Source organism: Mobula birostris, chromosome 6 (assembly GCF_030028105.1).
Source record: "Mobula birostris isolate sMobBir1 chromosome 6, sMobBir1.hap1, whole genome shotgun sequence".
NCBI lineage: Eukaryota > Metazoa > Chordata > Chondrichthyes > Myliobatiformes > Myliobatidae > Mobula > Mobula birostris.
In genome coordinates this window covers 87691695-87835873 of record NC_092375.1, presented here as the reverse complement: position 1 = coordinate 87835873, position 144179 = coordinate 87691695, and the positions used below count along the sequence as shown (strand labels likewise).

Sequence of the window (144179 nt, the reverse complement as noted above, 5' to 3'; positions counted from 1 at the left end):
ATAGGCAGGTGACGAGAAGGGGTTCTTATTCAGGCTTCTTCCCCCTTCCTTTACAGTCCCGGTGAAGGGTCTTGTTTATTCCTCCCCATAGATGCTGCCCGACCTGCTGAGTATTCCAGCATTTTGTGTGTGCGTTGCTCAAGAACGGAACAATTTCAAAAATCTACTAAGTCAGTATGGATCTCAGAAAGGAAGGTCTTGCTTGACCAAACTTATCAACTATTTAGGTAACAGAGGGTGTAAGCTTTGGCTAGGCAGTCAACAGACTTATCAAAGACCTTTGAAACTCTCGATGAGGTGTCCTCATGAGTAGGCAGAGGCTTTTCCCCAGGGCTGAAAAGGCTAGCACGAGAGGGCACAGTTTTAAGGTGCTTGGAAGTAGGTACAGAGGAGATGTCAGGGGTAAGTTTTTTTTACGCAGAGAGTGGTGAGTGCGTGGAATGAGCTGCCAGTGACGGTGGTGGAGGTGGATACAATAGGGTCTTTTAAGAGACTCCTGGACAGATACATGGAGCTCAGAAAAACAGAGGGCTATGGGTAACCCTAGGTAATTTCTCAGTAAGGACATGTTCATCACAGCATTGTGGGCCGAAGGGCCAGTTTTGTGCTGTAGGTTTTCAATGTTTGTAGAGAAAACAAATGTCCGGTATTGCCAACGCTGCCTGTAAGGAGTTTGTACAGGAGCTGTAAGGAGCCATTTCCTCTGGGTGCTCTGGTTTCCTCCCACAGTCCAAAGACGTACCGGTCAGTCGGTCAATTGATCATTGTAAATTGTCCCATGATTAGGTTAGGATTAACATCGGTGGCAGGGGGGTTGCCGGACAGCACAGCTCGAAGGGCCGAAGGGTGTGTTCCATACTGTAAAATTGGGGATTGCTGGGTAGCACAGCTCGAAGGACCGAAGAGTCTATTCCATGCTGTAAAATTGGGGGTTGCCAGACAGCACAGCTCGAAGGGCCGAAGGGTCTATTCCGTGCTGTAAAATTGGGGGTTGCCGGACAGCACAGCTCGAAGGGCCGAAGGGTGTGTTCCACACTGTAAAATTGGGGATTGCTGGGTAGCACACCTCGAAGGGCCGAAGGGTCTATTCCGTGCTGTGTCTCAATAAAAATGAATAAAACCATCACAGCTTTCCAGATTGTCAAATTGAACAACTTTGGGTAATTGGTTATCTGGATGTGTATAGATCAGACCACCCATCTGTGAACGGTTTACTCTGCCCATTACAGCCTATCACTTTGCACTTTGTAACTTGTATCATTGCCCTCCAACAGTACCCATTAACCCACTGGAGGCAGCTATAACTCTACCCCATGGCCACACCCTATCATAGACACCCCTTTGTCCATTCAAACTCCCCACCTTATCTGCGTTTTGAGACTAATTGTTTTTCACTTTCTCCTCAGTTAAGTGTCAGGAAGGGCAGTAGTTTTGTCAAAGGTGCCTGTTGCTCTGGACATCCACTTTCTCTCTTCTGCAGCTACTGAGAGAAGACAAAAATAGGAAAACAGATTACTATTTGGTGGCAAAAATAGGAAAACAGATTATTATCTGAATGGTGGCCGATTAGGAAAAGGGGAGGTGCAACGTGACCTGGGTGTCATTATACACCAGTCATTGAAAGTGGGCATGGAGGTACAGCAGGCGGTGAAAAAGGCGAATGGTATGCTGGCATTTATAGCGAGAGGATTCGAGTACAGGAGCAGGGAGGTACTACTGCAGTTGTACAAGGCCTTGGTGAGACCACACCTGGAGTATTGTGTGCAGTTTTGGTCCCCTAATCTGAGGAAAGACATCCTTGCCATAGAGGGAGTACAAAGAAGGTTCACCAGATTGATTCCTGGGATGGCAGGACTTTCATATGAAGAAAGACTGGATGAACTGGGCTTTTACTCGTTGGAATTTAGAAGATTGAGGGGGGATCTAATTGAAACGTATAAAATCCTAAAGGGATTGGACAGGCTAGATGCAGGAAGATTGTTCCCGATGTTGGGGAAGTCCAGAACGAGGGGTCACAGTTTGAGGATAGAGGGGAAGCCTTTTAGGACCGAGATTAGGAAAAACTTCTTCACACAGAGAGTGGTGAATCTGTGGAATTCTCTGCCACAGGAAACAGTTGAGGCCAGTTCATTGGCTATATTTAAGAGGGAGTTAGATATGGCCCTTGTGGCTACGGGGATCAGGGGGTATGGAGGGAAGTCTGGGGCGGGGTTCTGAGTTGGATGATCAGCCATGATCATAATAAATGGCGGTGCAGGCTCGAGGGGCCGAATGGCCTACTCCTGCACCTATTTTCTATGTTTCTATGTTTCTAAGACGTTTGGGCCTGAGAGCACAGAGGGGCAGACTAAAGAACGGCTTCTTCCCCAGTGCTACCGGACTTCTTCCCCAGTGCTACCGGACTTCCGAACCAATCCCTTCTTCCCTTCTCTTCCCACCGGTGCTGTCACGTTCTTGTACACCTAATCCCACCTCGCTCAGTTACTGTCATTGTCGCTTTCGTCCCGGTCATACTCCCATCCTGGCACGGTTCTGCTGTTCTGCATTTATCATTGTGTCTATTTGGTGAACTTCATGCAGGTGAGAAATTCCACTCCACCCCCCGGTGTGCATGAAGATCTAGGATCTCAGACCCAAACCATTTCCAAGGATGTTGCCCAATCTGCCGAGCACTTGCAGCATCTTACCTTGATTTCAAGTTATTGGACAACATCAATAAACTTGTAGAGTGGATAACTAATCTCAGAAAAGTAGCAGAATCACTAACTTTAGGCCTCCGTTGGTCAGGGACAACCAAGGATGTTGAGTCCCAGCTGTCTACGTGATGTGCAACCTGTACACGAAGTCAGGACAGTACGATATGGAGAGCAAGCTGGTGCCCGTGCAGCAGGTTCCCTCTCTCCACACAACCAATTAAGCCAAAGGAACAGCAGAAATCGATACAGTTTGGCACTGGCAGCATCACAGGAGTTTCCATTGAACTCAACATAGAGCCTTGGAGACTCCAGCTCCAGATTTTTCCCTTGGGGTTTATTACTGAAGCCTTCTCCATGAGTGGGAATAGCCGCAAGGCAGCAGAGGTTTGAGATCAGAGTTTTCCTTCTCCTGGATGAGCTGCCAACCACGGCTGACAAGCCCCATCTGCCCAAAGCGACTGGTTCTAAGGTGCCAGAAACCCACCTTTTCCCTTCTCCTGAAGGTACAAACTGTTCTGCCAGGCTTGGTAGCTCAGCCACACGTGAAGGCCAGGAGCTGGACTGGCTGTCAGAGGCTATTTGAGGCACACGTCATTGGGAGCATTTAACAGGTAGTGGGAGCTTGTCCCCATGACCACCCCCCCCCGGCTATAACAACCTTAAGGAACCCAAGATCACTAAGTACGTGGAAGAAAAGAACTCAATGGGAAGGGATCACAGAGAACAAATACACTTATCACTGCAGGCTACTTTACTGGTTTACAAGACCACGGAAAAGCTAAACCAAGCTTTAAAGTTTAGTTCCAAGGTGATGGGTTTGGAAAGGGCAGATGGTACACCTGTACTGAACCTTGGCTAGACTGCACTTAGAGTGTTGTATACAGACCTGACATTTCATCAGAGTAAAAGTGAAACCTCTGGAAATGCAGGGGAAGTGAGATGGGGAGGAGAGGACAAAAGGTGAGTGATTGGATGGAAGGAAAGCAGGAAGTTTAGAGGACTGGAGGGACAACAGAGGAATGATTGTGCATTGTAGAGGTGTGTTTAATGTTTCAGTAATATTTGAGTAATGTATTGTTTGATTAACCATCCTTGTTTGTTTAAATAATTCACCACAGGTTATATGTATAAATCCATGAACTGCATGTCATCATACTACCATGTGATACCTGTGTGCCTCGCTTAAAGTAAACTTGAAGTTAGACCTGCATTTCAGACTCCTGTCTTCCTTTGAATGAATTTAATATTTTGAAGTCACAGAACATAACAATGACCTTCCCGTGACCTTTACCTTCTCTCCCATTTGCTCAGAATCTTGAAACTCATTTCAACTCTAACCTTCTGCAGCTGCAAAGTCATTACCCCAGACTGCTCAATTTCATTCCTTTCATTAGTTCTGCCTGACATCCCAAGTGTTTCTATTACATTCCTCACTACGTTAAGCGTCATGTGTTTTTGATACACGTGAATGAATTAGATATGGACATGGAGGGAAAGTTGCCACCTCTCAAACAAAGTTTGGACATCTGGCAAAGAGTGGGAAGGACAAAATTCAACGGGACTAAAATGGAGACGAGACTGGAATCTGAGGCAACGCACTGAACATTAGCTGAACTCAGAGGTCAGATGGCATCTGTGGAGGGGAAATGACAGTCAACATTTCAGGTCGAGACCCTTCGTTGACCACAGCTCCTAGGGAAAAAGGGTCTCCAACCAGACTCAAACTTCCCACTGCAAACACCGCCTGGCCTGCCGAATTCCTCCACTGCTCTGCCTGCTCCACTGAAACAAAGACAGGCTGGCAAAAGTGGCAAATGGAGCAATCTGAAATAATGCATTTCAGCAGAAAAATATACAACTGATATCGGACAACTGGCACAAATTCTAAAGTTCAAAGTTCAAGGTATAGTTACTACGGAAGTACATATATGTTACCACATCCTACCCTGAGATTCAATAACTTACAGGCATTTACAGGAAAATAAAGAAATACAATAGAATTTAATGAAAAACTGCATAAACCAACAACCAATATGCAAAAGTCAAACTGTGCTAATGAAGTGTGACACTGAGATCATGAGCTGTGAAGAGTCCTTGAAAGTGAGTCTAGGTTGTGGAATCAGTTCAGAGTTGTGCTGAGAGAAGTTGCCCACGCCAGTTCAGGAGCCTCATGGTTGTAGGGCAACCACTGTTCCTGAACCCGGTGGTGTGGGACCCAAGGCTCCTGTACCTCGTGCTCGATGGTACTACAAAAGCAGGGCATTGCCTGGATCGTGGAAGATCTGACAAAGACTCTCAGACCTGAACGTTTACCTTTTCTCACTCCACAGGAGGCTGCCTGACCTGCTGAGAGTGATCCGTACTTCGTTACAGGAACTGGACGTACAAGTGCTTGCGAGCAGCAAGGGGCAGACTCAGAGATCAGCTTTTAAAGAATACGCATGGGATTTTAGATAGCAAACATCAAAACACAGCACAAAGACGAAAGTTGCACTGAAAAATGCACGAGCAAGACACAACTGGATCTTTGCACCCACTGGTAACATCCTAAATGGGTGTGAAGATACAGGAGAAGGTTTAAAGATAGCGGTTGGAGAAAGTTTGCTCAAGCTGTACCATACCTTACCCTGTTGGGGTAAATACTGTAAATGGGAAGATGATGCCATCGGCAGATGTTTCAAGCAAGGTGGCAAGAGGGGCAGAAGGTTAAAATCACGCACGGTAGCTTAGCGGTTAGCATGATGCCAATACAGCGTTCGCGATCACGTTCACGAGCAGGTGACCTTCGGGTGCTCTGTTTCCTCCTACAAGGCTCAGTACGTTCATTGGTCCTGGCTGTATCGTTACGTAAATAAAATAACATTGAAAGACAAAAGGATCGTTTTTGCAGGGCCAGTTTTTTTTTAAAACAGAGGATAGTTTATGATGTGGAACTCACAGGGGTGCTGGAAGCAATCAGGGTTTTCGAAAGGAAATTAGATACAAACTCAAGGGGCAATAATATGTATGGCTGGGGGGAAATGGGACTGACAGTTGAGACAGGTCTAATAGTCTTTGATTCAACATTTCAACGATTCTCTGACTTCCATTTCCCACAAAAAAGAAGCGCTTCACAGTTGAACAGTTATGAATGATGTCTAAGATAGATTCTTGTAGCTACTGTTGGATTCTTGCAGCACTCTGGATTACAGTTGGCATGTCACCAACGATCGTTTCTCATAGCTGTGAATATAGAGATGAAACTCCTGAGTGATGATAACGTCCGTAACTAGTTGCCTCCCTATCAGATTAACCAATGTAATACAAATGATTTGCATCATTGCTCCTTTTCCCAGATTCAAAGCTATGACAAGGAAGTATTGGTGTGTCAACCATTCATTTTAACCCAAGAGTTTCATTGCTTTACCCCTGATGCAGTCTGTGATGTCAGATATCACCTTGACAGTGAGTGAAAAATGGAGGTCGTATAAAAATTTCTTCGTGCTAAATGTGTTGAGGTTTCTCCACTCCATCTTCTTCATGGTCTCTTCATCTTTCAACTGGACTTCTTTCAGCTCTCTACAACTCGAGCTCTGAAATTCCCTGAAAGACCTGGCTCTGATCCTCAATCCTTGCTCATTACCTTTTTAAAGCCTGTTTTTGGACCTAGCTATTGATCATATGGGCTAAAATATCCGAATACAGTGGATTCTGGTTAATTAGGATGTATCGGTACCGGTACATTTTAAATGGCTGCTCCAGCTGGCCAACATTTCATGGAAATAGTGCAAAAGTATAAAAAAGATGAACTACCATTTAAGTGAGTAATAAATTATATATTCAAATGAAATAGAACAATTTAGAACACTGCCACAACTACTACAGTATATAAAACTGTATTAGTTCTGAAGTTATCAATGGAGGAATTTATCCAGTGTACACTGCCATGTTCTTATGATTGACTGTAAACAAACAACATCAGCACAGACACTTTGTGCTGATAACATTGGACAACTGAGATTTTGCTTCCTAATACTTTTGGGTGCATGTTATTGATTCTGGGCTGCCAGTCATGAAAGTTACCATGAAATTTCCCACTTTTTTTGAAATTGTCTATATTTGTTGCTTCAATTCATAATTCCAGTCAGAATAACTGATGCCAAGATTAAGGAAGGCATTTTTGTTGGTCCACAAATCAAACAGGGCATCAATGACAGGCAATTCAAAGAACTTCCAGTGGGGCTGGAGAAAATCACATGGAAGACATTCAAGGATGTTGTTGAAACTTTTCTTGGCAATTAAACTGCACCAAATTACGTGCAACTGGCTGACAACATGCTTCAAGCATACAAAATCATGAAGTGTGACATGTCACTTAAGATTCATTTTCTGCATTCCCATTTAGACTTCTTCCCTGTAAGTCTTGGTGCTATCAGTGATGAGCATGGTGAAAAGTTTCACCAGGACATTGCGGTCATGGAGAAATAGAATCAGGGCAACCGGAATCCATTTGTGCCAGCTGACTATTGTGGACACTTAATCAAGAAGCCTCCAACACTGAGGACAAATGATGAAAATCATCAACAAAACATTGTCAGCTTAGTTGAACTATTGCAAAGCATCAGCGCTGTTAAGCAATTAAACACATTATATTCAATAAAAGTTAATTTCTTGTTTCTCCAAGTTCCTATGTGATACAAGTAGTCTGAAATTATATCTGCGTTCAGCTTCAAGTGGTCTATCACAAACAAAAACAAATTTCTGAGGAAGCAACATTTCTGAAAAAAATTGTTTTCCAGTGTAATGGATTGCCTTCATACAATATTTTTGATGATTGCAGCCTCCATATCATCATCTTCATTGTAACAATCAAGATGATTGCTGATACCTTCAAATTCTTTGTGGTCCCTAACTTGTTGAAGTAATTAAATAGTTCCACTTTCACTCCCAGCCTTTTCTGGTGTCTCCAAGCCTGAACGCTTGAAACTACAGTTAGCGAAACAATTCCAACTTGTCTTACTGCTTATTTTTCGCCAAACATTGGTAACAAAAATCACTGCTGTTTGAATACAAACACACGCAACTGACGCTGTTTACAAAGTGTTCACTCTAAGCACAGTGTAGTGTTTAATGACATGTGTACACAACTGATAATCGTTAGAAATTGACAACAGTCTCCTGTCCCAATTAAGCAGCAGAGTATCCCAAATAAACAAAGGGAATCCTGGCTATTTTCTTGATTAATTTTGTTCTTTAAGAGTTGTCCCGAATAAGTGGCCACCCTGAATAACCGATGGCCCAGTACAGCTCTTTGTGGACCATAGTTGCTAAATTTACTGAGGGAGATTTCACCGTGCTGAAAGGTTACATGACTTCACAGGGCTGTTCCTTACTTTGAACTTATCCAAAAACAGATGCCTCTGTAAAGCAGTATTAGGTACCTTCCTCAGTCTAGGAAAGCCTTGCTGCATTTGTTCTCACATTGATACTCCTGCTGAATTGCCAGGTGTGGCTCACAAGTGTTTCTCTCATCATCCAACCCGGTGACTTTGCTAGGTAGTGTTCTCTCCTCCAGATCAGGTCCACTGTCCTTAGTGGGCAATTCTCAGAGGAATATCGAGAGGGCTTTCTGAGGCATACAAGAATGGATCCAAACATCCCCTCCCCTCCTTCCACCTGGTCTCCAGGAGTTGTTGCATGATGCATTCCCAGTTCATCGGCTGCCTTTATAAGTAGAGTGTTCTCCACAATTCTACCTTCAACACTTACGGGAAATTTGTAAGGCACTCGAGTTATAAGTGAACAGATGATTACTAATAGATGTCCTACAAGTAGGAATCTTGTTCATACTCTAAAAGAATATTAATAAGAAAAAACATTGTTTCAGACAATTTCTACCAGCCAGGTGGCCGTGTAATACAATGGTAGTGCTGTGAACTATATGGAGCAATTAACCTCAAAATTAGTCAAGAGGCAATACAAAGTGCTAAAGAAGTCTGTGCAGTGACAAAGAAAACATGCAAACTCCAACTAGATAATAACAAACTTTGTTTAGAACAATACCAATCTGCATATCAAATTCCTTATCAAACAATACCAAACTCCATCCGGAACAATACCAAACCCAGGCTGCTGGAGCAGTGATGCGGCATCTCACTAGTCTCTGGTTGTTGAATACTGCTTTGTGCGGCTCATAGCTGTGATTGATGTACAATTGCTTACAGGATCATCGATGGCCTGTAGGGGGCACTGTACTGCTGTTTGGGTCACCTGCTTTCAGTGATGTGGGGCCAGTCACATAGTGCTTTTACTGGGTCAGCATTAACAAACCTAGACCACTTAGCTCTGACTGTAACAACTGGCGGGTTGAATCATAGTAATTAAATGAGACTGCTATTCAAAGTCAGCATCAGCTGTGGTGCCACAAAGTTACCAGGTTGTTGCAAAAGTTCATCTGGCTTACTGATGTCCTGCAGGAAAGCCAGTTGACTAATCTCATCCAGCAACACACAAAATGTTGGAGCAACTGAGCAGGCCAGGTAGCATCTATGGAAAAGTGTAAACAGTCCAATTTACCGATGACACCAAACTGAACATCAGACGGTATATATGATTCATAGCTGTCTCTTAAAAAGCCTAAAAAGGAAAGGGGATAGACCTGCCTCGATAGCAGCTTCTACATGCCGGTGAATCGATGGAAGACCTAGCCTCCTGTAAATTAATCAGACTGGGCCAAGTTCAACGAGTGGCAGAAGTTGCTTGCTTACTAGTTATAGTGAGTTCTGGCCTACTGTCCCCTGATAGTAATTAAGATCCTGAACACAGTTAAGTGTACGATTTACTAGGCCTTGTTGCCTTTTGTTTAGGTGTCAGATTAGAGAACGTTTCTCTGCCTCGAACATAAATACACCAAATCCCCTTGCTTCAATAGACAGTAGAGGACTTGGAACCAAATATAATACAGAAAGCATTGTTGAATAATCACATAAAAATTACTTTTTTTTGATTCCTCAAACCACAGAATTTAAACTTCTCAAACAGAAGGATTGCTATTAGATCACCAGAATTCTTGGCTTGAATGAGGAATGCAATTATCTACACTAGACAGTCATATTTGGTCTTTATCTACTTTCCAAGTGCCTTTAGTTTATTGAGATTTTACCCAGGGTTTCCAATCAGAATCAGCTCTGCACCAGCACAGCAGGAGAGTAGCAGTATCCTTCTAAAAACACTGAAAATATTATAAAATCCATATGCAAAAGCATGACTTTCTTAAACACCAACCATACAATGAGTAACAAAATTGCTGTGGAAACACATAATACAACCTTCTGCTGAGGCTTGGCAAAAACAACTAGTCACTTTGCTCAGTATTCTGTTCTAGTCTCTAAAATAAATGCAAAGGAACTGGAGTCCTGCTCATCAGTTCCCTCTAACTGGAATGAGCAACGTTCGACAGAACCTCGGAGTCTCCAGCTTTCAGTGCATGTGCTGTTAAATTTTGAACAGACAGGAAGCAAGGGTGACAAAGTTGGGAGAGAAATGAGAGTCTTCAGAAGATCAACACTTCCCTACTGACAGAGCCAGGTTTTGCTCTATACTGAGTTACAAAAGACCAAGGTTGTACATCCAAGTGTGACCCCAAAGAACACAGCACAATGACCCCAACGCCTGCTGGGGATAGTTCCTTCATCTTTCTTAGTGGCACCACATCATAGATGATGCTCATGATCTGTGTTATTCAAAGATCAGGGAATATTTCTGGTTACCCTACCCATTCAACCATGATTAACACTAGTCCTCCGGTTATTGTCCATTGGACTCTTGGTGATTTTTATAAATGACCTGGATGAAGAAGTAGAAAGTGAGTTAGTAAATTTGCTGATGACACAAAGGTTGGGGGTGTTGTGGATAGTGTGGAGGGCTGTCAGAGGTTACAGCAGGACATTGATAGGATGCAGAACTGGGCTGAGAAGTGGCAGATAGAGTTCAACCCAGATAAGTGTGAAGTGGTTCAGTTTGGTAGGTTCAATTTGAAGACAGCATATAATATAAATGGTAAGACTCTTGGCAGTGTAGAGGATCTGAGAGATCTGGGGGTCCGTGTCCATAGGACACTCAAAGCTGCTGCACAGGTTGACAGTGTTGGTAAGAAGGTGTATGGTGTGATGCATTCATCAACCGTGGGACTGAGTTCAAGAGCCGTGAGGTAATGTTACAGTTATATAAAACCTTATTCAGACCCCACTTGGAGCACTGTGCTCAGTTCTGGTCACCTCACTACAGGAAGGATGTGGATACTATAGAGAGAGTACAGAGGAGATTTACAAGGATGTTGCCTGGATTGGAGGGTGTACCTTATGAGAATAGGTTGAGTGAACTTGGCCTTTTCTCCTTGGAGCAACAGAGGATAAGACGTGACCTGATAGAGGTGTAGAAGATGATGAGAGGCTTTGATCATGTGGATAACCAGAGGCTTTTCCCCAGAACTGAAATGGCTAGCACGAGGGGGCACAGTTTTAAGGTGCTTGGAAATAGGTACCGAGGAGATGTCAGGGGTAAGTTTTTCACACAGAGAGCGGTGGGTGTGTGGAATGGGCTGCCGGCAACGGTGGTGGAAGCGGATACAGTAGAGTCTTTTAAGAGCCTCTTAGATAGGTACATGGAGCTTAGAAAAATAAAGGGCTATGTGCTAGGCGAATTCTATGCAGTTCCTAGAGTAGGTTACCTGGTCGGCACAACATCGTGGGCCCAATGGCCTGTAATGTGCTGTAAATTTCTGTGTTCTTTGTTCTACTTCCATGTTTTGGTCAGCTCCAGGATCATACATTGCTAATACAGCTGGTAGCACAATGGCAGAGCTAGCTGAGCTCCCGTCTCACAGATCCAGTCTCGATCTCCAGTGCTGTCTATGTGGAATCTGTAAGTTCTCTCCCATCACTGTATTGTATTCCCCCCAGTACTCTGAAAACCTCCAACATCCCCAAATCATTAAAAAAAAACCAAGCTTCTGGAAGAATTCAGTATCACAGGGACATTTCGGGCAAGGCTCTTTATCTGCCCACTCAGTTCAGATCCTTCCTGGGTTTTCCTGCTGACTTTGTACCTCTCTCATCTCCATTCAAAGGTGATGGCAAATTACCTTTAATATCTGCTTCCATTGAGAGGGAGCTTTCAAGATACACGTTAAAAACGTAGAACAGTACAGCACAGATCAGCCCATGATATTGAGCTAATCTATCTTATTAAAATTGAGACAGGGTGTGAAATAAGCCCTTCCCAGCCCTTCAAACCACACTGCCCAGTAATCCCCCCAGCCTAATCACGGGACAATTTACAATGACCAATTAACCTGCCAACCGGTACATATTTGGACTGTGGGAGGAAGCTGGAGCACACGGAGGAAACCCACGCAGTCACGGGGAGAACGTAGAAACTCCTTACAGGCAGCAGTGGGAATTGAACCCGCGTCACCTGCACTGTAAAGCGTAGTGCTAACCACTAGGCTACCGTGTCCTCCACCTGTGCTCATGCATATCCCTCCATTCCCTGCACATCTAGAGTCACAGAGTCATACAACACTACAGCACAGACACAGGCCCTTCAGCCCATCTAGTTAGTGCGGACCATTAATCTGCCTACTCCCACCGACCTGCACCCAGACCATAGCTCTCCAACCTCTCTAAATTTCTCTTAAACGCTGAAATTGAACCCGCACCCACCACTTGTGCTGGCAGCTCGTTCCACACTCCCACCACCCTCTGAGGGAAGAGGTTCCTCCTCGTTCCCCTTAAACTCTTCACCTTTCACCCTTAACCCATGACCTCCAGCTGTAGTCTCATCCAACATCAATAGAAAAAGCCTACTTACATTTGCCCGATCTATATTCTCATAATTTGTAAACTTCTGTCAAATGTCCCGTCAATCCTTCACATTCTAGGGAATAAACTCTGAATTTATTCAACTGTTCCCACCAACTCAGGTCCTCAAGTCCCAGCAATATCCCTGTAAAGTTTCTCTGCTCCCTTTCAATCTTACTTGCATATTTCCTGTAGGTAGGTGACCAAAACTGCACACAATTCTGCAACTTGGGCCTCACCAATGTCTTATATAACTTCACCATAACATCCCATCTCCTCTATTCAATAATTTGATTTATGAAAGCCAATGTGCCAAAAGCTTTATGGTCCTATCAATCTGTGATGCCACTTTAAATGAATTATAGACCTGTATTCCCCTTTGTTCTACCGTACTCCTCAATCCCCTATCGTTCACTGTGTAAGACCTACCCTGGTTGGTCCTATCAATGTGCAAAACCTTGCACTTTCCTGCATTAAATTCCATCTGCCATTTTTCAGCTGGTCAAGTTCCCACCGCTAGCTTTGATTGTCTTCCTCGCTGTCCACTACATCCCCAAACTCGGTGTTATCTGCAAATTTGCTGATCCAGTTAACCACAGTATCAACCAAGTGGTTGACATAGACAACAAACAACACTAGACACAACACTGATCCCTGCAGCACACCACTAGTCACTGGCCTCCAGTCACAGAGACAAACATAAAACCATAAGACCATAAGATATAGGAGCAGAATTAGGCCATTTGGCCCATCGAGTCTGCTCTGTCATTTCATCATGGCTGATCCAATTTTTTTCTCAGCCCCAATCTCCTGCCTTCACCTTGTATCCCTTCATGCCCTGACCAATCAAGAATCTATCAACCTCTGCTTCTTGGCCTTCACAGCTGTATGTGGCAATGAATTCCACAGATTCACCGCTCTCTGATTAAAGAAATCCCTCCTTATCTCTGTTCTAAAAGAACGTCCCTCTATCCTGAGGCTGTGTCCTCTGGTCTTAGACTCTCCCACCATAGGAAACATCCTCTCCACATCCACTATATCAAGGCCTTTCACCATTCAGTAGGTTTCAATGAGGTTACTCCTCATTCTTCTGAATTCCAGTGAATACTGGCCACAGCCGTTAAACACTCTTCATATGACAAGCCATTCAATCCTGGAATCATTTTATGAACCTTCTTTGAACTCTCTCCAATTTCCATAATTATCACCCAAAACTCCTCTCAATACTCCAAGTGAGGCCTCACCAGTACTTTGTAAAGTCTCAGCATTATATTCTAGTCCTCTTGAAATCAATACTAACATTGCATTTGCCTTCCTCACCACAGACTCAACTTGCAAATTAACCTCCAGGGAATCCTGCACAAGGACTCTCAAGTCCTTTCACCTCAGAGTTTTGTATTTTCTCTCCATTTGGGAAATAGTCAACCCTTTCATTTCTTCTACCAAAGTGCATGACCATACACTTCCTAACACAGTATTCCATCTGCCACTTCTTTGCTCATTCTCCTAATCTGTCTAAGTCCTCTGTAGCCTATTTCCTCAAAACTACCTGCCCCTCTACCTATCTTCATATTGTCTGCAAACTTTGCCACATAGCCATCAGTTCCATCATTCAAGTCATTGACATATAACGTAAAAAGAATTGTCTCAACATAGACCCCTGTGGAACACCACTAGTCACCGGCAGCCAACTCTTTGCCTCCTGCCAATCAGCCACTGCTTTATCCATGCTACAATCTTTCCTGTAATACCATGGGCTCATAGCTTGTTAAGCAGCCTCGTGTGGCATCTTGTCAAAGGCCTTCTGAAAATCCAAGTATACAACATCAAATGATTCTCCTTTGTCTATCCTGCTTGTTATTTCTTCAAAGAATTCCAACAGATTTGTCAGGCAAGATTTTCCCTTGAGGGAGCTATGCTGACAAAGGCCTATTTTATCATGTGCCTCCAAGTACCTCAAGACCGCATCCTTAATAATCAACTCCAACATCTTCCCAATCACTGAGGTCAGACTAACTGGCCTATAGTTTCCTTTTTTTTTTTTGCCTCTTCCCTCTTGAAGAGTGGAGTGACATTTGCAATTCTCCAGTCTTCCGGAACCATTCCAAAATCTAGTGATTATTGGAAGATCATTACTAATGCCTCCACAATCACTTCAACGACCTTTTTCAGAATCCTGGAGTGTCCACCATCTGGTCCAAATGATTTATCTGCCTTCAGACCTTACAGTTTCCCAGGAACCTTCTCCCTAGTAATGGTAACTTCACACACTTCATGACCCCCGACACCTGGAACTTCCACTATACTACTAATGTTTTCCCCACAGTGAAGACTGATGCAAAATACTTATTCAGTTCGTTCGCCATTTCCCTGTCCCCTATTACTACCTCTCCAGCATCGTTTTCCAGCAGTCCGATATCCACTCTCACATCTCCTTTACACTTTACGTATCTGAAGAAACTTTTGGTATCCGCTTTAATATTATTGGTTAGCTTCCTTCTGTATTCCATCTTTACCTTAGTGACTTTTTGTTACCTCCTGGTGGTTTTTAAAAGCTTCCCAGTCCTCTAGCTTCCCATTAATTTTTGTTCTATTATATGCCATCTCGAGTATTTATTTTGGCTTTGACTTTCCTTGTCAGCCATGGTTGCGTTATCTTTCCTTTAGAATACTGCTTCCTCTTTGATGATGATGATGACGACGACGACGTTGACTCAGGCCTGAGAGGCCAGCGTCGGGCATTTTCATGCCTTACAAGGTGTGGATCAGAAGGCTGTGTGGGGCGCCACTCCTCGCAGAGGTATTTTGCGGTATTTTTTTATTTTACGAGGTTGAGTTGCGAGCTCATGGATGGAAAGCACACTCGGGAGCGGCCCGACTGGATCCGAACCTGGGAACCTCGGCTCGAGTCCAGCGCTTATATCACTGTGCCACCAGCTGACCTTCCTCTTTGGGATGGATATATCCTGTGCCTTCCAAATTGCTTCCAGAAATTTCAGCCATTGCTGCTCTACCATCATCCCTGCCACGGTTCTTTTCCAACCTATTCTGGTCAGATCGTCTATCATCCCTTTTCTCCACTGTAATACCGATACATCTCACTTTACCTTCTCCTTCTCAAATTTCAGGGCGAATTTGCTCACATTATGATCATTTTCCCTTGAGGGTTCTTTGACCTTAAGCTCTCTAATCCATCCACCAACCTGATTTTCCCAATCTACCTGCATATTGAAGTGCCCCGTGACTATTTTTACATTGACTTTTTGGCATGCATTTCCTATCTCCCATTGCAACTTGTAGACCACATACTTAATACTGTTTGGGGGTCTGCATACAACTTCCATCAGGGTCTTTTTATCCTTGTAGTACCTTAGCTCTCACCACAATGATTCAACACCTTCCCCTCTGCCTTCCTGCCAGTCCTTGTGAAACAATGTGTATCCTTGGACATTAAGCTCCCAGCTATAATTTTCTTTCAGTGATGCCTACATCATCATACCTGCCAATCAGTAACTGTGCTGCAAGTTCATCTATCTTATTCTGTATACAGCATGCATTCAAACGTAATACCATCAGTCCTGTATTCATCCTTTTTGATTTGGTCCACCTTTTACATTGCAATTCATCCTGTTGGCTGCAATTTTGCCCCATCATCAGCCTCTCCTCACTACACATTGCCTCTGTTTGTAAACCAGCTACCTCATCTTCAGCACTATCATCTGCCTTTCATAGAAACATAGAAAATAGGTGGAGTAGGCCATTCAGCCCTTCGAGCCTGCACCGCCATTTATTACGATCATGGCTGATCATCCAACTCAGAACCCCGCCCCAGCCTTCCCTCCATACCCCCTGATCCCCGTAGCCACAAGGGCCATATCTAACTCCCTCTTAAATATAGCCAATGTACTGGCCTCAACTGCTTCCTGTGGCAGAGAATTCCACAGATTCACCACTCTCTGAGTGAAGAAGTTTTTCCTAATCTCGGTCCTAAAAGGCTTCCCCTTTATCCTCAAACTGTGACCCCTTGTTCTGGACTTCCCCAACATCGGGAACAATCTTCCTGCATCTAGCCTGTCCAATCCCCTTAGGATTTTATACGTTTCAATCAGATCCCCCCTCAATCTTCTAAATTCCGACGAGTACAAGCCCAGTTCATCCAGTCCTTCTTCATATGAAAGTCCTGCCATCCCAGGAATCAATCTGGTGAACCTTCTTTGTACTCCCTCTATGGAAAGGATGTCTTTCCTCAGATTAGGGGACCAAAACTGCACACAATACTCCAGGTGCGGTCTCACCAAGGCCTTGTACAACTGCAGTAGTACCTCCCTGCTCCTATACTCAAATCCTCTCGCTATAAATGCTAGCATACCATTCGCCTTTTTCACCGCCTGCTGTACCTGCATGCCCACTTTCAATGACTGGTGTATAATGACACCCAGGACTCGTTGCACCTCCCTTTTTCCTAATCGGCCACCATTCAGATAATAATCTGTTTTCCTATTTTTGCTACCAAAGTGGATAACTTCACATTTATCCACATTAAATTGCATCTGCCATGAATTTGCCCACTCACCCAACCTATCCAAGTCACCCTGCATCCTCTTAGCATCCTCCTCACAGCTAACACTGCCACCCAGCTTCGTGTCATCTGCAAACTTGGAGATGCTGCATTTAATTCCCTCATCCAAGTCATTAATATATATTGTAAACAACTGGGTTCCCAGCACTGAGCCTTGCGGTACCCCACTAGTCACCGCCTGCCATTCTGAAAAGGTCCCGTTTATTCCCACTCTTTGCTTCCTGTCTGCCAACCAATTCTCTATCCACATCAATACCTTACCCCCAATACCGTGTGCTTTAAGTTTGCACACTAATCTCCTGTGTGGGACCTTTCCTATAATACTTCTTGCACTTAAATATATACAGCTCATGACACTAGTTACACCATGCTCAACCTTTTGATTTCCTGACTCTGTCTGAGGTCTTACCAACACCTGCCTCCACAACCTCTCCACTAACTGCTCTGGCACTCTGGTTCCCATCCCTCTGGAACTCTAGTTTAAACCCCACCATGCAGCATTAACAAGCCTTCCCACAAGGATATTAGTACCCCTCCAGTTCAGGTGCAGACCATTTCTTCTGTAAAGGCCCCACCTTCCCTGGAAGAGAGCCCAGTGATCCAAAAATATTATGCCTTCCCTCCTACATCAAGCTCCTCAGCCACTTGTTAAACTGCACAGTCCTCCTATTTCTGAACTCACTAGACATGGCCCGGGTGGCAATCCTTCCCTTTAATTTAGCCCCCAACTCCCTGAACTCCCCATACAGAACCTCGTCATTCATCCTTCTCATGCCATTGGTACCTATATGGACCATGACTTCTGACTGTTCACGCTCCCAATTAATGACACTGGGGCCTCGATCCGAGATATCCCAGACCCTGGCACTCAGAAGGCAACGTACCACCCGGGGATCTTGTTCTCACCCACTGAACCTCCTGTCCATTCCCCTAACTAACAAATCCCCTATCACCACAGTGTGCCCCTTCTCCCTCCTTCCCTTCTGAGTCACAGAGACAGACTCAGTGTCAGAGATCCGACCACTGCAACTTTCCTCTGTTAGGTCATCCCCCCCGACAGTATCCAAAGTGTTGTTGAGGGGTACTCTGCACTGGCTCCTTAACCCCTTTCCCCTGCCTGACTGTCACTCAGTTTCCTGTGTCCTGCACCTTGGGTGTAACTACCTCTCTCCATGTTCTATCTATCACCACCTCAGCCTCCCAGCTGATCCAGAGTTCATCCAGTTCCATCTCCAACTCCTTAATGTGAATTGTTAGAAGCTGCAGCCAGATGCACTCCTCACAGTTGTAGTCGTCAGGGACACCGGATGTCTCCCCACCTTCCACATCCCACAAGAGGAGAATTCCGCTATCCTGCCTGGTATCTCTACTGTGCTAGTTGAGCAGGAGGAAAGAAAAAAAAACTTAATCTTGAGCTTTTTTTTCCTTTGCTTTCTCTGACTGAAGTGTCTCTTCACGGAAGCCTTGAAGAGCTAAAGCCTCAAGATCACTGCTCTGACCCTGGCCACTGCAACAATGTACTACCACCCTCTGGCTTCTCCAGAAAGCCAATGTCTAATCCAATTTCCTACCTCATCTTGAATGCCAAGCAACAGAACATTCTTAAACAACCTCCCATGCGGGACCTTTTCAAGTGCCTTGCTAATGTCCATGCAGACAACATCCATGTCTTGCCTACATCCACTTTCCCAGTAACTTCCTCGAAAAACTTTGATTGGTTAGACATGACCTACCATGCAAAAAGTCACATTGACTACCTCTAATCAGTCCTTGTCTATCCAAATACTCATATATTTGGTCCCTCAGAATACCTCCCACTACTGCCGTCAGGCTCACGGGCCTACAATTTCCTGGTTTATTCTTCAATGCTTTCAAAAAGAACAGGACATTAACTGTCCTTCATCTTCCTGGCACCTCAGCCAGGGTTAAGGATGTTTTAGGGAACTTTATTTCAAGGGGAATAGAATATAAAAGCAAAGAGATAATGCTGAGACTTTAAGACACTAGTTGGGTCTTCAAACAAGGAGTGGAGACTTAGGCTCCAGCCTGACCTGGAATTCCCTCACACCCCTGTTTCTAAACACTAACCTGTCCCCTTGCTCCCCTCTCTGTCTCTAAAACCATCCTTATGAACTTAAAAACCATTGTAACTGTTTAACTTTAAAATCAAACAAACCTGAGTGCAACTCAATGGAGTTTGTAGCTCAACGCCATCTTGGATTCATCACATGGTGACACCACTCAGCTTTAGCACTAAGTTCCGTTAGACTGTAAATTAGTGAGAGGCAAATGCAACTCTTACAGGCCACCCCCAAGTTATAGGCTATTCATAGATAAAATGAAATTATTATATTCAAAACTTTAGGTACTTACAAACATTTCTTCCTACAAATGGCAGAACTAATTTGGTTCCCTCCCCCGTTTAAATAATTGTCCATTCTTACAGACTGATGTGCTTTTGATGTTGTCCTTTAGAATTGCACTTACGACCGTGAGGTTAAGCACAGCTCCAATGCCATATTTAAGTTTGCTGACAACACCCCTGTGGTGGTGGTGATGAATCAGCATACAGAGGGGAGATTGAAAATCAGGCTGAGTGGTGCCACAACAACCTCTCACTCAATGTGAGCAAGACCAAGGAGCTGACTATTGACTTCAGGAGGAGGAAAGCAGAGGTCCACGAGCCAGTCGCCAGAGGATCAGAGGTGGAGAGGGTCAACACTTTAACTGCCTCAGTGTTATCACCTCAGAAGATCTGTCCTGGACCCAGCATGTAAATGCCAATACAAAAAAAGCATGGCAGCACATCTACTTTCTTATAAGTTTGCAAAGATTTGGCAAGATATTGAAAACTTTGATAAACTTCTATAGATGTGCGGTGGAGAGTATATTGACTGGCTGCATCAATAACCTGGTATGGAAACACCAATGCTCTTGAATTGAAAATCCTACAAACCCTCAGCCCATCACAGGTAAAGCCCTCCTCACCATCGAGCACATCTACACGGAGAGTCATCACAGGAAAGCAGCTTCCACCATCAAGGCAATGTTCTCTTCTCGCTGCTGCCATCAGGAAGGTGGTGCAGGAGTCTCGGGACCCACACCACCAGGTTCAGCGACAGCCATTACCCCTCAACCATCAGGCTCTTGAACCAGAGAGGATAACTTCACTTGCCTCATCACTGAACTGTTCCAACAACCAATGGACTCATTTTCAAGGACTTTTCATCTCATGTTCTTGATATCTATTGCATATTAATTACTTTCTTTTTTTTAAATATGCAGTTTGTTGTCTTTTGCACATTAGTTGTTTTCCCACCTGTTGGGTGTGGTCTTTCATTGATTCTATAATGTTTCAAAATTTACTGTCTATGCCCACAAGAAAAGGAATCTAAGGGTTGCATATGGTGACATACGTATCTTGATAATAAATTTACTTTGAACTTTATGTGGAGAGATGCTTACAGAAAAAGATAACCACTCAATATGATATTTTCTGACATCTGCACAGAATCAACCAAAGGATGTCTGTAAAGATCAGAACCGGCCATCAGAGAACAGCCTGTAATTAAAAACAGAAAGTAGGGGACCACACACTACTATATGTGTCACAGGGGAAACATCAAAAACTATTTAAAGAAGAGTACTATGGAAAAAAGATCAAGGTGATCAGGCAAAGGAACTGTGGTTTGTTAAAGGAAATAACATTTGACCAGCTTATCAAAATTCACTTAAGTGACGGCGATGGATGAATGGGAACCAGAGAATGTAACATACTTAAATTTCCAAAAGATTTTAAATAAGATGCAGTAAAGATTACTGGGGAAAATAAAGGCTTGTAGTGTGAGAGGGAATATGGACGTCAGTGCACAGCAAACGGTAACTTCCAGTAAGACAGCAGCACGCTCCATTGCAGCGCCATCTATGGGGTTAGCTAAAGGTGCTACTGTCTTTTTTAAACGTTTTTTTTATGAACACAAGACCCTGCTGAACATTTAAGAATGTAAAGTACTGCAGGTCTGCGCCCCCCACCCCACCCAAAGACAAAGTTGCTCGTTGGCAGTGAACCTGAAGGAGCTGGACTTGGTGTGGGCTGGGATGCTGCCTGCAACAGAGAGGCGCTGGAAGCAGCGTTCAGTCTAACAGCAAATGATTGTCTCAGTAACTTTTCTTGTGATCGCAAGACCCTGTTGGACATTGTTAATGTGGAATGCTGCAAGCCCAATTGATGGATTTATTGGCAGACGGTGAGGGAGATGTGTGGCCTCTATTGTAGCAAGGACTAGGCCTCAAGCCACACAGGTGAGAGGCGCTGGAGTCAGTGTGCTCCATCAGAGCGCCAGGGACGATGTGGCGTGGCGCCAAGCCGAGGTCAGTGCTGACCCCTCCTTCCACCCCAGTGTTCACTCAGCAGTAGGCAAGCCGTATTGAGTTCAATTGCAAACTGCTGCAGCATTCATGGATTCCGGGTATATCTTTTGTGTGACTGTATTTTACTGCTATCTTTTACGTGCTACAAGCCTTGTGTTATGTGTGAGACTTGTGTTTCGCACCTTGGCCCTGAAGTAACACTGTTTCGTTTGGCTGAACGACAATTTAACTGGAAGTGTGTCTTTTTTTGGTTGGCAGGGTGTCCTGTGTAGCAAGCCACAGAGATGAGTGCTGGGCCTCATCTTTTGATGATCTACATGAATGGTTTGGATGGAAATACAAAAGGCAGCATTACTACATTTTCTGAAGTGACAGAACAGCAGAAGACGAAGTTGTGAAGAGATGAGGTTGCTGGAGATAAAAGTTGAGCAAATGGGCAAAAAAAAATCTGGCAAATCAGCCATAATGTAGGAAAAATTACAAAAATTGTCCATTTGGTAGGAAATAAATCAAGCACTTCGCACTAAGGCAACTTAGCCACCCAAAAATTTTTAACAACCATCAGAACTAGGATCTAACTTCTTCCATCAAATGTGTGTTAGCACCAAGCACAAACTCCATTAAATGGTACACCAAAGAATAAACTTCATTCAGTAACAGAATGCATTTTTAAAAAAAACAGCTGAATTAATATTAAGTACATTAATTGGTACCTTTGACCTAACATCACCCAATGCCCTAAAATTAAATGGGAAACTGGAATGGCATCTTATTGACTTGTGACCTATTACTGTACTTTCCAGTAACATTATTGCCCAGTTTCATCTGCTACTTTTCAGAACATGGATTTTTCTGCTACACAGGATACTGCTTGGCGTGAGGGAACAAATACAGTGGATTACAGTTAGTTGGGACAACTCTTAAAGAACAGACTAATTGAGAAAATTATCGGGATTCCCTTTGTTTATTTGGGACACTGTGCTGCTTAACTGGGACAGGAACTGTTGGCAAACAGTTTCTAACTCGCGCAAGTCACTTGCACTCACGTGACCGTTAGATGTTACACCATACTTAGAGGGAACAGTTTTTGAAAATAGCATCAGCTGTGTGAATTGCATAGCAGTGATTTTTGTCACTGATAGTTGGTGAGAAACAGCCATGAGTGAAAATGGATGATTTAATTACATCAACAAGTTAGGGACTATGAATGTAAAAGGTATTGACAATCATCTTGAATGTTACAATGAAATGGAAGATTTGGAGGATGCAATTGTAGATAAAATTGTACGAAGGCAATCTATTATCTGCACTAGGTGTCTGCAATGAACTTGTTCACTGTGTATCCTGCAAAATTTCTTTGTTGATAACTATTAGGAACCAATACAGTTTTATAGTACTGTAGTACTATTGGTAATGTTCCAATTTGTTCTGTATTTCATTTTAATACATTGTATCTCAGTTTGTGTTGTTATACTTTTTTAAAAATCATTTCCATGAAACTTCAGGCTAATTGGGGCAAAATGTACTGGTCCTGATGTGTCTCAATTAACTGAAATTGGCTGCACTTACGAGTGAAATAAAAACTGTCTAGAAACCGATACCAACTTCCACCACCACACCTAGCCCGAGTACAAGCTGCAAGGATGTAGCAGCGGCTCCGAATAACAAAATCAACAGCCGGTATTCCAATTAATCCATCAAAATTCAAAGTCAGCTGGATTCTCTGGCCGAAAACAAGCAGGTGCGATTACAAAAAAATCCTGGAAATACTCAGATCAGGAGGTACCTGATAAGAGAAACAAACCACCATTCTCTCCACACAAGATTGTTTTTGGACACAGTATCTTGGACTTGCTTACTTTAGTAGCTGGATGTCCCAATATAAAATTAAAATCAGATGCAAAACTACAAACCATCTATTCTGACTAAAATATGTAGAAAGAAAATGATTATCCCTGACTGCATCGCTGTTGGAGAAAACCTGCATGTTAACCTAGGAAACAACTCAATTTATGGCAGATACAGGGCAGAGTTGACATTCCAGCTGAGGTGCATTCAAAATCCATCTGTATTTGAATAACATGCAATTGTCATGGTGTCACGTTGCAATAAAGACCCCATTGAGAACAGATAAACCCGTCAAACTGTGACCAAATGCATCTCCACATGATACAAGAGCTGCAATGCTTAAAGAAACCTAAACATTATTTAAACCTCGGGGATGATTTGCTCTTTGTTTTCAAGGTCTGGAAGAAACTGGTGAGATCCCCGTTGATTACACAATCCTGAGTAAATAATGAACCCATTAATTTCGTTTTGTGCTAAGAGGTGTTCATTAAAGGCATTAGGAAAGGAATTCTAGGATTCTGCCCAGTAATAGAAGAACAAAATTAACACTATATATGAAAAGAAAACTGGCAGAGTAAGAACAGCAAATGCTACAAGAACTCAGCAAGTCAAAAATCGAGTCTGTGGAAAGAAAAACAGAGTTGACATTTCAGGTTGAGGACAAAGGATGACGGCACACATCCAAGTCAGAGTTAGCGAAGCTGTCGTGGCATTCTTGGTCATCATTCCTGGAGGTAAATATCACGGTAAGCAGTTCTGGATGAAATGCTGCAGTCCATCAATTAGTCACACAGTCACGGTTAACGTTCCATCAACCCCACTACCTGGGCACTGAGTTAATCTTGCCCAATTGAAGTTACACAGGAGATCGTATTTCAGATCAGCAGACCAGCCAGGCGGCTGGTGACAGTAACAAAGACCGCAGTTAGAGAGCTGAAGCCAGTTCCCTGGATGAACTTGAGCAGAGGTGCAACAGCACAGCACGGGAACAGGTCCTTTGGGCTCAATGTTGTGTCAAACCAGCTAAAAAGTAAATCAAAAACTAGTCCCTCCTACCTACACATTGTCCATATCCCTCCAACTTCCTCATATTAACGTACCTATATAAATGCCTCTTAAAAGTCTAATGGTTTTGCCTCTACCACCACACCAGACAGCATATTCCAGCCATCCATCACTCTTACCCCTCACATCCCTCTTACCCCTCACTCCTTCAATGCATGCCCTCTGGTATTAGACATTTCTACCCTGGGAAACAGATACTCCCTGCCGACTCTAACTCTGCCTCTCAATCTTGTAAACCTCTATCAGATCTCCCCTCAACCTCCAGTGCTCCAGAGAAAACATCCCAAGTTTATCCAGTCTCTCATGATAGCACATGCTCGCTAAACCAGGCCGCATTCTGGTAAACCTCTTCTGTGCCCTTTCCAAAGGCATTCATAGAGGTTTCTACTGTGAAAACAAAGCTAATTTGATGGCATATGCGAGTGATGATAAACCTGATTCTGTTATGGGTCTGTATTATGGACTGAGAGTGGGAAGGGGTCAGGGAGAGCGGAATCGTGGTTGGGGAAAAGGAGAAGGGAGAGGGGAGGGAGCAGGAAGCAATGATCAATAAACCAATTGTCTGGAATCAAACCACCTTGTCTGGTGTCTCAGGGCTGGGTGCGTCTGCACCTGTACCACCCCTCTCCTGTGTCACTCTCCCCTCGCCTTTCCTGACAGCCTTTGCTCCCGCCAGATTTACAAACCCGCTCTCTGCTCCACGTTGGCAAGTGCAGTACTGTTCAAGTCTGAGGCAGCCTGGCCTTTGATAATAAATTTACTTTAACTTTGAATTTTGAAAGGGCTAGACAGGGTGGACGTGGAGAGGATATTCCCTAGAGCAGGGGAAGTCTAGGACAAGAGGGGTCAGTATACAAGTGAAAGAACATCTCTTTAGCGCAGAGATTGGGAGGAATTTCTTTATCCAGAGGGTGGTGAATCTGTGGAATTCATTGACGCAGGTGGTTGTAGTGGCCAAGTTATTGGGTACAGTTAAAGCGAAGGTCAATGGAATTTTGATTAGCAAGGGCAAAAAATGCTACAAAGAGAAAGCAAGAGACTGGGGTTGAGAGGGATAATATATCAGCCATGATAGAATGGTGGATCAGAATGGGTGAAATAGCCTAATTTTGCTCCCATGTCTCAAGGTCTTACAAATCAAGTGAAAGGAGTTTTTAAAAAGCTTGCTGTTTTTCAACAAAAAGTAACTAGCTGAAGTGTACAGATGTGGGTGCAAGAGTTCAGCTCCCCATTTACCTCCAACACCCTTGAAAAGTTCTACAAAATGAAACAGTACTGTCCTAATACATCCTCAACTGCCTCTGCTCCTTTCCTCATGCCCAAACTCAAAATGAGCTGATCATTCTGCAGTCACCCATGGGTGGGGCTGCGTAAAAGTCACAACTACATCAGCCACAAGTTCCTGAGCTGCAAAATCACTTTGCAGAACAGTTATCAGAAATAGAGGACTGGAAATGATTATAAAAGGAAAGGAAGAGAATAATTAAAAATAAGAGTCCTCACAAAATGTAAACTACTCAAGAACAAAAGTAGCAATTTAAATCACTGGTAAATACTTGTAATACTCACTTTGCATTTATACTCCGTAGTTTTAAAACTCAGCAAACAAGAGCTCAATGTCTGGAAACATGTATAACAAGAATTTAAGCAGTTCCATTTATTACAAATAAATTGTTCTCTCTATTTAAAACATTAAAGAAATGATGCTGATCTGCCACCAATTGTGCACCTTCAGCATACTGTCACTAAAAGTCTTTGCTGTTGCCATGTTCAATGTTTGCATTTTTCTTGATTATCTTTCCTCACATGTGGTTTCAGGGGTGTCCCAAATTTCATCATCTACTGCAGGCATTGTAACTAGGCTTGCCTCAGGTAGCTTTGCTGTAGATACCAACTTTGAACTTCCAGGTGATAAAGGGCCTTGATCCATCTCTTCAGCATTAGAGTTCTCAGTAGTATGCATCACATGCTCAGGCGTCTGTGTCTCAAGTCCAGACACTGTGTTACAGTCTACAGTTCCGTTTGGACATGGTATCCCTTCATGTGAAGCTATCGGCAACTCTGGACTCACGCCTGCTTCATTTACTTTTGGTTCAAGACCCCAGAACCTGTTTTGTGCGATGTACCGAATACACTGCAGGACTACGTTTCTTTCATGGCGAATGTCTCTGGCCAGTAACTAACAAAAGAAACAAAAGGATTATTAAAATATGTAGCACTTTCTTTTGTGGTGCCTTATGAGAACTCAAAGCTAACAAAGGATTCAGGAAGCTTTCCAAAGTCTATTATCTCTAGTATTTTCAAGTCCAGTTCGCATTAAGTCCCCTTCAAAATACTTATGGATGACCATGATTACTGTGTCACAAAGGGGAGGAGGAAGGACTATATCAAACATGAAGTAATGCAAGATGCCGAATACAGCCCATTCATTCCCCTCCCAATTACCAAGTGACACAAGTCAAGACAGCAGTTCTGGATTACCACACCAACATCTGGACACACTAACAGGAAAAGCAACCGCACAGACTTTTGATGCAAGTGTTTTAAACTCCCCTCAATTCAAGGTTCAGTTGCCATCTCCAACCAAAACTCTTACCAATGTACTGCTCCTTCCTTAAACAACAACAAATTACACCAACCTCAAAATAAAATTCAATAAATGACAAGGGAACAAAAGATGAAGAAATTTTACCCTGGTCTTTTGCACAGTCTGACCAGCAGTAAGACAGCAATTTGCAAATGAGTGGAAGTGGGAGAAAATGGAATGGAGAATTTGCTAAAAGACAAAATCATAGCTGAGCTATTGAGGTACCTAAACATCCTCCATTCTCCATATTTACTCTTAAACACAAGAGTTTCTGCAGATGCTAGACGCCTTGAGCAGCACACAAGGAAACCTTGAGCAACTCAGGCAGCACCGACGCAGGGAATAAGCAGTTAAATTTTGAGCCAAGATCCTTCATCAGGACTGGAAAGGAAGGGGACAGAAGCCAGAAAAAGGTGGTGGGGATGACAAGCTGGCAGTTGATAGGTGAAACCAGGTGAGGAGGAAGGTGGACGGAGGGACGGACGGACGGACGGGGGAGAGGGACGGACGGACGGACGGGGCAGAGGGAGGGACGGACGGACGGGGCAGAGGGAGGGACGGACGGACGGGGCAGAGGGAGGGACGGACGGACGGGGCAGAGGGAGGGACGGACGGACGGGGCAGAGGGAGGGACGGACGGACGGGGCAGAGGGAGGGACGGACGGACGGGGCAGAGGGAGGGACGGACGGACGGGGCAGAGGGAGGGACGGACGGACGGGGCAGAGGGAGGGACGGACGGACGGGGCAGAGGGAGGGACGGACGGGGCAGAGGGAGGGACGGACGGGGGAGAGGGACGGACGGACGGGGGAGAGGGACGGACGGACGGACGGGGGAGAGGGACGGACGGACGGACGGGGGAGAGGGACGGACGGACGGACGGGGGAGAGGGACGGACGGACGGACGGGGGAGAGGGACGGACGGACGGACGGGGGAGAGGGACGGACGGACGGACGGGGGAGAGGGACGGACGGACGGACGGGGGAGAGGGACGGACGGACGGACGGGGGAGAGGGACGGACGGACGGACGGGGGAGAGGGACGGACGGACGGACGGGGGAGAGGGACGGACGGACGGACGGGGGAGAGGGACGGACGGACGGACGGGGGAGAGGGACGGACGGACGGACGGGGGAGAGGGACGGACGGACGGACGGGGGAGAGGGACGGACGGACGGACGGGGGAGAGGGACGGACGGACGGACGGGGGAGAGGGACGGACGGACGGACGGGGGAGAGGGACGGACGGACGGACGGGGGAGAGGGACGGACGGACGGACGGGGGAGAGGGACGGACGGACGGACGGGGGAGAGGGACGGACGGACGGACGGGGGAGAGGGACGGACGGACGGACGGGGGAGAGGGACGGACGGACGGACGGGGGAGAGGGACGGACGGACGGACGGGGGAGAGGGACGGACGGACGGACGGGGGAGAGGGACGGACGGACGGACGGGGGAGAGGGACGGACGGACGGACGGGGGAGAGGGACGGACGGACGGACGGGGGAGAGGGACGGACGGACGGACGGGGGAGAGGGACGGACGGACGGACGGGGGAGAGGGACGGACGGACGGACGGGGGAGAGGGACGGACGGACGGGGGAGAGGGACGGACGGACGGGGGAGAGGGACGGACGGACGGGGGAGAGGGACGGAATAAGAAGCTGAAAGGGGATGGGCAGAAGAGGTAAAGGGCTGAAGACGGAATCTAACAGAACATAGAAGAGCACAGCACAGAAACAGGCCCTTCGGCCCACAATGTTGTGACGAACCGGCTAAAAGGTAAATTGAGGAAACTATTGCTGTGGACAGTGGAGCATGGAAGAAAGGGAAGGAGGAGGAAAGCCTAACGGAGTTGATGGGCAGGTGAGAAGACAAGTGGTAGGAGGGTAACCTGAATGGGGAATGGAAAAAGGGTGGCAGGGGGCAGGGGGTTGGGGGGAGAGAGAGAGAAATTACCAGAAGTTGGAGAAATCGATGTTCATGCCATCACTACTCAGACGGAATACGAGGTGTTGGTCCTCCATTCCAAGTTTAGCCTCATCATGGCAGAAGAGGAGGCCGTGGACAGTGATGTCGGAATGTGAATGGGAAATCAAATTGAGATGGCCAAGCAATTTGGTAAACACAAACAGAGACTAGTAATAACTACAGCAACCAACTGTAACACAATTATAGCACATCATGGATAGGTACTGTAGAAACAAGAGAAAGCTCTCACCATTTCAAGCAGAGTTGGCCGACGCGATAACTTCTGTGGGCAAGATCGCTTTTCTCGCACACCATGATCCCTTCCTCCACTCTTGCCCTTGGGTTTGAAAGAACTGCACAACTCCGAATCCACAACCCTGCTGCCACGTCCTTTCGTTTCCTTGTCATCCGTACGCCTTGGTACAGATCCCAGTAACACGTTGCTTTCTTCCACAGCTTTGACTCTTTTCTGGAGCGGTATTTCTAACAGGAATATTAGAAACATTGACATTGTTCTGCTCTGATCAAATGATTACTACAACACATCAATAAGAATGCTCAACATAGGAAGACAGTTACAATGTCAGAGAGTCAGATCTACAACATGTACACAGGCCCTTGGTCCAGAGTCTGTGTATCCAGTAACAAATCAAGCATCCAGTTACACTATTCTCATTCTATTCTCTCCCCATTGCCATCAACTCCCTCCACGGTCTCTCCCTAAACTACAGGCAATTTACAACAGCCACTTAACCCATCAACCGACACACCTTTGGGATGTGAAAGAAAAGACCTTAAGACATGTGAGCAGAATTAGGCCATTTGGCCCATCGAATCTGCTCTATCATTCTATGGTGGATTTCAGAATCAGAATTATCATCACCAGCATGTGATGTGAAATTTGTTAACTTAGCAACAGCAGTTCAATGCAATACCCCTCTCAACCCCAGTCTCCTGACGCCTTTACTATTCAAGAACCCATCAACCTCCGCCTTAAATGTACCCAATCACTTGACCACCACAGCCATCTGTGGCAATGAATTCTGCAGAATCACCACCTGCTGGCTGAAGAAATTATTCCTCAGCTCTTTTTCTAAAGGGGTGTCCTTCAATTCTGAGGCTGTGCCCTCTGACCCTAGACTCCCCCAACTATAGCAAACATCTGCTCCGGGTCCACTCTATCCAGGGCTTTCAATAGTTGATAGGTTTCAATGTGATTCCCATTCCCACCCCCACCCCACTGAACTCCAGCCAGAACAGGCTCAGAGTCAAACGCTCCTCATACATTAACCCTTTCATTCCTGAGATCATTCCCATGAACCTCCTCTGACCATCTCCAATGCCAGCACATGCTTTCATAGAGAATGGGCCCAGAACTGCTCACTATACTCCCAAGAGATGTCTGAAACAAAGGTTACAGGGGGAACATGTAAACGTCACACTAGACTGAACCTGGGCGGTTAGAATCTCTATCAGCTGTAGCACTATTGATCGCAACTGCGGCTAACTCATCTTCATTCCTCCGCACACAAGTTCTAAATGTTTCATTCTAATGGGGCAAAGAATAATTACCATTTAAATTGAGAAAATATGAAGTTTTTATATTACTGAAAAGTCATATAAGAATGATTGTGTTGTCGCCCATTCTTTCTTGGTTTTTATGTGGGGTGGGGGATTTTTAGGGGGGGGTCAATGTTCTTGCTGTGTTTTGTGCATGAAGGGGTTTGGGGCCAATATTTTTATTGCCTTTTATGTGTAGGAAAGGGGTCTGGGGGGGGGAATGTTCTTGTTGCATTTTGTAGGGGGGAGGGGTAGATGATCGTGTTCCCATTTATTTGTGTGGGGGTGGGGTAGGGTTGTTGTTTCTCTTTGAACTGACTTCCATGGTTTTCTTTGGCTCGTGGCTATCTGGAAAAGAATAATCTCAAGAGTTGCATACTGCATACATACTTCGATATAAATGGGTCTTTGAACCTTTGAGTACGGCAATGGGCATTAATATTGCAATGATATTCCAAAGACTGAAGTATCCACTGCAGGTCTTAATCGAGGGCACTTTGGCACTGAAGTATCAGATTTCTCTGATACATCATACCCTGCCTAGCAGCACTCAGAGGGGCCTTTGTTTTCCTTGTGTTGATTACAATTATGTACCAGTTTTGAAATCCCAATGATCATCAGACAGAGAGCTTCAGTCACTCTTTGGACAGGACAAGGTGCAATTCTACATAGGCAGACAGAGCTTCAAAACAACTTGACCATGTATAGTTCCAAAAAAAAAAAAAAAAAGGAAATCTCAGAGGAAAGCATACAAGATGAAGAGATACTCAGCTGAATTGCTATTTATATTGGTCAAAGAATTACTGAATTAAAGTAACAGCTTTAGGACACAACACAAGAAACAGGAGCAGGAATTCAATAAGATCATGGCTGATCTGGCCATGGACTCACCTCCACCTACATGCCTTCTCCCCATAACCCCCAATTCCCCTACAATGCAAAAATCTATCCAACCTTGTCTTAAATATGTTTACTGAGGTAGCCTCCACTGCTTCATTGGGTAGAGAATTCCACAGATTCACCACTCTCTGGGAAAAGCAGTTCATCTCTGTCCTAAATCCACTCCCCCAAATCTTGAGGCCACATCCCCTAGTTCCAGTCTCAACTACCAGTGGAAACAACTTTCCTGCCTCTATCTTATCTATCCCTTTCATTATTTTATATGTCTCTATAAGATCTCCTCTCATTCTTTGAATTCCAATGAGTACAGTCCCAGGTGACTCCATCTCTCCTCATAGTCTAACCCTCTCATCTCTGGAATCAACCCAGTGAACCTCCTCTGTATCACCTCCAAAGCCAGTATATCCTCCCTCAAGTAAGGAGACCAGAACTGCACGCGGTACTCCAGATGCAGCCTCACCAGTACCCTGTACAGTTGCAGCACTACCTCACTGCTCTTAAATTCAATCCCTCCAGTAATGAAGGTCAACATCCCATTTGCCTTCTTGATCGTTTGCTGCACCCGCAAACCAACCTTTTGTGATTCATGCACAAGCCATGGAACACTGAGACAACTGTCAGACCAAATGTAGACCAGAGGAGAAAGAACACTATTAATCTAGTTTAACACTAATTATAGAAATAGGAAATTAAAAGGAAACTAAAATTTGAGGAACTGTCAGTTTCACCTAGTTCCAAATCTTCCATTTTAACATAATGCAAAGACAGATCTACAAAGTCCATTAAGGCTGGAATTTTCCTCAATAGGAGATTGAATTGCAATATCCCCGAGTTTACCCTCTGGCTCCTGGTCACTCCCACTGTCCAAGGAGCTGCTGTAATTAGCCATCAGTGCGCTCAGGCCTGACGTTATCTGGCTTGGCACGACGACAATTTCTGCTCGCTCACCATCAGCTTGGCTCTCGTCCTTGTCAGACTCTGTAAGGCAAAACACAAAACTTTACATCTCTTTCGAGTTTCAGTCAAAATCCATCACCGGACAGAGACAGTTCCCTCAGCAGGGAGCGCACAAACTGCTAGAGAACTGCACAATCGATCCAGTCAGCCTGGCGATAAGCCCTTCATCACAAGCCCAAAATGGAGCAGATATTTTTCCCTCGTAGGCACATCCTTTCCGATTGGAAAACATTGTTGATCCTCACTCAGTGGGATATAGCAGGATCTTCAGGAATGCTTCGACTCTCCCCTTGCGTCCTGAAGCATCAACAAGTCAGCTGTCTAAAGGGAAGATGGAACAAATAGTCCGTGAGCCAGGACCCCAAATTTGGGCCACTGGTACCATCTGGGGGGGAATAATTCTTATAGTGAGTTTTGGCAAGGTATACATCCCTAGTGCTAGAAAATATGTGATAGCATTGCAGCGGTGGTAGCTTTCTGGATTCTACAAGGAAGCACATTTGTAGGGAACTGGAATCTGAACTGGGCAATTCAGTAGATATATTTCCAGATGACAAAGGACAATTGTTAATGGTTCCTGAAGGTGTATCATTAAGGGACGTTGTCTTGGAAAATCCAACTCTACAGAGGAACTCAAAATTTGGAGGGCCAAGGCAACCAATTTCTTCAAGATCATAGATCAGACTTCATCACATATCAGATCAGGAGATGACTGTGACTTCCTGGCCATTCCATCCATCTGATGTGAAAGATGGTGCTCATACCTCCATACTGGATCAACTAGAGCGGCTTCTTGTTGGACTGCTCACTGGAAATCCTGACACCAAGACTCAAACACAGAGGGTCACTGTGACATGACACAGAGGTATATACTGTGACATGTGGCCAACATAAACCACCAAAGCACCTTCTACTTCCTTATGCAGTAAACACACTGACAGGTAATTCAGCTCATCCAAACACCGAACAGGCTTGGGCATAGGGTGTCTTACTCCCAACTTGAAGAGAAGGACACTGCTCTGTGTCTCCAAAAGCTAGCAACAGCCTCCAACCAGGAAGTTATATTTCCAGCCTCCATCAAGCCTCATGCCTTCACCAATCTTGCATGGGACAATATCGATAGACTTGAGGAAACTCTCACTGGAAAGGGTACATCACATAGAGTCAATGGCATAGTGGTACAGGCCAATGTCTATGGACCACACCTGCCAAGAGCTGAGCTTCCATGCACTGAGAAACTGAAGCAGCGATCAGTCACCATTGAGGACCAAGAACTGGAAGTATATGTGGCAGGTGCACGTGTGGGCCCAACCAGGGAATACTGTGTCCAGGAAACCAAGCAAGCTGCTCTTCTTGCCTGCAAGAACCTGGTGTGGACACTTGCAAAGCAAACAGATCCAGAGAATCAGACAATCCCAAGATGGACTGGTTTTAATATCAGCACCAGGGACCAAGAACCAATCTCACAAGATATTGTTGCGTATCTGCCAACCATCAATTCACAAGTCACAGAGTTGACCACAGTATTTGAAATCCTGAACCAATCAGAGCTAATTGGGAAGGAACTTCATCTAGAAACAATTGTGGTAGTCATGAATCAAGCACTCTATGCAAAAGCCACTAAAATTGCCTGGAAGCACAAAGAGCACTTCTCTAACATTCTTCTCAGGATGGGGACATTCCATACCATATGTAATGCCTTAGCCATCCTAGGAAGGCGATTTCAGGATGCTGGTCTAAAGGATGTATGCATAGAGGCTGGAATCATCGCAGAGGGGTCCATCAATGGAGTCCTTGATGGTAAACACTACAATCGTGCTGTCAGGGTCCACAAGTACATCTATGAAGCACTGATGAGACTCGCATGGGCAGAGTTCACACCGTGAGTTGAGGACAACGTTCCAGAGAGGAGTGGGATGATCAGATCATTCTTAGACCATGTGAACAACATGGCCAGTGACTTGAACCAACAGAAGCTAAACAACCTGCTGCAAAGTCCACTCTTAGCTGAGCTGATAATCCCGCGGACCAGACTTTCTGGAACACCTCTGTCACAACAATGGAGAGCTATCTGCGTTCTAGATATCATACATTGACATGGTAGAGAACGTAGCACTTCTGCGTGCCCCTCGTGAGGGGGACTGGGAGTTGCACCTCCATGCTATAAGAACCATGATGCCATGGTGCTTTGTCTATAATAAGATGAGTTATGCCAGGTACCTGTCCCCTTACTTTGCTCAGATGATGAACCTCCCAGAGAAGAAACCTTCCGTGTATGAGGCCTTCAAGACAGGCCAATTCTCAGTGCAGTTGTCAAGTAACAACCCCTTTGGGCAGATCCCTGTGGACCAGGCTATTGAAGCCACAGTGAACAAAGACACTCAGACTCCTGGAGGCACATCACGGTTCAGCCTGAATGCTGGAGCTATCAAGCGTTACTACATAACAGCTGAGCACCGCAGTGTATTCCTGGGACAGTTGAGATGGTCCAAGGCAACAAATCAGAGCTTTGTCATGCGGAGCTACAGCGGCCAAGAATCCAGAAAGATGAAGAAGCAGTTTCAGCAGTGGTTAGCCTCATACATGAGTGGGTCAACCCATTTGCAGAGAAGCGGGACCTCATTAGCATCTCTACGGCAAAGTCAGCCCCCAAGGACATTGCCTCTGACCTGATGAAGGCATATGAGATTGGTGAGCAATGCTATGCAACCTTCAAGGATGAGAGACTAGAGGAAGACCCACCAAAGAAATTCCATGACCCAATGAAAACCAACAAGCTGAAAACATTCAGTGATATGTGTAAGAAGAGAGAAGTGAAATCAAATGGGAGGGCGATCATCGTGAAATCAGACAGGTCTTTATTTGGACTTATCATAATGCTGGCACAAGGGTGCAGTTTATGTATGGAGGATATCCTTTCCCATCCCCTTGGACCATTATCCTGGGCCCTGTCCACAGCAGAAGGATAGCTGAGAAAGACAAATAAAGCTACTTTAGCTACAACCTTGCAGAAAAATGTAGCAGTAGAAGAGCAACTCCCAGGAAACTCTGCTACAGTGGTTGATGGAATGAACTTGGTCTAGAAAGTGAAAGGTGGTCAAGTTACTTTAAGAGATGTTGCCATGGCAATTCTGGGTATGGCTCTGAGGGAAGGCAGTCAAGAGTAGCAGAATAGATATTGTGTTCGATACATACAAGGAGAACTCTAACAAGAATAGTGAAAGATCTCTACGGGGTGAAGAGACTGGTCATGAGTTGCAAGGTGTCACAGGCACACAGATGGTGAGGCAGTGGAGGAGCTTCCTGACCAAAGTCAGTAACAAAATTAGTCTCATTAGCTTCATAGTCCATGAATGGAGGAAGGCAGAGTACAGAGCAAAGCTACAGAAGATTCTGTATGCAACTGTGAATGACAAATGTTACAGAATCACATCTCAAGACAGTGAGGAGGTGTCAGCTCTTCAGTGTCAACAAGAAGAAGCAGATGGCTGCCTACTTCTCCATACTCCCCATGCCACAAGAGAGGGAAACCAATTTGTAGTGATCTGCTCAGAAGACACAGATGTCTTTATCATGTCTTTCGCATTTTGTGACAAGATTGAGGCCCCATTGTTCCAGAAGTGTGGCACTAGAACCCGTACAAGGCCTGTAGACATCAGGACGGTTGCTGCCACTGTTGGCATAGAGATTTGCAGGGCTCTCATCGGGTTGCACGCATATACAGGATGTGACACTGTAAGCGCTTTTGCAGGCAAAGGGAAGACAAGTGCCCTAAAACTTCTGACCAGCAACAGGGAAACTGAGGACACATTCTTAGAGTTGGGTCAGGAATGTGACCTCTCCCCAGAACTGATGGACAAGCTGGAGACATTTACATGTCTCCTGTATGCCCCAAAAGCATCAACCACCAAAGTCAATGAGCTCAGGTATCACCTTTTCTGTGCCAAAAAAGGTGAAATCGAAAGTCATCAGCTCCCACCATGCAAGGACTGCTTAACAAAACATGCACAGCGAGCCAACTACCAGATTGGTAGATAGAGAAGATGATTGGAGAAGGACCTACAAGTGCCAAGCCCTGTTGGCAGAGGATGGAAGATGGAGAGAGAAGAGGAAGCTGAACAGTTGGTGGTGCACTGGATGGAAGGCCAGCCAGCAACCAATGCCATCCTGGATCTACTGGCCCGTAACTGCCAAAAAAATGTTCACTCCCAAGATGTGTGTATGTTGCAAATAGCCTCAGGTGTACTGACATGTGTCAACCAGCAGACTGTGAGAACCAGGCATCTACCGCAGAGTGTGTGGAAAGCTCAGATGAAGATGTGGAAGACGTGGAAAATTATTATGATTATTAATAGGTTATGAAAGTATGGAAAACAAAGTATGGAAAGCAGTCTTTGATTAAATATATTCATTTTACAACCAAATGGGGCCTAGGTTATGGCTGTGTGGAATCCCACATTTGAATTATTGTACTATAATTCTATATGCTATGACAAAAGCTTAAGATTGTTTTGATTTGATACAACAATATAGAAAATATCATGACATTGATAAAACTCCAGAAATCTCTCCAAATGAGGTTTTTTTACCTTTTGTGGGGAGGGGTAACATTTTCTGCTGTACTGATGTTAATACAGAATATATACAAAAAGTGATTACTTATTTGAATTTCTGAATAAATTCTCCACAAATGCATGTGATTATATATGTCCTAAGGTTTTTATTGACTTTTCCAAAATAAACAGACAAATATTTTTCTAAAAGTGAAATGATTCACTCTACTGAAATTGGACACTGTACTGCGAATGCCACCAATGACATGGTTTTCAAAGTAGGATTTTATAACAACATTTGATGAAAAGTGCTTGAACTCAGCTGTCATTGTGACAAATTTCAATGTTGAGGGATCACTGATGACAAAATACCACTAAGTTGAATATATATGTTGTACTTTATATTGGCCACTTTTCAGAAATGCTTATTTTAGGGTAGTGTTATAAAATGCATGATAGCACACATAAAGCTACCACTGGGGCAGTGCTATCACATATTTTCTAACTCTAGAGATGTACAGTATACCTTGCCAAAAATCACTATGAGCACTATTCCCCTCAGATGGTACCGACCAACCCTACTGGCTCACGGACTAAAAAGGGAATTCCAGATTTAACTGGCAAAACTCTTGGAGCTGAAACCTGTTGGGTAATTTCACAGTGGGGGCTCTGATAATTAAGTAATACAAAGGAAATAGGTCAATTTGTCGCCATCTACCCAATGAAGTACACAATAAAGGAGCAACACAGCTACAGCCCTTGTGCTCCCGAGTGTTATTACTGGTTAGCAGAGTAGGCACACATTTGGAAAGGTACCAGGTCGAGATAATAAAACACAGAAATTAGCACCCCAGTGACTTCGGAAGAGATGAGAGTCAATAGCTGGACTCTGCACAATTGGATGCAATTGCTTCAACGGACAAATTGAGTGATAAATCCATTCAGAACACATGACTAATTGGTTAATAATGACTTGCAACAACCCTATCTAAATGATAATCTCAGGCAGTAGCCGAAAAAAAAATTACTAAAGCTAACTTAACCTGACTGCTGAGAAATCAACAGATGGAAGAAAACGTGTGGGCCCACCTTCATATCCTACACATGCCTCCTACCTGACTTTTTCATACCAGCAGCCATTAGCAAAAGGCACTATAAACTTTAAAAGGAGTAAAGACAGACCGTTGGAATTGCATTACACGTACATCAAATTCGTGTGTTATGTGTAAGTCCGTGCTTGGTTCAAACGCTGTCGCATTTCGATATACGTTATATACATGTCCATAGTTAAAATGACAATAAACCGGACTCGACTTGAATGGCAATACCGAGGAACGGACCAATCCTGCAGTCTTCATTTGAAGCGTTAAACCACACAGCATCCAGAACACACATCAAAGTTGCTGGTGATCGCAGCAGGCCAGGCAGCATCTCTAGGAAGAGGTACAGTCGACGTTTTGGGCCGAGACCCTCCGTCAGGACCCAGAACAGTAACTTGCCCATTTCGTTGGAGTGTTATTTTAAACAGTATACTTGATGAATGAATGGATAAACATTTAATATTGGTGTAGGTATCATTTTAAAATTCCTTACAGGAATGCCCAAGTATAACAGCTTGCATTTTAAGCTAAATAAAATTACAGGCACATCCAATTTAACTGCCAAGCCCCATTCTGGTCATGAGAGAGAGTTTAACTAATCTTCCACTATTCATGTTTTCAGGACATTCAATAATACTCCAGTTTTGTTCGAAAAGTAATTTGCTTATGGGCAGCAAGCACATCAGCCAATTGAAAACCAGCAATGTTCAGCAAGCAGCGAATGGCAAGCCAGTCTGGTGGTCAGGAATGACAGTTCCGCACCTCACACCCACACTCGTGTATTTCAATGCTCTTGCGACCTCCCTCCCATCCTTCATGGTTAGTAATCAACATCCTGCCTCCATCATCCATAGAACACACCACACTACAGTACAGGAACAGGCCCATCGGCCCAATGTGGTGCCAAACCAGCTAAAAAGTAAATCAAAAACCACCAAACACTAACCCCTCCTGCCTACATAATGTCCATATCCCTCCATCTTCCTCACATCATATGCCTACCCACACATCTCTTAAAAGCCTCTAATGTATTTGCCTCTACCATCATACCAGGCAAAGCATTCCAGGGATCAACCACTCTCTGAATAAAAAACGTACCCCTCACATTCCCTTTGAATGTACCCCCCTCACATAAAATGCATTATTAGACATTTAGACATCTCAACCCTGGGAAACAGATACTCCCTGTCCACTCTATCTATGTCTCCCATAATCTTGTAAACCTCAACCAGATCTCCCCTCAGCCTCCAGAGTATATACCCCAAGATTATCCAGCCTCTCATGATAGCACATGCCCTCTAAACCAGACAGCATCCTGGTAAACCTCTTCTGCACCCTCTCCAAAGCCAGATGTGGCCTAACCAGAGTTTTATAAAGTTGCAACCACTTGACTTTTGAATTCAATGCCTCAACAAATAAAAGCATTCCATAAGCCTTCCTAACTAAATTATCAACCTGTGTAGTTACTTTCAAGGAGTTATGAACTTGGATCCCAAGATCTCTCTGCTCAGCAACACTGATAAGGATCTTGCCCTTAACAGTGTACTGTCTCCTTGCATTTGCCCTACCAAGGTGCAGCACATCACACTTATCTGGGTTAAACTCCATCTGCCATTTATCTGCCCATATCAGCAACTGATCTATATCGTGCTGCTTTTATCCCATTCAATATCTACTTCTATTTACTAATCAGCCCTTTACTCATTTACATTGTGCTAACTTTTTCCAAAATAAACACATTTCCCTCCAGTAGGATATGTATGCAGTCTTTGTGGCATTTATGTTCTGTTTCAAATGACGGCAGACTGCTTCTGAACAGTTGCCATCATGACTGCATACACACAAATCCCTTACTGCTTTTTACTCTCCGTCCCACATTGGCAACTCACTCCAGCATCATTGCTAAAATCTGGTGGAACTCGTAATGGTTGAATTGTAGTTGCATCTGGGATTTGAAGCCAAGCCCCTGAAGTGACAACCAGTGTTCCAGAAGTTGATGATTAACCGAAGTACAGTCAGTCAAGAGGTAAAATCAGCCGGGTCTAGAACAGCAATTTAGAAGTAGAGAGAAAAATTTAAAAGATCTCTGCTGAGGTAGTGAGAAGCTCTGCTCTGGGCAATATCTATCCTCCAAACAGTAAGAAAAAATTACAGTGTGAAAATTGTTGCTGCTGGTTTTTGAGGAATTTGCTGTGTAGTGTTTGTATAACATCATTACTGGTTGTTAAGCAGCTTTGGACTTCCTGGTGTTATGAAAGGTTTACATAATGCATTTTGGCCACCCCCCATTCAGAAAGCTCTGCATAATCATGGGTGATACACACCTGCATCATTCTGTACTAGTATACCGAGGGGGTCCACATCTTTTTCATGAGATGTCTTTTGTTCCTTGTTCTTGGGTTCTTTACTGCTTGTTCCATCATTTTGTGTGGAACCAGTCTCTTCCATTGCAATTTGTCCTTCCTGTTCACTAAAGTGTGTTCCATTGAAGTGACTTCCATTTCTGTCTTTAAACATACCACAGGTTTTTTTTTGGCTCCTATTATGAGATCTTTTCCATCCTCCCTTCATTTTGCTGAAAAACAGGAATTACTAAAATTGAGCTTTAATCCTAGTCCGCAAGAGCCAAAATAAAAAGCATTTATCAAGCAAGTACACCAAATTTAAATTCCTATCGTCATGTTATACGCACAGTTGAATGGGGAGAACACAAGTCTACAAGATATAGTTGTAGAATCTCAGTTCTATAAGGACATTCCTTTACCCTGAGGATGTGCCCTCAGATCTTCGACTCTCCATATCCAATCTGATCCGATCTTGCAGTAATCAGTAAGTTTTGAATGAGATCCCTCATCATTCTGAACTCCATCAAGACAGACCTGGAGCCAAACACTCATACATTAGGCCTTTTTAGTTCCAAAATCATTCTTGTAAACTCTTCCGGACTCTCTCCTGGGCTGGTACATCTTTCCTTACATGGATTCCAAAACTATACACAATATTCCAAATGTAGCCTGAACAACACACTATAAAACCTCAGCATCACAACTTTGCTTTTATTTTCTAGTCCTCTTGACATGAATGCCAACATTGCATTTGCCTTCCTTACCACGAATTCAACTTGCAAGTTAACCCCAATGGAATCCAGCACCAGCACTCCCAAGACCCTCTGCACCTCCAATTTCTGAAAATAGTCTACACATAACCTTACACTTCTCTAAGCTGTATTCCATCTGCCAATTCTTTGCACATTCTCCTAACCCATCCAAGTCCTTTGACAGACTCACTGCTATTGCAACACTACCCATCACCCCATCCATCTTCATCTTACCTGCAGACTTGGCCACCTTGCCATCAGTTCCTTCATCCAGATTATTAACCTACAAAATAGAATGTTGTGGTCCAACACTGAACCCTGCAGAACTAGCCATACCAACTCCTTTATTCCCACTCTCTGACCGGGCAAGTAATTACTCAGGCAAACCAATTTGTGAATCTGCTTCCCTGCTCTGTAGGCAACAAGAAATCCCTGCGGGAGAACTTAGAGCAGCATTCACATATACAGTAAAGCAATGATTATCCACTATCTGATTGTAGGGATCCCGTGGTTCCTGCAGGATCTGCCTTGCCAGGCTACGTTTCCCCATACTTCCTTTACTCTTAATTGGTTCACTAGAAAATTTATAATACTACCGTGTAAAATCTAAAAAGGTGAATTAAAAATGAGTTAGTGTATTATCTGCTGGACAGAAAGCAAGAGTTTCATTCGACATGAATCAATGGCTTCTCGTTACCAAGAACGTATTTATTATAAACCAGCTCTCATGCCTCACTGGAATACCCTATCCATGAAGTGCAAGATTTTATTATTATTATGAAGACAACCACAGTATGAATAATTATCAACTGTTCCTTCAAAGCGGTTATGCCAAAAACTGCAGTAGTTACTGCTACCTAACAGCATTCCCAGATGGACTGCAGTGGTGCAAAGCACCCACTCACCTCCTGCATCCCATGGAATAAATGCTCGCAAGGGACACAGACAAAATAGACATAAACCCACTTCATTAAAATACGTATTTCTTAATCACTCAAATTCATATCAACTTGCCTGTACCTTTCCTTGAACTCAATCTGTGGCCATTTACTGTGAAACAACACCTAACCAACAGCAAATGGATCCTCAACTTCGAAGTTCAAGTATTTATGCGTTTCCATATACAACTCGAGATTCATTTTCTTGCAGGCATTTACAGAAAAATACATCACCTTATGGAAAACTATACATAAGCAAAGGGTGACAAACACTGATGTGCAAAAGACAAACTGCCAAAAAACAACTAAGAACTTGACTTTCCTGACCAGCGAACATAGTCAGCAATACCTCTGCTACAATTACCCTGAATACAAGTGCTCAACAAGGCTGTGTTCTCAGACCCCTACTTTGTGCGGCCTGATTCCGTTTTGATTCCAACTACAAATTTGCAGATGACACCACCGCAGTGAGCTGAATCTCGAAGTAACGACGATTCGGGTTAAGGGAGGAGGCAAGGAGCCTAATGACATGGTGCCGTGACAGAAACCTTTCCCACAATGTTAGCAAAACAGAAGAGCTAGACACTGACTTCGGGAAGGGGGTGGTGGAAGGGAGGCCAGTGAACATGCTCCTGTTAACATCAAGGTTGAGGAAGTTGCGAGCTCCACATTCCTGGAAGTGAACACCAGCAATGTCCTGCCCTAGTTCAACCAGGTAGATGGCACAGCAGAGAAGGACACCAACACCTCCACTTCCTCAGAAGGTGAATGAAATCTAGACCCTCACCAATTTTTAAATTGAGGCACCATTGAGAACACCCAATTTGTACTGCTGCTGTGCCCGCGACGGCAAGGAACTGCAGGGAGTGGTGGACACAGCTCAGTACATCAGGCAAATCAGCCTCACCTCCATGGACTCAGTTTACAATTCCTACTGCTTTGGTAAAGCGGGAAGATCCCAACTACCCCAGACATCTTCTTTGCCTTCCTCTCATCAGGTGGGAGAGGCAATAACCTGACTGTACACACCACTAGGCCCACAGACAGCTTCTAACTTACTGAGTTACTGAATGTACTTTATACTTTATTGTCGCCAAACAATTGATACCAGAACGTACAATCATCGCAGCGATATTTGATTCTGCACTTCCCGCTCCCTGGATTACAAATTGATAGTAAATATTAAAAATTTAAATTATAAATCATAAATAGAAAATAGAAAAATGGGAAGTAAGGTTGCAAAAAAACCAAGAGGCAGGTCCGGATATTTGGAGGGTACGGCCCAGATCCGGGTCAGGATCTGTTCAGCAGTCTTATCACAGTTGGAAAGAAGCTGTTCCCAAATCTGGCTGTACGAGTCTTCAAGCTCCTGAGCCTTTTCTCAGAGGGAAGAGGGACAAAAAGTGTGTTGGCTGGGTGGGTCGTGTCCTTAATTATCCCGGCAGCACTGCTCCAACAGCATGCGGTGTAAAGTGAGTCCAAGGATGGAAGATTGGTTTGTGTGATGTGCTGGGCCGTGTTCACGATCTTCTGCAGCTTCTTCCGATCTTGGACAGGACAACTTCCATACCAGGTTGTGATGCACAATGTACATACCACTCGGCCCACAGACAGCTTCCAACTCACTGAATATTCTCCTAGTACAAATAGATGCACCCTTAACCTCACAATCTACTTCATTATAGCCCTGCATCTTACTGCCTGACTGCACACTCTCTCTGTGATGTGTAACACTTTATTCAGCATTCTATTATTGCTTTCCTCAATGCACTGTGAGAATATCCAGTCAAGTTACTCGAGTACAAAGGAGGAAATGGGGGAGTGATATGGAACACAATGGCTGAAGTAGGGTAGAAGGCTGAGATTAATGCAAAGGTGTGGAGGCTTATCAGGCAAGGTCTGGGCTCCTGACCAATCAGAAGTCAGTATTGTCAAGAAGTTTAGGCTTAACATGATGGCCCCCCCCGGACTGGAAATATGACTATACTCACAACCAAGGCTCATGTCAACATTCATTTAAGCAACACCCCACCCACTCGCTCAGTCTCCAGGAGGAAATGGTTTTCCCATGATGCCCACCAGACTTGAGGAGAAAAGGGATAATCTGATGGATACTTACCCAAACTGCTGTGTTTGCAACACCTCCCCTCGTTTTTCTTTTTCTTCATTTGCTTTCCTCTTCCTTGCTACATTTGCCAAAGTCGGAAAGTTCCTGAGTGATAAGAAGAAATAACCACCATTGAACCCGTTTCATTACGAGGACATTGAGGCAGACTAAATGTTTTGGAAGCAGTTAAACGTGAGAACACCTGAACACGAAGTAGGAAAATCACCAAGTCAGCACAAAGCATCACTTCCCGCTCTGCTGACCAAGATATCGATGTTTTAAATTAGCTGACACCACCAGTCATTAAACCAAGAAAACTTCAGCTGAAATCCAGGTGGAAATTTATCAGCTGCTCACAGCGATCCAAAATTAGTGCAATTCATCATTCCAATATCTCTGCTACAGCTCAGTTAGCAAGCAGCCACGTTTCTCTGGAAGGTGGTTGCTGGTTTGACCTTCACTTCACTTGAGCTCCCCCTCTCCAAGTTGTGAATGTTTAACATGGTCACCCACACATACAAGCAAACCCCCATCATATTATTAAATGCAAAAGCCTGAAACCTGTAACAAAAATATCCTTTCTATAAACATCAGGACCAGTTTACATCCCCCCCCCCCAACTCTACTAGTAACTGTTCTTTTTGATCAGTCGTGTGTTTGACGCTGTGGATCACCCTAACTGGTGGTAGTTACCAGGTTTGAGGTGCCCTTGCATGGTCAAAACAAATCACCAAAATGCATTTTGTAGAAAATGCAGTGTAGCCAAATCCAATCATTCCTACCAGTTTGTAACCTTCCCGAACTGACACTTCCCCCATCCCCCTAACAATAAGTACCACCAGGTTAGCTTGCCTCTAAAGTACAGAAACAAACTGAAATTTTTTCTTAAATAAAGTAAATACTTCGGGGAAAAATGGTGAAATTCCACTTTTGATCATGGAAGCAGATCTGGCAATAATCTCTAAATGTAACCACACAGAGAAACACTCCTCTTTAGCAAGATCCGCTGTTCACTACTTGAGAGTCTGTGCTTATCAAAGCGAGCGACTCAACAACCTGAAGCTTTTAAATCTTTCTCCCTTCTCAGATGTTACCTGATCACACAAGTATTCCCACTGCTTTGAGTTTGTTGCATGCGTGCAGATCACAAAGCTTAGCATGGGACAGATGCATGCTGGTATCTATTCCATATGATTCAGAAACAAATTGTGTTTCAGAATAAATCAGGCCTGACTGCATATTCATTAGTTCCACAGCTTTTTCAGCCACCGTGAGTGCAACACAGCAAATCCCCCTTACATAAAAATATACATAGAAACATAGAAAATAGGTGCAGGAGTAGGCCATTCGGCCCTTCGAGCCTGCACTGCCATTTATTATGATCATGGCTGATCATCCAACTCAGAACACCGCCCCAGCCTTCCCTCCATACCCCCTGACCCCCGTAGCCACAAGGGCCATATCTAACTCCCTCTTAAATATAGCCAATGAACTGGCCTCAACTGTTTCCTGTGGCAGAGAATTCCACAGATTCACCACTCTCTGTGTGAAGAAGTTTTTCCTAATCTCGGTCCTAAAAGGCTTCCCCTCTATCCTCAAACTGTGACCCCTCGTTCTGGACAACCCCAACATCGGGAACAATCTTCCTGCATCTAGCCTGTCCAATCCCTTTAGGATCTTATACGTTTCAATCAGATCCCCCCTCAATCTTCTAAATTCCAACGAGTACAAGCCCAGTTCATCCAGTCTTTCTTCATATGAAAGTCTTGCCATCCCAGGAATCAATCTGGTGAACCTTCTCTGTACTCCCTCTATGGCAAGGATGTCTTTCCTCAGATTAGGGGACCAAAACTGCACACAATACTCCAGGTGCGGTCTCACCAAGGCCTTGTACAACTGCAGTAGTACCTCCCTGCTCCTGTACCCAAATCCTCTCGCTATAAATGCCAGCATACCATTCGCCTTTTTCACCGCCTGCTGTACCTGCATGCCCACTTTCAATGACTGGTGTATAATGACACCCAGGTCACGTTGCACCTCCCCTTTTCCTAATCGGCCACCATTCAGATAATAATCTGTTTTCCTATTTTTGCCACCAAAGTGGATAACTTCACATTTATCCACATTAAATTGCATCTGCCATGAATTTGCCCACTCACCCAACCTATCCAAGTCACCCTGCATCCTCTTAGCATCCTCCTCACAGCTAACACTGCCACCCAGCTTTGTGTCATCCGCAAACTTGGAGATGCTGCATTTAATTCCCTCATCCAAGTCATTAATATATATTGTAAACAACTGGGGTCCCAGCACTGAGCCTTGCGGTACCCCACTAGTCACCGCCTGCCATTCTGAAAAGGTCCCGTTTATTCCCACTCTTTGCTTCCTGTCTGCTAACCAACTCTCCACCCACACCAATACCTTACCCCCAATACCGTGTGCTTTAAGTTTGCACACTAATCTCCTGTGTGGGACCTTGTCAAAAGCCTTCTGAAAATCCAAATATACCACATCCACTGGTTCTCCCCTATCCACTCTACTAGTTACATCCTCAAAAAATTCTGAGATTCGTCAGACATGATTTTCCTTTCACAAATCCATGCTGACTTTGTCCGATCATTTCACCACTTTCCAAATGTGCTGTTATCACATCCTTGACAACTGACTCCAGCAGTTTCCCCACCACCGACGTTAGGCTAACCGGTCTATAATTCCCCGGTTTCTCTCTCCCTCCTTTTTTAAAAAGTGGAGTTACATTAGCCACCCTCCAATCCTCAGGAACTAGTCCAGAATCTAATGAGTTTTGAAAAATTATCACTAATGCATCCACTATTTCTTGGGCTACTTCCTTAAGCACCCTGGGATGCAGACCATCTGGCCCTGGGGATTTATCTGCCTTCAATCCCTTCAATTTACCTAACACCACTTCCCTACTAACATGTATTTCGCTCAGTTCCTCCATCTCACTGGACCCTCTGTCCCCTACTATTTCTGGAAGATTATTTATGTCCTCCTTAGTGAAGACAGAACCAAAGTAATTATTCAATTGGTCTGCCATGTCCTTGCTCCCCATAATCAATTCACCTGTTTCTGCCTGCAGGGGACCTACATTTGTCTTTACCAGTCTTTTCCTTTTCACATATCTATAAAAGCTTTTACAGTCCGTTTTTATGTTGCCTGCCAGTTTTCTCTCATAATCTTTTTTCCCCTTCCTAATTAAGCCCTTTGTCCTCCTCTGCTGAACTCTGAATTTCTCCCAGTCCTCAGGTGAGCCACTTTCTCTGGCTAATTTGTATGCTGCTTCTTTGGAATTGATACTATCCTTAATTTCTCTTGTCAGCCATGGGTGCACTACCTTCCTTGATTTATTCTTTTGCCAAACTGGGATGAACATTTGTTGCAGTCCATCCATGCAACCTTTAAATGCTTGCCATTGCATATCCACCGTCAATCCTTTAAGTGTCATTTGCCAGTCTATCTTAGCTAATTCACGTCTCATACCTTCAAAGTTACCCCTCTTTAAGTTCAGAACCTTTGTTTCTGAATTAACTATGTCACTCTCCATCTTAATGAAGAATTCCACCATATTATGGTCACTCTTACCCAAGGGGCCTCTCACGACAAGATTGCTAATTAACCCTTCCTCATTGCTCAAAACCCAGTCCAGAATAGCCTGCTCTCTAGTTGCTTCCTCGACATGTTGGTTCAAAAAACCATCCCGCATACATTCCAAGAAATCCTCTTCCTCAGCACCTTTACCAATTTGGTTCACCCAATCTACATGTAGATTGAAGTCACCCATTATAACTGCTGTTCCTTTATTGCACACATTTCTAATTTCCTGTTTAATACCATCTCCGACCTCACTACTACTGTTAGGTGGCCCGTACACAACTCCCACCAGCGTCTTCTGCCCCTTAGTGTTACGCAGCTCTACCCATATCGATTCCACATCTTCCCGGCTTATGTCCTTCCTTTCTATTGTGTTAATCTCTTCTTTAACCAGCAACGCCACTCCACCTCCCCTTCCTTCATGGCTATCCCTCCTGAATATTGAATATCCCTGAACGTTGAGCTCCCATCCCTGGTCACCCTGGAGCCATGTCTCTGTGATCCCAACTATATCATAATCATTAATAACAATCTGCACTTTCAATTCATCCACCTTATTACGAATGCTCCTTGCATTGACACACAAAGCCTTCAGGTGCTCTTTTACAACTCCCTTAGCCCTTATACAATTATGCTGAAAAGTGGCCCTCTTTAATGCTTGCCCTGGATTTGTCGGCCTGCCACTTTTACTTTTCTCCATAGTACTTTTTGTTTCTACCCTCACTTTACACCCCTCTGCCTCTCTGCACTGGTTCCCATCCCCCTGTAGTGAACTAACCTCCTCACGCCTAGCCTCTTTAATTTGATTCCCACCACCCAACCATTCTAGTTTAAAGTCACCTCAGTAGCCCCCGCTAATCTCCCTGCCAGGATATTGGTCCCCCTAGGATTCAAGTGCAACCCGTTCTTTTTGTACAGGTCACGCCTGCGCCAAAAGAGGTCCCAATGATCCAAAAACTTGAATCCCTGCCCCCTGCTCCAATCCCTCAGCCACGCATTTATCCTCCACCTCACCGCATTCCTACTCTCACTGTCGCATGGCACAGGCAGTAATCCCGAGATTACTACCTTTGTGGTCCTTTTTCTCAACTCCCTTCCTAGCTCCCTATATTCTCCTTTCAGGACCTCATCCCTTTTCCTACCTATGTCATTGGTACCTATATGTACAACGACCTCTGGCTTCTCACCCTCCCACTTCAGGATATCTTGGACACGATCAGAAATATCCCGGACCCTGGCACCAGGGAGGCAAACTACCATCCGGGTCTCTGGACTGCGTCCACAGAATCGCCTATCTGACCCCCTTACTATCGAGTCCCCTATCACAACTGCCCTCCTCTTCCTTTCCCTACCCTTCTGATCTACAGGGCCAGACTCTGTGTACATTGTGTTAGGGCATATTCTGGAGTTAGGGTATATAGCAAATATCAATTTCAACAGCAAACAAACTTCAGATTTGAATGTGGATTGCAGGTTGAATTTAAAATGCAACTCTGAACAATGGTCTTCCTGGAGCTGCAGACTGGGGTTGATCACCTGAGATGTCTGCGTATGCATGAATGCAGTTCGATGGATGATGAGGACTAATATTCATTTTGGGTGTCTGGAGTGTTGGGGGTGTTTGAAAACTATATGCAATTCAAAGGAAGCATCCTGAGTACATTGTAACCTTTGATCTTTAACATAAAAATGTCATGCAATATTGGGTCAGACAGGGCTCTTCTTCCAAGATTGTCTCAAGTGTGATGCCTGCTGCTTGTTTTATTGAATAAAGACTTCTATATCCAGCAGCTGCAATGGCTCTCCATTGCCTTTGCTCAGTCACAACACATTGGATGCAAGACCACTGACAACTGATCATACTAACTAAATTCGTGTGAGGAGATGGCCACATGCAACAGGGCTTAGAATAATTCAGAAAGGAAATTCCTCTGCATTAGAATGACAGTACAAAAAGATGGTAATTTGGCCCATAATGACAATTTCAGCACCAGACCTTCAAATGCTCTCCCGATCACTGAGCACATCTACATGAAACGTTATTGTAGGAATGCAGCATCCAGAGGTCCCCACCACCCAGGTCATGCTCTCTTCTTGCTACTGCCATCAGATAGAAAGTAAAAGAGCCTCAGGACTCACACCACCAGGTTCAAGAATAATTACTACCCCTCAACCATCAGGCTCTTGAATAAAATGGGAAGACTACACTACCTTGTCCCATCGTTGAGATGTTCCTACAACCAAAGATCTCCTGTGAAGGACTCATTACCTCATGTTCTCGTTATTTATTGCTGTTTATTTATACTTGTATTTGCACAGTTTGTTGTCTCTGCACTCTGGTTGATCTTTCATTGATCCTGTTACAGTTACTATTGTATGGATTTGCTGAGTATGCCCACAGGAAAATGAATCACAGGGTTGTATATGGTGACATATACTGTACGCACTTTGATAATAAAATTTACTTGGAACATTAAAGCTGTTAAACAGTCCCTCTTTTTACTTTTCAAATATTTCCTTACTTCTAATGTCAGTTTTTTTCTCCTGCTTTAATTACCTTCTTATGACAACCATCCCCTGTTCTAATCATTTGCTAACAATAATCCTTCTAACTTCATGCACAGCTCACTCCCATTCTACCTTCTTTCAGCCTACAGGGACACATTACCCACCATGAGAGAGTGTTTGTAATTCTGTGTGGTCTGCTCTCCCACCAGATGCTGAAACTGAACTAGAGTAATCACTGTACACGTACAATGTGGCTACAAGAGCCGGTCAAACTCTAGCAATCCTAGTAGTGGAATTCCCTTCCTAATTCCCCAAATACTCTTCACTAGTCTGGTTGAATGCAGCTTCAACACTCAACCTCCACACTATACACAGTAGCCAAAGGATAGGCAGCCCATTGACAGCCATTCACTCACTCCACCACTGTAGCAGTTGTTTGTACCATCTACAGAATGCATTACAGCAACTCATCATGACACCTCAGACAGCACCTTGCAAACACACAATCTCTACCAGCTAGAAGGACAAGGGCAGCAAAAGCAGGAAAATTGTCCTGTAAGCCACCCACAGTCCTGGCTTGGAAATATCATATTCCTTCGCCATTGCTGGGTCAAACCCATGGATCTCCTTCCCCAACAACACTGTTGGGATATGCACACCTCAAGGACTGCAGTGATTCAAGGCAGCAGTTCACCACCACCTTCTACAGGGAGATTAGGGACGGGTGATTAAATGCTGGCCCAGCGTGCAAAGGCCATACAATTATTGAGAGAATAATATCTGGGGAATGTTTTCTGGTGACTGGAATGCATGCCACTCCGCTTGACCAAATTTGTCCCCATCCGCTTTCGCATAGTTTGTGGCATGAGGAGTTTTTCCAAGAGTAAGCAACAGATCAAAACACTGCATAATGAGACTGGTTGCCACCAGAAACTATACAAAAAAAAGTACAGCTCAGGAACAGGCCCTTTGGCCCACAATGTTATGCTGGACCAGCTAAAAAGTAGATCAAACCCGCTCAAAAAACTAATCCCTTCTACCTACACAATGTCCACATCCCTCCATCTTCCTCACATTCATGCGCCTATCCAAATGTCTCTTAAAAGTCTCTAAACTGTTTGCCTCTACCACCATTCCAGGCATCCATGGCTCTGAGTCAATTATTGTCAGAGATGTCACACCACTTGACAAATACTGGCCCCTGCCAAGCATGTAAACAGAAGTCATCAATCAGTTTCTATGTAACTTGGAGGAAACAGGTTACTGATGCACAATGCAATAGCTTTTCAGAAATACTTCTGTGAACTCAAGTTAACAACTACAGTTCTGAGTTTAAAACTTAGTACATGGCAGTGGAAAAGTTAGGCAGTATAATTCAATTGGAGCCAGACATGCAGCACAGAAATAGACCTATCTCCATAGTGGCTACTGGATTTATCTATATTAGTCCCATTTACACAAGATCAAAGGAAGCAATTCGGAAGGTACAGGGTACATACATCCCAAAGAGGAAGTAGTATTCTAAAGGAAAGATGACACAACTGTAGCTAACAAGTCAAAGCCAACATAAAAACCAAAAAGAGGGCATATAATAGAACAAAAATTAGTGGGATGTTAGAGAATTGGGAAGCTTTTGAAAACCAACAGAAAGCAACTAAAACGTCATTAAGGTAAAGATGGAATACAAAAGTAAGCCAGCCAGTAATATTAAAAGGATACCAAAAGTTTCTTCAGATACATAAAATGTAAAAGGAGGTCAGAGTGAATATCGGACTGCTGGAAAACGATGCTGGAGAGGTAGCAATGGGAGACAAGGAAATGGCGGATGACCTGAATAAGTATTTTGTATCAGTCTTCACTGTGGAAGACACTAACAGTATGGTGGAAGTTCCAGGTGTCAGGAGGTCATTAAGTGTGTGAAGTTACCATTACTAGGGAGAAGGTTCTTGGGAAACTGGAAAATCTGAAGGTAGATACGTCACCTGGATCAGATGGTGTACACTCCAGGGTTCTGAAAGAGGAGGCTGAAAAGATCGTGGAGGCATTAGTAATGATTTTTCAAGAATCACAAGATTCTGGAATGGTTCTAGAAGACTGGAAATAGCAAATATCATTCCACTCTTCAAGAAGGGAGAGAAGCAGAAGGGAAAGTATAGGCCAATTAGTCTGACCTCAATGGTTGGGAGGATGTTGGGAGTTGATAATTAAAGATGAAGTCTTGGGGTACTTGGAGGCACATGTTAAAATAAGCTGTAGGCGGGGGAATTTCAAGATGGGAGTGCAGTGAAAGGTCTGCTTTGCTGAGCTCAGCACCGCAACACTGATAATTTCGCATATAAACCTATCCGTTTCAACTTTTTTAAAAAATGCTCAAGCATCGGATTTAATGACATGAACATTGATGAGTATTTTTTTGAGCTGCTTCAACATCATGCCATCGAAAGCACTAAAAAGGCGGCCAGAATGGACTGCACAGAGTGCTCGCCCGGGGCTGAGGAGCTAGCTGCTGCTAGCTATGCTAACACGTTGGATCCTGCTTTTCGTCAAATAATTCAGGAAGTTACGGAGAACATATCCAAAATGATGGATGGGAAGCTGGGTCCACTCTCTCTAACTTTCCAAAACCACACATTGCAGCTTAAAAATCTTAAGACAAGAACGACTGAAGCCGAGGGTCGAGTCTCCGCGGTAGAGGCTGTAACTGATCAAGCCCAAAGCTGTATCCGGGCGCTGAAAAAGCAAGTTCAAAGCCCGTCTGACTTTATCAATGATTTTGAGAACAGAGGTAGGGGAAAGAATATACGAATCATTGGTCTACCTGAAGGTACAGAAGGCAGCCAACTGGCAAAGTTTTTTTGAGGGCTGGCTGCCTAATTTCCTTGATTTGGAAACCAAGGCTGGACGCATTAAAGTGGAAAGAGCTCATCATACACTGGCGCCAAAACTGGGCCCAGGCCAACGCCCTCGACGCGACCCCGTGCGGTTCCATAATTTCGGTGATAAGCAAAGAGTGATGGAAGCTTCGAGGCACCGCGGGACTGATGCCCAGGCTTTAACATATGAGTGATCCAGGCTTATGTTTTTTTCAAGATTTTTCAGCAGCCGTTATTCAGAAGTGCAAGGAATTCAACCAGGTAAAGAAGTGGCTGAGAGAATCCGAATGCAGCACTTTATCCTGTACCCAGCAGTGCTGAAAATCACCTACAACAGGACCACTAAGATACTTGATTCTCCTGGCAAAGCTAAAACTTTTGTAGACACGTTGGGCTAAAGGATGTATACATTATATTGTGCAGCCTTGGTTATGGACGATAACATGCTCGATGGTCGCTTTATTTTACCTTTTCATTACTCAACGGCAAGATATCTTATAACATGTTTGTTTTGATTGATACAGTTTCTTTACTTGTTTAAATTAACAGTGCTGCTCCAGCCTGAAGGAGTTTAAACATGACGGTAACAAATTGGTGGATTGATAAATTATGCCCTGTTTTCATTTTTGACTATGTTAAATGCCGCCATATTGGCAGTGGGGCAGAATATGGGGTGCTAGAAGGTTCAGATATCCCCTTTAAGTGTGGGGTAAGTCCTCTTGTTCAGCGCTGTTGGTGCTTTGATTTTTTTTGTGGTTTTTTTTTTTTAATTTACTTATTGCTGCTCAGCTGATCTTTAAGTCAGGTTTCTTCTCCTCCAGAATCACATGATTGTTATAAAGGGTTATGACCAGTAATATATTAAAATTGTGCACTTGGATCATTAAGGGGAGTCACTCACCAATCAAGAGAAAGAAAATCCTACTAAACCTGAAAAAGGAGAGGGTGGATATAGTTTATTGCAGGAGACATATTTAAATGATAAAGATCATCTAAAACTGCAACAGAGTGGATTTGATCAAGTCTATTTTTCATCTTTTAATACCAGGAGCAGGGGGGTGGCCATTTTAATCAGGAAGAACCTACCTTTTAAGTTATTAGACTGCATCAAGGATAAGTATGGGAGATTTGTGATTGTTAAGGCTTCAATATATGGAGAGGAATATGGTATTCTCAATGTTTACTGCCCTCCAGCTCATCCTCTCAAATTCTTAATAGATGTTTTTTCCAAACTTACAAGCTTTTCAATACAAAACATTATTGTAGGTGGGGATTTTAATTGTTTCATAGATGCATTCATGGACAGAGTGCCTAATGGCCCCCCCATTGCTCTCCTCACAGTCTAAACAAATCATGGGCTTATGTGGAGAACTAGGACTTGTGGATGTCTGGAGGTTGTTATATCCCTCAGACAAAGACTTCCCATTTTTTTTCTAATCCACCCAAGTGTTAGACCAGAATAGACTTTTTTTCTAATCCCCAAAACACTCCTAGATTTAGTTGTATCCTGCACAATTGGAAATATCACTATTTCTGACCATGCAGCAGTATATTTAAATATTAAGCGCAAAGATAATTCAACACGATCTAGACTTCGGAGGCTGAATCCTTTTATTCTAAAAGATAATAAATTCATAGACTACTTTACTTCCCAATTCAAAACTTTCCTATCTATTAATTCCAAATCAGCTAGTAATCCATCGATGCTCTGGGAAATCGCTAAGGCCGATGCACGGGGATTAATTATCTCCTACTCTGCTAGTAAGAAGTGACAAGCTGCAGAACAGCAGCGCCTAGTGGAAGCAAGGCTTGCGGCAGCTAAAAAGGATTATATTAATAAGCCTTCTGCAGCTAAGTTACAGAATATCACAACCCTATGCTGTACACTAAACTCTTTACTTACACAAGCAGCCAAAAGAAAATTGACATTTGCTAAACAACAATTGTTTGAACATGGTGAGAAACCAGGTAGGTATTTGGCTTATTTAGCTAGAAAGAAAAACGCCTCTCAGACTATTGCTTCAATTAGGAATGGGACAGAAGCCCTCACTCGTAATTCTAAACTGATTAATGTTGTATTTAAGAATTTTTATTCTAAACTATATCAATCTGAGCAATGTAATGATGGACAATCTAGGATGGAGTCCTTTTTCAGGAATTTAGGTCTCCTAGGCATTTCTTCTGAACAACAGTCCCTCCTCAATACTCCGTTATCTATACATGAGACACAGGAAGCTGTGAGACAGCTCCAAAGTGGGAAGGTCCCTGGTCCTGATGGACTCACCAGTGAATTCTATAAGGAGTTCACAGGGTTATTATCAGAGCCAATGCTAAACATGTTCAACCATGCATTTAAATGTGGTCTCCTCCCACCATCATTGACAGAAGCTAATATCTCCCTAATTCTTAAGAAAGGAAAGAGCCCTGAAGATTGTGCCTCCTTACAGGCCTATTTCATTGTTAAATGTTGACTTCAAAATCTTATCTAAAACCTTAGTGTTGCAATTAGAAACTGTGTTACCTTTTATCATAAAAGAGGATCAAAAGGGTTTTGTAAAAGGCCGTAGATCATCTAACAATATCAGAAGATTACTTAATGTGATTCAGGCATGTCAGCAACAGGCAGTGGACCTGGTGGTTTCCTTAGATACAGAAAAGGCCTTTGATTGTGTCGAATAGCCGTATCTTTTTTTCACTTTAGAACGATTTGGTTTGGGCAAAAGTTTTATTAAGTGGGTGAAGGTTCTTCATAATGACTCTTTGGCTGTGATTCTCACTAATGGTATTAGGTCGGACAATTTTAGTATTCTGAGGGGCAGCCGGCAGGGCTGCCCTTTATCACCACTACTTCTCACACTAGTGATCGAGCCATTGGCTGAGGCTATTCGGCGAGACCCCAAAATATCTGCTCCAGACATAGGACTAAAGTCACATAAAATTACATTGTATGCGGATGATGTTCTAATTTTCTTATCAAACCCTGCTATATCAGTGCACCACCTTATACAATGCATCAATTAATTTAGTGCCTTTTCAGGTTATAAAATCAACTTTACTAAATCAGAGGCTATGCTGCTTGTTTACTTAGGCATATTTATCACACCTACGTTTGATCAATTGTTCAAAGCTAACTTTACACAGTTTGACAAAAATCAAACAGGACCTTGAGCGATGGAGCACTCTTCCCATTTCTTGGCTTTGCCTAATATCTTTGCTCAAAATGAACATTCTTCCTCGTCTGCTCTACCCAATACGAATGATTCCAGTCACCTTTACCCAACAAATACTTTTAAAAAAATAAATAAATAAATGGCTGGTTTCATCTGGAACGAAAAAAGACCCTGTATTAAAATGTCGAAGTTACAGCTTCCCAATAGTCTAGGGGGTCTGGATTTTCCAGACATCAAAAAATATCAGTTAAGTTCCTTTTTATCTTGTGTAGTTGACTGGGTTTGCAGGGACCCCTCCTCAACTTGGCTAGACATTGAAGCTTCACAAGCAAAATGCCCTCTTATTAATTTGCTTTTCCTCAATAAGATGAAATTAGTTAAGGAATATTGTCACAATCCAATAACAATTAATACAGTCCGGACTTGGAGGGTGGTGCGACAAATTGAGGGCAACGCAGCGAAAATATCACCCTTCACTCCAATAACCGGCAGTCCAGGTTTTCAGCCTGGCATAATGGATTCTGGATTTGAACTTTGGATTTCTAAGGGTATTTTCCAACTTGGAGATTTGTTTGAAGGAATGATGATGTCTTTTAGTCAAATAGTACTGAAATTTAACATACCCAACAAGGATCTTCCTCATTTCTTTCAGATAAGAGATGATATACAGAAAAAAAAAGCATCATTGTTAACTGATTTCTATAGTTCTGACATAGAAGAGGGTGTTTTATTCTAAAGTGAAGTCTGTATTAGTACTTTTTACAGCATCTTGAGGGAATGTTCTTGTGGAGAGGCTGAGCAGCTGGGAAGGGTCTGGGAGGAAGAGCTGGGAGTAGAAATTACAGCTGAAACATGGGAAGACATCTGTGATAATGCAAAGAAAATTTCAGTTTGTAATAGAACTAAAGCACTGCAACTCAAAATTCTGCAAAGAGCCCATCTGACTCTAGATTGTCTCTCGAAATTTAAGACAGGGGTTTCTCCAATGTGTGCTCAACGTAAAGTTATTACTGGAACTTTCACCCACTGTTTAGGACTTGTCCCAAACTTCAGGCATGCTGGAGTGATATTTTGGGTGAACTGGCAAAGATTGAAGATGGAGCTTGAACTGGACCCAGTGTCTTTTCTCTTAGGCTTACCCAGCAGTCGTATTATTAATACACATCAAAAAAAAAAATTTTTAATATCCTGACTTGTGCGAAGAAGAACATTTTAAGGCCCCTGGACTTTTTGGTTGGCATAAATTAATCATAGAATACATTGCTTTGGACTTAACATGTATAGTACACTCAAAAACAAATAGTTTTCATAAAACATGGCAACCTTGCCTGCAGTATGTAGATAAACCTGTCTGCAATACTAATAAGGGCTTTTGTATAGGATGTTGTGGTGATGTCTATATTTTGATGGACGTGTTCTGATACCTGATATCTGTAAGGGGAAGAAATGTAAATGTATCTGGAAATTGAAAGTTTTGTTATGCTAAGCCAAAAAAAATTTAAAATAAAATTAAAAAAAAAAATTGAAAAGTCGTAGTCAACATGGTTTCCTCAAGGGAGAACCTTGCCTGACAAATCTATTGGAATTCTTTAAAGAAATCACAAGCAGGATAGACAAAGGAGAACTGGTTGATGTTGTATATTGGATTTTCAGAAGACCTTTTCAAGGTGCCACACAAGTCTGCTTAACAAGCTATGAGCCCATGGTATTACAGGAAAGATTCTAGCATGGATAAAGCAGTGGCTGATTGGCAGGCGACAAAGAGTGGGAATAGAGGGAAGCTTCCTGGATGGCTGCCAGTGACTAGTGGTAGTCTACAGGGGTCTGTGTTGAGGTCGATTCCTTTTATGTTATATGTCAATGATTTGGATGAAGGAATCGATGGCTTTGTTGCAAAGTTTGCAGAAGATATGAAGATAGTGGAGTAGAATGAAGTTTTGAGGAAGTAGAAGCTACAGAAGGACTTTACCATTCTCCTAATCTAAGTGACAGATGGAATACAGTGTTGGGAAGTGTATGGTCTAAGTGGAGAGAAAATACAAAAAACTGAGGTGCAAAGGGACTTGGGAGTCACTGTGCAGGATTCCCTAAAGGTTAACTTGCAGGTTGAGTCTGTGGTGAGGAAGGCAAATGCAAGGTTAGAATTCTTTTCAAGAAGACTAGAATATAGAAGCAAGGATGTAACATTGCGATGTTATAAAGCACTGGTGAGGCCTCATTTAGAGTATTGTGAGCAGTTTTGGGCCCCTCACCTTATCTTAGAGAGGATGTGCTGAAACTGGAGAGGATTCAAAGGAAGTTTATGAAAATAATTCCAGGCTTGAATGGCTTGTCATATGAAGAGCTTTTGATGGTTCTAGGCCTGTATTCACTAGAATTCAGAAGAATGGAGGGTGACTTAATTGAAACTTCTTGAATAGTGAAAGGCCTTGATAGAGTGGATGTGGAGAGGACGTTTCCTTTGTTGGGAGAGTCTAAGACCAGAGGACACAGCCTAAGAATAGAGGGGCATCCTTTTAGAACAGAGATGAGGAGGAACTTCTTTAGCCAGAGATTGGTGAATTTGTGGAATTCATTGTCACAGGCGGCTGTGGAGGACAAGTCTTTATGTATATTTAACGAAGAGTTTGATATATATTTGATTGGTCAGGGCATGAAGGGATGCAGGTGGCGGGCAGGAGATTGAGGCTGAGGGGAGACTGGATCAGCCATGATGAAATGGCAGAACAGACTAACGGCCTCATTCTGCTCCTATACCTTACAGTCATGGATTGGACAGGGCTGGCTGCAGCACAGCCAGTCAGCACGTATGCAACAGGAAGCTGCTTGTTTTCCCTCCACTGATCCGTGCGTACGACAATACTTTGATAATGTGTCATGAGGCTGCAGATACAACAGTGAGGTCATCGGCCAGAAAGGAATAAACAGCCGATAACTGCCTAAAAAGCTATTTTTTAAAAAACACGTATATTCAATTGTTGTTCCCTGCATGCAGAAAGAGATATATTAAGAAAAAATGTCAGCAAGACTCTATTGAGCGTCTTGCCCATGACTTTATTCCGTCACAGGACAAAAGGAAGCTACCGTGTATAATCTGTATGACTACACTTTCAAATGAAAGCATGCGGCCATGTAAGCTGAGGAAGCACTCCGAGACAGCGTACAAAGACAAGACACTGGATTACTTCAAAAGAAAAACAATGTGATTATTTTCAATCAAGGCCGATGCAAGGCAAATGTTTAGTGTAAAAGCAGCTAAGATACACAGAGGTGAACTTGCATCCTCTGAGATTTCAAAATTAATTGCAAAAGCTGGCAATCCACATAGGTGAATCATTGATTCAGCTTGCAGTTTCCATTGTAATTTCTACTGTGATGAATTCAAGCCATCCTCGAGCACCTCATCAGTATCAAAGCATTTTGATGAAGTGTTAGATGATGTGGAAAAGCAACCAGCTGCACAACTGCAAGGTAAGAAGTTTGCCTTGCAGACTGATGGAAGCACATGACCCGATAATGAAGACCTTCTGATGACTTATCAGAATCACTTCGCTGCCAGTAAGTGAAACATACCAGAAGTGATTGCGGTTCAGTGCCAAGCATAAAAACACAGGGCAATACCATAACCGACAACACAATAACAACCGACAATTTACAAGATTATAGTGTAAACAGCCATGAGCAATTAGCACAGATGTCAATAATCAAAGTTAATTATTTAGTCTGTTCACATTTATTTATCAAAGAGCAGGAGAGACCATTTTACAGGTGTTGTGTAGGGAGAGTCAGGGTATCACACCCGAGTGAGTTTTGTTGAGAAGCCAGATAGCTACAGGAAAGAAGCTTCAGAGATGATGTGTAGTCCTGGTGGTGATGGACATGTAGCATCTCACTGATGGTAATTTGGTGAATAGGTGACAGGGTGGTTGGAGTCAGCAGTAATTTTTTCCAGCTCCTTGCTTCACTCTGGCGATGAACAGTTATTTTTTTGGTAGCTGACAGCCATGGTCAACACTGGCTTCTGTAACTCACTCGGTGGCTGTTGGCATCACAGTGGCCTGCCTTGCAAGTGCCATTCTTCTCCAGTGACCGTCCTTGGGAGGAGGGGAGGCAGCCTGAGCTCGGCAGTGGCTGGGGTCTCATTTTTTTTTTTTTATCCTCACTTTTTCACGATGGACTGCACTGAGCTCCAAGGTATGTTCAGTGCCTTTGAGATGGTCTTGTACCCTCCCCAGCTTTCTGTGTCTCCATTATCACTTCCCCAACTTGGCTTGAATGCTCTTTCATCTTCATTTTGGTTTGGTCTGTTGAAAATCTACTATACCATACTGCTGGACATTACTGTGTTTATCCTAATGAATTCATTGAAAACTGGTGATTCTCCAAATTTCTACATCAAAGTTAATGTGTAAGGGGATGAAACTTCTTCAGTCTCAATTTAGGTTTTTAAAATTTTTAGTAAATGTTGACAGGTTGGGAATTTTCTTCTTTTGATATGACATGATGCAATGTTCTTTAGAATAGTTCAAAAATACTACTTCAATACATTTTATATTAAAAAATAAGGCAGTAAAATGTGAAAATAGTTGTGGGGGCTGAATACTTTTTCAAGGTACTGTTTAATAAATGAAGTTTTTCAAATACAAAGTTCAAGGAAAAAAACTGCAACCTTCTATCATGCAAAGAGCCTATTACCACTTTCCTTGGAAAACTCAAAACTCTTCAGCAGCAATATTGGACACCAAGTTATGCAATTTCCTTCACTGGCCACTCTTAAAATAGAATTGCAAGATGATGATCTGATTGTATATCTTGATCATTTGAAACAACTGCACACTGATACGGAATTTTGGTTCAGAGACCTGGTGGAGATTCTCTTTCCAGATTAGATGGTGGGTCCATTTGGGGTGAATGTGAGTGATGTTGACACCACTTTGCAAGAATGTCTTATTGAGCTGCGGAGTGACATAACGGCTCAAGCAAAATCCCAACAGCAAGGAAAAATACTGGATAACTAGCGATATTCAAAATAAGTTTACAAAGCTCTGGGAGAAAGCAAAGTTGCTTTTAAATTGGATTTCCCACCCCATATCGATTTGAATGATGTTTTAGTCAAGCTCTTCACTTGCCATCAAAATCTCATAACTGTCTTAATGTGAAAAGAGGTGATCTTCGATTATCAGAAACTCACTAGTTTGCACCAGTCACAAGTATCTCACTAAATACCCTAAGTAACAATACTAAGCACTTTTTCATTGCTGGTTGAAGAACGTTATTATAATTCAGAGCTTTGAAATAGTTTTATTTTTCATATACACTTGTAACATTATATTCAACATATAATACCCAAACCTATTAGAACATAAATATTGACTGTATATAGTTGACCAAAACAATTAGCAAAGATGGGGACTACGGAAGGTGGGGGGCCACAGAGGGAAATGAAATTCACAAGTGGGCCACAAGCAGATTGAGAACTCATGTCCTAAATCACAAACTCAACAACACACTACTTTCTGCCCAATCAGAAAACAGGCCCACCAGCAACTTTTATGTGTGTTGCCAGATCTTATCTGTTCTTTCAGGGATAGTATTCAGTTAAAAAGCCCAGACTACAACTCAGAATGAAGCTTTAGTTCGCTCTCTGATAGATGAGAGCCACACAATCAGGGCTAATAAAGCTCACCTCTTTCTCTCCTCTCGCCACTTGGCAATTTCCTCTGGAGTGTCCAGTTTAATTCTTCTTGCTCCTGGCCCATGTGCCTGTTGACAAGAAAAGCAGTGAGCAGAGCAATTTGGCATAATGTGTGTTTACTCTCCCAATGAATGATGCAACAGATAAAATAAAATTAACAATAAGCTACTTAGTCCATTTTAATTCTTCACAAAACAGTTTTGGGTCAAGTAAAACACTTACATTTCTCCAATGAATCTGAACCAGCTTCTCATGGGCATTGAAACTGCAACCCTTAACTTTGCACTAATAAAAAAGACAGGGGAAAAATGATTAGAGAGAGACAGAAAAGGGATTAGACACATTATATCAGCTTACATTGGCTGTGTTTTCTATTACATGACCAAAACTAAATCACTTTTGTTTTCATTTAAGGAATACCTACTGATCTCTTCCCTCTTCATGTTATTGTCAAGGCAATCCCTGAACAAAATATTGTTGAAACTATCACTATACCCCAAACAGTGATACATTTGACTGAATGTCAGTTCATTTGTTGCAGCTTCCCTTCATGCACATTAATCTTGGCACAACTAGTGAACTAAAGAAACTTTCTGACAGTACAAAACACTCAGGTTTCACATATTCCTCACTGGGAATACGCTGAGAGCGGGTGGGAAGGAAGAAAAACATTTTCCGCATTTAACAATTTCTAGAAACCACCTCAAGCCCACTGGGACTTTCAAAAGACAATTTGACAGACACCGTAGAGACAGAAAAGTACTTTCCCCAAGGGGAATCAGCAGGAAAATAACCAAAATGCAAGAGCTAGAATGAATTGTGCGGCTGAATGACTTGCATTGTAAAGATTCAACGCTTCTATTTCTCCTCCAGAAATCATAAAAGAACAAACAGCGCATTAACTGAAGTTAATGATTAAAAAGAATGCTTTTAGCACTAATAACTGTTGAGAAAGAGGCGATTAAAAAAGGATAAATTCTTGCAAAAATAAAGAATACAACGAAAAAGGAAAAACCCAGGTAGTGAGGTCTTACGCAGACAGGGTGGGCTAATTTTTCCCCTAAATATTTCTCAATCACGGAAACAAATCCATGTAAATGATTGTGCCTGCGAGTCAAAGTAAGACCAAAACTATGGCCTGGAATCTGATTGGTTCAGTGAGGCAACAGGTAGGATCAATGGAGAAGATTTTACAGGAGCTCCTGCAGAGCGACAGAAATTATGCTCTTGGCCGTTACCCATTCCTCCAAAAAAAAAAAAACCTGTCTTGAAGCCTCCCCTAGCAACCAGTTAGTGGACAAGAAGGTCCTCAACAATAGAACAGGGACAGCCTTAGTGCACGATGCAGCCACGTCCATCATGCACACTGGCCTCCTCAGCATTGAGGGCACCTTCCAAACGTGATGCCTCAAAAGGCAGCATCCATCACGGAGGATCTCTCCCCCTCCAACCACAGGACAGGCCCTCTTCTCATTGCTACCGTCAGGGTGCCTCAGCGTTTCAGGAACAACTTCTTCCCTTCTGGCACCCAATTTCTGAATGAACAATGAATCCATGAATACGATCTCACTATTCCCCTCCCACCCATTTTTTTTTATTATTATACTTGCTGCAATTTAGTTTTTTTGAAATGATATACGACTGAACTAATTTCACGACACCTGCCAGTGATATTAAACCTGATTCTGATGATAAGAATTTCACTGCCAGCAAGTGATAATGTCAAAAGTTCTGTTAGGAAATGCATTCATCAGTTTGTGAACAGTAATACAGACACGCACCAGTGCAATTTGTACAGGTAATCACACTATTCTTGGTGTGGAATAAACAAAAACAAAACAGGAAGGTGCAGCCCAGTCACGCCTCAAGTAGTTTAAAGAAAGGGTAGATTCTCATTCCTTCAGCTTGTTTACAATTCTCTCCTTCTTACAACTTACTTGGTTTCTTTAAACTTATCCCAAGATGACCAAATGAATTCACACGATGAGGGGAGTGGAACTACCTTTGACATTGACAGCATTTAACCAAGTGTGACGTTCTGGTAAAACTGAAAGCACTGAAATCGGAGGAAGTTTCTTTTCCTGCTGGACTAATATCTTGGACAAAGAAAAAATATTGCAGACTAATTATCTATCCAAGTTCCTCATCTCAGTGTCATACGCAGAACTATTTTCAATTCGAAACAGGGACAGCCAAGCTGCCAAGTCTGTGCAGCTATCCAGTACCCATTCACAATAATTCCATTTACCAGTGCATGGGCTGAGCTGCAGTCCAACATCCTGCTGATCCAAGTGCTTCTCTGAAGTAGCGTACTGTTAATGTTGTTGCTTTACCTTATTTTAGCTCAACATATTGTGTAATGATTTGACCTGTATGAACAGTATGCAAGACAAGCTTCTCACTGTATCTTGGTACATGTGACAACAATAAACCACTACATTGTTAGAGTCTGTCTCCAACAATCCCCTATATGTCAGACGGAGCATTTCAGATTCAAACTATGATTCATTAATGATCTAATCTTGATCACAAAGTTCAAGAAAGTTCAGCAATGGTCAGTGCTCAACTTCTTTAAAAATGTCTCCAAACAGCAAACCACTTGACTTGTTAGTGATAAATGTCTCGATGCTCAAATACATGACAATGATCTCCAACAAGGAGTAACATTACCACTTTGCATTTAATGTCACTACCAGATTAGAATTCCCCATTATCTGGGACATGATCATTAACCACCAACTTGGTTAAACAAGCCACACAAACAGTCTGACCATTTGTGTATTCTTCAAAAGGTTCACCTCATGATTTCCCAAAGCCTCCAGACCACTTGCAAGACACACCAGGTCTGTGATGAAATGGCATTTTCCTGGTTTGGAAGAGAACTCAGCACCTCAAAACCATTTTAAACAAAGCAATCTATTTGATTTTCAATTCATCCATTAAAAGCTTAAATCTCTCCATGAAGAAGGAAGAATTGCTGTGGGTCAAACCACAGGCTGTTGGCTGGAAATGGGGTGAAGTAAGTTGCTGAAGACAACTTTCTGTGACAGAGACAAGCACATTGACTCTAAAGTTCTACAATATTTAAATTGCAACAACTTCTGATCATCCAGAACTGATTGTTCAACAAACAGAGCCATAATTTTTGGCATTATTTCCCTTTGAACAAACTTTTCATTAAAAGGCAGGTACAAAACCACTTTACATTTATATAGAAGCACTTAAAGTAATTTAAGCCCCGAGATAAACACAGAACTCTGCAGAGAAATTCACTCCTCTTCAGTATTAGGTCTGTCTTTCATTGATTAAGCCCCTGTATAATATTGTTGTGTAGAAAAGCACCTCTGATCTTACAAGTCCCTTTCAGTATGACAACAGACAATAGTTTAGTGCAGAGAATGGTTTGGGCCATGATGGAAAATGCAACAAGAACTAAACTGAGGTCAAGATTAACCGTTGCCAGTCTGCACCTTTCCCGTTCAATAGTTTCATCAGGAACAAGTCTGTACAATAACAAAGTTGTTAAACTAGTATTAACTGTATTCCAATGCCAGTTAACAAACACAATGTTATGATGAGCACTCAAGTCTCAAAGACATCACTTTGAGATGTTCAATTATGAAATGTCATATTGTGAATTCTAAACAGGTGAAAATTTAAAAAGCACTCTGTCTCCTCCTCCCTTTGTGCAGCTGGAAAGGATAAGCAAGGTCAGAATCTCATTCACATTCCACTCCAAGAGGCAAACGGACACCAGCAGTGACAGGACAGTGTGAAGAGAGGTAGAGGGTGAAGCAGGGTTGAAAGGGAAATGAGTGTCCCGTGGGCAGCAGTGAATACCCTTACCCTGAGCAGCTGGCTGACACTCCCAAAGTTGAAAATGCAGTTTAATTAGATTAACTCATGGCACAGTTCAACACACCAAGCGCATGCACAAAGGATGGACATGTTTTCCATGTGCAAGCAAGCTTATTTACTCTGCTCCAATTCAGTCCTTCCCTTGACCTGCAGCTCTAATCTGGGTCTTTTCTGTCAGACCCCTTTCTAGAAACACTACACTTGCACCATAAACTACAGCAAAAACATCTGGTCACCAGAACCTTTCTTCATTCTCCATTAAGTTCTCTTTGTCAGCATTCTTCCCCTTTTGCTATTTCTTCTGATATATAAACATACTCCAATTAACCCTCCCACACTGCTCTCAAATCACATTCCCCCCCTAAACCACTGATATATTCCAAGAGTTGCCATTGCAACTGTACAGAGGGGGTACAGGAGTAAGGTATGACAACTAGTGGAGTGGTGCTGCAGCAACAACCTGGCACTCAACGTCAGTTAAGACAAAAGAGCTGATTGTGGACTTCAGGAAGGGTAAGACCAAGGAACACATATCAATCCTCAGAGGGATCAGAAGTGGAGAGAGTGAGCAGCTTCAAGTTCCTGGGTGTCAAGATCTCTGAGGATCTAACCTGGTCCCAACATATTGATGTAGTCATAAAGAAGGCAAGACAGTAGGTATACTTTATTAGGAGTTTGAAGAGATTTGGCATGTCAACAAATACACTCAAAAACTTCTATAGTTGTACTGTGGAGAGCATTCTGACAGGCTGCATCACTGTGTGGTATGGAGGGGCTACTGCACAGGACCAAAAGAAGCTGAAGGTTGTAAACCTAGTCAGCTCCATCTTGGGTACTAGCCTACAAAATACCCAGGACATGCCCTTTTCTCACTGTTACCATCAGGTAGGAGGTACAGAAGCCTGAAGGCACACACTCAGCAATTCAGGAACAGCTTCTTCCCCTCTGTCATCCAATTCCTAAATGGACATTGAAGCTTTGGACATATTTTTTTAAAACCATCAATTTAGGATAAGGCCTTTCTAACTTGGAAAACCCAAGGGAATAACAACTTTTTCAGATTTGTTTTTAGGGGGTTGCTTAATGTCTTTTTCTCAGTTAGTGGATAAATACGATTTATTTAATGTACACTTCTTTTAGATATTTACAAATTAAGATTTTTTTTTTTTTAAAAACATGGTTTGCTGCCAAATTACCCTTCTGCTTATCCACCTAATATGACAGATGTTCTCTTTCAGCTTAAACCACTTCAAAAAGGGTTGATAGCTATAATTTATAAACAGTTATTGAATTTACGAATGATACCCAACTATAAAATTAAACGTGCTTGGGAACTGGAATTTCAAGAGTCATTTTCAGATAATCAATGGAGTAAAATTTTTCATTTGGTTAATAACTCATCTATTTGTGCCCGTCATTCCTTGATACAGTTCAATGTAGTGCATCGGGCCCATATGTCAAAGGATAAACTAGCGCGTATTTTCTCCAACATCAATCCTATTTGTGACAGAGGTAATAGTGAGGTTGCCACTTTAACTCATATGTTTTGGTCTTGTATAAAACTAGATAATTTTTGGAGAGATGTTTTTAAAACGCTATCAAAAGTCTTGGATCTGGACCTACAACCCAATTTACTTACGGCAATCTTTGGGATTATCCAATCGGAAGCAGGAAATATTCCTGTTTCCACTCAAAGTTAAAAGGCTATCATACGTTATTGGCTAGGAGAGCCATTTTACTGAAATGGAAGGGTTCTAATCCACCTACTGGCTTTCCTCCATTATGTCCTGTTTAAGTTTACAGAAAATAAGTCATCGGATATTTGATACATCCTTTAAATTTGAGCAAATCTGGTGGTCTTTTATTCAATATTTTCATTTGATTTATTACTCTTCCAATTATTTCCCCCCCCCCCCAAAGTTTTAGAAAGACTTTCCTTTTTTGGTCATATCCCCAATTCCTTTCCCCCACCTTTTCTCGTATAGAGTAGTGGGTTTTTTCCCCTCTCTTCTTCATTTAAAAAATTTAAAGTTTTTTTTTCCTCTCTCCATGAATTGATAAGAGAACTAGCTGTCTTCTTTTTTATTATATGCTACATATTAGCTTAATACTGTGCATGATTTTGATAATGTCTATTTCACTTTGTATTGTTATTGATAAATATATTTGAGATAATTCTCCTCTTGTTTGTATATACGCTCTTTTTAAATCAATAAAAAGACTAATAAAGAAAGAAAGCAGCTTTGGACAGTACCTCACTTTTTTAAAAAAAAATACACAATATTTCTGTTTTTGCACATTTAAAAAAATCTATTCAATATACATAATAAACAAACAAGTAAATCAATTGTTTTATTTTATTTATTTTTTCTCTCTCTGCTAGATTACGTATGGCATCGAACTGCTGCTGCTAAGTTGACAGATTTCACGTCACATGCCAGTGATAATAAACCTGATTTTGTAATTGGAAGGAGTTGGATACGCAGCAAGCAGGGTCTCTACACATTAGAATAAATGAAACAGTGTGAACGTCCTATGATTTAACCAGCAAGTCAGTGAGCGAAGGATACAAGAAACAATCTTCTGGAAGAGGTGAAGCACGAGTGAAGGATAATGATATGATGTACACAAAATCCAGTGTCATCATTCAGAACAGCGTGATCTCTAGCTGTGACATAGGAACAATGCATTCATTGCCATTTGTGGTGTCACGGCATTCAGATTTATTCTAGCATATCTACATACATGTTCATTTCCCAGACCCAACTTGTACTTCCACATGAAGGCTGAAAAGAAATAACTACCAGTGAAAGAAACCGCTCTCTCATTTTGCCTCCCCTCCCTCACTAACCACCTTGAACATGGTTATTACCCTCACTCGCTCGAACCTGAACCTTCATGATACTTAACACCTCCAGCAAACCTTCCCTTTGCTGCCTTTGCTCAAAGTTCTTTATGCAGACCATTCAGTAAATCCATTCCATGTTTTCTCCACCTTCCTCAATAGCACAAAAATTTGATGAGTAACACAAAAAAAAAAAAAAAATCAAACTTACTGTCTACAGCAAAGAAATGGACTGGAAGTAATCTTAGGCTAAATCCTACATACTATAACTGACTGGGCTAATATCTTTGTACTAGTCTGATTTATGCATTTATTTTGCTATGACACTTGACTGAAAGATAATGTCGGCTGACTCCATCACCCAGGCTGGCCTTCCAACCAATACCCAGACTTATTTGGCCAGACGCAGAGGGCTGTTACACTGGCCTGGAGATGCACACATGACCCAGATGTGGAAGGTCTCGGGCAAAGCACAGAGTGTACCATCAACACATCCTGACAAACTTCAGAAGCTGCCAGTGTTTCAGTGTAGTGCATTCTGATTAATTGGGTCAACGGTAAGCGGCTGCCCCAATTAATTTGGGACTACTCTTAAAGAAGAGAAACTAATTGAGAAAACAGTTGGATTTCCTTTGCTCATTTGGGATACTAATCTGCTTAATTCATGCAGGAAACCATTACTGTTTCTGGAAACAGTTTCTAACTAGCATCAGTCAAGCGTTGGACACTACACCATGCTTAGGATGAACGTTTTTTAAAATAACACTAGTTGCATGTGTTTGTGTTCAATCACTGATGATCTTTGTCACTGATAATCGGCGAGAAATAAGCAGTAAGACAATTTGGAACTGTTTTGCTCTTTACGGCTTCAAGCACTCAAAGACTTGAAGATGCCAGAAACAGGCTGGAGTAAAAATGAAATGATTTCACCACTTCAAGTTAGGAACTACAAAGAATATGAAAGTATCGATGATCATCTTGAATGTTACAATGATTCTGAGGATGCAATTATCAAAAGTATTGTATGAAGACTACACATTAACTGCATTAGGTGCCTGAGCCGATTTTCCTCATTTACAGTCAATCAAAAGAACACAGCAGTGTACACTGGATGAATTCCTCCATCGATAACTATTAGGAACTAACACATAGCTTTAGAATACAGCAGTAATTTTTTTTGTTGCCCACGCAAGTTGTGCCTTCTTCCCCACCTTGGGTGTTTGATGCTTTCCTGACGGGTTCAGTGATGTTTCTTTGTTTCGTGGCTACCTGAAAGGGGACGAATCTCAGTTGTATTCCTTGTACATACTTTGAAATGACTTCTCTAACTAACACCAGACAATCTCTGTTTGGACCATACCACGTCTAATTTTTCCCCACACACACATGCACAAGTATACAAAGATGTGGCCAACTGGTGAACTATTTATGCTTCTATTCACTCGGATCCCTAAAGTTCCCAAAGCTGGACAGCTACAGGAAGAAGGATATTGTTACCAGTAGGCTGGTCTGGACCTCCATTCAGCTCTTCCAGTACCCAGCGTCCAAACCACTCACTCTGCAAGAATTGCGTCAGAGCAAACCGAGAACGTGTTAAATTTCAACACCTCTGGTTTGAGCAGGGAGTTGTTCTGTAATTTGGACAATTCCAGGAGAGCTCAATATCTGCTGATACTTGTACCTAGAGACACTTAGCACAATCTGTATTCTCTTACTTGGATGTGCTGTGACACATGCTCGCTGTATTTTTCCTGGTTTTTGAATCCTCGGTCACAGGTATCGCAGTAGTGTGTGTATACGGGCTCCTTTTTCTTCTTCTTTTTCTATTAGAAAGCAAAGCAGAAAATCAGATTAACACTTTAATGCCAGTGGCAAATCACACAGCCTTTTCTTCTGCCTCTCTGAAATAACGTGAAAAATCTTTACTGCTCAGTGTCAAGTAACCAACCCAGCAACCTTAGCATGTTAAAACAAGCATCAGAATTGTTTTTTTAAAAGAAAGAGATAAATAATTACATTGAGCAAAGTGATGTAATGCACTGTGTAAAATGTTGCTAGAAAGCACAATGATCATACTTTTCCCCAATTTACTTTCAAGACTTAGTGGTTTTACTTCCCAGCAGATTGTAAAGCTACAGCAAAATATGCCACCACATTGAAACAGCTGCCTATTTGTGACTTCAGCTGTTTTGTCGTCAGACTGTTGAAGACCTATTGCAATAGGTCAGCAAAGCTCCAGAGATCCCTGGGACCACGTCACAGCTGCTGTGTTTAACTTGCCATGCAGTGAGATCGGATGTTAAAACTCCACATGTTCCCCACTCAATGTCCCTTAGCATTTATAGACCCCCTCAATGCCAAGCCCCCCCCAATCTTTAATACTATAGAAATCTCATTCTAATTGCTTCTTAATCCAATTTCTGAGGAAAACAAGCCATGTTTCCAGTTTCTCCTTACAATTCAGTTTCAGTAACCATATACCTTCCTTGCAAATCTACACAGCAGGGCCAACACATTCTCTTTCTTGTAATTTATTTTGTATTGAAGTTCATCAAACAAAACTTTCCATAGGATGTATTTCAGATACTGCGCTATACGCTTTCTGGTTGGATCTGAGCAGCACATTGTACAGGCGGAGAATAACGTTTACCATAAGACATAGGAGCAGAATTAGGTCATTGAGCCATCATGTCTGCTCTGTCGTTCAATCATGGCAGATCCTCCCCCCACAACTTGTTTTCCTGTTTGCCAATAGAAAGGCCAATATTCACAAGCTTTTAATTATTTTCTGTACAGATCCATGATATTTTAATCATCTATTTGTATGGATCCATGTTTCCTTTCGTATTCTAGTTTTTTATTTTTCCCCCCCCCAAAGGTGAAAAATAACATTATCTTAGGTCAAAAGGGAATGACCCACCCTTGTTTGCCAGATTTACCCACTTACTTGGGACTAATCTGTGCCCAGAGTTTCACCACTCCTGGATTCCACAATAGAGAAGCTGAGTAAAACAGTGACATTGATGGAGGACTGCAGCTACCAAACTAGAATGAAGCAGCTGTGATTATTCTGTCAGTAGCAGAAAATGGTTGAAAGGGTAGAGGTGTACAAGGTCATGTCTGCTTTAGGTAGGTGTAATCTGTTCCATTTGAGAAGGTGGTTCAGGGACCTGGCAACAAATATGTCGAAGCTGAAAATTTGTTAGGAGATGTTAAGCAGCGAGGGAAAAGCTCTTACTCTTTAGTTACCAAGTGGAAATCACTGCCGCCAAGGGTGTGTAAACCTCCAAGGAAACAGAATGGGCACCAGACGAATAAGGTGTGGGTCTGAGGAATGAAATAGAGCAATCTTGGCTGACTCCTTCTCAAGAGACAGTATAGACCACAGGAACAGAATCAGGCCATTCAGCCCATCAAGTCTGCTCCACCATTTCATCATGGCTGATCCCGGATCCCACTCAAACCCCAGACAGCTGCCTTCTCGCCGTATCCTTTGATGCCCTGAACCGATCAGGAAGCACAATCAGTATAAACTCACAGGGCTCTGCCCAAGGCAGAGCAATTCGACACTTGAAACCAAATGCAGGACCCAAGCAGCACAAATACTGGACAATCGAGATTAAATTCAGACAGTTCAACTGGCATCTACCGGCAAAGTCTGGACTCCAGTCTAACTCCACACACTCCCGACCCTTCCTGTGCTTACAGAGTTCTTACTGACCACGTCCCGCATCAAGTGTTTGCGACCTTGGGCAGGAAATCACTTGCCACAAAAACAAGCCGCCTGCCTAATCTCGGTCTGCTGCAGGGAGCAGCAACTGGAGTTGAAGCGTGCACATTTGACATTACCTGGTGTTGTCTGGTGTCAGACTGGTTGGTTCCTAGGCCCCAGTAGGCTGAAGCTTGCTGGCTTGGCCACTTCTGGCAAAACTGGCCGAGGTTATCTGGTTTTATTTATGAACAAACGGGGAAAGGGGGAACAGAAAAAGAAAGTTAGGTCTTGCATAAACAAACTTAAGTTACTACCCAGCATCAGAAATGACCTTTAATGTTGGAAGCTGACACAAATTCGACTACATCTGTAGAGTTGAAATACCAACTCCTCTCTTCTCCCTCACTGCCCTTTGTACCGCTGGCCTTTCCAGCAGCAATGAAAACCTGTCTGTCCTTTCACTCATTCAGATGTCGAAAGATTCTTCAGTGCTGTTTCCATGATTTTTTTATTGACCAGTTAGGGTTGTTGCCCTGATCTGAACATCCCCCCCCCCACCCCCCCACCGAACCTGGAGAATCAGTGGACAACTCTCATTCTGGCCTCTACCCTTTGACCTGTTCGGCATGGATGACCCTACCAAGGGCCAAAGCATAAAGGCCTGACTCCAGCCACTATAGCTCTCCGGGTTATTGAGACACACAAACCTCCAAACCTATGGGGTACTGCAAAGTACAAATAAATACCAATATAAATCCATTTTAAAAATGTCAAAAATTGGATCCTTGTAGACTGAAACAGCTCTGGTATGAACCAAAGCAGACTCTTGTGCCCAGTTAACCCGAGGACATTCAAACTGCACCCCAAAAGCAGTGCAGCTTCATTCAGCTGCCACGGTAGGGTAGTGAGAAGTGCAGTGTGGTCAGTCGGGTGTCAGAGTTCAGGGTTAAATAGGGGGTCCTCCACAAGTAGTCTGTACATCCTTCCCATGGAACGTGTGGGTTTCCTCCGGGTGCTCCAGTTCCTCCCACAGTCCAAAGATGTACCAGTTAGTAGGTCAATTGGTCACTGTAAACTGTCCTGTGATGACAGGAGGGTTAACTGGGGGGGGGGGGGTTTGCTGGGCAGTGCAGCTCGAAGGACTGGAAGGGCCTGTTCTGTACCTCAATACATTGAAAAAATAAAACAAAGCTCCGTGTAATAGGATCAATACGTCAGAGGAAGGAACAGGATAGGATTAGATCTCCAGAGTTGTTGTTTGTTTGTTTGTTTTTTTTTTATTTAAGAACTCAGTGACAAGGTTTAAATGAATTCCGTAACACAGTCCAGAGCTGGAAAGCGGTTACTCCTTGATGTTTCACACGGCCACGGGCAATTTAAATGAAATCAATAAATAGTACATTGAGCTGCATTTGATAGTTGCTTATTAAAAATCCACTCAGCAATCCCCATAGATACCCATTTGTTGAATATTTATGGGAACAGTGAGGATGTCACAATTAAAAATCACACCCCATGTAAACAACTCAGAACGTGTTTCAAAGAACAGTATAGCCCAGGAACAGCCCCTTCAGCCCACACTGTTGTGCAGAACTAATTAAACCAGTTATTAAATGCCCAACTGAACCAATTCCTTCTGCTACACCACATCCAGGCCCTCCATTCATGTACTTATCCAAGAAGTTTTACACACATTCCAGGCACCCACCTCTCTCCACACAAAATACTTGCCCCACCCATCTCCTTTGAGCCTATCCCCTCCCACATTAAATACACCCTCTAGGATTAAACATTTTGACCCTGGGATGAAGATACCAGCTCTCTACCCCTCTTATGACAGTCAACTCCACCCCCACCCCCCCCCCCCCAGCCTCCACTGCTCCAGAGAAAACCTTTCCTCACAGCATCCTGGATCCAGTGCACCCTCTGCAAAGCCTCCACGCCCTTCGCGATGGGGCGGCCCAGAAAGGAATGAAACACTGCAGATGCGTCTACTGGAGCTTATAAAGTTCCAGCGCTGAACGCTGCACTTGCTGATGATGAAAACTTATTTTCTTCTGCCCTCAGATTTCTGATTAAAGTGTCAAGGAAGATTGATATCTTCGAGGGGAGAGTTCAGTGCCCTCTACCAACCTCTCAAAGGTGTCTGCACGCGATGGCCTCTCTCCCCACCCCCCCGCTGCTCCTCAGGGAAGGTCCCTGTGCTCAGGGTCTCTCTCTCTCTCCTCCCCTCGATGCTGTCAGAGGACCGTACCAAAGTTCTGGGCCTGTAGTTCCCGGTCACTCCTTTATCTGTTGTCATTTTGCTCCTGCTGCCGCACAACAGATTTCACAACACGTGACACTGGATGAGCTTGAGGCCTGCTTCCAGACAAATAATCCCTTCCTTGACGTTACCAAGACAAAGGAGATGGCTTTCAACTTCAGCAGAACTCGCACCACACACACCCTTTTACATCGACGACACTGCAGCGAGCAGTTTCACACTCCTGGGACTGCCCGTCTCGCACCAGCCTCTCATGGTCCCAGCAAACATCCTACACCAGGGGTTGGCAACCTTTTTGCTTCTGTGGGCCGGATGGCATATTAATGAGCAAACGGTGGGCCAGATAAATGCCATTAAAAACTTGAAATCTGGGAATTATCCATTTAAATACATCTAGTTATGTTTTGCCTCAAATTAATGAATAACACATGCTAGAAAATCATTTGTGCTTAAGGTTGCCTACCCCTGTCCTACACAGTCAGAAAAGTTCTCCTAACAACTCTGTGAGGAAGCTGAAGAGAGCTGGAGTTTGTATATCTCGTGTACAGCTCGTGTAGCTCTCGTGTACAGAGCATCACGCTCCTGACGAGCTGCAACATGCTTGGCACTGAAACCTCACTGCAGTGGACAGGAAGGCTCGACAATGGGCAGTCAAAGGTGCCTAACACTTCCCCGGTAACAGCCAATCCACCATCTACAACATACTGTACACACACAGACAGGCCAGTAACATTGCAAAGGATCACACCCACCCTGCTCAGGGACAGTTTGTCCCACTCCCATCAGGGAGGCTACATAGCATCCACACCAGACTCAAACAGTTCCTTTCTCCAAGCAGTAAGCCCTATCAACACCTCCATCAACTAACTCCACCACTACTCGATTATTCCCATCAGTCACCTTGTGTACAGCCTAACATCACTTTAGTGACATACAATCAATTTCATGCATCTATCATTATTGTGTTTATTTTATTATTACGTGTGGGTACATGGCCTAGTGATCTCAAGGTTGCTAGTTCGAGCCTCAGCTGTGGCAGCGTTTGTGTCCTTAACCACACATTGCTCTAGTGTCTGTGTGAGGAATGGCTCCCCACACAGACTTCCAATCTGTGCCTTGTAAGGCATGAAAATGCCCGATGCAGGCCTCTCATGGTCTGAGTCGACGTTCCCTCCCCTTTATTATTGGGCGCTATCTTTAATGACTTTTTTATGCTGCATCAGATGTTGAGTAGCAACTATTTCATTCTCCTTTACTCTCGTGTACAGGAAATTACATCCGCTATCTTGTTTAATGAATCTGATTCTAACTGCAAGCAATTTGAGGAGTCACAAACAGACCATGAAGAATAAATACCAGCCCTAATTGCATACAGATCATCCATATACAATTCCAACACATGATTAACTTCCCGTGACTCCTAACAATTATTACTCATCTTGGAAACAACTTGATTAACACTGAAATTCTCTCCAATAGGGCATCTTGATTTTAGCCCAAGCCCTTTAAACACACACAACACACAGTGGATTTAGTCAATGTACGCTGAAAACTAATTGCCATTTTTCTTTTTAAATCTCTGCAAGTTGTTTTTTTATCAGTCTTCAATAGTCAGACATTGTGCATCATGGGCCCCAATCAGCAAGTTGCTTTTTTTTTAAATACCAAGGCTTATGCCATAAGACACAGAGGCAGAATTAGGCCACTCAGTCCATTGAGTTTTCTTTGCCGTTCCATTCTGACTGATTTATTAAACCTCTCACCCACCCCCACCCCGCTGCCCGTAACCTTTCACACCCTCACTGTTCAAGTACCTAACAACCTCCACACGTCCAAAACCATCAATTCCGCCATCCAAATCATTGACAATGAGCATTAAAAAAGCATTTCTAACACCGACCCCTGTGGAACACCACTAGTCACCAGGAGCCAACCTGACATGGCCCCTTTATTCTCACTCTTCACCGCCTGCCAGTCAGCCAATTTCTATCCATGCTGGTATCTTTCCTGTGAAACCTTATGTATGACACCTTGTCAAAGGCCTTCTGAAAATCTAAGTGAACGGCATCCGCCCGCTCTCCTTTGCCCATCATTGTCTCAGAGGGTTTTCCCTGGAGGAAACCGTGCTGACTTCAGTCTGCTTTATCATCTGCCTCCATTACCCTGAGATCAGACTAACTAACTAACTAACGCGACAGGAGAATCCGTTTACCCTGAAACTGGCCGCCGCGGCCGGCGTTCAACCAGGAGGAGTGACGGTAGCCGGCCCCGGCGCCGACACCCCAGGGCGGCCCGAACCTCGGGCCCGCCATAGCTCCCCCATCCCAGACAGGAGGGCACTGCTGCTGCAAAGAGAAAACCGGGGGCCGCAGGACGGAAGAAGGTGGACTGAAAACGGGCGGCGGGTAAAATCCAGACTGCTGCATTTCCACAGAAAAGGCGCCGCCGCGCTGAACCATCACCACATGCCGGCGCTCGCTTTATACGTCATTCCTCGCACCGAATGATGACGACTCGCCAGCGCTTTTTGTTATGTTTCGTCATTTCCCGCCCACCAAATGCTGGAGGAACTCAACAGGCCAGGGAGCATCAAAAGACGCGTCTCGGTCTGAAACGTTGATTGTGCTTTTTTCCCCACAGATGCTGCCTGGCCTGCTGAGTTCTTCTAGCGTTTTGTGTGTGTTGATCGGATTTCCGGCAGCTGCAGATTCTCTATTGTTTGTGATTCTCCGTCAGCCGGCCCAACAATCACTACATGCTGGCGCTTACTTTATACGTAATTCCCCGTCCTCCTATCGGAATGATCTCTGTATGCTGGCGCTCGCTTTATACGTCATTCCCCGTCCGCCTGTACCACCCCTGTTCTCCGAGCACTGGGGGCGCTCTAGCGGGAGGACCAGAGACGGGCCTCCCGCCTCCCACCTGGTACCTGGGCCTGGTTATCCGGAGAACGGGCGTCACTCCTCGTCCGGGTGATCCGACCCCACAGGACAGGCGGACGGACAACATGCCTGTTGCAAAGTGAACTCTGCGGCGGTTGGTGACGACATCGAGTCGGCCTGCGGCCTGTCATGTCTGAGGAGAGCGCGCCGCTCATCGGACCCGCTCTGCCGCCCGGCTACAGGGCGCGGGGGCAGCATCCGCAGCCCGACCCCGACCACCGGCGCCGGCCGAGAGCGGAGCTCGATGACACAGGTATGTGCGCCGGGGGTCTGGCCAGTGCACTTTCATGAGATAAGCTGTGTGTGTGATGTGTGTGTACAGTGTGTGTACAGTGTGTACTGTGATGTGTGTGTACTGTGTGTGTACAGTGTGTACTGTGATGTGTGTGTACAGTGTGTGTACAGTGTGTACTGTGATGTGTGTGTACTGTGTGTGTACAGTGTGTACTGTGATGTGTGTGTACTGTGTGTGTACAGTGTGTACTGTGATGTGTGTGTACAGTGTGTGTACAGTGTGTACTGTGATGTGTGTGTACTGTGTGTGTACAGTGTGTACTGTGATGTGTGTGTACTGTGTGTGTACAGTGTGTACTGTGATGTGTGTGTACAGTGTGTGTACAGTGTGTACTGTGATGTGTGTGTACTGTGATGTGTGTGTACTGTGTGTGTACAGTGTGTGTACTGTGTGTGTACAGTGTGTACTGTGATGTGTACAGTGTGTACTGTGATGTGTGTGTACTGTGTGTGTACAGTGTGTGTACAGTGTGTACTGTGATGTGTACAGTGTGTACTGTGATGTGTGTGTACAGTGTGTGTACAGTGTGTACTGTGATGTGTGTGTACTGTGTGTGTACAGTGTGTACTGTGATGTGTGTGTACAGTGTGTGTACAGTGTGTACTGTGATGTGTGTGTACTGTGTGTGTACAGTGTGTACTGTGATGTGTGTGTACTGTGTGTGTACAGTGTGTACTGTGATGTGTGTGTACTGTGTGTGTACAGTGTGTACTGTGATGTGTGTGTACAGTGTGTGTACAGTGTGTACTGTGATGTGTGTGTACTGTGTGTGTACAGTGTGTACTGTGATGTGTGTGTACTGTGTGTGTACAGTGTGTACTGTGATGTGTGTGTACAGTGTGTGTACAGTGTGTACTGTGATGTGTGTGTACTGTGTGTGTACAGTGTGTACTGTGATGTGTGTGTACTGTGTGTGTACAGTGTGTACTGTGATGTGTGTGTACAGTGTGTGTACAGTGTGTACTGTGATGTGTGTGTACTGTGATGTGTGTGTACTGTGTGTGTACAGTGTGTGTACAGTGTGTGTACAGTGTGTACTGTGATGTGTACAGTGTGTACTGTGATGTGTGTGTACTGTGTGTGTACAGTGTGTGTACAGTGTGTACTGTGATGTGTACAGTGTGTACTGTGATGTGTGTGTACTGTGTGTGTACAGTGTGTACTGTGATGTGTGTGTACAGTGTGTGTACAGTGTGTACTGTGATGTGTACAGTGTGTGTACAGTGATGTGTGTGTACAGTGTGTACTGTGTGTGTACAGTGTGTACTGTGATGTGTGTGTACAGTGTGTACTGTGATGTGTGTGTACAGTGTGTGTACAGTGTGTACTGTGTGTGTACAGTGTGTACTGTGATGTGTGTGTACAGTGTGTGTACAGTGTGTACTGTGATGTGTACAGTGTGTACTGTGATGTGTGTGTACTGTGTGTGTACAGTGTGTACTGTGATGTGTGTGTACAGTGTGTGTACAGTGTGTACTGTGATGTGTACAGTGTGTACTGTGATGTGTGTGTACAGTGTGTGTACAGTGTGTACTGTGATGTGTACAGTGTGTACTGTGATGTGTGTGTACAGTGTGTGTACAGTGTGTACTGTGATGTGTACAGTGTGTACTGTGATGTGTGTGTACTGTGTGTGTACAGTGTGTACTGTGATGTGTACAGTGTGTACTGTGATGTGTGTGTACTGTGTGTGTACAGTGTGTGTACAGTGTGTACTGTGATGTGTACAGTGTGTACTGTGATGTGTGTGTACAGTGTGTGTACAGTGTGTACTGTGATGTGTACAGTGTGTACTGTGATGTGTGTGTACTGTGTGTGTACAGTGTGTACTGTGATGTGTGTGTACAGTGTGTGTACAGTGTGTACTGTGATGTGTGTGTACAGTGTGTGTACAGTGTGTACTGTGATGTGTGTGTACTGTGTGTGTACAGTGTGTACTGTGATGTGTGTGTACTGTGTGTACAGTGTGTACTGTGATGTGTGTGTACTGTGTGTGTACAGTGTGTACTGTGTGTGTACAGTGTGTACTGTGATGTGTGTGTACTGTGTGTGTACTGTGATGTGTGTGTACTGTGTGTGTACAGTGTGTACTGTGATGTGTGTGTACTGTGTGTGTACAGTGTGTGTGTGATGTGTGTGTACTGTGTGTGTACAGTGTGTACTGTGATGTGTGTGTACTGTGTGTGTACAGTGTGTGTGTGATGTGTGTGTACTGTGTGTGTACAGTGTGTACTGTGATGTGTGTGTACTGTGTGTGTACAGTGTGTACTGTGATGTGTGTGTACTGTGTGTGTACAGTGTGTGTGTGATGTGTGTGTACTGTGATGTGTGTGTACTGTGTGTGTACAGTGTGTACTGTGATGTGTGTGTACTGTGTGTGTACAGTGTGTGTGATGTGTGTGTACTGTGTGTGTACAGTGTGTACTGTGATGTGTGTGTACTGTGTGTGTACAGTGTGTACTGTGATGTGTGTGTACTGTGTGTGTACAGTGTGTACTGTGATGTGTGTGTACTGTGTGTGTACAGTGTGTACTGTGATGTGTGTGTACAGTGTGTGTGTGATGTGTGTGTACTGTGTGTGTACAGTGTGTACTGTGATGTGTGTGTACTGTGTGTGTACAGTGTGTGTGTGATGTGTGTGTACTGTGTGTGTACAGTGTATACTGTGATGTGTGTGTACTGTGTGTGTACAGTGTGTACTGTGATGTGTGTGTACTGTGTGTGTACAGTGTGTACTGTGATGTGTGTGTACTGTGTGTGTACAGTGTGTACTGTGATGTGTGTGTACTGTGTGTGTACAGTGTGTGTGTGATGTGTGTGTACAGTGTGTGTGATGTGTGTGTACTGTGTGTGTACAGTGTGTACTGTGATGTGTGTGTACTGTGTGTGTACAGTGTGTACTGTGATGTGTGTGATTGTGAGTGTGATGTGTGTGTACTGTGTGATGTGTGTGTACTGTGTGTATGATGTGTGTGTGTTACATGTGAGTGTACATGATTGTGTGTGTGTGGGGGGGGTCGGTCTCAATGAGACCCACCAGGTGCTGTTAACGTGGATGAGGGAAGGATATTTCCACTCGAGCTGGGGCTGGGTGATGTTATGGCCTTTCGACTCTTCAATTCAATTTTGCTTTTTATTTTGAGCAAGTGTCATCAGAAGGGTGGGAGAGTGACAGTTGTGGAAAATAACTGCTGTATACTATGTGGAAAGATGCTGAAACTGGTTTTATTTTCGAAGCAGTTGGACACTGGAAGTTGACTTGTTGGTATGTTGATTTTTTTTGTCACTTGGCTCAATGAGGAGGCAAAAATGGCCTTCTTCATCTTTGTCTATTTTGGAATACTCAGTACTTCACAAGGTACTACTGACGAGGGGTCATTGTAGTGCTGAGGTATTTCTTTGGTACTTTGGTCATCTTTGTCCTCGATAACGCTTTGTGGAACTTCGGTTCAGTGTTCGCACAATGTAACAGGAAAATTTTCCAGGTAACACTTGAAATTATTACTATCTAAAACACCAAATAACATTATGTCTTACTAATAACTCAACTGGAGAACTACTGTTATGGAATAATCTACTGATTATAGATTGTATGGGTGCAAGTAATGTTTTACTTAATTTTGTCTGAAACATCTCAGGCTATGTTATCACAGTCATCTCTCGTACCCATTTAATAAACTGACGTTGTTGAACTATGACACACTGGACTTGTCGCACCGTCACAGCACCCATTCACCTCCCTGAGTCTAGCCAAACCCTTGGGATACCATTTCCGTATCAATTAATTTTATCTTGCCTGGTTATCCATTTCTTGCCTGATGGGTTTATTTCCACCACCCATGAAAGAAGTGAGTTCTGATCTGACAATCACAAGCACCTCCCTTCCCCGCCACTGTTGTGGCTTTTGATCCTCTTTTTAAACCATGTTGTCCTTGGCACTTGTTATCTTCCATTTGAGGATAATCACATGATATCAATAAAGGAGCCCTTACGCTGGGTAGTGGGACCAGTCAGTATTGGTTAACCCTGCTTAACCAACTGTGTCACTAGCCGGCCATTTCAACTCCCATTCCAGCAGGTCTGTCCTTGGCCTCCTCTACTGCCAGGATGAGGAGCAACACCTTGTATTCCCTCTGGGTAGCCTCCAGCCTGATGGTGTGAATCTCAGGTTCTCTAACTTCGGTCATTTCTCCCCTCCCCTGCCTGATTTTCAATTCCTCACTCTGGCCCTCCCGTTACCTCGCCTGCCTATCACCCCGATGCCCCTCCTCCTCCCTTTCTCTCATGGTCAACTCTCCTTCTTCAGCCCCTCACCTCCCTGCTTCTTACTTTACCCCCTTATTCCTTCAGCCCCATCTTCCCCATGCCTTTCCAGTCCCGAAACGTCAAGTGTATTCACTCCCAGAGATGCTTCCTGGCCTGCTGAGTTCCTCCAGCATTTTGTGTGCGTGGCTCTGCAGAATCTCCTGTGCTTCTGATCTGCTGTTCTAGCTCATCAGTGGAGTGAATGTCAGAAATGGGGATGTTCACTGATGATTAAACAATGCTCATTTACATTTGTAACACCCCAACAAATGACCCTGACCATATATACCTGCATGCAAGGAAACCAGAGCATCAGCCCATGCATGAGTGGTAAGGCAAGCTGAGTTGCTGCACAAGGTCCAGCTCCATTCACAGTCCCCAGCACGTGAAGCAGCAGGACCCGACAGCATTGCAGCATGGATGGGCTCGGCAGGCAATGACTGCCTCCATCAGGGGAGAGTCAGACCAACGATCCTTCAATGTCATTGGCATTACTATTACCACCATGAAATGGACATTGGGTAACTCATCTCCAGATACCAGAATCATTTCCACCATCTGCAATGCACAGATCAGGAGTCCCCTGGAATTTCATCCACTTGCCCTCATGAGTGTGTATCCCAGAACTTAAGGAGCTTGATACTATCCCACTCACTGCCCTAAACGTTCTTACCGTGTGGCGTGGGAGCTCAGTGACAGTAAGTCACCAGAACCGCAACCCCAGCCACCGAACAGGGGAAGGGCTGCAAATGCGTTGGAGCATGACCGTCGACGGATTCCCTTTCAGTGTACCATCCTAATGTCAATATCTTCACCATTTCATAATTGTCACTGTTTCTAAATCCTACAACTCTGTCTCTTTCTGTGTTGGACTTGCGGCATTTGGAGGTTTCCGAATATTTAATTCCTAGCCTTTGTCATCATGTACCCATGATAACCTTTAGATCATGCCTGTGGTGCTACAGTTGTGGCACAATGGTTATGGCAGCTGTGGAATTTAAAATTTCTTTTTTAAGTAATCCAGATAATCATGAAAAAGGCCACCTGGCTCATGGGAGTCCATCTGCGAAAGGTCTGCAGTCCTTACTCAATCCAGACCCATACAAAATAGTTAATGAATTTAAGTAGCTGAGCAAGCCATTTCAGTAGTAACCCACCTGAAACACTCCGATAACACTGAACACATGATCTGATATAAACATTGAGATTGAATTGGCACACAGCAAAGTCAGTGGCAACCAATTTAGGCTGGTGTCTTTGAGTTGGAAAAGCTGCCTTAATGTTGCTTGCTGAAGCCTGTCTCACAGAAACTGCTCCAGACTCATTCACTCATTCCCTGTGTGTCCTATTGCACCGTAAAGACAAATCCAGCAGAGATGGTGGTGCAGTTACAATATAGGCAGTAAAGTGTAGCACTGAAGGTGTTCAATGTTGACTTCCAGACAAATATATTGTCATTTCAACCGTATGCAGTTATACCACTAAATGAACAATGTTCCTCCAGATCAGGGTGCACGACACAGTACATATCACTCACACACAGCAGAATGTTACCCCAAATAAATTTTTAAAAAGGTGCATTTATGACACAAGTTAAAGAGTAAAGAGTATAACACTTGGTAGGTGGTGAGACCTGGGCAGTGGCTGGGAGTTCAATAGTCTCACGGCCTGGGGGAAGAAGCTGTTTCCTAATCGAACAGTCCTTGTCCTGATGCTACTGTACCTCCTGTCTGATGGTGATGGGGCAGGGGGTTTCAAAGAGATTGATTGTTGGATGGATGGCAGGGATCACTGACAATGCGAAGGGCCCTGTGTGAGCAGCGCTCCTGGTAAATATCTCGGATGGGTGGAAAAGAGACCCCGATAATCCTCTCAGCCATCCTTGCAATCCTTTGTCGGTCAGATGCCTTGCAATTCCCAAACCAGACGGTGATGCAGCTAGTCAGGACACTTTCAGTGGGGGTGGGGGGAGGCAGGAGTCTAGCTTGCCTTAATCTCCTCAGGAAGTCGAGACACTACTGTGCTTTCTTCACTACGGAGGTGGTGTTGCCCAGGTGCACTCCCAGAAACTTGGTGTTCCCAACTCTCTCCATGGAGGAGCCATTTACGTGCAGTGAGGAGTGGTCAGTCTGCAGCTTCCTGATGAATCAGTGGTCGAGCCTCCGTTATGTCCCCTAGAGTGCAGTTCCTGTTTAGTAGTGCACTTTTACCTCCCTCTCTTTATTTTCTGAAAAATCAAAACTCTGGAACATTAAGTGCCCATTCCTGTCTCTCTCCCAACAAAGTCCCTGTAGTGGCCACAACATCAGAGTTCCATGCTCTAGGTTCTTCACTTTTATCTATAATACTCCCAGCATTAAATACACACACTTCAAACTCTCCGTCCCATCGTAACCATTACATTGCTCCAGCCTGTTTTTACCTTCTCCATCCCCCCACTTTCTGAGCTGGTGCTGTTGTTCCCATTCCCCTGCCAAACTAGTTTAACCTGTTCTGAGTAGCATTAGTGAACCTCCCAGCCTGGATATTGGTTCCCCTCAAGTTTAGGTGCAACCCATCCTTCTTGTACAGGTCACCCCTGCCACAGAAGAGGTTCCAATGATCCAAGAACCTGAAACCCTGTGCCCTGCACCAATCCACAGCCACTCATTCATCTGTAAGACCATAAGACAAAGGAGCAGAAGTCGGCCATTCAGTCCATTGAGTCTGCTCCGCCATTTTATCATGAGCTGATCCATTCTCCTATTTAGTCCCACTCCCCCCACCTTCTCACCATAACCTTTGATGCCCTGGCTACTCAGATACCTATCAATCTCTGCCTTAAGTACACCCAATGACTTGGCCTCCACTGCTGCCCGTGGCAACAAATTCCATAGATTCACCACCCTCTGACTAAAAAAACTTCTTCGCATTTCTGTTCTGAAAGGGCGCCCTTCAATCCCTAAGTCATGCCCTCTCGTACTAGACTCCCCCATCATGGGAAACAACTTTGCCACATCCACTCTGTCCATGCCTTTCAACATTCGAAGTGTTTCTATGAGGTCTCCCCTCATTCTTCTAAACTCCAAGGAATACAGTCCAAGAGCGGACAAACGTTCCTCATATGTTAACCCTCTCATTCCCGGAATCATTCTAGTGAATCTTCTCTGTACCCTCTCCAATGTCAGCACGTCCTTTCTTAAATATGGAGACCAAAACTGCCCGCAGTACTCCAAGTGAGGTCTCACCAGCGCCTTATAGGGCCTCAACACCACATCCCTGCTCCTATACTCTATTCCTCTAGAAATGAATGCCAAAATTGCATTTGCCTTCTTCACTACTGACCCAACCTGGAGGTTAATTTTAAGGGTATCCTGTACGAGGACTCCCAAGTCCCGTTGCATCTCAGAACTTTGAATTCTTTCCCCATTTAAATAATAGTCTTCCTGTTTATTTTTTCTGCCAAAGTGCATAACCATACACTTTCCAACATTGTACTTCATTTGCCACTTCTCTGCCCATTCTTCCAATCTATCCAAGTCTCTCTGCAGACTCTCTGTTTCCTCAGCACTACCGGCCCCTCCACCTATCTTCATATCGTCAGCAAACTTAGCCACAAAGCCATCTATTCCATAATCCAAATCGTTGATGTACAATGTAAAAAGAAGCGGCCCCAACACGGACCCCTGTGGAACACCACTGGTAACCAGCAGCCAACCAGAATAGGATCCCTTTATTCCCATTCTCTGTTTCCTGCCAATCAGCCAATGCTCTATCCATGTATGTAACTTTCCCGTAATTCCATGGGCTCTTGTTAAGTAGCCTCATGTGTGGCACCTTGTCAAAGGCCTTCTGAAAATCCAAATATACAACATCCACTGCATCTCCCTTGTCTAGCCTACTGGTAATTTCCTCAAAAAATTGTAATAGCTTTGTCAGGCAGGATTTTCCTTTAAGGAATCCATGCTGAGTTCTGCCTATCTTGTCATATGCCTCCAGGTACTCTGTAACCTCATCCTTGACAATCGACTCCAACAACTTCCCAACCACCGATGTCAAGCTAACAGGTCTATAATTTCCTTTTTGCTTCCTTGCCCCCTTCTTAAATAGCGGAGTGACATTTGTAATCTTCCAGTCTTCCGGAACCATGCCAGAATCTATTGACTTTTGAAAGATCATTGCTAATGCCTCCGCAATCTCCACAGCTACTTCCTTCAGAACACGAGGGTGCATTCCATCTGGTCCAGGAGATTTATCAACCTTTAGTCTATTCAGCTCCCTGAGTACTTTCTCTGTCGTAATGGTGACTGCGCACACTTCTCTTCCCTGCCACCCTTGAGTGTCCGGTATACTGCTGATGTCTTCCTCAGTGAAGACTGATGCAAAATACTCGTTCAGTTCCTCTGCCATCTCCTTATCTCCCATTACAATTTCTCCAGCATCATTTTCTATCGGTCCTATATCTACTCTCACCTGTCTTTTACTCTTTACATACTTGAAAAAGCTTTTAGTATCTTCTTTGATATTATTTGCTAGCTTCCTTTCATAGTTAATCTTTTCTCTCTTAATGACCTTCTTGGTTTCCTTTTGTAAGGTTTTAAAAACTTCCCAATCCTCTGTCTTCCCACTAATTTTTTGCTTTAACTTTGGCTTTGACTTCTCTTGTCAACCACGGTTGCATCCTTCTTCCACTTGAAAATTTCTTCTTTTTTGGAATATACCTGTCTTGCACCTTCCTCATTTCTCGCATAAACTCCAGCCACTGCTGCTCTGCTGTCTTTCCTGCCAGTGTCCCTTTCCAGTCAACTTTGGCCAGTTCCTCTCTCATGCCACTGTAATTTCCTTTACTCCACTGAAATACCGACACATCAGATTTCGGCTTCTCTTTTTCTAATTTCACAGTGAACTCAATCATGTTATGATCACTGCCTCCTAAGGGGTACTATCATGTATTCCTGTCGTGACTAGCCTTTGGCATTGGGAGTAATCCAGAGATTATTACCTTGGTGGTCCTGCTCTTCCCAACTCCCTGTACTCACTGTGCAGGACCTCTTCCCCATCTCTGCCCATGTCATTGGTGCTAATGCGCACTGCGACCTCTGGCTGTTCACCCTCCCCCTTGAGAATATCCTGTAGCTGGCCTGAGACATCCTGGTGTCTCTTTTGTGGCCTCAGAATCTCCTGTCTATCCCCCTAACTAAGTTTCCTATCACTATTGCTCTGGCTGACTTTACCTTTTTCTGCTGAGCCTCAGTGCCGGGTACAGTGCCACTTAACTGGCTGCTACTACTGTGTCCTGCTAGGCAATCCCCCAGCAGTATCCAAAGGTTACTGTTGCTGAGGGGGATGGCCACAGGGGAACCCTGCACTGACTGCTTATCCCCTTGCTTCTCCTGGTGGTCACACAACTACTGTCTGAAGCCTACCCTCTGGGTGTGACAACCTCAGTAAAAGTCTCATCTGTGAGGTTTTCAGCCTCCCGGATGGTCCCGAGTGCATCCAGCTCCAGTTCCAGCTCCCTGACCTTGTCAGCCAGGAGCTGAAGTTGGGTGCACTTCCTGCAGATGTCTTCAGGGCACTGTTAGGTCTCCTGCAATCCCATGTCTCACAGGAGGAGCATCCTACTACCTAAACCATCACTGAACTAAGGACTAACGATTTACAGACAAAAAATACAGCTTACTTGCTCTTACCTGTGCCTTCTTTCTGAAACCTTTCAGTTTTGCACTTGCCTAGGTCACCTAGTCAGCCTCTTGCACAGATTGTTAAACTTTTGGCACCAACTTTTCAAGTTCCAAAATCAAAAACAAATGGCTCAACACCCTTAGCCTCCAGCTGTTCTTCCTGAAGCCTGTTGAGCCAAAGCTTGACTACTCTAACACTGGCCCACTCCAACAATGGCCGTTCCACTTACACCTCACTTCGTTTTATTGGCTCAAGTAAAATCTGACGTGACTTGCTGGTTTCAAATGGCTCCTGCATTTGTACCAATGCCACTCTCACATTCGCTGCTTCGGAATAAACTACTGTTTTCCAGATGGGACTTCAGACTCTTCCTCCTCGCCCCACTCACTGCTACTCCCACCACTCCCATAGAAAACTTCATGCCATTCAATCAGAAGGAAATCTCTTGTTGAGTGACCTACAATAATCTCTTATCTCTGGTGAATTATATTGAATAATAAGATAAGTGTTGAAAATAGCAAGAGTACAATGTACTGGGAACTTTTAACATTCACTACTAAGAGTACAGCACCAGTGACCGAGAACTGAAGAATGTAGTGGTCATGAAAATTTAAAAAAATAAATAAAACACAAAAAGTTGGAAAAACTGAATAGGTGAGATGTCACCTATGGAAAGAAACAGCTAATGTTTAGGATCTGCATCAAAACATAATGTCTGACTATGTTCACGCCAGGTTTTGGTCACACCTTACTCTTGCCAGGGGGCTTGTTGCAGATGTGAGAGTATGGTCAGAGTAACCACAGCACTGTTCTTGTGAAGACAGAGTTCCTCCTTCACACCTGGGGGGGAGGCATCATGGACAACACCTCCATGTGCTGTGGGATAGAATTAGAATCTATCCCTCAGCCTGATGACATGAATATTGATTTCTCCTTCCAATAAAAATCGCCCCCTTCCTCTATTCCTAACTCTTCTCACCTGCCTATCATCTCCTACCTTTCTGCTATGGTCCACTCCTCTCTTATCAGGTTCCCTCATCTCCAGCCCTTTACCTTTCCTACCCACTTGGCTTCACCTATGACCTTCTAGCTAACCTCCTTCCTCTCCCCCCACCTTTTTATTCTGGTGTCTTCCCCCTTCTCAGCTCAAAATATCCACTGTTTATTCATTTCCATAGATGCTGCCTGACCTGCTGAGTTCCTGAAGCACTTTGTGTGTGTGTGTGTGTGTGTGTTGCTTTAGATTTAGATTAGCTCTGGGAGCTTAAAATTGGGCATTGGTGCGGTGCCGCGAATCATCAGCGTCAGTTGAAATGAATTTCTTCACGATCTGAAACTTCATGATTCAGCAGGTATCTCACCCTCCTGTGGGATATGCCCTTGTCCTTGCAAACAACAAGACTTTCAGAGTTCTACTGCATGGAAACAGGCTAACTATTCTGTGCTGACCAGGGCTGTGTCCGACCCGTATCTCTAAACTTTGCTGTCCGTGCTTGGACATTGAGACAAAATCTGATAATTGACAAGAAATATTTGTCCATTGACAGTCTTCAACAATACAGAGGCTAACCATCAAAACAGCTTTCAATAACACTGCCACTGCCATGTCCCTCACCATTGACGTCCCAGAGCAAGGGGGATCGGGCGTGTTGGGGTGGTGGGCTACAAATGGAGAAAAGTCACCGTTGAGCAGAAGCTGAACAGGACCAGCTACATAAATGCTGTGGCTATAACAGCTGAATACCCTGTCACTATGTACTGTCACCCCAGACTCTTTCCACTACCTATAAGGCACGAGTCAAAAGTGTGATGACTCTCTACTCAAGAAGATTGACATTATCCGTGACAAAATGGCTCGCTTGACTGCCATCTCATCTGCTATCCTAAATGTTTATTCCCTTCACCATCAGTGCAGTGTGCGCCAGTACAGAACACGATTACTCTGACAGAATCTTCTATATATATATGACCTTTACCATCAAATTCAAGAGCAGCAGATACATGAGAAGTCGAGCATAGCTGCCAGAACCTGACAACATGAGAGATTCTGATCAGCTATGAAAGTGATAGTATGTTTCTGGATGACACTGGGATAGTAATTTGTAAGTGGGTTTATGTTGTTTAACTTCATTCCAAAATATTGAGTCTTTGTAAACAAAAAATGAATTAAAATAAAGCATAGAACATAGAATAGTACAGCACAGTACAGGCCCTTCGGCCCACAATGTTGTGCCGACCCTCAAACCCTCTCTCCCATATAACCCCCCCCCACCTTAAATTCCTCCATATACCTGTCTAGTAGTCTCTTAAACTTCAGGAGTGTATCTGCCTCCACCACCGACTCAGGCAGTGCATTCCACGCACCAACCACTCTCTGAGTAAAAAACCTTCCTCTAATATCCCCCTTGAACTTCCCACCCCTTACCTTAAAGCCATGTCCTCTTGTATTGAGCAGTGGTGCCCTGGGAAAGAGGTGCTGGCTGTCCACTCTATCTATTCCTCTTATTATCTTGTACACCTCTATCATGTCTCCTCTCATCCTCCTTCTCTCCAAAGAGTAAAGCCCTAGCTCCCTTAATCTCTGATCATAATGCATACTCTCTGAACCAGGCAGCATCCTGGTAAATCTCCTCTGTACCCTTTCCAATGCTTCCACATCCTTCCTATAGTGAGGCGACCAGAACCACAAGCTTGAATTCAACGGACACACTCACCTCCTATCTCTTACTGAGTTGAGAAGATCACCTGCAAGCCAACCTGGTGCTTGCACAGAACATGGCCCTGCACTGTGTCCACAGAGCGGAACGGTCCTCTGGCATTGAATCAGTGAACTGGTGTGTGTCAAAGAAAATGACACATGGAGCTAGGCAATGAAACGCCAGCACCTCCGAGTGATGATTGATGCTGGTAACATTAGGCCTAAAGCAGAGCTGTCTGAAGAGTAAGAATCCTCTGCAAGATGCAGCCAAGTGGACATTGCCAGGGTCTGCCAGCCTTCCTGTACCTCATGAAATTTGTGAGAGAAGGGATAGAGGCAGAATGCTGGATCTTGGGAGCCTTCCCAACAGAGCCACACCGGCTCTGAATGTGGTAACAAACCGTGGTCTATACTGTTGCCTGCATTGTTGGGCTGTTCTTACAGAGCTTGGGTGGTGAGGTTCTATATTAGAGTCACAGAGTCAAAGAGTCCAGCAGCACTGAAACAGGCCTTTCGGCCCTTCTAGTCAATGCTGACATGTTTTTGTTTTTACTGCCTAGTTCCAGCTACCTGCACCGTAGCCTCCATACACCTCCAATCATGTCATCACCCAAATTTCTCTTTAGTGTCCAAATTGAACCCACATCCACCACTTCCACTGGCAGCTCATTCCACACTCTCAGATCCCTCTGAGTGAAGAATTCCCCTTCAGATTCCCCTCAAATATTTCACCTTTGACCCTGAACTTATGCCCAGTATGGGGATGAGAGGGAAGACAGGGCTGATTGGGGACAAGGAAACGGAGGGGAGTGATAATACTTACTGTCTTTCAAAAAAAAGTAATTTTGATCTTACTTGCTGCAAACTTGCTCTGCAACCATACCCTGTACATTCTCAACCAAATTACTGATTACAGATGACAAGTAACACGTAGAGCAGTGTGAGCTGCCTTAATGACTATCATCCAGTGGCTCTCTACTGTCCCAGTCGCCTGGCAGATACTTTGTATATACCTTTCTCTCAGGCCATTGAAACCTGAGTGCCAAAGTCCGAGCAGTACCCAGCCCATGGGACTGTATGGGAATGTTGCCTGGTATTAGGGAGTGTATTTCCAGGTGTCAGCATGTGGTGGTGATGTCTGTCCACAGGAAATGGATAAGGGACTTCCCCTGCACTGCAAAGGCCTTTCCTAGTTTGGATACAACTAAGTATCCAGGTGCTATATTCTACAAGTGCCTTCCAGTCATGTTTGGAAAAAATGATACTGACTTTACTCAGGTTTGAATTGGCTCTGGTCCTGTTTTAATTTTATATTCTCCAAGTTACATACTCCCTGCCAAGTTCCACATCACCCTTTCTTCCAAATATATTACTGTTCATCTCTAAATCTTGAACTCCCACCTAAACAGCACCTTCCCCAGAAAGGCCACTGGCAATGCCCACTTGGCTGCACCTCGCAGAGGATTCTTACTCTTCAGACAGCTCTGCTTCAGTCCTGAGGTTTGCAGTGTGGTATGAAATCACCCCTGGCTAGCTTCAAGGAGATGACCAACTGAGGGGCATTTCAGAAATAATAAGTGCTGACACGAATAAAAACAAATGCTTATCTTATTTGTGGGATTATTTTATCTCTCTTGTTGCAAACAGATTGTGTATTCTGATAAAATAAACATGACTTTTAATTTATCTTTTTTTCTGTCAGAACCTTATTTATTGATGCACTTTTGTCATCATACAGTCTGTCCCTTTCCGATACATTTCATTCATCAATTCTTAAGTTGCTGTGCTAGTTGGTGGCTTTGAATTTTGTCTTTATAACCGTACAAAATTCTGAAGCCCCGCCCCCACCCGGCAACTTCAAGTTTAAAGCCCTGTCTGTAACTCTATGTCAGATCAGGCCTCCGACTTCACTCAGGTGATCTTGTGCTACACACACTTGACCTGGCAATATAGAAATCGTGATCTGTGGAGCCATGGACTTTAGTTTGTACCTGTCAGCAGAGGCCTTTTCTTCGTTTAAACTCTGGAGTTAGTTTTAATATCGATTGCAAAATCTGCATCTTCCCTCTCAGGTACTTTCCCAACTTTGAGACAACCTTTACTTTAACAGCAGGCAGACTCTTGGACACAACTGTAACATTCCTTTTAACTCCCCCTGCCAGGGTGTCTCCTGTACAACAGGGCCATGGTGAGATTGCTCTCATTCAGGAAGATAGTAATACTTTCGAACGTTCAGGGTTGTCTTGTTTACAGTTTAATCTTTCAGTGATCAAATGTGGACCGTTATCAGAGAATGTGACTGCCAATTGGGTAAGATTTCCAGATCACTCCCCCCCCCCCACCTTTAATGCATCACTCTACACCTCCGAGTCCAATTCAGCAATTCGGAGCTGTGGTTCATGATTACTCAGGATCGGACTGGTCTCTATGCAATTAAACATGCTGCAATAATGGCAAATTACCTTTCCTGATGTCCTTATTAAACCTTGTATATTTTATTTGAATGAAATTGGTTTACCTAATAAAATAACTTTTTTGTTTAAACCATGCAAACTTAATGAACACAAAAATAAGACAAACCTACTGTCTGTGTTGGAGAGTTATTTCTGTGCCCAGAACTCCTGCAGCTGCTTGCCTCCATGTGCACCTCACTTAATGAGTACACTTTGTATACTTGACATGCTAATGCAGCTTCTTGGCTCCCCAGCCCCATTACTGTCAGATTCCTACCACTGTCACACAACCAAACTGGAAAAATTAAGAGTAGATAGATATGAATATCTCCATAAAGAGGATCAAATTCCTGCTCATGTACTTAACCGTGGAGCAGAATTGTTGCATGAATTGCTACCCCAAGGTTGGTAGAGGAAGAGTAAAGGAGAAGTTTCAATTTTTGATCAACTTCCGCTGTGCTTGCTGAAGTTTATACTTTATAACGATGTTTTAAGCCAGATTGTGAATAATTTTTGATACGTTATGTACCAGTTGCAGGACCAGCATTACCTCCAGGATTTCGGTCGAGCAAAAGCTCAGAGAGTTCAGATGACGATGAAGCCCACTGCGCCAATGAAGGGAGGAAAAGCTCAGCCCAAGAGCTGAGGAAATCTGACAGAGTAGTAATGGAGGAGAGTAATGGCACGTCAAGATCCAGGTAAGCAAGGAACGGTTGGCTCTAGACTTGATCACGTCAGGAGAGTGATCGTGTGTACTTCCTCATAACTGCCTCTATTGAATGTGTGGGCAGTAGTGATTGTGTGCTGCCTGTGGAAATCCGGTATTTCATGGTGGAGTTGACTTGTTCAGAGTGGTGATCCAATGTGTGATGTGCGTTGTCTGTTGAAGCAACGATCCAGTGTGCAGTGTGGACCGTGTGCTGATCCAGTGCACGGAGTAATCTGTGTGCTGAATGAGTATACAGTGTGTTATCCAGAATGCAACAAGGACTGCGGGGATCTGGCGTACAGTGTGGACTATTGGTGATCCAGTGCAAGGCGCAGTGTGTGTGGTGATCCCATCTGTGGCATACGGTGTGTGGTGATCCAGCGTTTGGTGTAGGGTGTGTGGTGATCCAGTGTTCAGTGCGGGACTGCATGTGGTGACCCAGTGTTCAGTGCGAGCTGCGTGTGGTGATCCAGTGTTTGGCGTGGAGTGTGTGTGTATGGTGATCCAGTGTTTGGTGCGGACTGTGTGTGGTGATCCAGTGTCCAGTGCGGACTGCGTGTGGTGATCCGGTGTTTGGCGTGAGCTGTGTGTGGTGACCCGGTGTTCAGTGTGAGCTGCGTGTGGTGACCCAGTGTTTGGTGCGAGCTGTGTGTGGTGATACAGTGTTCAGTGCGGGGCTGTGTGTGGTGATCCAGTGTTTGGTGTGAGCTGTGTGTGGTGATCCAGTGTTCGGTGCAGACTGCGTGTGGTGATCCAGTGTTCAGAGCGGACTGCGTGTGGTGATCCAGTGTTCTGTGCGGGCTGTGTGTGGTGATCCAGTGTTCGGTGTGTGCGTGCGTGTGGTGATCCAGTGTTCGGTACGGACTGCATGTGGTGATCCAGTGTTCTGCTCAGACTGTGTGTGGTGACCCAGTGTCCTGCGCAGACTGCATGTGGTGATCCAGTGTTCTATGCAGACTGCGCGTGGTGACCAAGTGTTCGGTGCGGACTGCGTGTGGTGATCCAGTGTTCTGCGCGGGCTGTGTGTGGTGATCCAGTGTTCGGTGTGTGCGCGTGTGGTGATCCAGTGTTCTGTGCAGACTGCGTGTGTTGACCAAGTGTTCGGTGCAGACTGCACATGGTGATCCAGTGTTCTGCGCGGGCTGTGTGTGGTGAGCCAGTGTTCGGTGTGTGTGCGTGTGGTGATCCAGTGTTCTGTGCAGACTGCGTGTGTTGACCAAGTGTTCGGTGCAGACTGCACATGGTGATCCAGTGTTCTGCGAGGGCTGTGTGTGGTGACCCAGTGTCTGGTGCAGACTGCGTGTGGTGATCCAGTGTTCCGTGTGGACTGCACGTGGTGATCCAGTGTTCTGCGCAGACTGTGCGTGGTGATCCAGTGTTCTGCGCAGACTGCGTGTGGTGATCCAGTGTTCTATGCAGACTGTGTGCAGTAATCCAGTGTTCTGCGCAGACGGCGTGTGGTGATCCAGTGTTCTGTGCGGACTTCGTGTGGTGATCCAGTGTTCTGTGCGGACTTCGTGTGGTGATCCAGTGTTCTGCGCGGGCTGCGTGTGGTGATCGTGTCCTGCGCGGGCTGCGTGTGGTGATCGTGTCCTGCGCGGGCTGCGTGCGGTGATCCAGTGTTCGGTGTGGGCTGCGTGCAGTGATCCAGTGTTCTGCGTGGGCTGTGTGCAGTGATCCAGTGTTCTGCACAGACTGCGTGTGGCGATCCAGTGTTCTGCACAGACTGCGTGTGGTGATCCAGTGTTCTGCGCAGGCTGCGTGTGGTGATCCAGTGTTCTGTGCAGACTGCGTGTGGTGATCCAGTGTTCTGCGCAGACTGTGTGCAGTGATCCAGTGTTCTGCGCAAACTGCGTGTGGTGATCCAGTGTTCTGCACAGACTGCGTGTGGTGACCAAGTGTTCTGCGCGGGTTGTGCATGGTGATCCAGAAATGGTGCAGACTGTGACATTCCAATGTGGGGTCATCCCTTCTGTGGTATGAATGGTGGCAATCTGTATTAGATGGAGATTGCATGGCCATCCAGTTGATGCCTAGAATTTGTAATGACCGTGTGGACTGTGGAAATGGTGTACGTGACATGGACTCTGGAGATCACTGCATGGTGATATGTTACAGATGGTTTGGCGATGCAGCATGTGTGGATTGTTTGTCTGTTCTGCACTCCAGCTGATAGGAAGTTTAGCCTCTCTCCCCTTTTCTCATGGGGCAAACTGCTCCTTTCAGGTAATATTCGAACTTCCAATGCTTTAACCTCTTTCCTTAAACAAGGAGTCTAACACTGAACAAAGCAGTCCAGAGGTGGTCTCACCAGTGCCCTGTTTAACAATAGCCTGTGTTACATGGTGTGAGCCATAAAAAGTCAATTGTAAGTGAGTAATTCAAGGCGTATCCTGCTGTCGGCATCATCACACCACTCAATGGCATTACATTGTTGTAACCAGATTCGGGTGATTTGTGGGAGCTGGATGGCAGGGGAAAGGGCAGTGGGAACCGGGTCGAGAGAGAGAGAGAGAGAGAGAGAGAGAGAGAGAGGTCTGGGGGAAAGAACACAAGACTTGGGGAGGAGAGGGAGTGTACAAGAGAACAATCAATGAGGAAGAGGACGAAATGGTGAGAGTGGCGGATCAAAGAGAGTGAGGGTAGGGGTAGAGAGGGAGAGAAACGCTGCGAATTGCGGGTGGATAGATGGTCAGAGCTGTGTCAAGGAGGGACGACTCCATTAGTAACCGCTTACGTCATCCTCATCTGTGGAAAGATTTGAGCTTTCTACAGAGAATATTAGCCTGCTTGGAATCCACAAAATCAGATTAGTCGCAGTTCATTCTTGACCGAGGGACTGACTAAGAAATACTTGTTGCTGCAGTGTCAACGATGTGCTGACGTGTGCTGTCCTGGTCATGTGGCGTTCTGTAGCAATGCAGAGTATGAGCTGATGGCGCTGTGTACAGTGCACTGCTCACACTATTAGCTGATAAACAGTGATGCCAGCGACAGTGCTGATTGCATTTGAATGTGGCTGTGTGATACTCACTTCAGCAGCGGTTGCATGGTGCGGTCGGGTCAAGTAGCAGTTGTGTAATGCTGTTGCAACATATAGTGATAGCTTTGACAAGTTACAGTCATACGATTGGCAGACAGCGTGGTTCATGTGATAGGGTTGTGTTCTGATGTGCATGCTGTGATTTGTGTTGTAATGTCGATACATAGATATTGGTGATGCTGTTACTTACTGCATAAGTTATGTGGTGATGTTGCGTACTCCATCAATTTAGTGGTGATGTTTCCTCATGGAATCATTTTCATGTTGCTTATAGTATTGTTTGTTTAGTGATGTTACTTCCTGCACAAGTTGTGTGATGCCAATGTGGCAGGCAGCTCTCGTTGAATGCTGGTGATGCTTTGTTCAGTAACAGTTGTATTGTGACGTTGCTGCGTTCAATCTTGGTTGCTTGGTGAATTTGCTGAACGTAGCTCTGTTTCTGCAGTGTCACTGTGTGCCTAGCAGTTATGTATAATATTACTGCATTACAGTATCATTAATTTATTTGTCTGATATTGATGTTGATGTTGTCTTTTTCTCCCCAAGATGCAAGCAGTCTGCTGCTTCCCAGTTTGAAGATAACAGTGATGGATTCTTTGGTCCTGCTCTCCCCCCTGGATTTCCAAAAAGAGCACAGTCACCTGACCGGTAAAAAGAGATTTAACAGATGGTGCTGTTATTATGTTGCACCGCTTTACCCAGTAGTTTCAGTCCTTCTGCCACCAACATCTAAAATGACAAATATTGTATTTCCGCTGGCTTGTGGACATCAGTGACAGATGACCATTTAATATCAGTTGGCGTGAAGTGGATGATCTTGCTGAAGCACTTGAGACTCTGGTTGATCATTTTGGCTGAATGACAAATCCTCCTGTGGTCGTCAAGTGTGGTGGTTCCCAGTTCAGGGTCAAAACTTTGTTTACTTATTGCCATTTTCACAGTCTTAGCATGTTTCAAAACACTTACAACCCATACACAACAGAAAAATGATCTAGTGCTTTCCTGACATACATGACGATTGAACTCTTCTTGGGCTGATGAAGATGGCAGAGTTTGTCATCGAAATGTCCATTAAAATCGATACCTGTATCCAGCAGAAAGCCCGAAAAGAGTTTATTTGTTATACACAAGACATTCTGCAGATACTGGAGATCTAGAGCTACACACACAACATGCTGGAGGAACTCAGCAGGTCAGGCAGCATTTATGGAAATGAATAAAGCAGATGACATTTTGAGCCAAGACACTTCATCAGGACTGGAAAGGAAGAGAGAAGATACCAGAATGAAAAGGTGAGGGAAGGGGAGGGAGGATATCTGGAAGGTGATAGGTGAAGCCAGGTGTCTGGGAAGGGTAAAGGGCTGGAGAGGAACGAATCTGATAGGAGACAAGAGTGGACCAGAGGGAGGAAGGGCACCGGAGGAGGAGATAGGCAGGTGAGGAAAAGAGGTAAGAGGCCAGACCGAGGAATAGAAAAGAGGGAAGGGGGAGAGGCAAAGGAAAAAGAAAAAAAATACCAGGAGGAGAAATCGATGTTCATGTCATCAGGTTGGAGCCTACATAGATTGGATATGAGACTTTGTTCCTCCATCCTGAGAGCGACTTCATCATAGCAGAAAAGGAGGCCATGGACAGACATGTCAGAACGGGGATGGAGATAGGAGTTAAGATGGTTGGCCACCGGGAATTTGATTCATTATAGAGTCTAACGGCCGAGGGTAAGAATGACCTCATATAGGTATTTGGATAGATGGGGGCTGATTAGCTATACTCAACATGGTTTTGTGCGTGATTGGCTGTGTCTACCCAACCTTACAGAATATTTCAAGGAGGTTACCAGGAAAGTTGATGAAATAAAGTGTATATCATCTGCATGGACTTTAGCAAGGCCTTTGACAAAGTCATGCACGCGAGTCTGGTCCAGACAGCTCAGTTGCTTGGCATTCACAAAAGGGTGGTAAATTGGATTTAACACTGCTAAGCAGGAGAAGCCGGAGTAGTAGATGGTTGCCTCCCTGACTGGAGGTCTTTGACTAGTGGTATGCCACAGGGACTGGTACCGGGTCTATTGTTGGTTGTCATCTACATTAATGAATTGGATGATAACTGCATCAGCAAATTTGTGGTTGACACCAAAATTGGAGCATAGTGGTGAAAGAGGAAGGCTAGATCAGATGAAAAAATGGGCTGAAAAGTGGCAGATGGAATTTAATGCAGACAAGCGTGAGATGTTAGGGCACTGAGGGTGCAATGGAACAAAGGGATTTGGGAATAATGGTCCATAATTGCTTGAAAGTGGTGTCGCATGTAGATAGGGTTGCAAAGAGAGTCTTGGCACAATGGCTTTCATAAATAAAAGTACTGAGTACAGGAGTTGAATGTTATATTAAAGTTGTATAAGATGCAAATTTGGATAGTTATGTGTAGTTCAGGTCACCTACCTACAGGACCATTTTCTCTGTACTATTGTAATCAATAAGAATAAAGTAGTACAGAGAAAATTTACAAGGATGTTGCTCGGACTTAAGGACCTGAGTTATAGGGAAAGGTTACATAAGTGAGGATTTTATTCTCTGGAGCGTAGGAGAACAAGGAGAGATTTGATAAGAGTATGCAAAATTATGACGGGTGTAGATAAGGTGAATGCAGGCAAACTTTCTGCTGAGGTTGAGTGAGTTTAGAACCAGAGGTCATAGATGAAGGTAAAAGGTGAAGTTTTCAAGGAGAATCTGAGAGGGAACTTCTTCACTCAGAGGGTGGTGGATGTGTATTTGACTACAACATTTAAGAGACATTTGGATACACAGATGGGAGGGGAATGGAGGACCTTGTTCCCAGTGTGAGTTGATGGGTCTAGGAGAATAACGGGTCACCATGGACCAGATGGGATGAAGGGCTTGTTTCTGTGTTGTAGTGCTCCATAACTACAAATACTGTGAAGTGATACTTTGCAACAGCCATATCTGGGCTTAGTTTAACTCTTAACCATAAATCTGGAATCATAGCCGTCCAGAACACTTGTGTGTGGTTTGTACATGCACAATCGTTGTATGTTGGAGTATTTCCCTGACAACGAAGTAAATAATCTAAACTTGGTAATGATAAAAATCTTCTAGGATTGTAAGATGTCATTCTCATCATAATGATATCTTTAATTAGAAAACATTAGCACTTGCATGAGCATGTGTTCTCCATGGGGGTTTGGTTAGGGCCTTGGATATAGGTGGAAGTTACCATTTCCGACCTTGACTGGTAACTCCACTGCATACCAAGCTTGAAAATGAAACACCTGGCATCCCTGTTTCAATGTTGATATGTTATATTCTAAACCTGGAGGCAAAGTGGTCTTGCATCTGCAGATTTATTGACCTGATGTAGGAGACCCTTGCAAAAGACTGATAGTGAAATGGGACTTTGACCTCATTATGTTTGATTGTTTCTCCTTATTTTTAGTCCTTTAATAGGCCCTGCACTACCACCTGGCTTCAGCAAGTCGGACAAAGAAACAGAACTAGCTGTACCTTCAACTTTAAATATGCTGGTAAGTAACAAAGCTCAGCCCTCAAAACTTTGAACATTGCAATGTTAAGTGCATCTGATCTCATGTCAAATCTACTCATCTGCAAAATGTTCTGTCACTTTGCTGCATTATTTTGCTGACTGAGCAGGGTAAAATACAGATTATTATCCCTCCTTCAACTTACTTTGAACTGTTGTTTCCCAATATACTTACAGCAGATTAATAAAAGAGAGAGCAAACAGCAAGAGCAGTTACTATTTCTCTGATTCTTTCCCATTGTTTAAAGTGGATATTGACTCAAATCAAAGGAACGTTGTTTCAGGGTTGTTGGGGAGGGTGGCCTTTGCTTGTTATTGAGCAGTGTTTACTATAGGCTTGAGATGTAGATCAAGGATTAGTTTCAAGGTGGGGGGGCCTTATTTGCAAGAGGCTTGAGATGTAAATCATGGATTAGTTTCAGGGTTGAGGGTGAGCCTTTGCTTGTTATGGAGCAGTTTTTACAAGAGACTTGAGATGTAGGTCGAGGTACAGTGGGTATATGAGACCTTTTTAAGGATAGAGACCTGAAAAATCAGGGAAGGATATAAATTAAAACCCCAGTTCCCTTTTGTACTGTGCAATCAAAATGTCATATTCTGGTACTTAATAAAATTGTCATTATATCATAACATGAATTATTATTTTTCCTAGCAATTTGGCCATCTAGCATCACTTCTATATTGGTGTGATCCTCAGCAATGTATGTGTACTTGCCATTTCTACTGTAACCTCCAACCTCCAGGCCAGTGGGCCAAGATCTGGGAAGTGGGATTAATCGAGGTTTCAGCTTTGGCTGGCTGTATTGCAATAGGCCCTGAGGCTTTCTATTTCATAAATTTCTGTGAATTCCACAGTGAGGGCTCAGGGTGGGTTGATGCTGAGAAGATGAGACAGTGGGGTAGTCCACAATTTTAGGATTAATGGATTTAAAGCAAAAGGAATAGAAACATGAATAGGCTTTCAGCCATCTTGTGCCTACTGGTCATTCAATATGAATATGCTTAATTTTTAAAATCTGAGCCCTCCAAGAGGACCACAACCTTGTCGTGGTTTGGAGGCTTGCGTCGCTCGATGACCTGGAGAGCTATGTTTGCTGGAGTCAGGGCCTTGTGCTTTGGCTCTTGGTAGGGTCACCCATGCCAAACAGGCCAAAGGGTAGAGGCCAGACTAAGAGTGGTCCACCAGTTCTCCAGGTTCAAGGGTTCAGCTCAGGGTGAACAACCCAGACTGCTCAAAGAAGTTGTGACAGAAACGGCAGTGAAGAATTCTTCTATACAGACAGAGACGGAGGATCTTTATTGCTGCCCTGGACGCCAGCAGCGTACCAGGCAGTAAATAAGTAAGTAAGTCAAATCTGAGCCACTAACATCATATCTCTTGATTCTGTTAATATCTAAGCAACAAGCCTTCACAGGCCTTTTGTATTGAGAATTACAAAGACTCACTACCCTCTGTGTGATGATATTTCTTCTCACTTTTGTCCTGAAAGATCGGTCCCTTATTTTGATATTGTGAGCCCTAACTTCAGATACCCTAGCCAGGGGAAATATCATCCCTGTGTTTACCTTGTCAAGGGCAGTAAAAATGTTGTACCTTTTAATGAGATCCCCTCTCGTTTTTCTCAATCTAAGAAAGTACAGGCCCAGTTTGCTTCATGTAATGAACTCCCTTGTTCTACAAGTCAATTGGTTAAACCTCTGCCACTTTATCACGAGTAAAGGTAGGGAGACCAGACCTAGAAAATAAAATATTCCAGTACCTTAAGTAATTGGAGCAAGACATCCTTGCTCTTGTAGTTAAAGTGAACATTCTGTTCACTTTCCGCATGTTAACTTTAGGTGATTCAATTAAAAAGACACCCAGATCCCTCTAAACATCAGCAACAACCCATTTTAATTAAAAACCTGTACTATTAATGTTCTCTATCTCACATTCTCCTACAACGTATTCCGTAAGCAATGTTTCCAGACATTCATGTAATTTGTATTCATCCCTATCTCTGCATTCAGCTCACACCATCACCCAGCTTTGTATCATTCAACAAACTTCAATATATTACACTGAAGCTCCTCATCCAAATCATTGATAATTGATGATGAAGAGCTTGGACATAAAAACCATCATCACAATACAACTAAAGTGCAAAAATAAGAAAACAATGTGCTGGAAAACACTAAACCTCTGTCATTTCAGTATCAATAAAATGAAATCTTCCCCCTCCCTTCTTCCCTTCCATGTAATTGTCATTAAGCTCGAAGAACATACTCTTTATTCCTGTATGACTCTTCGCACTGTTTTCAGATAGAGAAAAACAGCTATCATTTTTCTGCTGCAAGCAATAGTATTGGAATGAATGAGGTGATTTAGGGGAATCTTTGAGAGGAACTTGCACGTCCTGTACACCTCTGACAGGGCAGATGGTGAATTATATTTAGTACTTCAACTGGAAGATTGCATTTTGACCAGGGCAGTACTCCATTAGTACTGCACTGAAATGAACCAGCATGATTCTGACTTGGTTGTGACAGAGCTGCAGGTAACTATCCCAATCACTCTGCAATAGGTGTGTAACTGATGGTTAGAATTATTCAAAAACTGTTTCCAGTTACAAAATATAGAAATGCCTGATTGTATAAGGCATGGTTAAATATACTTACTACATTACTGCTACTGTTGAGAACTTTTGTTTAACAGACTACAAGCTTTCAAAGTTCCATGCCCACAGATCTCGTGTCTTAGCATTGTGCCTCACAACTCTTTTGTGCTTTATAGCCTCCGGATGAAGGCAGTGATGAAGAGACTCTGATTGGCCCAGTGCCCTCAATGGGGACAGTTGAAAGTTGTGCAGCGGCAGATATTGAGCGAAGGTCGAACAGAATGAAGGAAAAGCTGGTATCTGGGAACAGGGTAATAACTCTTTCTACAGTTATTGTATATGGCTAGTGAAGTTTGCCACTTACGATAGAAACACGGTCTCCAGCATCTTCCCTGCCTTAGTATCTTTGGAATTCTGCAGGTGTTGAACCAGACTTGCTAAGCTACATATGTATCTAATAAAATCCTGACACAGTGCAATACATTTCAGTTGGACAATCTTTACATGTTTCCTGGATTGTGGAAAATTTATTATATCCAATTTTGGCTTGCTTCCTAGAAATCATTTGTGTTCACTTAATCTCATATCCTCATACATATTTTACTGCAATATGAAAGGCTATTCGTCTCATCGAGTCTATGCTAGCTTTTAAGAGCATTCCCATCAGTCCTGTCCCACTTTCATTTCACTGAAACCTTGTATCTTGCACGTGCATGTCAACACCCCTGATTGTCCTGCCACACACTGGGGGGGGGGGGTAATTTTACAACAGCCAATTAACCCACCCACTGGGGTGTAGGAGAAAACCAGAGCACCCAGCGGAAACCCGTGCACTCATAGGGAGTGATGTGTGTTGCACAAAGCAAGAGCTACAAAGGAGTAGCATGACTAAACTTTTTACAGAGTCATGTAAGTAACGGTATAAACTCTGCAACTTACAGTGTGGGAGCTACGAATCAGGCCCGCCAAGACAAAAGGCATGCGTGTTTGAAAGTCTGAGCCCAAAATAGAGTACCACCAGCATATAGGAGGCTCAGTTAACTCACCATGCGACTTGTCGGCGACGTGCACACGTGCCACGTTATAAGACTCTCTACTCTGCATTAGTCTGCCCCTCAGGTCAGGTCTGTCTGTGACTCTAGCCGAAAGCAAGAGTACCCCTGCCCCTGTTTGCATGCTTAAGACCCTTATTGGAGTACTTGTCCATGGTACCACGTGCTGCCTGCTTATCTCTGTGCCCTTTCGGCCTAGACACAATTTGAAAACAGGGATAGCATGCTTTGGAGCAAAACACGTTTCCGCCGTTATCAGGCAGCCAATTTGTCCTTACGGCTTGTCAGTTTCTTAAGCAAGCTGTGGAAGTAGCAGCAGGGCAAGATGGTGTACCGACAGAAACAATGTACCAGCAGATACTGTGCTGAACGTGGCTACCAAGCTAAAATTTGCAGTTTTTCTGTTTATGCTTGGGTCCCAAGGTCACCAGGCATACCAAGACAAGGATGCAAATAAAGGATTGCAAGGCACACAAGCTATTGGATAGTTAATTCTCAAATATTATTGGTCTTTAACATGTAGATTTTATTGACTATTAACAGCTGAAATATGTATTATGATTGGTAGTTAAATACGCAAATAAGGAGATTTAGAAGTGCTCGAAGTTTCTATTGGATCAACCTTAGTACAAAAACAGGCAATTTTGAGCAGTAACGTTGGGACAGTTTGGAGTCGGGCTGACTGTTCTCCTCGTACACGCGTAAATAAAGTGTGATTGATGAATGAGTATGAGTTGTCAGAGACCAGTTAATCATCAGTGACAGTTTGTTGGAAGTTTCACCCTTGGCTTCATTAAGCAGGAGAATAGAGTAGTGTCCTGGCAATTAATCAGTCCTGAATTCTAGACAGCTGCATTTTGAGCAAAGGATTGAGACTGTTAATGGAACGCAAATTTCCTCCTGCATGGAGTGGTGAAGGTACACCATCGCATTAGTTGCTGACAAGCAGAGGCAGCGCCAATGGGGAGGGTTGAAGGCCCTCTACAACAAGGGAGGAAGTGGCAATTAGGTGGGGGGAGGGGTTTGAAGGACAAGGGTCTGAGGCGAATCACGGTGGTCAAGGAGGAGGAGGGAAGGAAACTGCCACAATGCATACAAGACTGACCAACGTCCGGCCAGAATGAACAAACATAGTAGTTCATTTAAGACTGTACTCTTCTATCCGTACTTCTGTACATACAAAGGAGGAATCAAATATCACTCCAGAAAAGTTAATTCTCTCCTCACAAGTGTTTTCTGATTAATTCATGGAAGATACAGTACTTTACATATTCTTGGGATGACGATCTCTGTTTGTCATTCAACTGCAGGGTGAGACTCAGAAGCAAGGCAGGGAGTCTTGGATGACTGAGCTTCCACCGGTGTTACAACATATAGGCCTGGGTGCAAGGACATTTAAGAAGTGTGCAAATGGAGAATCGTCTGACCGCTCCATCTGGACAGACACTCCGGCTGACAGGGAAAGGAAAACTCAGGTATGTCTGGAATCTCTCTAATTGCTGACAAATGGGTTGACAGCCATTTAGGGGGTTCACAGTTGTGCTCAACACAATGTAACTAGAAAAACATGACTGTCAAGAAATTAGAAAGCGTTCAGATAAAGCAGCTTTCAGTAGCAACTTTTAAAACATAAGAATTCAAAAGTACTGTGGAGAAAGAGTAAGTGAATGGGAATTATTGGATTGTTTTACCCAAAGTATTAGCATGGTATAATTGACTGAAATGAATGCTGTAGTGCTGTATCATTTCATAATTCTGTGAATCCCATGGCCATTTAAACTATAAAACAGTATTTTTGGAGAACAGGAGTTCTCCACATTCAATCAGAGCAAGGATATTATTATGCTACGTAGTGAATAATGAACCTTTAACAACATTGTTCCAATTTGGATCTTGAATCTCCTGTCTTCTCCATTTACAGATGCTGATTAGATTTAGTCAAATTTAAGACTGTTTCTTGTGTGATGACATGTATTAATTCACCAGGAGAGCATCTGGTTTGTTGTCTGAAAAGATCCACAGCATGTCATGTCAAACTGGTATATAGCCACAATTGCATCTCAGATACACTGCTGGGCTCATACAGCAACTCGTTCTTTCAGTACAAAGAGAAGAGTGGCTCTGAATTGGATAGACTGCAGCAAATAGTCTAATTACTCTGCAGAATCTCTTCATACTTGGAAAACAGGCCTAGCAAGAGAATCCACACCAATATTTCCCAATCAAAGCAGGATTATTTTTCCAGCAAAGTACATTAAAAGAGGTATAAATATAAATTGCAAAATCATTAGCAATTTCCTTCATTACACAGGCAATTGGTAAGAAAAGTTCCTTATATTCTCCATTCTGGCTGACATTTGTGTTACTATTTCAAGGTATCTTTCCCAGAATACAATTCTGACTTGGTGGTGACTTCTTGGTGTCTGTTTTCATTGCTTCTTCTGAGGAACTTCTGCCTTGTTAACTGTATTTTGTTTCATTTCACAGGAAATGTTAGAAGCAAAAGTGTCCTCTGGGAAAGATCCTGAACAGGCCTGTGTCTCTGAAAGGGATAAACGACTGAACATGGAGGTGGCATTATATAATGTGAGCAACTTCCTTTAAATCCCCAAACAAAGCAAGAATACCAGTGGCATCCTCTTTTCAACTATGACTCCCACACAACTATTTACTTCTGCACAAAACTGCTTTTGACAATAGATGTGTTAACAACATTCTCAATCACAAGATAGGTGTTAGGAAAAACTTATGACTAAAGGTAAACAAGTCACCAGAACACAACGGTCTGCACCCAGTATCTTAAAAGAATTGGCTACAGAGATGATGGACTTTTTGGTTGAAGGTTGTCAAACCACATTGAACTCTGGGTTAGTACCAATAGAATGGAAAACACCAGCTGTCACTATGTCACTTTCAAGAAGAGAGAAAGACAAAATGCGAGAAACTGTGTTAGTTGGTTTAACATCAGTTGTTGGCGAGCTGCCAGAAACAGTAATCAAAGAATAAATAGCAAATGATTTAGAAAAGTTCAGTCTAATTAAACCAAGCCAGTATTGTTTTTTGAAAGGCAAATGATGTTTGACAAATAACGAGTATTTCTGAAGATGTAACAAGCAGAGCAGGTAAAGGGGAACCAGTAAATGTGGTGTATTTGGACAAATAAAAGACCATAAAGCAGAGGAGCAGAATTAGGCCACTTGGCTCATCGAGTCTGCTCCGCCATTCTATCATGGCTGATTTACTATCCCTGTCAGCTTATTCTCCCCTGAACCTTTCACGCTCTAAATAATCAAGAACCTATCAACCTCCTCTTTAAATATACCCAATGACTTAGCCTCCACGTCCATCCATGGCAATGAATTTCACAGTTCACCACTCTCTGGCTAAAGAAATTCCTTCTCATCTCTGTTGTAAATGGATGCCTGTCTACTCTGAGGCTCTGCACTCTGGTCCTAGACACCACTATAGGAAACATCCTTTCCACTTCCACTCTTATCTAGGCTTTTCAATATTCAATAGGTTGCAGTGAGGTTACCCCCATTCTTCTAAACTCCAGCGAGTACAAGCCCAGTGTAATCAAATGCTCCTCATATGTTAATCTTTTCATTCCTGGAATCATTCTTGTAAACCTCCTCTGGAACATTACAAATGCTAGCACATCTTTTCTTTGATAAGAGGTCCAAAACTGCTCAAAATACTCCATATATGGTCTGACCATTACATTATAAAGCCTATTATGTTCCAGTTCTCTCAAAGTTAATGCTAACATTCCATTTGCCTTCCTTACCTCTGACTCATACTGCAAGTTAAACTTTAGGGAATTCTGCATGAGGACTGTCAAGACCCATTGCACCTCTGATTTTTGAATTTTTTTCCCTGTTTAGAAAATAGTCTATGGTTTTATTCCTTCTACCGAAGTGCATGACCATACAATTCCCTACACTATATTCCATCTGCCACTTCTCTGCACATTATCTTAATCTGTCTAAGTCCTTTTGTAGACTGCTTGCTTCCTCAACTACCAGCCCCTCCACCTATTTTTGTATCATCTGCAAACTTGGCCACAAAGCCATCAATTCCATCATCCAGACTGTTATCGTATAACATGAGAAGGATTGGTCCCAATACACTGACCCATGTAGAACACCACTTGTCACGGTCAGCCAACCAGAAAAGGCCCTCTTTATTCCCACTCTTTGCCTCCTGCCAATCAGCCAATCTTCTATCCATGCTAGTACCTTTCCTGTAATACCATGACTCTGGTCTTGTTAAGCAGCCTCGTGTACGGCACCTTATCAAAGGCCTTCTGAAAGTCCAGGTGCACAACATCCACCGATTCTCCTTTGTCTAGCCTGCCTGTTATTTCCAAAAGGAAAGATTTCCCCTTTAGGAAGCCATGCTGACTTGGACCTATTTTATCATACATCTTCAAGTAGCCTGAAAACTCATCCTTAATAATACACTCCAACATTTTTCCAACCACTGAAGTCAGGCTAACTGGCCTATAATTTGCTCCCTCCCTTCTTAAAGAGTGGAGTGACATTTACAATTTTCCAGTTCTCTGGAACCATTCCAGAATCTAGTGATTCTTGAAAGATCATTACTGATGCCTCCACAATCTCCTCAGCCACCTCTTTCAGAACCCTGGGGTGTAGACCATCTGGTCCAGATGATATATCTACCTTCAGATCCTTCAGCTTCCCGAGCACCTTCTTTTTAGTAAGAGCAACTACACTCACTTCTGCCCCCTGATGCTCTTGAATTTTTGGCACACTGCTTGTGTTTTCCACAGTGAAGACATGCAATATACTTACTTAGTTCATCTACCATTTCCTTCTCCCCCATTACTACCTCTCTAGTGTCATTTTCCAGCGGTCCAATATCCACCCTTGCATTTTGCTCTTTATTCCTCTGAAAAAAATTTTGGTATCGGCTTTTATGTTATTAGTTGCTTCACTGTTTCTCTCCTTATGGATTTTTTTTAGACGTTTGACAAGGTGCCATTTAAAAGATTGGTGCATGAATTAAAAGTTTGTAATAATGGTGGAAGTATGTTAGCATGGATTGAAGATTGGTTATCACATAGAACACACAGTTTTAGGTAGGATGTATGCAAACAGTGGAGTGGCCTCAGTTATTTACGATTTATGTTAGTAACCTGAAGGAGGAGATTGAATGTAAAGTGTCTAAGTTTGCCAATGACATAGGAAGGACAGGCTGTGATGCAATTGCATACAGATGAATTGAGTGGATGGAAACTTAGCAAATGGAGTCTAATGTGAAAAAATGTGAGGTCAGGAAAAGTAATCAAATGGCAGGTTATTATCCAACTGGAAAAAAGACTGCAAATGAGTGAAGTTGAGAGATTGAGGTATTGCTGTGATGGAATACAGGAAGGTAGCCAGTAGGTGCTGCAAGTAGTTTGTTTAGGCAAATGGCACACTGGCCTTTATTGCAAAGGGGTTGGAGTTCAGAAATAAGGAGGTTTCATTATACTGCGCAGGGTCCTTGGATGTCCATGCAGGTCCATACTGACTGCTATTTCAAATTTGGTATTCAGCCAGTCTGAACTGTAAATACTTGGGATTGATTTGGATTACGGGATGCACAATTCATGCGACCAAAGCCTTTGATTCGCTTAGATGTTAGCAGGCACAATGTGATGGCTGGAGCACCATCAGTACAATATATGTGAACATACGAGTGTATCTCATTTGCAATTGACCAGGGCACAACGGCTGAAATATCCCGTTCATGGCAGAAATGACAACAAACTTTGCTTTTATTGTTGTTTCAAGAAATCCACACGATCGGAGTCCCTTCTGGACATGCACAGCAGGAAACTGAAAAGAAAAGCAGAAGCTGAGAAGAACAGACCGCAGGAGCGGCGGCCATTTGACCGCGACCAGGACCTCCAGGTTCACCGGTTCGATGAGGCCCAGAAGAATGCTTTAATCAAGAAGTCTAAGGAGCTAAACTCCAGGTTTTCACATGGAAAAAGCAACATGTTTCTGTAAAAATAATATTAGCAGCAAATTGCAGATTTAGATCAACTACCATCGGTCCATAGTTTAATTCTGTTGTGATATTTTTTGTTTGGCATATTGGTTCAAACTGGCATGTATGAGTGGCAGATCTCTTGTAATAAAATGTTCTTTGTTTAATAATTTTAATTAATTAAAATAAAAGTAAACTGATTTTTATTCATGTTTGATAATCAGTGATTACACTTTTTTTTATCTGCTATGGTCTCTCCAGCCTAACAAATCCATTCAAAATAAGTTCAAAATAATAACAGATCTGTTACTATATACTACCTTGAGATTCATTTTCTTGCAGGCATTTACGGATTAAAAAATACAACAGAATTTTATGAAAATATATACATAAACATACAAAGAAAATGTGCAGAGACAAGCTGTGCATATAGAAATAATATTGAGAACGTGAGTTCTAAAGGGTCCTTAAAAGTGACTCCAGGTCGTAGAATCAGTTCAGAGTAGTCACAAACGAAGTTATCCATGCCAGTTCAAGGGCCTGATGATTGTGTAGGCTAATAACTGTTCCTGAAACAGGTAGTGTGGGACCTAAGGTTTCTGTACCTCCTGCCGGATGGTAGTAGTGAAAAGAGCACATGGCCTGGATGTGGGGGCCTTTGATGAATACTGCTTCCTTGCAGCAGTACTCCATGTCATCATACTCAGTGGTAGGGAGGGCTTCACCTGTGACGGACTGGATTGTATCCACCACTCTCTCTAGCCTATCCTACTCCTGGGCATTGATGTTTCCGTGTCAGGTGGTGATGCAACCAGTTAGGATACTCTCTGTTGCACATCTATAGAACTTGGACATTTTTCGGATGTGCAAAGGAAATGAGTCTAGAATGATTAAGGAACTTTTACTAGCAATAGAATGTAGGAAATAAGAATAAGGATGCCTTGAAGAGATGAGTTGGATTGGATTTATGTGAAGTTGCACATTCAGCCCTGGGTTTTGATGGGAAACAGAACCTGCTCAACTGGCTGAGTCACTCTAGCTGTTTGTTTGTTGTTACATTCTCTTGTCCAGGTATTCCGATGACCTCTTGCAGCCATGATGTTTATGTTATTTTCTGGTTATTGATGAAATGCGAATGTCAAATGTATGAGAACTTTTTTGTGCAAGCCTCAATGGAGGGGAACCAGTGGATGTATTTGGACTTCCTGAAGCCATCTGACAAGATGCCTCAGGAAAGCAAAGTCACAAAATGCTGGAAGAATTCAGCAGGTCAGGCAGCATCTATGGAAATGAATAAATAGTCGACGTTTCAGGCTGAGACACTTTTTTCAGGACTGAAAAGGAAGGGGGAAGATGCCAGAATAAAAGGAATATTTTAAAAAATGGCAGTCTGTCACTATTGGGGTAGCACAGAGATGTGTGCTGGACAGCAACTAGCTACAATTTGTCAATGACTTAGAGAAAGGAAATAAATGTCCAGTAGCTAGCTTTGGTGATGTCACAAAAGTAGGCGGGGAAGATGGAAACAATGTACAGAGAGATATTGACAGGTTAAGTGAGTTGGCTGCTTTAAGGAAGATTCTATTTTATTGGAAACGGTTCAGAGAAGGTTCAATGGGGATGATCTCAGATAAGGAGAGGTTGTTTCACAGAGAAAAATTAAGCAGATTGGGATTCGATTCACTGGAAATTTGAAGACTGAGAGATATCTTGGAATGAAAGATACTGAAACAAAAAGTGCTTGGTGAACTATAAAGGGTAAACATGAGAAATTCTGCAGACGCTGGAAATCCAAAGCAACACACAAAATGCTGGTGGATTGGAGAGGAGAGTGGACCAGAGGAGAAAGGAAAGGTGGAGGGGACCCAGGGCAAGGTGATAGGCAGGTGAGAAGAGGTAAGAGGCCAGAGTGGGAAATAGAAGAAGAGATACCAAAGACATCAAGGTACAGTTGCAAGAAAAAGTTAGTGAACCCTTTGCAATTACCTGGTTTTCTGAATAAACTCTTCTCGGGCTTCCAGCCGGGTACAGATATCGATTGGATAAAACCAATACCTGTACCCAGCTGGAAGCCCGAGAAGAGTTTATTCATCATACGCCAAGAAAACACTAGATCCCTTTTCACCTGGTTTTCTGCATTCATTACTTATAAAATGTGGTCTGATCTTCATCTAAGTCACAATAATAGACAAACACAATTAGCCTAAACTAATAACATACAATTATACTTGTCTTTATTGAACACATTATTTAATCTTTCACAGTCCAGGCTGATAAAAGTAAAAGAACCCTTGTATTTAATTACTGCTAGAGTTTTCGTTAGCAGCAATAACCTCCACAAAACTGTTCCAGTTCAACAATATTTCTGGGATGCCTTCCATGAACAGCCCTCTTCAGGTCATGCCACAGCATCTCAGTTGGGTTAAGGTCAGGACTCTGACTTGTCCATTACAAAACACACATTTTCATCTTTTTAAACCATTCAGTTGTTGATTTACTCTTGTGTTTCAGATCATTCTTGTTGGATCATCCAACTTCTATTAAGCTTCAGGTGATGGACCACTACCCTGACATTCTCCTGTAAAATGTCTTGATACAATTTTGAATTCATTGTTCTCTCAACAATTGCAAAGCAGCTCTAAACCATGAAGCTCCTTCCACCATGCTTTACAGTTGGGTTGAGGTTTTAGTGTTGGTGTGCACTGCCCTTTTCCCTCCAAACATAGCAATGCGCATTTCTGCCATAAAGTTCAATTTTTGTCTCATCTGTCCATAGAACATTGTCCCAGAAGCGTTGTGGAACATTGCAAACTTGAGACATGCAGCAATGTATTTTTTGGAGAGCTGTGGTTTCCTCCATGGTGTCCTCCCATGAACACCATTGTTCCTCAGTGTTTTTCTTACAGTGGACACACGAACAGAGACTTTAGCAAGTTTCCAAGACTTCTGTTATCCTTGGATTCTTTTTCACCTCCTTCAGCATTGCTGTTGGTGTGATCTTTACAGGACGCCCACTCCTAGGGAGAGCAGCAACAGTACTGAATTTACTCCATTTGTAGACAATTTCTCTTGCTGTGGACTGATGAACATTCAGGGCTTTAGAAATGCTTTTGTAGCCTTTTCCAGCTTCATGCAACTCTACAATTCTTCTAAGGTCCTCTGAAAGTTGTTTTGATCGAGGCATGGTGCACATAGACAGATCTTTCTTGAGAAGAGCAGGCTCTGTCAGTAACCTGACTTCGTGTGTCTTTTTTTATAGGGCAGGGCACCTTTACAACCCACACGTCCAATCTGATCCCATTGATTGAAACACCTGACCCCAAATAGCTTTTGTAGAAGGCATTACTCTAGAGATTCACATACATTTTTGAACTTCGACTCTGATTGTTTAAATAGTGTACTCAGCATTGACAAGAAGAAGTACAACTGTTTGTGTGCCATTAGTTTAGGCAGATTGTGTTTGTCTATTATTGTGACTTAGATGAAGTTCAGACCACATTTTATGAGTAATTAATGCAGAAAACCAGGTAATTGCAAGGGGTTCACAAACTTTTTCTTGCAACTGTAAGAATAATTATTAAAACAAACAGCTGGAGAAAGAGCAGTTACACCTTTGGAGAGAAAGGTATCCAAGATATTGAAAAATGATCTAGTGTTTTCCCAGCATATATGATCAATAAACTCATCTTGGGCTTCCAGCCAGGTACAGGTATCGAATATAACTGACATTTCAATGACAAAACTCCGCCATCTTCATCAGGGATGATGCCTAGGCATATCTAGCAAAGTCCGTCCCTCCTGATTGGTTAGTCCTCGTCCAATCAGGTTTCCGCTCTCCCACGTTGTTTATAATTGAATTCTAGTTCTTGGAGAGAGACCTTCGTCTTTTGTAAAAATTCTTTTCCTCTAGTTTTATTTCGATGGCTTCCTTTACCATGTGGTCCCAAAAGCCATTGGTGCAGTATAGTAGTTTTGTGCCATCAAAGTCAATCCTATGGCCATTGCAAATGTAATGTTCTGCTACTGCTGATTTCTCCGGATAACCCAAACGGATACATCTCCTGTGCTTCTTGAGCTCCTGATGGGGGTTTCATTTGAGGAGAGGGTTCTATGTTCATTGTCCTTGCTCCCCAAATGCTTCTTCAGATATGTCAATGACACCTTTGCAGTGTGGCATCATGGACTCCAGGCACTCTAACAGTTCCACGACTATCTGAACAGCATACATCCAGACATTCAGTTCACGACGGAGATGGAGTAGAATGGTTGCCTCCCATAAAGCCATAAGACATAGGAGCAGAATTAGGCCATTCAGCCCATTAAATTTGTTCTGCCGTTCCATCATGGCTGATCCCATTCAACCCCATACACCTACCTTCTTGCCATATCCTTTGATGCCCTGACCAATCAGGAAACTATCAACTTTTACCTTAAATACGCCCACGGACCTGGCCTCCACAGCAGTCTGTGGCAGAGCATTCCACAGATTTACCACTCTCTGGCTAGAAGAATTGCTCCTTACCTCTGTTCTATAGGGTTGCCCTTCAATTTTGAGGCTGTGCCCTCTAGTTCAGGATATTCTCACCATAGAAAACATCCTCTCCATATCCACCCTATCTAGACCTTTCAACATTTGGTAGATTTAAATGAGATCTCCCTGCATTCTTCTAAATTCCAGTGAGTACAGGCCCAAAGCTGCCAAACACTCCTCATATGTTAACCCCTTCATTCCTGGAATCATACTTCTGAACCTCTTCTGGACTCTCTCCAATGACAACACATCCTTTCTGAGATATAGGACCCAAATCTGTTGACAATACTCCAAGTGCAGCCTGACTAGTGCCTTCTAAAGCCTTAGCATTAACTCCCTGCTTTTATATTCTATTCCTCTTGAAATAAATGCCAACATTGCATTTGCCTTCTTTACTATAGACTCAACTTGTAAATTAGCATTCTGGGAGTCTTGCACAAGACCCTCTACGTCCTTCTGCACTTCTGATGTTTGAACCTTCTCCCTATTTAGATAATAGTCCACACTGTTGTTGCTTTTATCAAAATGCATTATCGTACAAATATCCGGACCTGCGTCTTGTTATTTTTTGCACTACTTTACTTTCCATTTTTCTATTTTCTATTTATGATTTATAATTTAAAATTTTAATATTTACTATCGATTTGTAATCCAGGGAGTGGGAAGCACAGAATCAAATATCACTATGATGATTGTACGTTCTAGTATCAATTGTTTGGCAACAATAAAGTATAAAGTATGAAGTACATTTCCCAACACTGTATTCCATCTGCCACTTTTTGCCCATTCTTCCAATCTGTCTAAGTCCTGCTGCAATCACATTGCTTCCTCAGTACCACCTACCCCTCCACCTATCTTATCCACAAAGCCATCAATTCCATTATCCAAATCATTAACAAACAATGTGAAAAGCAGTGGTCCCAATACTGACCCCTGAGGAACACCACTAGTCACTGGCAGCCAACCAGAAAAGGCTGCCTTTATTCCCACTCACTGCCTCATGCCTATCAGCCATTCCTCTATCCATGCAAGTATCTTTCCTGGAACATCATAGGATTTTATCTTGTTAAACATCCTCCTGTGGCATCTTATCAACTGCCTTCTGAAAATCCAAGTAAATGACATGCACTGCTCTCCTTTGTCCACTCTGTTTGTTCCGTTCTCAAAGAACTCAACAGATTTGTCAGGCAAGATTTCCCTTTACAGAAACAACGCTGACTTTGACTTATTTTATCATCAGTCTCCAAGTAACTTGAAACCTCATCCTTAATGATGGCCTCCAACACTTTCCCAACCACTGAGGTTAGGCTAACTGGCCTATAATTTCCTTTCTTTTGCCTTCCTCCCTCCTTAAAGAGTAGAGTAACATTTGCAATCTTCCATGCCAAAATCATGTGATTCTTGAAAGATCATGACCAGTGCATCTGTCATCTGTTCAGCAATCTTTCTCAGGACTCTGGGATGTAGGTCTTTCAACTCATCCACCTTATGACCTTTGGGTTTGCCTAGCATTTTCCTTTGTAATGGCAATGACACTCACTCCTCCCAGACTCTTATGGATCTCCAGCACACTGATAGTGTCTTCCACATAGGATTGACTTTGACGGCACAAAACTACTGTGCTACACCAATGGCTTTTGGGTCGCCTGGTGAAGAAAGCCATTGAAGTAAAATTAGAGGAAAAGAATTTTAACAAAAATGAAGGTCTCGCTCCAAGTAAGAATTAGAATTCGATTGTAAACAAAGTAGGAGAGTGGAAACCTGATTGGATGAGGAGTAACCAATCAGAAGGGATAGATGGCGGAGGTATAAATACCACTGGATTAGACATGCCCAGATATTATCCCTGATGAAGATGTCAGAGTTCGTCTTTGAAACATCAGTTATAATCGATACCTGTACCCGGCTGGAAGCTTGAGAGGAGTTTATCCAAGATATTACCTACAATTGGTAAAGTCAGTGTTAACTCCCAAGGGGTGCAACTTGCCCAGAAGCAAGGTGCTCTTTCTTGAGCTTTTGTTGGGGAACTTGGAGCATTGTTGAAGGTTAATGACAAAGGTTTTGAAGGGGAATTGGGATGGAGAATTGACAGAAGCTCAGGGCCGCTCTTGGGAATTGATCTACAGATTCTTTATAAATCATGTTCTCAGCTTTAAATATACACAAGGAATTTATCCCCAGATCTCTTGTCAGCAAGAAGTTCAGTAGACTCAGAACCCACCTTCCTGCAGCCTTAACAGTGATAGAGTTCCTCTTGCCCTCACATATCACCCCATGAGCGTCCGCATCCAACACATCATGATCCTGAACTTCCCTCCATTTCCAAAGGGGTCCTACCTATGAACACATCTTTACCTCCCCCTTCTCTCTGATGTCCGCAGGGATTACTCCCTCTGTGATTCCTTCATCCATTTGTCCCCCCCACACTAATCCCCCTCCCAGATGCTGATGACTGTGTCGGGGGTAATAACTTTTCCTGAACCAGGCAGTGAGGGGCCTGTTGACTGTGTCGGGGGTAATAACTGTTCCTGACACAGGAAATGTTCCTGAATAAAGGAAATTTTATTTAACTTCGTTATTAGGAGCTCCTTTACCTGTACAATTAGCCAAAATTTCTATTCTAAATAAAAACCCTATGATTAAGCAGTCATTACGAATCTGGTACCATTAAATTATTTAATCTTAAATAATTTAACCATTTGAGTTCAATTTATCAAAACTATTTATTTAAACCTTCACTTAGTGATCCTACTGTTTCTCTTTGGAGGAATAAAGAAATTTTTTCCTTTATGAATTTGTTTCAAGAAGGCCGATTGATGTCCTTTGAGAAATTAGTAACTAAATACTCTCTCTCATATTCACATTTTTTGCAATATCTTCAGGTCAGACATTTCTTACAAGAATATTTAAGTAATTTTCCATAGATACAAGATTCTGATTTGTTAGACATTATTTTAAAAATGAACCCTTTAGTGAAAGGTTTCGTTGGGAAAATTTATAATTTACTATTACAACAGGATAACTATCCTTTACTTAAGATTAAACAAGATTGGGAAAGAGAGCTTAACATGACTTGATAACAGAAGATTGGTTGCGAATTTTGAAGCTGGTCAACTCTTCTTCGATTTGTGCCAGTCATTCTCTAATTCAAATTAAAATTGTACATCGTTATTATTTGACAAAGGAGAGATTGTCTAAAATATTTCCTAATGTAAATAGTAGTGTGATAGATGTAAAACTGAGATAGCTACATTGACACATATGTTTTGGTCGTGTTCTGTATTGAAACAGTTTTGGAAACCTATTTTTTCTACAATTTCTAAAGCTTTAAAAATCAATTTACAACCTAATAAATTGACAGTTTTGTTTGGTATAATTCCTCAATATATTCATGGTATTTCTATATCAGACCAACACGTATTTGTATTTGTCACATTATTGGCTAGAAGGGCTATTTTATTAAAATGGCAAGATGCCTCTGCTCCCACTTTGATACAATGGTTCTCTCAGGTGATGTTATGTCTCTGTTTGGAAAAAATTACAAGTTGAACTTTTGATCCAAGATTTGACTTCGAGAAAAGGTGGGGTTCTTTTGCCCATTATTATCATTTGATTTGAGTTAACTAAGATGGTCCTTTTCTGATTCTTAGGTAAATGGATTTGGTTGGCAGATTGGTGTCTTTTTTTTATGGAAGTTTGTATGGCGTATGGCTCCGGGTTTGTGCTCCAAATGGGTTTATTTATGTTATTGGGGTTTTTTTTTGTTTTAGTTAGTAGGGGTTGCTTTTTCCCTCTTTCTTTCTTCCAAAAAAAAATAGCTTTAACATTTTTTAAAAATTATTATTGATATACTGTTTAGTTTGGTTAATAGTTTAACTCTTATTCTACGTATGGATATGTTGTCTTGATTATCTTTGATGTATTTTTCTTTGTTGTTGATTTTCAATAATAATTAATAAAAAAAATTTAAAAATAGAAAAAACTTTTCCTGAACCAGGCAGTGTGGGGCCTGTTGACTGTGTCAAGGGTAATAACTGATCCTGAACCAGGGAGTGTGGGACCTGGTGACTGTGTCGGGGGTAATAACTCATCCTGAACCAGGGAGTGTGGGACCTGATGACGGTGTCGGGGTAATATCTGATCCTGAACCAGGGAGTGTGGGACCTGGTGACTGTGTCGGGGGTAATAACTCATCCTGAACCAGGGAGTGTGGGACCTAATGACTGTGTCGGGGGTAATAACTCATCCTGAACCAGGGAGTGTGGGACCTGATGACTGTGTCAGGGGTAATAACTCATCCTGAACCAGGGAGTGTGGGACCTGATGACTGTGTCAAGGGTAATAACTGTTCCTGAACCAGGGAGTGTGGGACCTGATGACTGTGTCAGGGGTAATAACTCATCCTGAACCAGGGGGTGTGGGACCTGATGACTGTGTCGGGGGTAATAACAGCTCCTGAACCAGGGAGTGTGGGGCCTGATGACTGTGTCGGGGGTAATTGATCCTGAACCAGGGAGTGTGTGACCTGATGACCCTGTCGGGGTAATAACTGTTCCTGAACCAGGCGGTGTGGGACCTGATGACTGTGTCTGGGGTAATAACTGTTCCTGAACCAGGGAGTGTGGGGCCTGATGACTGTGTCTGGGGTAATAACAGCTCCTGAACCAGGGAGTGTGGGGCCTGATGACTGTGTCAAGGGTAATTACTGTTCCTGAACCAGGGAGTGTGGGACCTGATGACTGTGTCGGGGGTAATTGATCCTGAACCAGGGAGTGTGGGGCCTGATGACTGTGTCGGGGGTAATAACTGTTCCTGAACCAAGCAGTGTGGGACTTGATGACGGTGTCAGGGGTAATAACTGATCCTGAACCAGGGAGTGTGGGACCTGATGACTGTGTCAGGGGTAATAACTGATCCTGAACCAGGGAGTGTGGGACCTGATGACTGTGTCAGGGGTAATAACTGATCCTGAACCAGGGAGTGTGGGACCTGATGACTGTGTCAGGGGTAATAACTGATCCTGAACCAGGGAGTGTGGGACCTGATGACCGTGTCAGGGGTAATAACTGATCCTGAACCAGGGAGTGTGGGACCTGATGTCTGTGTCTGGGGTAATAACTGTTCCTGAACCAGGGAGTGTGGGACCTGATGACTGTGTCGGTGTAATAACTGATCCTGAACCAGGCGGTGTGGGACCTGATGACTGTGTCGGGGGTAATAACTGATCCTGAACCAGTGAGTGTGGGACCTGATGACTGTGTCGGTGTAATAACTGATCCTGAACCAGGCGGTGTGGGACCTGATGACTGTGTCTGGGGTAATAACTGATCCTGAACCAGGCGGTGTGGGACCTGATGACTGTGTCGGGGGTAATAACTGATCCTGAACCAGTGAGTGTGGGACCTGATGACCGTGTCAGGGGTAATAACTGATCCTGAACCAGGGAGTGTGGGACCTGATAACCCTGTCGGGGGTAATAACTGATTCTGAACCAGGGAGTGTGTGACCTGATGACCCTGTCGGGGTAATAACTGTTCCTGAACTAGGCGGTGTGGGACCTGATGACTGTGTCTGGGGTAATAACTAATCCTGAACCAGGGAGTGTGGGACCTGATGTCTGTGTCTGGGGTAATAACTGATCCTGAACCAGGCGGTGTGGGACCTGATGACGGTGTCTGGGGTAATAACTCATCCTGAACCAGGGAGTGTGGGACCTGATGACTGTGTCAGGGGTAATAACTGATCCTGAACCAGGGAGTGTGGGACCTGATGTCTGTGTCAGGGGTAATAACTGATCCTGAACCAAGGAGTGTGGGACCTGATGACCCTGTCGGGGTAATAACTGTTCCTGAACCAGGCGGTGTGGGACCTGATGACTGTGTCTGGGGTAATAACTGATCCTGAACCAGGGAGTGTGTGACCTGATGACCCTGTCGGGGTAATAACTGTTCCTGAACCAGGCGGTGTGGGACCTGATGACTGTGTCAGGGGTAATAACTCATCCTGAACCAGGGAGTGTGGGACCTGATGACTGTGTCGGGGGTAATAACAGCTCCTGAACCAGGGAGTGTGGGGCCTGATGACGGTGTCGGGGTAATAACTGATCCTGAACCAAGGAGTGTGGGACCTGATGACTGTGTCTGGGGTAATAACTGATCCTGAACCAGGGAGTGTGTGACCTGATGACCCTGTCGGGGTAATAACTGTTCCTGAACCAGGCGGTGTGGGACCTGACGACTGTGTCGGGGGTAATTTATCCTGAACCAGGGAGTGTGGGACCTGATGACTGTGTCGGGGGTAATAACTGATCCTGAACCAGGGAGTGTGTGACCTGATGACCCTGTCGGGGTAATAACTCATCCTGAACCAGGGAGTGTGGGACCTGATGACTGTGTCAGGGGTAATAACTGATCCTGAACCAGGGAGTGTGGGACCTGATAACCCTGTCGGGGGTAATAACTGATCCTGAACCAGGGAGTGTGCGACCTGATGTCTGTGTCAGGGGTAATAACTGATCCTGAACCAGGGAGTGTGGGACCTGATGACTGTGTCGGTGTAATAACTGATCCTGAACCAGGGAGTGTGGGACCTGATGACTGTGTCGGGGGTAATAACTCATCCTGAACCAGGGAGTGTGGGACCTGATGACTGTGTCGGGGGTAATAACTGATCCTGAACCAGGGAGTGTGGGACCTGATAACCCTGTCGGGGGTAATAACTGATCCTGAACCAGGGAGTGTGGGACCTGATGTCTGTGTCAGGGGTAATAACTGATCCTGAACCAGGGAGTGTGGGACCTGATGACTGTGTCTGGGGTAATAACTGATCCTGAACTAGGCGGTGTGGGGCCTGATGACGGTGTCTGGGGTAATAACTGTTCCTGAACTAGGCGGTGTGGGGCCTGATGACTGTGTCAGGGGTAATAACTGATCCTGAACCAGGCGGTGTGGGACCTGATGACGGTGTCGGGGTAATAACTGATCCTGAACCAGGCGGTGTGGGACCTGATGACTGTGTCTGGGGTAATAACTGATCCTGAACCAGGGAGTGTGGGGCCTGATGACTGTGTCAGGGGTAATAACTCATCCTGAACCAGGGAGTGTGGGACCTGATGACTGTGTCGGGGGTAATAACAGCTCCTGAACCAGGGAGTGTGGGGCCTGATGACGGTGTCGGGGTAATAACTGATCCTGAACCAAGGAGTGTGGGACCTGATGACTGTGTCTGGGGTAATAACTGATCCTGAACCAGGGAGTGTGTGACCTGATGACCCTGTCGGGGTAATAACTGTTCCTGAACCAGGCGGTGTGGGACCTGACGACTGTGTCGGGGGTAATTTATCCTGAACCAGGGAGTGTGGGACCTGATGACTGTGTCGGGGGTAATAACTGATCCTGAACCAGGGAGTGTGTGACCTGATGACCCTGTCGGGGTAATAACTCATCCTGAACCAGGGAGTGTGGGACCTGATGACTGTGTCAGGGGTAATAACTCATCCTGAACCAGGGAGTGTGGGACCTGATGACTGTGTCGGGGGTAATAACAGCTCCTGAACCAGGGAGTGTGGGGCCTGATGACTGTGTCTGGGGTAATAACTGTTCCTGAACCAGGCGGTGTGGGACCTGATGACTGTGTCTGGGGTAATAACTGTTCCTGAACCAGGGAGTGTGGGGCCTGATGACTGTGTCTGGGGTAATAACAGCTCCTGAACCAGGGAGTGTGGGGCCTGATGACTGTGTCAAGGGTAATTACTGTTCCTGAACCAGGGAGTGTGGGACCTGATGTCTGTGTCAGGGGTAATAACTGATCCTGAACCAGGGAGTGTGGGACCTGATAACCCTGTCGGGGGTAATAACTGATCCTGAACCAGGGAGTGTGGGACCTGATGACTGTGTCTGGGGTAATAACTGATCCTGAACCAGGGAGTGTGGGACCTGATGACCCTGTCGGGGTAATAACTGTTCCTGAACCAGGCGGTGTGGGACCTGACGACTGTGTCGGGGGTAATTTATCCTGAACCAGGGAGTGTGGGACCTGATGACTGTGTCGGGGGTAATAACTGATCCTGAACCAGGGAGTGTGGGACCTGATAACCCTGTCGGGGGTAATAACTGATCCTGAACCAGGGAGTGTGGGACCTGATGTCTGTGTCAGGGGTAATAACTGATCCTGAACCAGGGAGTGTGGGACCTGATGACTGTGTCTGGGGTAATAACTGATCCTGAACTAGGCGGTGTGGGGCCTGATGACGGTGTCTGGGGTAATAACTGTTCCTGAACTAGGCGGTGTGGGGCCTGATGACTGTGTCAGGGGTAATAACTGATCCTGAACCAGGCGGTGTGGGACCTGATGACGGTGTCGGGGTAATAACTGATCCTGAACCAGGCGGTGTGGGACCTGATGACTGTGTCTGGGGTAATAACTGATCCTGAACCAGGGAGTGTGGGGCCTGATGACTGTGTCGGGGGTAATTACTGTTCCTGAACCAGGGAGTGTGGGGCCTGATGACTGTGTCGGGGGTAATAACTGATCCTGAACCAGGCGGTGTGGGACCTGATGACTGTGTCTGGGGTAATAACTGATCCTGAACCAGGGAGTGTGTGACCTGATGACCCTGTCGGGGTAATAACTGTTCCTGAACCAGGCGGTGTGGGACCTGACGACTGTGTCGGGGGTAATTTATCCTGAACCAGGGAGTGTGTGACCTGATGACTGTGTCGGGGGTAATAACTGATCCTGAACCAGGGAGTGTGTGACCTGATGACCCTGTCGGGGTAATAACTCATCCTGAACCAGGGAGTGTGGGACCTGATGACTGTGTCAGGGGTAATAACTCATCCTGAACCAGGGAGTGTGGGACCTGATGACTGTGTCGGGGGTAATAACAGCTCCTGAACCAGGGAGTGTGGGGCCTGATGACTGTGTCTGGGGTAATAACTGTTCCTGAACCAGGCGGTGTGGGACCTGATGACTGGGTCTGGGGTAATAACTGTTCCTGAACCAGGGAGTGTGGGGCCTGATGACTGTGTCTGGGGTAATAACAGCTCCTGAACCAGGGAGTGTGGGGCCTGATGACTGTGTCAAGGGTAATTACTGTTCCTGAACCAGGGAGTGTGGGACCTGATGACTGTGTCGGGGGTAATTGATCCTGAACCAGGGAGTGTGGGGCCTGATGACTCTGTCGGGGGTAATAACTGTTCCTGAACCAAGCAGTGTGGGACTTGATGACTGTGTCAGGGGTAATAACTGATCCTGAACCAGGGAGTGTGGGACCTGATGACTGTGTCAGGGGTAATAACTGATCCTGAACCAGGGAGTGTGGGACCTGATGACTGTGTCAAGGGTAATAACTGATCCTGAACCAGGGAGTGTGGGACCTGATGACTGTGTCGGTGTAATAACTCATCCTGAACCAGGGAGTGTGGGACCTGATAACCCTGTCGGGGGTAATAACTGATCCTGAACCAGGGAGTGTGGGACCTGATGTCTGTGTCAGGGGTAATAACTGATCCTGAACCAGGGAGTGTGGGACCTGATGACTGTGTCTGGGGTAATAACTGATCCTGAACCAGGGAGTGTGGGACCTGATGTCTGTGTCAGGGGTAATAACTGATCCTGAACCAGGGAGTGTGGGACCTGATGACTGTGTCGGTGTAATAACTGATCCTGAACCAGGGAGTGTGGGACCTGATGACTGTGTCGGGGGTAATAACTCATCCTGAACCAGGGAGTGTGGGACCTGATGACTGTGTCGGGGGTAATAACTGATCCTGAACCAGGGAGTGTGGGACCTGATAACCCTGTCGGGGGTAATAACTGATCCTGAACCAGGGAGTGTGGGACCTGATGTCTGTGTCAGGGGTAATAACTGATCCTGAACCAGGGAGTGTGGGACCTGATGACTGTGTCTGGGGTAATAACTGATCCTGAACTAGGCGGTGTGGGGCCTGATGACGGTGTCTGGGGTAATAACTGTTCCTGAACTAGGCGGTGTGGGGCCTGATGACTGTGTCAGGGGTAATAACTGATCCTGAACCAGGCGGTGTGGGACCTGATGACGGTGTCGGGGTAATAACTGATCCTGAACCAGGCGGTGTGGGACCTGATGACTGTGTCTGGGGTAATAACTGATCCTGAACCAGGGAGTGTGGGGCCTGATGACTGTGTCGGGGGTAATTACTGTTCCTGAACCAGGGAGTGTGGGGCCTGATGACTGTGTCGGGGGTAATAACTGATCCTGAACCAGGCGGTGTGGGACCTGATGACTGTGTCTGGGGTAATAACTGATCCTGAACCAGGGAGTGTGGGACCTGATGTCTGTGTCAGGGGTAATAACTGATCCTGAACCAGGGAGTGTGGGACCTGATGACTGTGTCAGGGGTAATAACTCATCCTGAACCAGGGAGTGTGGGACCTGACGACTGTGTCGGGGGTAATTTATCCTGAACTAGGGAGTGTGGGACCTGATGACTGTGTCGGGGGTAATAACTGATCCTGAACCAGGGAGTGTGTGACCTGATGACCCTGTCGGGGTAATAACTGTTCCTGAACCAGGCGGTGTGGGACCTGATGACTGTGTCTGGGGTAATAACTGTTCCTGAACCAGGGAGTGTGGGGCCTGATGACTGTGTCTGGGGTAATAACAGCTCCTGAACCAGGGAGTGTGGGGCCTGATGACTGTGTCGGGGGTAATAACTGTTCCTGAACCAAGCAGTGTGGGACTTGATGACGGTGTCAGGGGTAATAACTGATCCTGAACCAGGGAGTGTGGGACCTGATGACTGTGTCAGGGGTAATAACTGATCCTGAACCAGGGAGTGTGGGACCTGATGACTGTGTCAGGGGTAATAACTGATCCTGAACCAGGGAGTGTGGGACCTGATGACCGTGTCAGGGGTAATAACTGATCCTGAACCAGGGAGTGTGGGACCTGATGACCGTGTCAGGGGTAATAACTGATCCTGAACCAGGGAGTGTGGGACCTGATGACTGTGTCAGGGGTAATAACTCATCCTGAACCAGGGAGTGTGGGACCTGATGACTGTGTCGGGGGTAATAACTGATCCTGAACCAGGGAGTGTGGGACCTGATAACCCTGTCGGGGGTAATAACTGATCCTGAACCAGGGAGTGTGGGACCTGATGTCTGTGTCAGGGGTAATAACTGATCCTGAACCAGGGAGTGTGGGACCTGATGACTGTGTCTGGGGTAATAACTGATCCTGAACTAGGCGGTGTGGGGCCTGATGACGGTGTCTGGGGTTATAACTGTTCCTGAACTAGGCGGTGTGGGGCCTGATGACTGTGTCAGGGGTAATAACTGATCCTGAACCAGGCGGTGTGGGACCTGATGACGGTGTCGGGGTAATAACTGATCCTGAACCAGGCGGTGTGGGACCTGATGACTGTGTCTGGGGTAATAACTGATCCTGAACCAGGGAGTGTGGGGCCTGATGACTGTGTCGGGGGTAATTACTGTTCCTGAACCAGGGAGTGTGGGGCCTGATGACTGTGTCGGGGGTAATAACTGATCCTGAACCAGGCGGTGTGGGACCTGATGACTGTGTCTGGGGTAATAACTGATCCTGAACCAGGGAGTGTGGGGCCTGATGACTGTGTTGGGGGTAATAACTGATCCTGAACCAGGGAGTGTGGGACCTGATGACCCTGTCGGTGTAATAACTCATCCTGAACCAGGGAGTGTGGGACCTGATGACTGTGTCAGGGGTAATAACTGTTCCTGAACCAGGGAGTGTGGGACCTGATGACTGTGTCGGTGTAATAACTGATCCTGAACCAGGGAGTGTGGGACCTGATGACTGTGTCGGTGTAATAACTCATCCTGAACCAGGGAGTGTGGGACCTGATGACCCTGTCGGGGTAATAACTGATCCTGAACTAGGCGGTGTGGGGCCTGATGACGGTGTCTGGGGTAATAACTGTTCCTGAACTAGGCGGTGTGGGGCCTGATGACGGTGTCGGGGTAATAACTGATCCTGAACCAGGCGGTGTGGGACCTGACGACTGTGTCTGGGGTAATAACTGATCCTGAACTAGGCGGTGTGGGGCCTGATGACGGTGTTGGGGTAATAACTGATCCTGAACCAGGCGGTGTGGGACCTGATGACTGTGTCTGGGGTAATAACTGATCCTGAACTAAGCGGTGTGGGGCCTGATGACGGTGTCTGGGGTAATAACTGATCCTGAACCAGGCGGTGTGGGGCCTGATGACGGTGTCTGGGGTAATAACTGATCCCGAACTAAGCGGTGTGGGGCCTGATGACGGTGTCTGGGGTAATAACTGATCCTGAACCAGGCGGTGTGGGACCTGATGACGGTGTCTGGGGTAATAACTGATCCTGAACCAGGCGGTGTGGGACCTGATGACTGTGTCAGGGGTAATAACTCATCCTGAACCAGGGAGTGTGGGACCTGATGTCTGTGTCAGGGGTAATAACTGATCCTGAACCAGGGAGTGTGGGACCTGATGACTGTGTCGGGGTAATAACACATCCTGAACCAGGGAGTGTGTGACCTGATGACTGTGTCTGGGGTAATAACACATCCTGAACCAGGGAGTGTGGGACCTGATGACTGTGTCTGGGGTAATAACACATCCTGAACCAGGGAGTGTGGGACCTGATGACTGTGTCAGGGGTAATAACACATCCTGAACCAGGGAGTGTGGGACCTGATGACCCTGTCGGGGTAATAACTGATCCTGAACTAGGCGGTGTGGGGCCTGATGACGGTGTCTGGGGTAATAACTGTTCCTGAACTAGGCGGTGTGGGGCCTGATGATGGTGTCGGGGTAATAACTGATCCTGAACCAGGCGGTGTGGGACCTGACGACTGTGTCTGGGGTAATAACTGATCCTGAACTAGGCGGTGTGGGGCCTGATGACGGTGTTGGGGTAATAACTGATCCTGAACCAGGCGGTGTGGGACCTGATGACTGTGTCTGGGGTAATAACTGATCCTGAACTAAGCGGTGTGGGGCCTGATGACGGTGTCTGGGGTAATAACTGATCCTGAACCAGGCGGTGTGGGGCCTGATGACGGTGTCTGGGGTAATAACTGATCCTGAACTAAGCGGTGTGGGGCCTGATGACGGTGTCTGGGGTAATAACTGATCCTGAACCAGGCGGTGTGGGACCTGATGACGGTGTCTGGGGTAATAACTGATCCTGAACCAGGGAGTGTGGGACCTGATGTCTGTGTCAGGGGTAATAACTGATCCTGAACCAGGGAGTGTGGGACCTGATGACTGTGTCGGGGTAATAACACATCCTGAACCAGGGAGTGTGGGACCTGATGACTGTGTCTGGGGTAATAACACATCCTGAACCAGGGAGTGTGGGACCTGATGACTGTGTCAGGGGTAATAACACATCCTGAACCAGGGAGTGTGGGACCTGATGACCCTGTCGGGGTAATAACTGATCCTGAACTAGGCGGTGTGGGGCCTGATGACGGTGTCTGGGGTAATAACTGTTCCTGAACTAGGCGGTGTGGGGCCTGATGATGGTGTCGGGGTAATAACTGATCCTGAACCAGGCGGTGTGGGACCTGACGACTGTGTCTGGGGTAATAACTGATCCTGAACTAGGCGGTGTGGGGCCTGATGACGGTGTTGGGGTAATAACTGATCCTGAACCAGGCGGTGTGGGACCTGATGACTGTGTCTGGGGTAATAACTGATCCTGAACTAAGCGGTGTGGGGCCTGATGACGGTGTCTGGGGTAATAACTGATCCTGAACCAGGCGGTGTGGGGCCTGATGACGGTGTCTGGGGTAATAACTGATCCTGAACTAAGCGGTGTGGGGCCTGATGACGGTGTCTGGGGTAATAACTGATCCTGAACCAGGCGGTGTGGGACCTGATGACGGTGTCTGGGGTAATAACTGATCCTGAACCAGGCGGTGTGGGACCTGATGACTGTGTCAGGGGTAATAACTGATCCTGAACCAGGGAGTGTGGGACCTGATGTCTGTGTCAGGGGTAATAACTGATCCTGAACCAGAGAGTGTGGGACCTGATGACTGTGTCGGGGTAATAACACATCCTGAACCAGGGAGTGTGGGACCTGATGACTGTGTCTGGGGTAATAACACATCCTGAACCAGGGAGTGTGGGACCTGATGACTGTGTCAGGGGTAATAACACATCCTGAACCAGGGAGTGTGGGACCTGATGACCCTGTCGGGGTAATAACTGATCCTGAACCAGGCGGTGTGGGGCCTGATGACGGTGTCTGGGGTAATAACTGATCCTGAACCAGGGAGTGTGGGTCCTGATGACCCTGTCGGGGTAATAACTGATCCTGAACCAGGCGGTGTGGGGCCTGATGACGGTGTCTGGGGTAATAACTGATCCTGAACTAGGCGGTGTGGGGCCTAAGGCTTCCGTACCTCCTCCCCGATGGTAGAAGCGGGAAAAGAGCATGGCCTTGATGGTGGGGGTGTTAGATGATGAATGTTGTAGAAGATTCCGGCCACTTCTGTTCCATTCCTTGTAGACATCGCCCGTTCAGAATTGTGAAGTGTTTCTCACTGTGCGACCCCGACCTGAGCAGCGCCCACCGGCCATGAGCCCGGGGCAGAGTGACGTCCGACCGGTGGGGTGGGGGGCTGACGTATCACGGTGACGTCCGCCCGGTGGCACGCTCGCAGTAGGGTGACATCCGTGCGGCGGCGCGCAGGCGGCAGTGTGACATCCGTGCGGCGGCGCGCAGGCGGCAGGGTGACGTCCGTCCGGCGGCGCGCACGCGGCGCAGTGACGTTCTGGCGGCGCCGGACGGTGCGTGCGGGGCGGCCATGAGCGAGAAGGGGGAATTGGATCTGACCGGAGTGAAGCTCAACACCGGCGTCTGGCTGGTGAAGGTGCGTTGGGCAGCGCTGGCCGGCGGCAGGGGCAGGGGCAGTGGGAGGAGCGGCGCCTCACAGTCCGTCTCCGCAGCCTCCAGTCTGACAGCAGGACCGTCGGTTTGTGCAGAGATCCGGAGCACAGGGCACAACACCCGGCGGGCCGATGGAGAGAATAAACTGCAGTCGTTTCAAGACGAGACCCTTCTTCAGGACTGGAAAGGGAAGGGGGGTGGGGGGGAGATGCCGGAAGGGAAAGGTGGGGGTTGGGGAAGGAGGCTGGCTGGAAGGTGATAGGTGAGGCCTGGAGGATAGGAAAGGTTGAGGGCTGCAGAGGAGGAGAGTGGACCGTAGGAGAAAGGGAAGGACGGGGGCGAAGTGATAGGCAGGTGAGCAGAGGTAACAAGCCAGAGTGGATGGCCCTTCAACCAGAAGGAGAACTTGATATTTATAAAATTGATGAGGGTGAGGACTAGTTTTGCCAGACAGAGGACAGGAGTGCTGAAGTTGAGAAGGGGGTGTTGTTATAGTGTGGTAGACTGACCTCTACCTACTGAGGCCAGGCAGCAACTCTCAGACACCTGCTCATACCTACCTCTTGAAAAGGGCCACACTCCAAACTATCAGAGAGCTGTCACTGACCTCATCAGCTCTGAAGAACTCCCATCCACTGCCACCAAACTCATCGTTCCCTGACCCCGCACTGCCCGCTTCTACCTCCTACTCAAGATTGACAAATCTGACTGGGTAGCCCTGTTGTCTCCGCATGCTCCTGCCCCACTGAACTCGGGAACTCATTACTCAATTCCGTGCTATCCCTCTTGGTTCAATCCCTTCTCACCTGCATCCACAACTCTCCTTATGCCCTTGATCTCCTCAGTAACTGTCAACTCCCTGGCCCTGACTGCATCATTTTCACTATGAATGTCCAGTCCCTATATACTTCTACCCCCCCCCCCCCCCAGTAAGAAGGTCTCAAAGCTCTCCACTTCTTTCTCAATGAAAGACCCAACCTGTTCCCCTCCACCATCACCCTCCTCTGTCTGGCAGAGCTGGACCTCACCCTCAACAATTTCTTTGGCTCCTCCCATTTTCTGCAAACTCCAGGAGTAGCCATGGGCCCCAGCCATGTCTGCCTTTTTGTTAGCTGCATAGTTCCATGTTCCAAGCCTCCTTCCGTTACATTGACAGCTGAATTGATGCTGCTTCATGCACCCCTGCTGAGCTTGTCAATTTCATCAGCTTTGCCTCTAACCCTGCCCTTAAATTCACTTGGTCTATCTTTGGCACCTCCCTCCCCTTCCCTATCTCTCTGTCTCCATCTCTGGAGACAGACTGCCAGCTGACATCTTTTATAAATTTACCGATCTCCACAGCTATCTTGACTATAGCTGTTCCCACCATGTCTCCTGGAAAACTGCTATTCCCTTTTCTCCGTTCCTTCGTCTCTGCCACATCTGATCCCAGCGTGAGGCTTTCCTTTCCAGGACATCAGAGACGTCCCTCTCCTTTGCAGAACAGGGTTTCCCTTCCTCCACTATTGATGCTGGCATCTCCTCCATTTCACGAACGTCCATGCTCAGTGCACTTTCCCGCTGCCTTAACAGTGATAGAGTTCCTCATGTCCTTACCCACCACCCCATCCAACACATCATTATCCGCCATCTCCAAACAGATCTGACCACCACACATATCTTTACCTCTCCCTTCTCTCTGATTTCCGCAGGGATCTCTCCCTCCATGATCCCCTTGTCCGTCCCTCAGCACCGATCTCCCTCCCAGCACTCAACTCTGCAAGTGGCCAAAGTGCTACCGTTCACCTCCTCCAACAGTCCTTCCAGCTGAGGCAGCACTTCACCTGCGAACCTGCTGAGGTCGTCTTGTGTCCGGTACTCCCAATGCGGCCTCCCTTACATTGGTGAGACCTGTTGTAAAGTGGGGGACCACTTTGTCAAAGCATCTCTGCTCCATCTGGCAAAAGCAGAGTTTCTGAATGGTTTAATTCAGATTCCCATTCCTGTTCTGACATGTTGGTCCATGGCCTCCTTGATGAGCAATACCTTATGTTCCATCTGGGTAGCCTCCAACCTGATTGCGTGAATATTGATTTTTTTTTCCCTTCTGATTAAATAAAAAGTGATTCCCTTCCCCTCCCCTCCCTTCTTCTATTCCCCACTCTGGCCTCTAACCTCTTCTCACCTGCCTATCACCTCCCCCTGGGTCCCCTCCTGGTTTTATCTCCCCTATGGTCCACTCTCCTCTCTGAACAGATTACCTAATCTCTAGCTCTTGATCTTTTCTGCCCACCTAGCTTCACTTATCACCTTTTAACTATCCTCTTTCCCTTCCTCCACTATGTTATTCCGGTATCTTCCCCTTACATTCCAACCCTGAAGAAGGGTCTCGGCCTGAAACAGCGACAGTTTATTCATTTCCATGGATGCTGCCCGGCCTGCTGAGTTCCTTCAGCATTTTGTGTGTGTTGCTTGTTGTTTGAATCACCTCGCTGCGTCCATGTGGATCTTTGAATTAGATTCCTGTGTTTGCAGATGAAACACACAGTGAAATGTGCTATTTGTGTCAACAACCCACACACTCTGAGGATGCACTGGGGACAGCCTGCGCGGTCCCAAGATGCCATACCAACAACTTACTACCCCTAACCCACACGTTTTTGGAAAGTGGGAAAAGCCCAGAGCTTCTGGAAGAAACCCACATAGTCATAAGGAGAACGTACAAACACCCACAGATAAAATAAAAATACTGCTCTATCAATGTCGATTGTTGGAGCATCATATTTAAACACTTCATAATTCACTGTATCCACATCATCCGGGAGATGCAAAAAGGGAACGTGGAGTTAGGATGGGGCCAGGAAGGTTGCTTTCTAACTGACTTTCTGAGCAGAATTGCTCCTGGTGACCGTGTTGATCAATCGTATCAGCTGTTGAACCATTTTGGTTTTTTAAGAGATGATACCTGCCTTATTTACGAATTTGCTTCGCTCCTTGGTGAAAGGTTTCCTGGGATCTTCTTCAGGTAGTCCCTTAAGCAATCTAATTTCCCTGTGCCTGTGATTTAATAAAGAAAGCACTGACGGATTTTCCTTCATTTATTGGAATCATTGAGACTGGGAGACAACAGTGACAAAAATATTAATGTCATTATTAAGGCAGCTTTACTGCCCAATTTTCCCTTGGTTTTGCAGTTAAACAACATTCTAGGTTTGGGATACATCAATTCAGTGGGCAGAAACGATGCCACTTCATCTGGCTGCCAGTCAACAGCTTGGCTCCTTTCATCACAGAGCTGTTTCTTGTGCACTTTGCTGATGTGATACGTATTTTCCACTCCATCATTTCCCAGTCAGCATGTTTCTCTTATCTATACATTGTAAACCACTTTAATTAAGGGCCCAGACTTTTTCCTGAAATTGTTGAAAGCATCTTTGCTTTACAGATTTTTTTTACGTGTCTTAAGACTTTCAACTATATATGTGTATATATAGTTGAAAGTTAACTTGTTAAGGTTTTAAAGTCTTGATCGTGGAAGAGTCCAATGATCGACATTATATGATGCTAAATGACTATTGGATACCCTGCTACTGGCTAGATTTTCAAATCGCAGCAGATGAATCACACACAATGCAATAATTGTAGGATTATTAAAGGATAAATTATCTCATTGAGATATCTGCACTGAAGCCACAATGCTCCCCTGGATAGTCTTTGAATATTGCTACACTGACATTACCCTATTCAGGCCAACTGGCCATGTGATTTTACCTACTTCTGTTCTTTTGTTCCTTTCTTCCTTGTGTTTCCTGATTCCTGATGCATGAGCTTCAATTTCTATAACTTATGGTAATTTCTCCCCCCACCTTCTTATTCTGGCTCCTGCCCCCTTTCTTTCCAGTACTGACAAAGGGTTTCGGCCTGGAAAGTGGACTGGTTAGTCACTCCATAGATGTAACCTGGCTTGCTGAGTTCCTCCTGTACTTTGTGTGTTGCTCCAGATTTCCAGCATCTAGAGAATCTCTTGTGTTCACTCCATATTTTGATCTACTTTTTTCTTAAATACAATTCTGTTATTTTCTTTAACTGCTGAATTTGATTTCACATCCTAATTGTTTTCTGCATACAGAAAAGGCTAGGAATGCTCAGCAGGACAGGGAACATCTGTGAGAGAGAATTGTTAATCTTTTTGATCACTGTTTTTTATTGAGATACAGCCTGGAGTAGACCCTTCCTGCTCTTAGAGCCGCGCTGCCCAGCAATCCCCCGATTTATCCTTGCCTATCACAGAACAATTTACCTAACAGGACCAACTAACCTACCAACCGGTACATCTTTGGACTGTGGGAGGAAACCAGAGCACCCGGAGGAAACCCACGTGGCCACGGGGAGAACATACAAACTCCTTACAGGCAGCGGTGAGAATTGAACCCAGGTCGCTGGTACTGTAACGCATTGTGCTAACCACTATGCTACCGTGCACCCCCAGATCTATAGTTCTCCTTAATGCTAACTGCTGTCTACACCTTGCAATGCTATGTGATGGATCTGTAGTTGTGTGTCTTTCCATAGTGTGGTGCTATCTCAACACGTTCAGGAAAGGAAATCAGAACTAAAACAAACTGCAGGTCCTGGAAATCTGAATATAAAATAAAACCAGAATGCTGGGAACGTGTAGCAAGGCGGGCTACATCTGAGGGAAGAGAAATAATCCTTCATGTTTCTGGAGTGCTGAAGGCAAATAGTTAACTTAGGAGTTAAAATTAATTTTGTTTTCATCGGTTTGTTTCACTACATCCCTAGATGCTTTGTGATCTTTCTCTTGCCATCTTCATGCTGCTCCCAGGAATGCATCCCGAGCATTAAGTGAGGTCCCAGTGTACTGTATCTGTTTGTGACCGAAGGTGGCTGTGGGTGCAGTTGCTCACAATGCATGTTCAAGACGAGACAAGAGTATGAAGCAGGAGTTGATAGATATGGAGCCTGGGAGATGAAAGGCAGTGGAATGTAAATATGAGGAAGAGTGATTTTAATTTCAGACCTTTGACAAGTGGTTTAGATGGGAATGTGGAATTTGGTGTTTTTAAGGATATAGGTATCAGAGTTTTGATTTGGGTCAGATTAGGAAGAAGATGTGAATTGATTGAATATAAAGGAGGATAGTAAAAGCTTCTTTAGGTATGTGAAGAGGAAAAAAATTAAGACCAAAGTTGGGCCCTTGAAGACAGAAACGGGTGAATTTATTTGGGGAACAAGGAAATGACAGACGAGTTGAACAGGTACTTTGGATCTGTCATCACTAGGGAAGACAAACAATCTCCCAGATGTAATAGTGGCTGGAGGACCTAGGGTAATGGATGAACTGAAGGAGATTCACATCAGGCAGAAAATGGTGTTGGATAGACTGATGGGACTGAAGGCTGATAAATCCCCAGGGCCTGATGGTCTGCATCCCAGGGTACTTAAGGAGGTGGCTCTAGAAATCATGGACACATTGGTAATTATCTTCCAATGTTCTATAGATTCAGGATCAGTTCCTGAGGACTGGAGGGTAGCTAATGTTATCCCACTTTTTAAGAAAGGAGAGAGAGAAAAACAGGGAATTATAGACCAAACAACAGGAATTCTGCAGATGCTGGAAATTCAAGCAACACGCATCAAAGTTGCTGACTCTTCCTTCAGTTAGTCCTGATGAAGGGTCTCGACCTGAAACGTTGACTGTACCTCTTCCTAGAGATGCTACCTGGCCTGCTGCGTTCACCAGCAACTTTGCTGTGAATTATAGACCAGTTAGCCTGACATCAGTGGTGGGGAAGATGCTGGAGTCAATTATAAAAGATGAAATAGCGGCACATTTGGATAGCAGTAACAGGATCGGTCTGAGTCAGCATGGATTTACAAAGGGGAAATCGTGCTTGACTAATCTTCTGGAATTTTTTGAGGATTTAACTATGAAAATGGACAAGGGAGAGCCAGTGGCTGTGGTGTACCTGGACTTTCAGAAAGTCTTTGACAAGGTCCCACATAGGAGATTAGTGGGCAAAATTAGAGCAGATGGTATTGGGGGTAGGGTACTGACATGGATAGAAAACTGGTTGGCAGACAGGAAACAAAGAGTTGGGATTAACGGGTCCCTTTTAGAATGGCAGGCGGTGACTAGTGGGGTACCGCAAGGCTCGGTGCTGGGACTGCAGCTATTTAGAATATACATTAATGATTTAGATGAAGGGATTAAAAGTAACATTAGCAAATTTGCAGATGACACAAAGCTGGGTGGCAGTGTGAAATGTGCGGAGGATGTTGAGATAATGCAGGATGACTTGGACAGGTTGGGTGAGTGGGCAGATGTATGGCAGGTGCAGTTTAATTGGATAAATGTGAGGTTATCCACTTTGGTGGCAAGAACAGGAAGGTAGATTACTATTTGAATGGTGTCAAGTTAGGAAAAGGGGAAGTACAACGAGATCTAGGTGTCCTTGTCACTGAAAGTAAGCAGGCAGGTACAGCAGGCAGTGAAGAAAGCTAATGGCATGTTGGCCTTCATAACAAGGGGAGTTGAGTATAGGAGCAAAGAGGTCCTTCTGCAGTTGTACAGGGCCCTGGTGAGACCACACCTGGAGTATTTTGTACAGTTTTGGTTTCCAAATTTGAGGAAGGACATTCTTGCTATTGAGGGAGTGCAGCGGAGGTTCAAGAGGTTAATTCCCGGGATGGCGGGACTGTCATGTGTTGAAAGATTGGAGCAACTGGGCTTGTATACACTGGAATTTAGAAGGATGAGAGGAGATCTGATTGAAACATATAAGATTATTAAGGGATTGGACACGCTAGAGGCAGGAAACATGTTCCCGGTGTTGGGGGCGTCCAGAACCAGAGGCCACAATTTGAGAATAAGGGGTAGGCCATTTAGAACAGAGTTGAGGAAAAACTTTTTCACCCAGAGAGTTGTGGATCTATGGAATGCTCTGCCTCAGAAGGCAGTGGAGGCCAATTCTCTGGATGCTTTCAAGAAAGAGTTAGATAGAGCTCTTAATGATAGCGGAGTCAAGGGATATGGGGAGAAGGCAGGAACTGGATACTGATTGTGGATGATCAGCCATGATCATGGTGAATGGCGGTGCTGGCTCGAAGGGCCGAATGGCCTACTCCGGCACCTGTTGTCTATTGTCTGTTGATTGAGCTATGGTAAGGATACAAGCAGTAATTAGGTTGAAGGATGATATCAATGGTTCAGATACCAGTATATACAGAGTAGTTGCTATTATAATCAAACAATGTCATTATCTTTTTGTGTTTATAATTGATTAATTTATAGTATTTTGTTCCATAGTTATATTAGCAATTGACAGATATGTACTACAATAAATTAATGTGTAAAAATCAAAAATCGATTCAATTTTAGAATAAATTCAATTCAAAAGTAGATGATCAGGAACAGTAATGAATAAATGAAGGGGTAAGTTTAGCATTCTCTCAAAGTAAAGCTTTTAATTTTAAAAATTGAAAATGAGTATTTCCCACAGCGTGAATATCATCATACTTCTGAGTACCTGGTCTTTTTACCCACTCACTGTGAACCTGTTTACTTGGCAAACATTACACATTACTTGAGAATCTTTCCCTTTAACGTCTGATGGAATCTAGTTTGCCGAGAGACGGATTTCATTTGATGTCGAGGAATGAAATGCCACCAGTCAGTGTGCAGCTGGAGACAGGGTCGGGGACCTCTGTTGGGGACCGTCTTGTGTTAATTACCATGTTTTCCTTCACAAATATGTAAAATTAAATTCAACTCAAACAGTCTTTCCCTGCAGTGACTTTCCAAATCCAGTAATAATTAATTTCTGAGTAGGTAAGTTAAAAGCTCCGTTGATAAATGGATTGTGGCCTGAGCCAGCGTCCAGCATCAGTGTGGAAATGTGTAGACTTGCGGCTGAAACTGGACTTGTAATTGTGAAGTTGGGGGCATGGGTAGGCTTGCAACCTTAGCAAGTGTTATGAATTTGGATAGCTTTTTTTTTGCAACTTTGCTGTTTGTTTCAATGTTAGCTATCAGCTAGGAGCTGCCATAGTGGGTGAGAAATGTCAGAAGCAGGTCATGCCTTCGCCTGATAAGGCTGCAGCAATTCAAAAACAAACCATGCTTGTTTTGACTAACTGGAAACATTGATGTTGTTACATTCACTAAGGCATTGCATTGACTGCTCAATACTGTAGCTTCTGTGTCATTACCAATGATCCTTGGAGGACATCACCCAGCGAAAATCTGCCCCAGTCCTAGTGGATAATGAGAAGCAACACACATAAAAGTTGCTGGTGAACGCAGCAGGCCAGGCAGCATCTCTAGGAAGGGGTACAGTCGATGTTTCGGGCCAACACCCTTTGTCAAGACTAACTGAAAGAAGAGCAAGTTAAGAGATTTGAAAGTGGGAGGGGGAGGGAGAGATCCAAAATGATAGGAGAAGACAGGAGGGGGAGGGATGGAGCCAAGAGCTGGACAGGTGATTGGCAAAAGGGATATGAGAGGATCATGGGACAGGAGGCCTAGGTAGAAAGAAAGAAATATATGTAAATTATTTATTATTATTATATATGATGGAGGAATGGCGAGAAGGGGATGGCATTTTTGCAATAGACAGGGTGAGAAGAGGACTAGTTCAGATAGCTGTGAGAGTCAGTAGGCTTATAGTACACATCAGTAGATAAGCTGTCTCCAGAGATAGAGACAGAAAGATCTAGAAAGGGGAGGGAGGTGTCGGAAATGGACCAGGTAAACTTGAGGGCAGGGTGAAAGTTGGAGGCAAAGTTAATGAAGTCAACAGCTCAGCATGCGTGCAGGAAGCAGCGCCAATGCAGTCGTCGATGTAGCGAAGGAAAAGTGGGGGACAGATACCAGAATAGGTTTGGAACATAGATTGTTCCACAAAGCCAACAAAAAGGCAGGCATAGCTGGGACCCATATGGGTGCCCATAGCTACACCTTTAGTTTGGAGGAAGTGGGAGGAGCCAAAGGAGAAATTATTAAGAGTAAGGACTAATTCCGCTAGACGGAGCAGAGTGGTGGTAGAGGTGAACTGATTAGGTCTGGAATCCAAAAAGAAGCAGAGAGCTTTGAGACCTTCCTGATGGGGGATGGAAGCATATAGGGGCTGGACATCCATGGTGAAAATAAAGCGGTGGGGGCCAGGGAACTTAAAATCATTGAAAAGTTTCACAGCGTGAGAAGTGTCATGAACATAGGTAGGAAGGGATTGAATGGGGGGGGGGATAATGAGAATATTCTTTTATGCTTGGAGGGCATTGCCTTGGGCTTTTATTTTAAATCTTTGTCCCAAATGATTGTCAACCAATGACTTATCAACTCATCTGCCTACAGTTCTCAAGAATGTTGCAATCCAAGTTGCAAAGTCCAAGAATACTTTGGTGGAGTTTGTACTACAGTAAAAACCCTATAATCATTACAGAATTTCTTATGTTATTGATAATTATTTGAACAGAAAATGGTAAATAAATTTATTTTCAGTTACACATTTGGTAATATGAGTTTAAAATTAAAACCCAAGAGGATGAAAACAGAGTCTGTGCTTCAGTTATATAAAAATTTCAAAGCTACGATTGTCTGTGGAGAAAATATAAATAAAAAGCATTGTTGATCAATTTGTGTAATTTTCATGAGTTTGACATTGTTTGCAAATAAGTTATTGTCTTTTGTGTGAAGCTTCTTAAGCTGATTGTTCAGTTTTTCAAATTGATTTGATCATGACAAATAACTTGAAAAGTGGACAATCAATGTAAGAATATTTTTGATTCAAAGTTCACAGAAAAGACAAAGCACTTGCAAATGTCATTGTCAAACTCTGAAAATGACATGATTTCATCAGCAATACTTTATGTTGGCATATCATTGACTAATAAAGTGCATTTTCTCAGAACCAGTTATAAAAAGAGTTCCTTCATTGTCTGTGGCAGAAAACTTGGAACCTTGCCAACAATGTTCCCCTGGTCGTCACTGCCTAGTAAATAATGTAGAATGTCAATGGTTTTTCATGGAAAAGCATATGCATATAAATGTATTCATCCACTTCGCTGCATATTTACTGTTAATGCCATTTCATCCTCTGTGTAAATATCTTGCATAGTTCTTGCAGCCCTTCTTGTCTGGCATTCTGTGCCTTGTGAGAAGGCATGGGCACTCCCTGTAACTTGGGCCAGCAGTTGTAGGAAGTGTCTTGTCTACAGCAGCTTGAACTCCAGCTTGCAGAGCTGGACTGGTAGCTTTAGTCTCTGTGGTCGTGAATGGTATGATTAAGGAAGTGGTGATTTTTTTTATAATGTAACTGCTGGACAGACTGAGCCCGAGTCCATCCTCTGCACAAACAGAATCTCTGTTTTGGGTTGTGGTACTTCAGGACATACAGCCTGACATGGCACCACAAGTAGCTTGGCTGCACCTGAGGGGAGGAAAAAGAGTCAAACAGTAAAACTGGTCAATTCAATAGTCGGGAGGAATCGGCGTGGGAGTAGATGTTTCTCCAGGATGAAATGTTGCTTGAATTTTTTTTAATAAACTGCAGCTGCTGGAAATCTGAAACATAAACAGCAGGTCCAGAGCTGTGAGGTGAACTTTCAAGAAGTGAGTGCTGAGAGTGAGCCAGGCAGAACACAAGCAACACACATCAAAGTTGCTGGTGAACGCAGCAGGCCAGGCAGCATCTACTGGAAGAGGTCCAGTCTACGTTTCGGGCCGAGACCCTTCGTCAGGACTAACTGAAGGAAGAGCTAGTAAGAGATTTGAAAGTGGGAGAGGGAGGGGGAGATCCGAAATGATAGGAGAAGACAGGCGGGGGAGGGATGGAGCCAAGAGCTGGACAGCTGATTGGAATGGATGAAAAACCGCGTACAAGACAACAAAACGGAAAGAAGCAAGCAAAAATAATGATAATCCAAATCAGGTTTTATTATCACCGGCATACATCATGAAATTTGTTGACTTTGCAGCAGTAGTACAATGCAGTACATGACAAATATAGATAAAAAACTGAATTACAGTAAATATATATATGCCTATTAAATAGCTAAGTTAAAATAAGCAGTGCAAAAACAGAAATACAAGAAGTACTGAGGTAATGTCCATGGGTTAATCGTATGACAGAGGGGAAGATACTGTTCACAGAGTGTGTGTGTGTGTCTTCGGGCTTCTGTGCCTCCTTCCTGATGGTAACAATGAGATGAGGCATGTCCTGGGTGATGGAGGTCCTTAATGATGGATATTACCTTCCTATGGCACCACTCCTTAGGATGTCTTGGATACTATAAGGCTAGTACTCATGATGGAGCTGACTAATTTTACAAGTTTCTGCAATTTAATTCGATCTTGTGCAGTAGCCTCCACCCTGATACCAGATGCAGCCAGTCAGAACGCTCTCCGCGGTACATCTGTAGAAGTTTTCGAGTGTTTTAGGTGACAAACCAAATCTCCTCAAACTCCTCATGAACAAATGCCACTGTCTTGCTGTCGTTATAACTGCATCAATATGTTGTGACCAGGTTAGGTCATCAGAGATATTGACACCCAAGAACTTGAAATTGCTCTCACCACTTCTGATCCCTCTGTGAGAATTGGCTACCACAAGAGGGCACAGATTTAAGGTGCTTGGAAGTAGGTACAGGGGAGATATCAGGGGTAAGTTTTTTACACAGAGAGTGGTGAGTGCGTGGAATGGGCTGCCAGCAACGGTGGTGGAGGTGGATACGATAGCGTCTTTTAAGAGACTCTGGGAAAGGTACATGGAGATTAGAAAAATAGAGGGCTATGGCTTACCTTGACAATTTCTAAAGTAAGTACATGTTCAGCACAGCTTTGTGGGCCAAAGGGCCTGTATTGTGCTGTAGGTTTTCTATGTTTCTATGATTGGTTCGTGTTCCCTTGACTTGTCCTTTCTCAGGTCATGATGTAACCGCTCTCTACCATGCATCTATAGATGTTCATGAAAGTTTTAGAGGTCATGCTGAATTTTTGCAAACTCCCAAGGAAGTAGAGGTGCTGCCTTGCTTTCTTCGTAATTACACTTTTGTGCTTGGCCCAGGACAGGTCCTCGACAATAAAAACACTGAGGAATTTAAAGTTTCTGACCCTCTCCACCTCTGATCCCCTGATAGGGACTGGCTCGTAAACCTCTGGTTTCCTCCTCCTGTAGTCAATAATCACACAGTCCTGTGCTGATGGTGATTGTGGAGGAGATGTCAATCCGCACTGACTGGGTCTGCAAGTGAGGACATTGAGAATCCAGTTGCACAGGGAGGTATTGAGGCCAAGGTTTTGGAGCTTATAGATTGGATTTGAGCTGATGATGGTATTGAGTGCAGAGCTGTAGTCAGTGAAGAGCATCCTGATGTATGCATTTCAGAGGTAGATGGCACCAGTTAACAATGTGACCAAGGGCAACATCCTTCAGACAGTTTGCAAAACTTTTCTTTCACTTCTTTTACGTCTTCTTTTTCTTTCAAATGTGGTTCTGCTAATGTTGGAGCCTGTGATCTACTTTTTGTTGGTGTGTTTTTGGGCCAACTAAGTGTTGTGGTGTTTTGCTGTTCTCTGAGGGGGTTTGGTGAGGTTTCCAACGAAGTGTGTGGCCTCTGGAGACGGGGTGCGAACCCATGATCCACTCCATTACTCGCCGATCTCGCTGACTAAAGCGTGGAGGAAAACCATCGAGGACAAAAGCGGAAAGCGGGTGTTCTTTGCTGTCTATCTCTCTGCCTCTTGCCCGCTGCTCCCAGAGGAAGGCCTGTGCACGAACAGCCTCTCCCTCTCACTCCATGCCGCTGACCTGAAATTAACGAATGACAGCGCTAGATTGAACTGAACTGAGTTGTACTGAATATAGTTGGTGTTTTGCATTCTGTGTTTTTTGCTTGTTTTTCGTTTGCTGTTTGTGTGTTGGTGGTGTGATGTTTTACTTTGAATGGGTTCTTTGGTTTTCTTTCTTTCCGTGGCTGTCTGAGGGAAGACAAATCTCAGGGTTGTACACTGCATACATACTTTGATAATAAATGTACTTCAAATCACTGTTCCAGGATTGAGTAAACAGCCAATGAAATGGCATCTGCTGTGGACCTGTGGTGATGGTAGGCAAATTGGAACTTGTTGTTAAGAAGCCTGTAGGAAAGAGTGGTGGAAATATGATAGAAATTTATGTCAAAGTGATGCAGTTCAGTCTAAAACCAGGGTCTTAAATCTGATTCAAGAAAGCAAGAGGAATAGTCATGGTTGATTGGTAAAACATTGAAAGGTACAATGTTCGATAGGTCATGGCTTGTAATTAAAAAAAGAAACAATGCATAATTCTTAGAAAAATATACATCTGTTTAAGGCCCCATAAGCTACTAGTAACAGTGGTTGTCATGAGAAATTAAAAATAGTATTAAATCCAAGCAAGAGGATTATGAAGTTGCCAGGAATAGCAGCTGATTTGACAATAGGGGCACTATATAACTCAGCAAAAGAGGACCAAGACATTGATAAAGAAAGGCAAAGTGAAATAGGATAGTTAATTCGCAAGAAGTATAAAACATGAAATGAAAATCAAGATTAGGAATGAATGGATTTTTCTCATATTGGCAGTGAGGGATTGCAGGGATCTGTGCTTGTGTCTTTGTCAACAATCTGGTTGAGGAGATAAAAGTTGCATTTTCAGATTTATTGATAATACAAAATTGGCTAAGTAGTAGAGAAAAGAGCCTTTGAGAGATTAGAAACAACACAAGTGCGTGAGTAAGACCATCTTGCAAAAAAATGTATAGTCAGCAACTTCGGTGGAGGAAACTGAAAAGTGAGAATCAGGTAACGTGAGTGTACACAGATACATTTGCACAAGTACACAAAGCCATCATACATTTGCCTTTCTAACAGCTTGTTGCACCTTCATTGTGACTTTTATTATGAAAGTATTTCAATACGGGAGTGAAGAAGTCTTACTGGAATAACTTTGGGCTAACTGAGATCCGGTTATGATTTATTTAAAGAAGGATATGCTTGCCATGGGGTGCAGCAAAGAGTCATTGTACTGCTTCCTGGGATGATGGGCTTGTTGAATGATGAGAGATTGAGAGGACTATCACTGGTTTCTCCAGAGAGATAGGAGATGACACCGAGTCTCATAAAATTTTTACTGGGCTAGCTTGACAGGGGTGGGTTCAGGGAGAATATTTCCCATGACTGAGGAGTCTAGAACCAAGGATCACACCACCAGGTTCATGAGCTGCTGCTTCTCGTCAACCATTCAGTTCCTGAATCAACCAGCAAAACCCGCATCACTGCACTGACCAAAGTGGACGTTGTTCTTCTGGTCTGACTGTGTTCTTTCTTGTAAAATTGTACGTAATTTATGTATGGTTTATGCTTTCTTTGTGAATGCTGCTTATGTACCTGTGATGCTGCTGCTGATTTTCATTGAATCTGTGCATTCAAGAGCTTGTGATAGGACAATAAACTCTAACTTTGATAAGTCTCAGAAAAGGGGTCCAAGAAGTCTGGGATTGAGATGAGGAGAACTGTCATCATGCAAAGGTTGTGGAATCTTTGAAATTGTCGACTCCAGAAAGCTGTGGAGACTTTGTTTCTGTCACGACTCTGACAACTATTCCTTCTTCATGGTTCCTGCTCATTGTGCAATGGTATGGGTCTATGATCAGTTGAATTATAAGTTTCAACTGGTCATCTGAGACTTGTTTTTTTTTTGTTAATA

The 144179-nt window shown here is 44.2% G+C and overlaps 3 protein-coding genes across 4 annotated transcripts in view; 2 read left to right on the top strand and 1 right to left on the bottom strand.

Moving 5' to 3' along the window:
- Window positions 1–26031: 26031 nt before the first annotated feature.
- On the bottom strand, window positions 26032–77459 carry nufip1 (nuclear FMR1 interacting protein 1). The gene is made up of 10 exons (XM_072260818.1): window positions 76923–77459; window positions 72582–72676; window positions 70448–70555; window positions 62252–62314; window positions 62021–62097; window positions 44184–44276; window positions 40354–40604; window positions 32257–32397; window positions 29210–29442; window positions 26032–26577 (listed from the first exon to the last, which is right to left on the bottom strand). The coding sequence occupies exons 1-10, from the start codon at window positions 77167–77169 to the stop codon at window positions 26191–26193; spliced, it is 1695 nt and encodes a 564-aa protein (XP_072116919.1). The 5' UTR covers window positions 77170–77459; the 3' UTR covers window positions 26032–26190.
- On the top strand, window positions 77302–110229 carry gpalpp1 (GPALPP motifs containing 1). The gene is made up of 8 exons (XM_072260819.1): window positions 77302–77905; window positions 93600–93765; window positions 97366–97467; window positions 100273–100360; window positions 103151–103285; window positions 105337–105501; window positions 106514–106612; window positions 109825–110229. Exons 1-8 carry the CDS (start codon window positions 77782–77784, stop codon window positions 110041–110043), a joined length of 1098 nt encoding a protein of 365 aa, XP_072116920.1. The 5' UTR covers window positions 77302–77781; the 3' UTR covers window positions 110044–110229.
- Window positions 110230–129301: 19072 nt separating this feature from the next.
- The window catches only part of gtf2f2b (general transcription factor IIF, polypeptide 2b), a 133694-nt gene continuing 118816 nt past the window's right edge, over window positions 129302–144179 (top strand). Inside the window, exon 1 of one of the 2 annotated variants that reach the window (XM_072260808.1) lies at window positions 129302–129436. In XM_072260808.1, the coding sequence (XP_072116909.1) occupies window positions 129371–129436 (66 nt within the window). In that variant the 5' untranslated portion in view covers window positions 129302–129370. The remainder of the gene's footprint in view (window positions 129437–144179) is intronic. The other variant, XM_072260807.1, reaches the window with a different exon arrangement.

Bases quoted from the DNA above. Each gene is read 5' to 3' on its own strand.
- nufip1 (XM_072260818.1), bottom strand. From the start codon at position 77,169: ATGGTTCAGCGCGGCGGCGCCTTTTCTGTGGAAATGCAGCAGTCTGGA. The intron at 62,315-70,447 runs GTAAGAGAATAC...CTTTTTTATTAG, and splicing joins ATGTGTCACAGCACATCCAA to TGCAAAGTTAAGGGTTGCAG. The intron at 44,277-62,020 runs GTGAGCTTTATT...CTTATCACTCAG, and splicing joins TGGCGAGAGGAGAGAAAGAG to GAACTTTCCGACTTTGGCAA.
- gpalpp1 (XM_072260819.1), top strand. From the start codon at position 77,782: ATGTCTGAGGAGAGCGCGCCGCTCATCGGACCCGCTCTGCCGCCCGGC. The intron at 77,906-93,599 runs GTATGTGCGCCG...GTTATGTACCAG, and splicing joins AGCGGAGCTCGATGACACAG to TTGCAGGACCAGCATTACCT. The intron at 105,502-106,513 runs GTATGTCTGGAA...TTCATTTCACAG, and splicing joins ACAGGGAAAGGAAAACTCAG to GAAATGTTAGAAGCAAAAGT.